General features: G+C 41.1%; 1 protein-coding gene across 2 annotated transcripts; it reads right to left on the reverse strand.

The window, feature by feature from the left end:
• Positions 1-4,983: 4,983 nt before the first annotated feature.
• Positions 4,984-80,993, reverse strand: LOC110532613 (teashirt homolog 2-like). Of its 2 annotated transcripts, XM_090185144.1 has the most exons (4): positions 80,452-80,910; positions 19,290-19,442; positions 18,107-18,413; positions 4,984-8,714 (listed from the first exon to the last, which is right to left on the reverse strand). In XM_090185144.1, the coding sequence occupies exon 4, from the start codon at positions 8,686-8,688 to the stop codon at positions 5,671-5,673; it is 3,018 nt and encodes a 1,005-aa protein (XP_090041270.1). In that variant the 5' UTR covers positions 8,689-8,714; positions 18,107-18,413; positions 19,290-19,442; positions 80,452-80,910; the 3' UTR covers positions 4,984-5,670. The 2 variants fall into 2 exon arrangements, with proteins under 2 accessions (XP_090041270.1, XP_021472342.3); XM_021616667.3 differs by lacking the exons at positions 18,107-18,413; positions 19,290-19,442 and having other exon boundaries at positions 80,452-80,993.
• Positions 80,994-144,179: the final 63,186 nt, after the last annotated feature.

The raw sequence follows: 144,179 nt of genomic DNA on the forward strand, positions 1-144,179 counted from the left end.
TAACGGACCTCTGAGACTATCACAGTGCAGGTGCATTTATACAGAGACTTGATTACACACAGGTGGATTGTATTTATCATCATTAGTCATTTAGGTCAACATTGGATCATTCAGAGATCCTCACTGAACTTCTGGAGAGAGTTTGCTGCACTGAAAGTAAAGGGGCTGAATAATTTTGCACGCCCAATTTTTCAGTTTTTGATTTGTTAAAAAAGTTTGAAATATCCAATAAATGTCGTTCCACTTCCTGATTGTGTCCCACTTGTTGTTGATTCTTCACAAAAAAATACAGTTTTATATCTTTATGTTTGAAGCCTGAAATGTGGCAAAAGGTCGCCGAATACTTTCGCAAGGCACTGTATCAGTTTAGGTCACCTAGCAGGACAAATTCAGACTTGAAATGCCAATACCATCCTCCTCTCTTTCACGTTGACGAAATGGTCTATCACTACCACTATCTATCACTATCATACAGTACACATTTTCATTTTTTGTTGTCCTTGGCTACATGGCTAAATAGTTGTTCGCTAGCCTAACCTCCATACATGGGCATCATTAGCTAGTTAACATTAGCCTTCTACATCTAGCTACATATTGAACTTCCATACTCTCAGGCCAAGGGCACAACAATGTATGAATTAATGGTTGGATCAAAACCGCCATTTTAATCATTGGCTAGTATGGCGAATTAAATAAAACCACAAGTCCAAATCCCGATCTCCATCCATGGCTAATTTAGGAAAGTGCCAATTTTATCTAGCTAGCCACCAGAGGACAACAACACAACGAGATGCAACAATTCAAGTTTTTCTGTCAATGACGGATGCTCTCAATGGGATGTACAGTTGAGCTCGCTCAGTTTAGCTCAACGCTGATTGGCAAATTTTGTATACTTTTTTATTATGGGAGCCCAAATGCTCTCTGGCTTCCCTTGCCTTCAATGCTACAGGTGGCAACAATGTCATACTTGTTTCGACAAGACAGCATCAGATAGATGGACTACATGTAGAGAGACAGAGGGGCACAGTTTTGTTTGCTCGGATGCTTTCTCCTGTGAGATACATTCAGCTCCTTGCAAATTGAAGGAAAATGATGAAATACAGAGATATGAAAGATCTTCTCTTTTTTTTGACATTGGTATATTTTTTGGGGAAACCTGGCCTCCCTTGGCATCCATGAATACATCCATGAATACATGAATACACCCCACTGCGTTGGACTCTGCATTGATAGTGCAATGGTGAAGCCTTTCAAATGTTATTCTCCTCTCACAGAGAAGTAATGATATGACTCAATCATTGACTGGCCTATGTATTTCGCATTGAACAAGAAATGAAACAAAATTAATAATTAAGGACGACCATTATAAGTTAAACCATAAGAGACAGACAGAGAAAGCACAAGGAAGAGAGGATGATTAGAAGAAAAGATGGCAGAAATCATGAGTCGGCCTAAATTATGAAAATAATGTTTGAACAATTATGATAGAACATTTTGTAGACTTCTAATGGAATACAGCACTGTTCCTGAGTTTTCACCTGTTCTCAACTACTTTATCAACCCTTATCTTTTCGTTTTAGAATCAGGTATCAGGTTACATGATTGATAAGACATGCATGTGCCATAATTGCTAAATAACAAGGAGTTTATAATGTATGATGCAAGATGAATATGCTGTATCATGCCACTTGATTGATAAAATGTTTTGAAGTATATTAATCAAGTGTTTGATATGATTAGCACATTTGTAACAACACAACAATCTAACATAAATAACATGAGAGATAGGCCTACTGACGGAGGCGTAATGGAGATGGCTACTAATTTTGACCACATCTATAGGTAAAATCTGTGCAATGAGCGCTTTTATGTGAAAATTGCAATCCATTCTTTGCTCATGCAATATGTCATGCATACAGTATGAGGACTGAAAATGGAGGCCTAGAAGTAATGAGGTGTAATGGTGTAAAATGGACATTACAAATCATAAAGATTTCAGGGAAGAAGAAATGATACTCAAGGGCTCGGTCTCTGTCCCTTATCTCTAACAGGTAATTATTTTCATGGTAATTCATTAAACAAATGAGATTCACTTATTATGATGATGTTGTGTGACAACCCTCTTCCAACCCTCTTTTCCTCTGTGATTCACAGAAAATGCAGAAAACACATCCCTGTCTAACCCATAGAAAGAAACAAAGTCAGGCATATAGTTAATGTTTTGTGTGTATCCAAGCAGGCAAATTCCAATGTCCCATTACAGCACATCAACATCATAGCGGACCAAGCAATGGGCGTACACTTATCATTATTTGATAACATGTTTAATGGCAGATTGACAAAGGATTTGCAAATGCGAGCTGGCATCAATTTTGCTAAGTTCGGTTTTCACGGCTGTGTCTGCAATGCTAGCATAGTTATGTGCATAATTCGATTTTTCTACTAAGCCACTGGTACAGTTTTTAAAAAGAATCTCCAAGCCCTAGCCTGTGTGGAGAGAGTAAGCTGTTTTGATGTTTCGGATCCATCAGACTGTGAATAATCAGAATCATGACATTTATAGACCTTAATAAGACAGTTTAAATGTTTCAAAAACAATTTTACAGCTAGACAAACCGCATCATGGTATAGGCAGGCTGTTACTTTTCATTGACTGCAAAACATTAGGCAAGAATAATTTCTTAAACCCGATATGACTAAGACAGAGAATTTCACATAACAGTACTAATATTTTTCCAAAGTTTATTTTATTTACTTTTCCTTCATTCAATTTCCATGGATGCTAACACAGTCTAGCTTTGACAATTCACCACAACTTCTGGATTTACAGTACTGTGTATACTACGGTCTCTGCTAACCAGGGGTGTAACTGGGCCAATTGTGTGCTGCTCTATGGGACTCCCAGGGTATGGTTCAATTCCAGACCCTGGAATCAAACCAGGGTCTGTAGTGACGCATCTAGCACAGAGATGTAGTGCAGCACCACTCGGGAGCCCAATTTTCTAATTGGAATGTGATACAAAACAAGGCAACGGTGTGCTTTAGGACCATACTGACACTTCCGAGCGGTCGTGTAGGGTGTTTGGAGTGTTCATCGGACTGGATAAAAAAATGATATTTAAAAAAAAATGTATTATGTCCCCCCCACCAAAGTTGCACCCCTGCTGCTAACCATATATTTCAGTCCATGAAGTGCAGTAGGGATACAATACTACTACCTTCAGCCATTGCGGAGGTGCCCAGTTATTTTGCAAATGAAAATGAAAAATCTTAATAATCATGCCCAAATCGTGTACAAAGATTAACTGTATGGAAATGGAAACAATCCATATGAAAAATCATGAAGCCTGGATTGTTTAGCAACTCACTTACCAGAGTCTGTTTTTTGTTTGATAAAATTGAATTTGAACCTTGCGGAATATTTGTTTTAGCTCATGGTCACATATACAGTACATATATTTTACTTATAGATTATACACTGAGTGTATAAAACATTAGGAACACCGTCCTAATATTGAGTTGCATCCCCTTTTGCCTTCAGAACAGCCTCAGTTCGTTGGGACATGGACTCTACAAGGTGTCGAAAGAGTTCCACAGGAATGCTGGCCCACGTTGCCGCTAATGCTTTCCACAGTTGTCTTAAGTTGGGTGGATGTCCTTTGGGTGGTGGACCATTCTTGATACACACAGGAAACTGTTGAGGGTGTAAAACCGAGCAGCGTTACAGTTCTTGACACACTCAAACCGGTGCACATGGCACCTACTGCCATACCCCGTTCAAAGGCACTTAAATATTTTGACTTGCTTATTCATTCCCCCTCTGAATGGCACACACACACAATCCATGTCTCAATTGTCTCAAGGCTTAAAAATCCTTCTTTAACCGGTCTCCTCCCCTTCATCTACAATTATTTAAAAGGATTTAACAAGTGACATCAATAAGGGATCATAGCCTTGGATTTATCTGGTCAGTCTATGTGATGGAAAGAGCACATGTTCCTAAGTGTTTCACTTCCCTGTACAGTAACAAATCACCAATGTGACTGACTTATTAGACCAAATCAAGGTAAGAAACAATCCAGTTGATTGCATTGATGACAGCATTTTATCAATGGTAAGCCTTAACCTAATGTTGATCACTTGCATGCTATGCTGATAGAGCCAGACTACTATATATGCTTGTTGTCCCACATCCAATACTGCAGTGAATTTCTATAGTAATTTCACAAAGGATAAAGGAACTTAAGCAAAATTGTGACATTCTGAATGCTTACAACTGCAGCAGTACTGAGGCATATCTCCTCTTTAATAAGACAATTCAATCTCACATTTTAATTTCCATGAATAAACACAAATGATCTGAATATTGCAATCCGTTTTCCCACTATAATCTTCCCATATCTTAGATCATTTGTGCTGGTCTCAATTTAAAATAAGTTGCTGCTCTACAACATAATGGCTCTACAGACGAATTAGGGGATCCATTGGTGAGGCATTACATCATTTATAGCTTTAATCTGCTCACTGAGGTGTGTGGTATATGACAGTAATTATAAATGCAAGAAGAAATTATAGCTGAATACTTTAACTGCATTAGGAGTCATCTGATGAACAATTGTGATTGCCTGCTCATTTCCAACAGAGGGCAAGTTGGTGTCACAGTATTCAAATCACCATAGAGCCCATGTGCTTTTCTCCATTTGCCATCAAATGTCAGCCGCCTGTTATTAAACAGAGATTTGATGGTGGTGGTAATTGAGGGACTTGATTGCTGGAAAGAAGAGAGATAAATTGTGTAAAATGTTTATGAATTTAGCAGGCAATTATATTTTATAGCTGTGAAATAAAAGAGCTGAAGAAAATGTCTACTTGTTATGAAGAACAGACATTCCCGACCACACATTGATCTACGCATATATTGTTAATTTACAATATTTCAGGAGACGTACAGGAGACTCATGAAAACTTAAAATGAACACAGTCTGGTATCAAATGTTAATTCTTTATTTCAATTGGTAAAAAAAAAGGTGCAGGTATCATTTGTCTCACTGTCATCCTTTTAAAATGAAACCCATTTATATTTGATTTTTCCTTGTTTCCAACCTGTTGTTGGGTTCATGTACATAATCTGAGTCTAAACTGTTGATTTAACATTTATTAAAGTGCTTTTCTGTTCTATCAATGAAACACAAAACATTTTTACGTAGCAATTAACTGTACATTTCAATGTACAGTGCAATAAATGTGTTAACATGTGTCTGGCTACCTGTTTAAAACAGCTGCATATTTTACAAAGGTGTAGCATTGGAGATGAACATTACAATTTATCCATTACATTGTCTTAGTAATAATACAATTGAAACTTGACATATTATACAAATAAATAGTAGTCATAGCCAGAGCTATTGCATGCAAACGTTAGCAATTATATTTCAAGCAGTAATACATTTCATTACTGGTGATGCATTTGAGAAGGGTGCAAAGGTATAAGTTGGTGTATTCTTTAACATTTTAGGGTTTAGTCTAGCCAGTGTGTCCATGTCATATTCAATCAAATGTTTTCAATGTCTTTATTCATACTACACAATGCTACTGGAAACATGGCTGAAATATCTAACCAGTGTTTCAAAAATGAACAACAACAAAAAAGGTAGCAAAAATGAACAACTCCTACTCTTTATCCATTTCCACATATTGTGAATGGTTATCAGGCGATTTGCTGTGAGTTTTACTCAAGTGGAGTTTAACTGCATGGTTACTAGCAAATGTCCTACAACACAGCTTACATTTGAACTTAGTGTCAACATCCTCCTCTGTGACTAGCGTCTCTGTCGCACGGACACTGAGAGCCTTTGACAGTTCTGGCTCCACTACCTTCGTCTGATGCTCAATAGGCAATTTGCGCATATCTTTGATTTGGAACCCTAGGTGTGATTCCAGGTGAGAGATGAATGCTGGTGGTGTCCTGAACTGGGAAGCACAGTCATTGCAGTAGAAGATCGGATGGCCAGTGTCCATGCTCTTCAGAAACTTGGTCCCCCCTGTTTTCCTAAGTTGGTATTTCACATTGGCCAACCAGTGGCTGATGGTTGTCATGGACAGTCCAGTAAACTTAGAGATGTGCATTCGTTCCTGAGGACCAAGATCTGAGAGTAAGTACTTGCCCTCAGAAGTCAGAAAGAGGCTGGAGACGAACTGGGCTTGGAGGATGATAAGATGTCGGGGGTTCCAGTTCGAATGCCTTCCCTTGCGCTTGTGAACCGAGTATACCTCAGCCGACACGTCCTCAGAGCGTCTCACGTCTGATTCCAGTTTCATGGTGGGTATCCTTGATGGCATAGAGGCTTTTGGTGTGGTGGCTTTAGGAAGAACCTTGACCATGTCAGCAATGTCAGACAGAGCGTGTTTCTGTGGCATTGGGGCAAAGGTTTGTAGGTGGGAGGAACTTGGCTTGTTAGGTTTATATTTTGTCAGGTCTATTGGCTGATCATTGCTAGCAAACAGGAAGGCAATGTTAGCGCTGTTCCTAGCAGGGGTAGCATGCATCACTGCTGGTTTCTCCATACTCTGGTTGAGTTCAGCTATTATAGATTGAGAGCGAGCAGATGGTTTACTATTTTCAGATCTTGAATTGGTGGGCTTATTTGCTTTACCCAAATGGCTGTTCAGAACTGACTGCAGTGCACTTAGAGGGTTTATGCCGAGTATTTCCGGGGTGTCATTGACAAGCTCTGAAGTAGTGCTTCTTCCACCGGTGGCAGGAGGGCTTGGTGTCTTGCCTCTGTCTGAGAAATCTGGGCTCAACTTCCCTCTGATCACATCACTCCCTTCATTCAGACAGCCTATATTGAGCTTTGAAGAGGTAGAGGAATCATCCTGACAATCGCTGTCATTATTCTCCACCAGATCAAACTTAATATTCAGACGTTCTTTACCATCGCTAATGCCAATCTTTTCTTTCTTGGTGTCCGCTTTTCGATACGGTTGCTGTGGAGTGTCAACTCCCCCAGCACCCTGAAGAAACTTCCCCTTTGGGGCGATCGGTCTCAGCTTGTGGTTGAATGTGTGCTTTATCTGAATGGGGGGAGACGCTGAGAGATGAGTGCTGCTCTTGATGATCCCAGAGAGTTGATAGGAAGCGTGGATACTGGGGTAGGCACTCCAGCTGGGGGTCCCAGTCTGAGCCTTGTTGATTGCAGAGGCCACTGTGTTGGCTAAAGACTTGAGGATATCCCCTCCACCACCTGACGATCCCTGCTGCTCCAGATCCTCCTCACGAAGATATCGATATTTAATCACCCTGTTCCCTGCCTTTTGATCCTCACTGTCTGCCTTGTCATCTTTCACTTCTCTTTCTTCCATTTTGTCCAATGTGTCATCCCTCTGGCTATCTTTCTCACTGACCCTTGGGGAATATGTTTTTGGAGACACTTTATCGCCATCAGTTTCGTTAGCAAGCGGCTCAGCTAAAACCTGCATCTTTTCTATAACCAAGGGATCCAGAGCTAACTGTTTCCCTTTCTTAGAGGCTGAGTTTGTAACTTTCATGAAATGTCCAGTGACCATCATATGAGTGGTGAGTTGTTGCAGGGTATCGTGTGAGCTTCCACACTCCATGCATTTTAGAATCTGAGATTTGCATGTCTCAAACTGCCAAGTGTAGCTAGCCCCATTTTGATAACCATAGCGATTACTGTTAGCATTTGAAATAGCAGCTGACCGTTGGGCCTCGCTGTAGCCAGCTAACCCTGTGGTAGAATCAGGAGAACAAGGTCTGTTGGCCTCATAGGTCAGTTTCTTTGCTGGTGGCAGTAATTTCAGTGAGAGTACTGGAATGGGTTCTTTCAAAGGCACTTTTTGGTAATGCTTAGTTTTTATCATATGGACACTCAAGTCCTGGAGGGACTCAAAAGAATGGCCACAGAACATACACTTCAGAACTTTCTGTGCATCCTCTTTCCCTTCAATGTCTTGCAAATTTCGTTTCCTTGATTTGGAAGAGGATGTGGAGGCATTGCTTGGTTTGCCATGATTGTTGTCCTGGTAATGTCCACTCTTGTTCATGTGCACTGTCAAATCCACAATACTGTCATAGGCTGCACTGCAGTCCTTACACTTGAAACGGCTGGCCCCTGTAAACACTGTCCCACCTGCTTTGCTGCTTTGTCTGTAGAGGTGGACCGAGCTGAAGAGGTTGGGTTTGGACACAGGCTTTGGGGAGTGTGTTTGCTGGAAGGTTTTGGATAGTGCATCCTGATGCCAGTCAAATTCACTCTTGGTGCTAACATTGGTGCTGTCACAGTTAGCCTTGCTGGGAGTTTTGCTAATTTTCAAGTCCATTCCGAATCCTGTGCAGTAGGAATCTGAGAGGAAGTTAGCATAGGCGGCCCTCATTTTCTCCAGGCTGCTGTGCATGTCATCCTTGTATTTCGAACCGCTGCTCCCCTCGTCCTTCTGGCTTTCAGGTGGTGAGGAACTTTTGAAGTCTGAGAGTGAGAGTCTATCGCTGGCGTCGCTAAGGCGCGACTCCAACTCGGCTTCTTGATGGGAAAGGACACTGACGGGGGAGTCCTGGTAGCTGTAGCTGCTTTTGTTGTCAATCTCTTTGTCCTCTGAGGCCTTGGGACTCGTCTTCTCTTCAGTTGGAGTGTCATTCTCTCTGTCATCCTCAGGGATGGTCTCTCGCATGACGCCATGTTCATCAGGCTCGTATACTGAAAAAGAAGGAGAAAGAGAGAAACAATTTAGAGGCCTTTGTTATTACGCTTCACATAATCTCGTTCCCAGACACTTCCATCCAATGAAAATCTGGTGGACCAACGCGTCAAACTGTGTCTTCGTTAGCCAATAAAGAAAGACCCGGAGAAACTCCCGGTGCATAGGCATTGGCTTAATCTACAACATCTTCCTTGTAACCCTCCCCACGCCTCACAGTCATGTGATAAATTATGACAAATACTTGACTCAGTAGGCAATTCCCATAGTGGGAGTGAACATAGAATTCTAAGGCCAAGTTTGAATCGTTGATATCCCAGGCTTATATGCCCAATAGCCTGGGGGCGAGGTTATTCATTAAAAGACCCCTATCTCTGTTTAGACTACATAATAGTAAAAAATCACCATAGGAGAGGGAAATTAGTTGAGTTGCAATCACTTCTGAGCATTTGAAATATTTCCAAGAGTGGAAAAATATGCAAAGTACGTCAAAACATGAGGTTTTGTTTGTTCTGTTTTCAGAGAAACTGTGAAATCCACACAAGGCTACATGCACAATGCAGGCCTGAGCTACATGAGAGGATCAACAGTGTGGATGTCACATGCCTTTTTTAACAAACTACTAGAGGTCAAGCAGCTCCTTGTGATTCACGGTGGGCCATTGACTTAGTGCTGTGTCAAATGGTTCCCTGCCTCATGTTGAAATGTTTACAACAATCGTTGGCCAATGACAGGCAAAAGGCAATTGATTTTTTGTAGGGATTTACTAAGTGTTATTGCAAGTGGCCTATTCTAAAGTGATTATGAGTATCTCCAAACTGCAATGAACTTGCAATGAAAAAACTGAAGCTTTCTCAGTTGGATAATATCTTTCCATGCTTGGATCCACCAGATTGTGTTGCAGCAAATTACAAAGACTGCGCGATATTCTAATATTCCACAAGTGTTCTATGAATAAATGAAAAAGCCTGAGCCTTGCAAGATGAGGGGTTTACTTACATTTCAGATTTCAAAATGAGATGAAATGTATCCTGTCTCCATTTAAGTGGTTACAGAGTGAGACAGTCTTTCTTGACAGTGAAATTTGAATTATTTATGCAAATGTAAACCTAAATCTGGATAATTATTAACACATGAATCACAGCACAACAAAGAACCAGTAAATTGTTGAAAATATATGTATTTATCATAAGATCATTATCTAACATTTCTAGAAGTTGCTGGCAATATGTCACATTGTTATATTGTCCTTGACAGTCTCAAACAGCAATTATCCATTTCATTATTCACCTGTTTGTTCACACACATGGGGCTCAATGTTATTGCATCAATTAACTGATAATTAAACAACAATTTTTCTAATTGACATATTTAACATCATCTAATTTGCATTACTTGTGATACAGCATATTAAGCCGTTTTGAACAAGGCTGGAGTATCAGATATTCATACAGTAAATTAAATCAGTAAAACTATTATCAATACAAAACAATCAAACTCTTGTCTGTTGAATTAAGGTCCCTTTCAAATTTAGCCAGTCTACAATATGAAAACAAACTACTTAAAAAATACTTTTGAAGAGAAATCTTGCAGTATGTTCTCTTATTCATGTTGGAAAATTTGCATTTTGGGAGAAGTTATGGCAGATGTGCTTTTACATAAACATGAAAAGGACACAACGGCCTTGTTTAGGAACCTATGCATTTAATGTGGGTAATATTTCACCTTTGATTTAGGGGCACTCTATGGAATGCTGAATGTAAGGAGCACTCCAAGTACTACAGAACACTGGGTCAGCCCATAGAATGAAGAATGTCATCCTCCTTCGCATTTGGAAAAAAATACTGGTTTTTTTTAAATCAGTATTTCACAAGTGCCTCAGGACAAGCTCTAGAGGTGAACTGGTTGCCAGCTAATGGATGAAGATGGTCATGGGACACTAAACTTCAAAACAAACATGGAGAACAAGGAGCCACGCAGCACACCAAAGATTCCCGAATGTGCTATGACCCTCAACCACAAGATAAACTTCTGGATTGGCCAACAGATCATTGATGGCCTCCAAAACACCCTCTTCCCCCCATGCTGGAGAGGGAGTGTTGTCAGAGTACAGAGACATGTTTTATTGATTGTTTTATACATACAGTTGGAGTCGGAAGTTTACATACACTTAGGCTGGAATCATTAAAACTAATTTTTCAACAACTGCACAAATTTCTTGTTTAAGTCGGTTAGGACATCTACTTTGTGCATGACACAAGTCATTTTTCCAACAATTGTTTACAGACAGATTATTTCACTTATAATTCACTGTATCACAATTCCAGTGGGTCAGAAGTTTACATACACTAAGTTGACTGTGCCTTTAAACAGCTTGGAAAATACCAGAAAATGATGTCATGGCTTCAGAAGCTTCTAATAGGCTAATTGACATCATTTGAGTCAATTGGAGGTGTACCTGTGGATGTATTTCAAAGCCTACCTTCAAACTCAGTGCATCTTGCTTGACATCATGGGAAAATCAAAAGAAATCAGCCAAGACCTCAGAATTTTTGTAGACCTCCACAAGTCTTGTGAAGCGCACCTTGGCTGGTGCACTTCACAAAATAGATAGCCTCACGGGGAAGGAACATTATGTGGATATATTGAAGCAACATCTCAAGACATCACCAAGTTAAAGCTTGGTCGCAAATGGGTCTTCCAAATGGACAATGACCCCAAGCATACTTCCAAAGTTGTGGCAAAATGGCTTAAGGACAACAAAGTCAAGGTATTGGAGTGGCCATCACAAAGCCCTGACCTCAATCCTATAGAACATGTGTGGGCAGAACTGAAAAAGCGTGTGCGAGCAAGGAGGCCTACAAACCTGACTCAGGTACACCAGCTCTGTCAGGAGGAATGGGCCAAAATTCACCCAATTTACTGTGGGACGCTTGTGGAAGGCTACCCAAAACATTTGACCCAAGTCAAGCAATTTAAATGCAATGCTACCAAATACTCATTGAGTGTATGTTAACTTCTGACCCACTGGGAATGTGATGAAAGTAATAAACGCTGAAATTAAATAATTCTCTCTGCTATTATTCTGACATTTCACATTCTTAAAATAAAGTGGTGATCCTAACTGACCTAAGACAGGGAATTTTTACTAGGATTAAATGTCAGGAATTGTGAAAAACTGAGTTTAAATGTATTTGGCTAAGGTGTATGTAAACTTCCAACTTCAACTGTAGTTATCACAGATAAACAAGAACACTATCGCCTATGACAAGCTTCTAGTTAAAGTCTTCTATTCTGAAAGTCTTGAAAGAATATGGACAGAAGTCAATTATAGCACATTGCTTTTTGGCAAATTCAAAATTACCGTAGAACCTTTCACTTATATCGACCATTACCAAATATTGATTGATAAAAGAGCTTTTTCAAGTAGAAGTTTCAAGGATTGTCTGGTGACATATGGCAGATATAGCAGAACAGCGTTACTTAGCCTACTTCATGCAGATAGTGAACCTTCTAACTAATTCATGGATTAGGAATTAGCATTAATAAATATTTCACTAAGACATTTAGCAATCATACAGCAATGGAGCTGACATGCATCCAATAAATTGTTATTTCATGGCAATTAGATGATACAATTTACTATGTTCAAGTAGCTTTATCTACACTGCCATAGAGCACTATCAAACTCAGCATGGCTATTTAATGAAACAAAAAGTTATTAAGATAACTTAATTATAAGGAATTAAAATCCTAAAGTAACAGAATGTGAGAATAGTCTACATTCAGTATATTTTGTATTTCCAGACGAAATTGAGAGAAATTATCAGCAGCATTTCCTGCCCATTTGATCAGAAGTAATATCAGTGAAAAAGATGTGACGCGAGAAGTTCCACTCCCGTCCATGCGGGAATACAGACCGCCTGCCTTCCCACATTTGCGACAACCACTCCCATAGTTAGTGCGGAGACAAGACCATCTCGTCATTATATACAGTATCTTTGGTTATCAACATCCAAAGGCACCAGGCAGGGGTGACTCCAAGATACCCACATGTCTACTTCCACTTATCACACTCTTTGTAACTCCATTTTGCCAACCCTTGGTTGATGCCAATTAGCAATATCAAATGCAAGGGCAGAGCCTTCTCTGATGCTACTTAGGGACATTGTAGTCTACATCTCTGATACAAATGTATGATCATCATTTGATTACCTGTTGCAGAATAACTTTCCAGGAAGGCAGGAAATGTAAAACTTGTAGTCTATTTGAGGCTTGAAAAGGCTTCTGAAGATTGTAATTTCCACTAATTTCCAAATTTCAGACTTGAATTTCTCTTACAAATGTCCATTAAGCATAATCCACATAATAATTCACATTTCCTGGATTATTTTCCTGCTGTAGCAAACAGTCTCAAATTAAGATCCTAAAACTTTATGATGACAAAATGTGTCAATGCAAAACTGGAACACTCCACCCTAGTAGTAAATTGTCAACTGAATACCTGTGGTTTACAATTGCTACAACTGTCAAAATACAGTACAAGATTAAACAAGATGTAATAATACTGATGATGTCATAATTTCAGTGATCATCAACTTTTAGGAATGTTTCCTAAACTACAAAATAGACCTTCCGAGGAAATGTTGTGCCTTTTAGTCTGGTATAGGCAGCATTCAGTCTAACTAGGCTTGTAAAATGAGAGGGTTGGCATGCCAGGGCTGAGATTTATCATGTCATAAACCCCTGCAAAGCCTCCAATCTGTGTCACTACAAATGTATATCTTCAGACAGGGATATGCAAAGGTCAAAAAACCTACAGTGTCCATCATAAAACAGCTACTTGAGGTGTTTATAACATGAATCCGTTAGAACAGACCCCTGGCACAACAAGGCCTGAATATCCAGGAGAAGCAGTCACTTTCTGAGCCAAGGCAATTTTAGAACACAGCCTAGTGAATGGGTAGTGGTAGACGTAGTATAAGAAATCATATTCTCACACTTACAGGAATGATTTTTCCCCCCAGTTAAAACAATACTGAAAGGGTATTAAACATGTCAGAATACAGAAATACAAACATTTAAAAATGTATGACAATCTTGGCATTTTCCAAGTTAGAATGCTGAAATTAGTCTGTGTTTTTCCCCAGTAACAGTATTTAACTTCCACTATTAGCCTTTTAGTATTAACTTTGTAATGGTAAAGATATCAACATTTATCCCATGGAAGGTCAACATTTCCCTCATTAAAGTGACAAGGCAGTCAGTGAGCAGCCTGACAGGATTAGCTAATGGACAGCTGCCTGCAATACCCTGAATATCCCAGGTAGTACTATCTTCACAGAAAATTGGGTAATTCATAGGTGCCAGTGACAGGTCTGCACGTCTGTGCCACTTTCCTGAACTGCTCTCCGGTTGTCTCAAGCTACAGTTTTCGCACCTCACAAATCAATATCCCTTTTTACTTCACATTGATTGCCTGGCAGTGGGACCGACCTAAGCAGGACTGTTATGACATTTCTAGATTTCCCCCTGTCCTTGGAACAATCAATTACACGCTCATAGCAATCAAAACCTCTTTGGAAAATGATCCTGCTCCATGACATTTTCATCTCCCGGATTTATGGCACGCTAAATAGAAAAAAATAAAACAGCAGGCCTGTCCGTCTATGCTGTCCCTCCGTCTATGGTGTCCGTCCGTCTATGGTGTCCCTCCGTCTATGCTGTCCCTCCGTCTATGCTGTCCCGCCGTCTATGCTGTCCCTCCGTCTATGCTGTCCCTCCGTCTATGCTGTCCCACATAAGGATGCAGCTTCTAGAGTCTACATGTTAATAAAACCGCAGGCCCGTCCGTCCGTCTATGGTGTCCCACATAAGAATACAGCTTCTAGAGTCTACATGTTAATAAAACAGGTCGGGCAAATAAAGCAATCTACAGACTGTCTTCTGGAGTCAAATTTTCTCCCTAAATTCTGCAAGACTTTTGTTGATATATTGTTGTAAATGAGCAGTTTCATGTTGTCGACTCTATAGATTTCAGTTCTATAATAAGGTAAGTGAGATATGTTGTAGGTTCCTCTCCAGAGCCCTCTATGGAGTTGGAGTCCTTGTAGTGTGAAGGGAGACATCTCAAAGAGAGGCTGTGGGGGGCTGACGCACTGTACTGTAATTTTGATAAAATATCTACTAAAACTATACTTTTGTTGTTGACTTCATAGTGTCTGCAAGATGGCTACACTTTTCTAGTGGTTAGTCATCATTATGTACAGTATTAACTTACGCTTAATGCACAAGCCTGTCATAAGACCGAGAGACATACCAGCTATGTAATATTTGACAGAGATGTACTATTTGACAGACGTCAGTCAGTTGAAGTCAGGTTACAGTATGCTGTTTATCTAGATCAATCTGGGACTGGATACACGGCTGACATTGCATGAGTTAATTTTTAATCCGGGCCAATAGTTTACTGTAAACTCAATAATCATTGCTTTATTTTACAGATAGTATAAAAGACAAACAAGTCAAATATACTGTCTCGAAACAATGAAGGGACATGTTTACAGGGTTCACAAACTGCCTAGCCTATGTGATCCAGTTAACTATTACTGGAAGGTAATAGACAAGACACAAAATATCTGTATTTTAAAAAATTGTAAATTAAGTAGGCCTAAATAACTTTTACGATCTTTCTCACACTCCACCTATAGCCTAGATGGTTTATTTGGCTTGATACAGTACATCACCCCCACAGTCATAAATACACCCAGAACGCTTATGTTACCAGCAACAATAAGATGAAGTCAGAATGCAGTGGTTGCAGAAATCACAAAATGTCAAATAGTTCGCCTAATTTCAGTTTATGTGACAAAACAAGCAAGTATAGTGTAGAGAATCATTGTACCATCTAAACCGCTGTGAAATATATTTTTCATAACCAAACATATTTTATTTTCAGCTGTTTGAAACTGGTATACTAAACCGAAAGTAAAAGATGCAAAAACAAAACTTAAGCATGGGAATCATAGAAATAATGCACACAGAACAGATCTTCCGCTTCTTAGACTTGCTTTCAACGAGAATGACATATCTATAACTCACATTTCTATGTCACCCAAAAAGTTACACATTGCAGCTTTAAGATCTCTCTGAGGGCTCTGCTGCAGTGTGAAACCATGTGACAGAGTTTAGTGTACATTTTTGTATGCATGAATGGGATGATACTTAAAGCGCATTACCTACTTCACTAAACAGGGGCTATTCATGCAGATAAATGCCTTGCTTTCATACACCGGCACATTCAATATTTCATAGTCTAATATGATCAAATAAAGAACCTCAACATTTCAAAGCAGACGTGGACAACGTGAAGAAAGGCAGATTGTGAATTGTGCTAAAGGCAGCACGATGTAGCTACTGGGATGGATAGATTTATATGATAGGATCATAAATATGACGCCAGACCATACCCTACCATCTGGTGGTTGATTTGGGCAAAAATCAACAAGTTGGTTAGTGAATGTAGGTAAAACATTGAAAACCTTACTAACCTACACCATTGACACTTGATCTTGAAACAGCTACAATATGTTTCAAGACTGTAAGACTAAAAAGGAGCTGAATCTATTTGGAGATTTTTATCTTTCTGATTTGGGGATTTTCATGTTAAAAATAAAAATGCTGTCAATCGTCAGTGTCCTTGTTTCTTCATCGATACTAAATCACAATTCTCACCTAGTCACATTAAGCTGTGGCTGCCATCCTACTGTAGCTCCAGGAGTTCCTTCCCCTCCTTCCCTCAATGATGTCACTGAGCGACACTGCTCTTTTTGATGCCTGGCTGCTAGAAGCTCCTGCTCCGAGATGCATCACTCGGCCCGCTGCCTAATTGGAAGTGAATAGCAGGAGAGCAATGCAATTTGCACTCTAGCACCCAAGTCATCACGTAAGCGTGCCACCGTGCTAACGCCAGCCGCCATGACGCCTGCCTGCCACCGCCTCACATGCAGTACTGTTGCCTTGTGTTGCATCTCACCAGAAGAGGAGGGCCCCGCTTTGAGGGCTGGCAGGGGACATTCTACACACCCTTCCAAAAAATATAGATGGAACCACGAGAATATTGCCTCACTGGAGGTGGCACTACAGTCCATTGTTAAGTTCAAGGATTTTCTTTCTGGAAAATGCAACAAATACTTTCTTAGGAAAAGGAAAACAGTACATTTAATCATGAACAGCAAGTACTACTGTCAATATAATAAAAAAAAAAACATTTTTATCTGAGAAAAAGAAAGAGAGACAGCGAGAGAGAGAGAGAGACAGCGAGAGAGAGACAGCGAGAGAGAGAGAGAGACAGCGAGAGAGAGAGAGACAGCGAGAGAGAGAGAGACAGCGAGAGAGAGAGAGACAGCGAGAGAGAGAGAGAGACAGCGAGAGAGAGAGACAGCGAGAGAGAGAGAGACAGCGCGAGAGAGACAGCGCGAGAGAGAGAGCGAGAGAGAGCGAGCGAGCGAGAGGGAGACAGAGAGAGAGAGCGAGCGACAGACAGACGGACAGAGAGAGACAAGGGGACAGAGAGACAGAGCTGCTACTCAGTACAGCCCAGCGTGCTGCTGCTTGCTCCTCTCTGTCACTTGGTATTTGAAGAGCTTGTGACATGGCTCTCCAGGAGCGACGTGATGAGGTCTGATGGTTCCTTTCTGCAGAATAGCAGTTTACCCCTCATTCACCCTTATCAGAGAGAACTCATCATCTTACTGTACGCCACCCATCCAAACTGTGCATATTGGAGCTGACCAGTCAAGCAAACAGAGGTACATCAGAGACCATCCTGCTTCGGTTCAAATTTCTCTGATTGAATGTCAGTCAGGAATGTTTGCGTGGTTTGGCAGGCAGGGTAGGGGAAAGTGGGCCATCGTTTAAAGGACCACTGCCTCGCACAGATTAGGTCTTTGTTCAAAGCTTTTATGAGCCACAGGCTGGGAGGAGGAGGATGGGACAATTATTCTACGCTTGTCTGACCGGACTGGGATTTTATGATGCCCAGTAGTTCTGCCACATACAGACTAATAAAACAAATGTATTATACATTTACCAGGTCATTTGATTGCAAATAGAGATTTTTATTTAATTAGATTTTGCTATATTGAAAGTGAAAGTGGTTGAATTGAATCTTTTTAGAGAAAATTCTTAAATCAATTAAATAACCTATACATTATATTTTGGTCCTTTGCTATATAACACATTCTGTTGTGGCAATAAGCTATTACATATCATATGTAATTTCACATGACTGGGAATACAGATATGCATCGGTTGGTCACAGATAAAGATTTTTTTTAAAGTAGGGGCGTGGATCAGAAAACCAGCCAGTATCTGGTATGACAACCTTTACCTCATGCAGTGTATAGAGTTGATAAGGCTGTTGATTGTGGCCTGTGAAATGTTGTCCCACTTCTCTTCAATGGATGTGCGAAGGTGCTGGATATTGGCAGGAACTGGAACACGCTGTTGTATACGTCAATCCAGAGCATCCCAAACATGCTCAATGGGTGACGTCTGGTGAGTATGCAGGCCATGGAAGAACTGGGACATTTTCAGATCCTTGCGACATGGGGTCGTGCATTATCATGCTGAAACATGAGGTGATGGTAGTGGATGAATGGCATGACAATGGGCCTCAGGATCTCTTCACGGTATCTCTGTACATTAAAATAAAAATATAAAGCAATTGTGTTCATTGTCTGTAGCTTATGCCTGCCCATACCATAACTCCACTGCCCCCATGGGGCACTCCTTTCACAACATTGACATCAGCAAACCGCTCTCTCACAGGGTGCCATACACGCCATCTGCCATCTGCCCGGTACAGTTGAAACCAGGATTCATAAGTGAAGAACATGGAATCAACACTTTACATGGTGCATTTATATTTTTGTTCAGTGTACAACATGAAATATAAAGGCTGCTGGTGGTCCACCTCTGTCGCTACATGGTTCACTCTCTGTTACATTTCCTCTTCTCCGAGATAAGTGAATGTATATAGTCACAGCATCATGAACTTCACAAAAACGCTGGCCATCATGAATCTGATACTGCAGCTGCATGGTGAAGTGTGTATTCTATTAAAACAATCTGCATTTCACTAACTCTCTCCCTCTTCTGGCTCTATGGATCTTTCATTAGAATCTGGACGGGAATCCAGAAGAGGCTTTCCCTATATAAGCAGTTTTGTGCCGTTTTCAGCAAAGGGAGGCATTTTTTATATTCCAAATTCATTAATAGTAGATTGCTGCTTTTTCCCTTCATTAAATACAACAGAAGCGTGGTACTGTCAGATGGTTTCTTGTGGGACCAAAGGCTGTTTCATGGCAAGTGTAAAGGGGAGAAGCAGACCCGCCAAACCTGCAGCAGCTTTCGGGAACGAGACAAGCTAAAAAGTAAGAAAGGCAGAAATGCTTCAAAACAACCGAGCCTCCCTCCCATTCATTTTACTGGCAAATTTGTTGTCAAATGTCCTTCTGCAAAAATGATTAGGGCTCGCAGTTTTTCTGAAAAGCGCAAACTTCTGGATTTACCTGCTGCTGCATTGTCACTTTGACAGCCCGTTCTGAGAACAATGGTTGCCCAAATAGTGAAATGTGTTGGCACCAAATTTCTGAAAGTTGCCCCTCAATACTGTGGCTCATGGCTTCTTTCCGCTGTTCGTGGATATTCTGTTGCGTTGATACCTAGATGTGGATTAGAATGGTAAAAGAAAGCAGCTAGTGAATTGAAGCTTCCTGCGACGGGGCATCATCTATTGTTGACAGATTGACATTCACTCTATTGAGTCAATGTTTCAGTTCATAAAAACCTTTTTCTATAAGATCTGGTTAAAGAGTACAGTCATTGTGTCATTGTAAGCCTCGGTTTGTAAAGCATTACCGTTTCCAGTAAAGCAATATAATTTAGTGGAAGGGCCCACCACAAATACTGGTTTGAAAGTACAGAGTAACTTTATAACCCTGGCTACAAATAACAAAATCCTTGTGATGATATTCCTTTAGTTTGTTAGGTTATTAAATCCATAGATTTACATAGTATATGTATGTAACTGAGTAAAACAATTATGTGCACATATAGGTGTTCAAATATTTCCATTAGAAAACATTTTTTGTTGTTTTGCATGTGCTACATCCTCAATTACGCTGAGCTTCTCAGCAGTGACATTTCTGTGGTGTTATGCTGCATTCGTAACCAAGTATGAGGTGGGAACTTACCCATTGTAAATACCAGTTGGATGCATTCATGTGCTTTGAACTTGTTGAGAAATGCAAATGAATTATAGCATTCAAAAACCATATTAATAAATTGCTTTTTATAAATAAAGTTTTGATGTTGCATTTAACTGCTGAAAATGCTGTTATCAAGGTAATTTCCTTAGTAGGCAATGTCAGAGGTCACCATGTAGGAGAAGTGGGGGCTTAGAATGATATGCTGTGTTCATATACTAGTCGGAACTAGGAAACTGAAATGTCTGACATGTTAATTGGTGGTAGTTATACAGGTGCTGCGTTCAACCAATTAGCAAGTTGGACATTTGAGTTTCCTAGTCCCGACTAGCGCGTGAACGTGGCAATAGACCGGTTTCCAACTAGTAATTATCAGGTGGAGGGCTGCTTATGTGGATTTGTCCCAGTCATATGTGGTAAATTCCCACTTCCCACTTGGTTATGAAAGCAGCATTAATGTAATGGAGGAGGAGTAGGAGCTGCCTGCCTGCCTGACGAGTACAGGGCCTTTTTGTTCATTGGTTAATTTATTGAAAAGAAGGTAGGCGGACGGACGGGGCAGCGAAACGGAACTGATACCCTGTGTGGCTGTAGGTTGTGCATTGAGGGGGAGGAGAGAAAAAAAAGAGAGGTTGAGGAAGCCGCAGACCAGAGCGACAGAGGAGGGGTTAATGGTAATGAGTGACAGGCTTTCAGAATGATTTACAACGGGTGGCGCGGCGGCAGAGCCGGAACTTGATGGATGATCCTGAAAGACGGAGACAAACCATAAATCATGTCTTTGAATCATTGACAGAGATAAAGGAGGGGGAGAAGAAGCAATGGCATTGACGTTCATTCTTCCAATAATGTACATTGACGAGTTACACTACGGAGCCTTAATTAAAAAGTGAACATGGCGGGTCCTCGCTTTCTATCCCCTCCCTCCTTCTGCTCCTCTATCCTCTCCTCTTGCCTCTCTCTCCTTCTCTCGCTGTGGCAATATCAACGATAATTAAATATGCCGTAGCATCCACAGCCCGTCCCTGTCCCCTCTCTGCTTCTGTCCCGTAGCCGCTTCCTCTGGCTTCCCAAAGCACAGCAGACGGATTAGATAAGTGCACTGCTTAAAGATAGTCACTCCTCAACAATATCAATGAGGGCCTAGTCTGCAAACAGACCCGACAGCACAAACTGATAAAAGCATACAGCGGGCCTACACACAAGTGATAACATAGCCATGCAAATAGTAAACCGTGTTTGAATGAGGCCTATTCAATAGAGTAATACACATCAGTTCAGTTTTTGATAACAGAAGTTGGTTGTATTTAAGATAAGTCTATTTAACCTTTTTCTTTGGATACAAATCCCACTTGCGGAGATTATGGCCTGAGAAGTGGGTTAGAGCTACTCTCTGTCCAGTACAGATGGCTGTATGGAAAAAAGGATAGAAAAGCCCTGGGGTAGCAAGGAGGCTGAATGAGTGGCATTCCACATCAGCTAAACTCTGTTAAAGTGCAAACAAGGTGAAAGTAATCCTAAACATCTGTCTTATGTGTCCTACACACACGCTGTTTGTTCAAGTTCTAGAAAGACATTAGCAAGCAGAGGAAGAAGAGGGAGAGATAGAGGGATATGTAATATCATGTCCTAGCTTTCCAAAGAGATTTGGCATGCAAAAGGTTATTTTGTTGTGTGTTGCCTCACTGCTCAGTCAAACAAAATGGAAATGACTGCTCTAATGGTAACACTTTGATTTTTCAATATTAAAAGCCTATGGGGTGTTCTACATCTCTGTTTGCATATGGATGCTTTGACATACTGTGACATCAAGCAGCCTACAGAATGGACTGCGCCCAGGGGCATTAGTGGGTGGGCTGTTTAAGCAATAAGGCATGAGAACCTGGGAATTATCATGTGATAACTCACAACTAGGGGCAGTTATTAGGCCAGAGGCAAAGCCAAGGGCTTGTGAAACAGCCCTTAGGATGGAGTTATCACACAATAATTCCTGGGTTTGAGGAACTTATTGCTTTAATGAACCGGTTGCCAACATATAAAAACAAGATGAATGACATGTTTTCAGTAGCCTTTTACACTTGTACCCGTATACGGGTTGAAAATGGCTGATTTGGGCACTAATAAGCACCTAAATTGGAACATAGTGGCTCTACAGTAACATGCTATACAGGATGTGAGAGCTCTGGCTCTGCACTTCACAGCAATCTATGGGTTTTGACTGAACTTAAGCGTGTGACAAGTTGCCCCCATTCTTCCCAGCAATTGGTCAACTTGCAACAAAAAAAAAAAATGTCTGAGTGAGGGAAACGCTATAAATTAAGATGACTCAATGTATTTTCAAAGGTGAGACGTTGAGGAGTATAATAAATACTGCTTTGATTTCAAACAAGCAAACCAAACCTGCACTTTCCAAATCATATACAGTGTCACTATGTTTGATGTACAGTTACAAGATGACATGGCAACATACCCTGGGTTGTTCTGAACAGAATGAGCCTGTCTCTGTTAATTGTGAAAAAAATTTGCCGGGGCACCTGAACGCACTCGAGTTCTTTCTATGCTCACCAAAATTACAAAAACGGTTTCACTGAATTGCATTGTGAAAGCCTAAGAGTAAGATTATATTTTATAATTTATGTTGCCAATAGAACTTTCAAATTATGCCCACCTAACCCAGATTGCGATTTATAATGGACCGTTTATTTTATTGTATAAACAGCAACAGTAATTGTGTGATGGCGGGGATGCAAGGTTGTGTTTCAAATGAAACAACAAGTGTGCTTGCTCTAGACCCTCAATGGCACAGCTAGAAGAGCTACAGAAATACCTTATAAGACTGAGTCATAAAAGTGCATTGAAATTGCTTAGGAATTGTGCACACTTGAGAGGTGTGTGGCCTCTTGGAGACACCAGTTAGTCCTCTCACTGAGACCCTTGTCATGTTTTTGTCTTATGTTGCAGCTACCCCACATTTTCCAGGATTAGTTTTACATTACTGAATGTATCCAGGTTTTCAGATTTCAATGTAAAATGCACAGAATGTAAACATTTTTGGATACAGTACTGTGTCAGGTGAACTGTTGTGTCCTCACATTTGGTATAATAATTTTCCCATTATCTCCGAACTGTTCCCTTTAAATTCCTACCATTGTTATGCATACTGTATGCTTTTCAATTTAGCCTTATCCATATAGGCCAATTCCCACGAGTGTAAAGGGTTAAAAACAAGTATATTGAGTAAATTCCACCATACAAAATAATCTGGGCAAAAACCAATCGTTAGTTCGGAGATTCTGATGTTGATATCCAAATGGGATGGTTGTTCTCATGTTTTGACCCAGTTGTTCATTCTATTTATTTCATGTTGCTATGCTAAACAAATCACTGGCATGTAGCTTGTTAGCTAGCTATACAGTTAGCTAGCTAGCAGAGATAAAATTATGATGAGAGACAAGAATTTCAATAATTAATGACTTAAAGACATGTTCCCGGAACTTTGGCAACAAGCAAGTATTTTTTAAACCTCAGACTTTGGGCTGGATTTATCAATGTGTAGTTCATACATGCTTAATGGGCAGAAGTACTGTCTTACCTCAATTAGTCACGAAATCCCTAGTTTGAAAGCAACTGTTTTCCAGAAGCTGTGAGCTTCAGTGCCTCACCATTTGACTGACAGCTAGCAAGATGCACATATACAGCAGAGAGCGAGAGCGAGAGCGAGACAGAGAGAGAGAAATGACGTGGCGCACATATTTGATATAGTACGCAATCAATTTTTGGGGACCACTTTTGTCTTGTGAGCACTACTTTCAGAACTCCTGACTAAAAAGTATACAATAGTAACAGAGAATCACTTTAATAAATAAATATAGTAAATGGTTGGCCAGTCCATATTATAGCAAGCTAGTAGTTGGTGATGTTGATATGAACAGCACCTTGTTAGCTAGCTAGCCAACTTGGGCTAATTTAGTCACATCAAACATTGCACTGGAATGACAGTACACTAGCTGCATTTATTTGTTTTAGCTTTTTCTATTGGTATTTAATTGGATATATCCATGATAATGATGTTGATGTGTGATTTCGCTTGGCTCAGAAAAATGTGTCTCGTCTGGGCACCGTTCACTTGTACAGGGCAGATTACAACTTAAAAGTGAAACGTTGTTTCCGAGGTCAGATAGTCAGACAGTGAGGCTTACATTAACCCCCGCTGTACCAAACCAAATGCTAGGTAAGAAGCATGGGGAAATCATTTCTAGACGCCCGCCCCCCCATCCCCCCATCCGCCCGAGGGCATTTGAAGTTTAATTGCCTGGCTGGGGTGCGGGACAGTGGATACATATTGATACTTGAAAAGAAGTTATGCCATTAAAGCATCTTTGTATTTTTCAGGAATTATTGTGTGTTATCTCCCTGCTATCAACCAATCAGCATCCAGGATCCAAGCAACCAGGTTTTATAATGTGTATGGGAGGAAAGGGCTACGTGATGAGTATGTAGCAAGATTACCAAGGCCTGGTGGACTGTCCTAACTGTCCTATATTCAATGGCTGTAGAGGGAGACTGGGGACATCCGAGACACAAACAGCGTTTTGTGGGATATTCTCCGTTGTTGCTGAACGACAGCAAAAGCGCACTCATTCCAGCTGGGAAAATACTTTTTTTTTGTCTAAATCGCAACTGAAGACACAATGGCCATCTAGAATTGAAACTCTGTGGCAGTGGAATGCTGTGGATATTGAATGCAGAAGCTCACATGCACACTGACATAAACAGCTTTTCAAATACAGTAGTAATCATTTTCAGGTGAGATTTGATACTGTATATCAATCATGTTTGATTCAACAATGGATCAAAACAGTTTGATGGACAACTGAAGTAATTGCTTGCCATTCATCTGTTTCAGTTTTTCTTTCTCTGTTTTCTTATTGTTGTCCCAACTCGTATAATTATTTTTCAAATTCAAACCACCGAGGGAGATCTCAGAAGTAACACAAATAGCATATCTGCTTTAAATAAAAAATAAGAATTTGTCATAACACCGGTGGTATGTTTATTCTGTACAGAAATAAACTAAAAAAGACAAGCACGTCAAAGAAGAAGTGCTCCTCAAGTTGAATGAATGAAAGAGCTTAATGAACATCTGAGTCTGTTGAAGTAGTCATTACTTGACTGTGACTCTGGGCACTGTGATCTTAAATGGTCTTAAAAGATGATCCATACAGTAACGAAGCGAGTGCTCATGTTGGCTCCAAGCCCAAAGTGGAACATAATCAAAGTAGAATCACAGGGATACTACTGTAGCTTTGACTACTAAACAGTGTTTCTTCCTAGTAGTGTTGCTCTTCCAATTGACGAAAATCGACAAAACAACATGCGGCTTTATATTCAACATATCCTGAATATTTGTATTTAAACAGGCAAATTCATTCCAGGTCCCTAGACCAGCAGACTGCAGTCAAGTGTACTGCGCCTACGCAAATGCAGCATGTAACTATTGCTCAGCTCGGACCACCCTGTTCGCTGTGTGGCTGCAGCTGCACATGACATGACGATGCTACTCAGTCCTTGGACCCATCACATACTTTTTCTTGGACAGTGGTGAAAGCAAAAAGTAGCTAAAAGGACCCAGCACTTGCAGTAAAAAATAAAAACCTGTGGAGTCATTCATCAAAGCATCAGACAATTCGCTATTTCCCAAACTCCTTACCTCCCACCCCCCAAGGCATGCCATCTCCCCCACTCTGGGCTTTTAACTAGGACTCCACGTAACTATAGAAATGACCAATTATACTTACTGTATATACACTACCGTTCAAAAGTTTGGGGTCACTTAGAGATGTCCTTGTTTTCGAAAGAAAAGCTATTTTTTTGTCCATTAAAATAACATCAAATTGATCAGAAATACAGTGTAGACATTGTTAATGTTGTTGTAGCTGGAAATGGCAGATTTTTTAAGGAATATCTACATAGATGTACAGAGGCCCAATATCAGCAACCATCACTCCTGTGTTCCAATGGCACGTTTTGTGTTAACTAATCCAAGTTTATCATTTTAAAAGGCTAATTGATCATTAGAAAACCCTTTTGCAATTATGTTAGCACAGTTGAAAACTGTCGTGCTGACTAAAGAAGCAATACAACTGGCCTTCTTTAGACTAGTTGAGTATCTGGAGCATCAGCATTGGGGGGTTTGATTACAGGCTCAAAAGGGCTAGAAACAAAGACCTTTCTTCTGAAACTCGTCAGTCTATTCTTGTTCTGAGAAATGCGCAAACTGGCCCTAACCAGAATAGAAAGAGTGGGAGGCCCTGGTGCACAACTAAGCAAGAGGACAAGTACATTAGAGTGTCAAGTCCTCAACTGGCAGCTTCATTAAAAACTACTCGCAAAACACCACTCTCAACAGTGAAAAGGCGACTCCTGGATGCTGGCCTTCTAGACAGAGTTCCTCCAGTGACTGTGTTCTTTTGCCCATCTTAATATTTTTATTGGCCAGTCTGAGATATGGCTTTTTCTTTGCATCTCTGCCTAGAAGGTCATCACAGAAGTGATGGTTGCTGATAATGGGCCTCTGTACGGCTATATAGATATTCCATAAAAAATCATCAGTTTCCAGCTACAATAGTCATTTACAACATTAACAATGTCTACACTGTATTTCTGATCAATTTGATGTTATTTTAATAGACAAAACAATTGCTTTTAAAATGTATTTTAAACAAAGACATTTCTAAGTGCCCCAAAACTTTTGAACGGTAGTATATATCTTCCCAGTGCCGAATAAACAAGCATGCAACACAACTATCCATCTTGAGAGGTACTGACAGTAGTGGTTCAGTGGAGAAGCTCTTGGTGGATTTATTCAAAAGTAGGATGTAGAGGGAGCGAGACAGTACACACAGTACATACCCTTATAAATGACAAATATTGAATGGTAGTTTAAAACCAGCCGTTGATGCCAACAGAAAAACAATGGCAGCAGTCTATCTAGAAGAGCCAGGATGTAAAACATCCCAATGCAACGTGTCCTCCTTCATCCCACTAAACAAGGATGACCGACTATCCATCCATTTGTGGAAATATGTGTGACCTGCTGAACTGGGACAGGGGTTATTTTGACAGGAGCACTTGTACGTGTTTACATGGCATTCTGGAATATGAGCTGATGGCTGCTGTAAGGGCCCCTCTCCTCTCCGGGCCTGTATCAGAGAAGCAGCTGACAGATAGCACTTCAGCCCAGCTTTAGCTGCAGCTCCCCTTGAGGGCCTGTGATTGATGATCACACTGCCACCTAGATCCACTTTTCTGCACAATCTGGCTACTCTACCTCAGCTAGCCTAGCTAGCGGATACAAATAGTCTGTTTTTTCCTCTCTTCCCTTCTGTCAACATTCTTACTTGTTAGATATTACTACACTGTCGGAGTTAGAAACACAACAATTTTGCTACACCCACAATAACATCTGCTAAACACTTGTATGTGACCAATAAAATTTGATCTGAAGACAGGTTGTTTTAGTTTTACAAATACCATCACTGGAAAAGATCTAGGTTGAACACATTAAGTAAGTGGAGTTTAGGAGGACTTATTTCAACTCAATGCTTGCTAGTGAATCATGATCTCAAAAATCATTTCAAACTGCAGGATGTTAAGAACAACAACAATACCATTAGTACTTAAAATGTTTGGACCTCAGACCCCTGCAGGTCTAAAGGCATTTAAGAACACTTCGCTTAGCCATCTGGTAGACAATTACACAGGAACAAACACTCCGCCTCAGCAAATAAGGCTTGGGTCATCAATCACGTTGGATACAGAAGTTCAGCTGCTGTTGCTCTACTGATTTTAATAACCCCATGAACTGCAGTGCTCTCCTCGTCTCTCCTCTCCCTATCTATCTACAACTAAATTTCACTCAGCTGAAGAGCAACACAAAAATAAAAAACAAACATTTAATGGGGGTTTGATTTTAAAAGAAAGCTGTAAATTACAGTTTCTTAATTTTTATATTATGATACCATAGTATCAGCTATCCTTAACATAATTATGTTTAATAGCAATATTTTTCAAAATGAAGCAATTTGTTTTAGACACAGGGACTATAATGAGTATGCCAGTGAAATAAAGCTCTATTATTATCTTAATGGGCAACAGGCAACAAAGATAAAATGGAAGTTAAATTGTAGCACAGAGTCAAGGAATTTCAAGCATTCATTGTTTCCCGTTTCAAGTAGTTTACTTAATTTACATTTGGCCCATGCTTTTTAATTGCAATCATGGTTCCCTTAGGGACTCATATGGGGGCTGTTCAGTAATTGTGAATGTTGATATGAGTTCGTGACAGTATCAACCCTCCATGGTGAATTTTCAGAGTAGAAAACAGATAGGCCAGCAGGTTGATTAGTCATGCCTGTCTACGGAACATCACTACACTGGATGACAGGAAGAATATGCTCTGTGTTTCCATTCTTTCCACTGCAATAATGCTAAGTTAATATGCACAAGAACAATAGAACATATTGTTATAGAAACATTTTACCCAGGATACCACTGTACTGTACCACTTACTGTAGTAAGATGCCTTTTATCATCATACTGTACACTCTTAGAAAAAGGGTTCTTCGGGTGTCCTCATAGGATAACAGTGAGTTCCAGGTAGAACCCTTTTGTGTTCAATGTAGAACCCTTTCCACAGATGGTTCTACCTGGAACCAAAAAGGGTTCTACCTTGAACCAAAAAGGGTTTTCCTATGGGGACAGCCAAAAAACCCTTTTGGAACCCTTTTTACTAAGAGTGTAAGTTAGATAATGGTTTAATGCTGTAAAGACCGTGGCAAAATGTTGCATAAACCCTTTAAAACCCCTTCTCAATCCACCGTATCCGTCAATGTTGTAGTTCCGCATCTGCGGTAAAAAGGTGACAGAGCTAGAGCGGTATTTGTCAGACCATGAGCCCCCCCCCCCAGTTTAGACAGAGCTTAGTCTGTAGAAGATTAACTCACCTCAATGCATGCAGGTCATGCTTTATACAGGTGTGTTTCTGAAACAAGACAAATGGATTCATTGGGTTGTGGCACTGGCCTGCATGGAGACAGAAGAAGAAGTAGGCCACCACCACGGTACAGTCTCTAGTGTAGATCTCCTCTCCTCTGGCACACGTGCCACCTGCCTGCTTGCTCGCTTGCCTGCCCATGTGGCCCAGTTGAGACATGACTTGAGCAGGTCTGGCAAGAACCAAATGTTTTCATTTACCTCAGGGGCAGCTACACTCCCCTTCAGAAGGCAGTGGCAGCCTTACATGTCAAGATACTGGCTCCAGACTCTATTGCTACTGGAAAAGGTCATGCACTCCGAGTTGGGTTTAGAAAACACCCCGACACACCTCTGCTCTACCCTGCACTCAGTGAGAGTGAAGGAGAAATGGGGGAGGCTTGGGCGAGTTGCTGTGGGGGGTGCAGGGTGGAAGGGTAGCCAGGTGGAATGCATGGCCAGCCGTAGAAAAATGCATATTGAAATTCTCTATTATCGTGGATTTATCGGTGGTGACAGTGTTTCCTAGCCTCAGTGCAGTGGGCAGCTGGGAGGAGGTGCTCTTATTCTCCCTGGACTTTACAGTGTCCCAGAACTTTTTTGAGTTTGTGCTACAGGATGCAAATTTCTGTTTGACTTGCCTAGTTAAATAAAGGTTAAACAAAATCTTACAGCTGGTAGTTAGTGATTATGTTAATGAATACTCAATGGTTGCCATGTGTCAATTAAACAAACAAAATACACCACAGAAACCACTGGATATCAACACAGTTTACAGATATCAGTTAAAGTAATACAAAATAATAATAGCTCTATTTGATCACTAATCAGAATTCAACACACCTGGACGTTTTCTCACTCAACAAGGTACTTCAACGATAGCTTCAATTATAAGCAGTTATAAGCAAATGTTACTAAATTATGACACACACACACACACTGGGGAGAGCAAGAATTTGATACACTGCCGAAAATCATACAATGTGATTTTCTGGATTTTTGTTTTAGATTCCATCTCTCACAGTTGAAGTGTACCTATGATAACAATTACAGACCTCTACATGCTTTGTAAGTAGGGAAACCTGCAAAATCGGCAGTGTATCAAATACTTGTTCTCCCCACTGTATATGCGTGTGTGTGTGTGTGTGTGTAATATATATATATATATATATATATATATATATACATACACACACACACACGTACAGTCGTGACCAAAAGTTTTGAGAATGACAAATATTAATTTTCAGTCTGCTGCCTCAGTTTCTATGACGGCAAATTTGCATATACTACAGAATGTTATGAAGAGTGATCAGATGATTTGCAATTAATTGCAAAGTCCCTCTTTGCCATGCAAATGAACTGAATCCCATAAAAACATTTCCACTGCATTTCAGCCCTGCTACAAAAGGACCAGCTGACATCATGTCAGTGATTCTCTCGTTAACACAGGTGTGAGTGTTGACGAGGACAAGGCTGGAGATCACTCTGTCATGCTGATTGACTTCGGATTACAGACTGGAAGTTTCAAAAAGGAGGGTGGTGCTTGGAATCATTGTTCTTCTTCTGGCAACCATGGTTACCTGCAAGGAAACACGTGCCGTCATCATTGCTTTGCACAAAAAGGGCTTCACAGGCAAGGATATTGCTCCCAGTTAGATTGCACCTAAATCAACCATTTATCCGATCATCAAGACCTTCAAGGAGAGCGGTTCAATTGTTGTGAAGTAGGCTTCAGGGCACCCAAGAAAGTCCAGCAAGCGCCAGGACCGTCTCCTCTAGTTGATTCCGCTGCGGGATCGGGGATCCACCAGTACAGAGCTTGCACAGGAATGGCAGCAGGCAGGCAGGTGTGAGTGCATCTGCACGCACAGTGAGGCGAATACTTTGAGGATGGCCTGGTGTCAAGAAGGGCAGCAAAGAAGCCACTTCTCTCCAGGAAAAACATCAGGGACAAACTGATATTCTGCAAAAGTTACAGGGATTGGACTGCTGAGGACTGGGGTAAAGTCATTTTCTCTGAAGACTCCCCTTTCCGATTGTTTGGGGCATCCGGAAAAAAGCTTGTCCGGAGAAGACAAAGTGAGCGCTACCATCAGTCCTGTGTCATGCCAACAGTAAAGCATCCTGAGACCATTCAAAGGAGTGGGCACTCCACAATTTTGCATAAGAACACAGCCATGTATAAAGAATGGTATCAACACATCCTCCGAGGGCAACTTCTCCCAACCATCCAGGAACCGTTTGGTGATGAACAATGCTTTTTCCAGCATGATGGAGCACTTTGCCATAAGGCAAAAGTGATAACTAAGTGGCTCGGGGAACAAAACATCAATATTTTGGGTCCATGGCCAGGAAACTCCCCAGACCTTAATCCCATTGAGAACTTGTGGTCAATCCTCAAGAGGCAGGTGGACAAACAAAACCCCACAAATTTTGACAAACTCCAAGCATTGATTATGCAAGAATGGGCTGCCAGGGCGGATTGCATGCCAGGGCGGATTGCCGAGGTCTTGAAAAAGAAGGGTCAACACTGCAAATATTGACTCTTTGCATCAACTTCATGTAATTGTCAATAAAAGCCTTTGACACGTATGAAATGCTTGTAATTATACTTCAGTATTCCATAGTAGCATTTGACAAAAATATCTAAAGACACTGAAGCAGCAGACTTTGTGAAAACTAATATTTGTGTCATTCTCAAAACTTTTGGGCACGCACGACTGACTGACTGACTGACTGTATGTATACGTCCATACATAAATCAAATCAAATGTATTTATATAGCCCTTCGTACATCAGCTGATATCTCAAAGTGCTGTACAGAAACCCAGCCTAAAACCCCAAACAGCAAGCAATGCAGGTGTAGAAGCACATACACTTTTGCAGACCTATATGTGACACATATTAATGCCAAAATAACATGCAAAACAGGCAACAACTAAAATAAATAAATTATTATAATGTTTTTAGGCTAAACAGGTGGGGGGCTGAATGACGGGTCGCCACTGATCATAATGCTATAGATTGCCAACCAAATAAATACTGCAATGTCTATTAATGAACGTACCAGTAGGTTTAAAAATAATACTGCTAACGACATGTCCCAATTTTTCTGTCTTCATCGCCATACGAAACCATCTAAATCTCATTTTTCTGACACAATGAGTGATAGAGCCAAGCAATACAACAGGGCACAAAGTAACATCTAGACGAGGTGCTACTTATATCCCCGCTTGAAAATCTCCAGCATTTAATCATCCTCCACTAAGGAGAATCCACACGCCTCAGAAAAAAATTCTAATCCCTTCTCCCACAGCCTCTTTCAACCTGTATGATAAATGACACCCTTCATTATGCCGTTGCCAAACAGCACAGAGGGGATTTGTACTGATATATGATTTGCAAGAACAGGAAATAAACTCTCCCTTCCTCTAATGCAGCGTCTCTTACCAAGTGGGACAGACCTGGACAGTGTCAATGCTCAGGCTGAAAGTTCAGCAAGGACTGAGGCACTGGCTGACTAAACCTAAAAAGGAATAGACAATGGTTTCAATACATGAACTCTAACCTTTCTCAAATGCCTGAGCTGCTACTGACTGATGATGAAATGCAAGGGTCATTATGTAAAAAACAAACATAAAATAATCAAATCAAATTGTATTTGTCACATGCATCGGTGTAGACTAACAGTGACCATTGCCGTGTCGTCAGAAAACTTAATAATGCGCAGTCACGCAGTTATGGGTGAACAGTGAGTACAGGAGGGGTCAGAGTGGCGGATGTGTTGTTGCCTACCCTCACCACCTGGGGGCGGCCAGTCAGGAAGTCCAGGATCCAGTTGCAGAGGGAGGTGTTCAGTCCCTGGGACCCCACAGGGAACATATGTACATATCCCAACCAGAAGTATGGAGCTTAGCAATGAGCATGGAAGGCACTATGGTGTTGACATGAAGTTGTAGTCAATGAACAGAATTCTGCCATAGGTGTTCCAATTGTCCAGGTGGGAGAGGGCAGTGTGGAGTGCAATAGAGATAATTTGTGGATCTGTTGAGGCGGTATGCAAATTGGAGTGGGTCCAGAGTTTCTTGGCTGATGGTGTTGATGTGAGCCATGACCAGCATTTCAAAGCATTTCATGGCTACAGAAGTGAGTGCTACGGGGAGATAATTATTTAGACAGGTTACTTTGGCGTTCTTGGGCAGGCTGGTTTGCTTGAAACATGTAGTTATTACAGACTGGGTCAGGGAGAGGTTGAAAATGTCAGTGAAGACTCTTGCCAGCTGGTCAGCGCATGTTCTGAGTGCACGTCCTGGTAATCTGCTGGCCCCACGACATTGAGAACATTACCCTATTTAAAAGTCTTACATCGGCTACGGAGAGCAAAATCTCACTGTCAACCATAACAGCTGGTGCTCTCATGCAGGGTTCAGTGTTGCTTACCTCGAAGCAAGCATAGAAGGCATTTAGCTAGTCTGGTAGGCGTGTGACACTGGCAAGCTCATGGCTGGGTTCTCCTTTGTAATCCGTGATAGTTTGCAAGTCCTGCCACATCCAACGAGCATTAGAGCCCGTTAGTAGGATTCAACCTTAGTCCTGTACTGATGCATTGCCTGTTTGATGGTTCATCGGAGGTCGTAGCGGGATATCTTATAAGCATTTGGATTAGTGTCCTACTCTTTGAAAGCAGCAGCTCTAGCCTTTAGCTCAGTACAGATGTTGCCTGTAATCCATGGCTTCCGGTTGGGATATGTACGTACAGTTACTGTGGGGAAGACGTTGCCGATGCACTTATTACTGAAACCGGTGACTGATGTGGTAAACTCCTCAATGTTATCGGATGAATCCAGGAACATATTCCACTCTGTGCTAGCGAAACAGTCCTTTAGTTTAGCATCCGCTTCATTTGACCACTTCCGTATTGACTGCATCACTGGTACTTCCTGTGCGTTTTTGCTTGTAAGCAGGAATCAGGAGGATAGAGTTATGTTCAGATTTTCCTAAGGGAGGGTGAGAAAGAGCCTTTTGTGTTTCTGTGTGTGGACTAAAGGTGATCTGGAGTTTTGTAGTTGCATTGGTGACATGCTGGTAAAAATGGTGTTAAAATGGATTTCAGTTTCCCCCCATTAAAATGACTGGCCACAAGAAGCGCAGCCTCTGGATGTGCATTTTTTTGTTTGCTTATGGCCCTATACAGCTCGTTAAATGCAGTCTTATTGTCAGCCTCAGTTTATGGTGGTAAATAGACAGCTAAAAAAAATATGAAAACTCTCTTGGTAAATAAGTATGGTCTGCAGCTTATCGTGAGTTTTCTAACTCAGGTGATCAAAAACTTGAGACTTCCTTAACATCAGAGATCGCACACCAGCTGTTGTTTCGCTTACCCGAGGCTGCCGACCTGTCTTGACGTTGCATTGAAAAATAAACATAAAATATTACAGTTCTTCAGGTCCCGTTGATAGGATAGTCTCAAACCAAGCTTGTCCAGTTTGTTCTCTAGTGCCTGTAAGTTTGCAAATAGAACGGAGGGTAGAAGTGATTTATTTGCTTGCCAACGTAGTCTCGTCAGGATGCCGGCTCGCCTGCCTCTCTTGCGCCGTCACTTCCTCTTTCGAATCCAAGGGATTAGTGCCCGGTCGAAAGTAAGCATAACGTCCAGAGCTGTGAACTCGTTGAAATAGAAATTGTCATTCTAATTGAGGTTTGTGATAGCTGTTCTGATGCCCAGAAGCTCTTTTCGGTCATAGGAAATCATGGCGAAGACATAATGTACAAAACGGTTAATATCAGTGTAAAAAAAACACCAAACAGCAGAATTGGTCAGGAGCCCATAAAATGGCTGCTATCCACTTCAGCTGGACGAGTTGAGGAAAAGACTGAAGGAAAAAAGCTGTCTTGAGCAACCTAAAGTACGTAATTATCAGAAAGAAAAGAAAAACAGAGAAAGATCAACCTCCTCCTGACCCCAATTACCATGAAGCAAGTCAGGCTAATTACCGCTCCTTGATTATCTCAGATTCCTGTGAGAGTGAGTGATAGACAGACAGGAGGGAGAGAGAGGGTTTGAGAGAGAGATGAAAGAGAAAGAGGGGAGAGAAAGAGAGAGCAATAGGTGAGAGAGAGCGAGAGAGAGGGGGAGATTCCTATTTGAAGTTAACGGCAGGGCACACAATACTGTATTGATAATGTTACAGTACTTAAGGAGCCCGCATGCTTCCCAGCCGAAACCGCTCAGAAGAGTTTGTGTATATACTATGATGACATTTTGTAACGTTTTTGTTTGGACGTTGGTGGGTTTATTTGGGGCTGTTCCGGCACGCAAACATTTTTGTATGCCCTTCCGTTGGTGACTGGTCAACATTAGGAATTCTTCTTTGTTGTCATTCAACGAGGGACATTTGTTTTATTGAGAAACCCTGCACCAAACGTCTTAGTCGCACAATTTTAAATTTAACTAAGATCTAAAAACAAAAAAATGAATGGCAGATTTCTTGAGATATTTTTAGATTAATTCTGATTATTTTGAGGAAGTGAATGCTGGCCATGGTGTCTCAAAATGTACAAAACAGTACTATTGAATCTTTTAAGGGTGTATTGCGAGCATACTCGTTCGGTTTGCCTAGCCGCCAGCCGAAATGAAGTCTGCTGATGCCTTTAGGAGGTTACGTGAAGACACATTTATCACATGATCTACCCCCCATAAATTGTATCATGTTTTTCTACTACAATAAAACAATTCAGCACACCAAGTTTCACATTTCATAAATTAATGTATGTTTCTCCCCACAGATGTAGGCCTACTATGAGACAATACCCCATTCACATTGTGTTCACGCTATAGCTGGCTGCACTGCAAGTGTTCCTTTGTCTTTGGTCTGAAAGGGAGAAAGGGTCTCTGCAGCTTTTATGCTGTGTGTGTAGCTGTATGTCTGCGACTGATCGGCCTGCGTTAGTAGAAGAGCCCCCTCAGGCCAGCCAGCCGAGTACTCTGCTCAGCGGTAGGCCTCCCATTTGGGTGCTGAGTACAGGGATGTGCCCAGGGCCAGGATCAGGAGCACTCAATCACTCAGACAGCAACATCCTTTCGCCATCACCATCAGAGGGGCCCCTATGGGGGAGGGGATATTTATGAGCAGCGCGTTCACACACACACGCCCATGCGGCTGCGATTTCGATGATATACTACCGTCTGGACTGTGGGATGGAGCCATATAGTTCATCTCACCCCATCCCAGAGTCAGACCCCTGGGAGACCTGCAGGTTGGACCTGATGCAGGGAGGAAACGTATGACTCACACCCACCATATGTAAATCTGATCAGGATATGTAATTAGAATGTCTAACGAGAATTTGTTTGGTGGTTTTCGAGAATTTGTTTGATCGTTATCATTTACAGTGCTTTAAAAAAGTTGTAGCTATGTACCCTATAATCTCTGTTTTCAAAGGATTTTCCATTTTTGGTACAGTTCATGATCAGCAAGAGCCCTTTTTAGTTGATGGTATCAATCTAAAGACAGACAACTAATACGATAGATTTACCTCAGAGTTATCTTTCTTTACCTCATTTCAGTTAGTAGAGTAATTGCATCGGAAGCCCTGTAAAGCCTGCTGACAGATAAGGGAATTAATTGGAAATGGCTTTAAATTATCTCTTAAAAGTAAAGAGGCTACTTCGCACCACAAGGGTTTTCTTTCCTCTTGGCGGGCGGGTTGAGGGACAAAAAGAAGGCAATAAAAAGGTCTCTAATGGCAGCCGTAATGTTTCACCACCATTAAAATCACTCTTGCTACTCAATTGTCTTCCTAACTATATTTGTGTGCCTTGATTTAAATGCTCTCTCTGTTTTAAAAAAAATGACAAGAAAAAGTTACTTATATAAACTTCAACAGATGAATGTTTTTTTTGAAAACTCTGTTTATTCAGTTTTACACACAGGACAACACAAAACAATATAAATAATATACTCAACTAGAAAAAATACAAATAAAAAAGAATAGCTTTAAAGATACCGTACTTTGGACAAGTTAAACACATCGGGCAGAAGGCTACCAAGGTTAAAGGGGACAGAGCAGACACCTCAACTTTGTACCTGAAAACAGACAAGGGATAGGGGTGAAGAAATGCAACCACTCACAGACAGTCATGGACACAGACCAACCATCCACTGGACCCCAAAAAATGTATAAAGTTTACAATGCTTCAAACAAAAAAATTATGATCATTTTATGTAAGAGTGAACAAAACAAATAAAAAAAACAGGGCAAAACAAGCTCACATATTAGTCTCTGACAGGACAAGGTGAAAAAGGTACCCGCAGGACACATTCAGTAAGAATCAATAGGCACATCAACCTTAATACAGTGCCTTGCAAAAGTATTCGGCCCCCTTGAACTTTGCGACCTTTTGCCACATTTCAGGCTTCAAACATAAAGATATAAAACTGTATTTTTTTGTGAAGAATCAACAACAAGTGGGACACAATCATGAAGTGGAACGACATTTATTGGATATTTCAAACTTTTTTAACAAATCAAAAACTGAAAAATTGGGTGTGCAAAATTATTCAGCCCCCTTAAGTTAATACGCAACCTTTTGCTGCGATTACAGCTGTAAATCGCTTGGGGTATGTCTCGATCAGTTTTGCACATCGAGAGACTGAATTATTTTCCCATTCCTCCTTGCAAAACATCTCGAGCTCAGTGAGGTTGGATGGAGAGCATTTGTGAACAGCAGTTTTCAGTTCTTTCCACAGATTCTCGATTGGATTCAAGTCTGGACTTTGACTTGGCCATTCTAACACCTGGATATGTTTATTTTTGAACCATTCCATTGTAGATTTTGCTTTATGTTTTGGATCATTGTCTTGTTGGAAGACAAATCTCCGTCCCAGTCTCAGGTCTTTTGCAGACTCCATCAGGTTTTCTTCCAGAATGGTCCTGTATTTGGCTCCATCCATCTTCCCATCAATTTTAACCATCTTCCCTGTCCCTGCTGAAGAAAAGCAGGCCCAAACCATGATGCTGCCACCACCATGTTTGACAGTGGGGATGGTGTGTTCAGCTGTGTTGCTTTTATGCCAAACATAACATTTTGCATTGTTGCCAAAAAGTTCAATTTTGGTTTCATCTGACCAGAGCACCTTCTTCCACATGTTTGGTGTGTCTCCCAGGTGGCTTGTGGCAAACTTTAAACAACGCTTTTTATGGATATCTTTAAGAAACAGCTTTCTTCTTGCCACTCTTCCATAAAGGCCAGATTTGTGCAATATACGACTGATTGTTGTCCTATGGACAGAGTCTCCCACCTCAGCTGTAGATCTCTGCAGTTCATCCAGAGTGATCATGGGCCTCTTGGCTGCATCTCTGATCAGTCTTCTCCTTGTATGAGCTGAAAGTTTAGAGGGACGGCCAGGTCTTGGTAGATTTGCAGTGGTCTGATACTCCTTCCATTTCAATATTATCGCTTGCACAGTGCTCCTTGGGATGTTTAAAGCTTGGGAAATCTTTTTGTATCCAAATCCGGCTTTAAACTTCTTCACAACAGTATCTCGGACGTGCCTGGTGTGTTCCTTGTTCTTCATGATGCTCTCTGCGCTTTTAACGGAACTCTGAGACTATCACAGTGCAGGTGCATTTATACGGAGACTTGATTACACACAGGTGGATTGTATTTATCATCATTAGTCATTTAGGTCAATATTGGATCATTCAGAGATCCTCACTGAACTTCTGGAGAGAGTTTGCTGCACTGAAAGTAAAGGGGCTGAATAATTTTGCACGCCCAATTTTTCAGTTTTTGATTTGTTAAAAAAGTTTGAAATATCCAATAAATGTTGTTCCACTTCATGATTGTGTCCCACTTGTTGTTGATTCATCACAAAAAAATACAGTTTTCTATCTTTCTGTTTGAAGCCTGAAATGTGGCAAAAGGTCGCAAAGTTCAAGGGGGCCAAATACTTTTGCAAGGCACTGTATGTATATATATATATATATATATATATATATATATATATATATATATATATATATATATATATATATATATATATATATATCAGAGAAACATTTAAATATGAATTCCCAGAAACCTGAGTTTGTGACAGCCACAAAACATATGATCCCGTGTGGCTGATTCCGTTTTACATCGGACACAGGTAGAAGCAAAATCAGAGAATATTCTTCCAAGTTTGGCCCCAGACCAGTGGATATGGTGAACCACCTTGAATTGAATGAGGTGGTGTCTGGTGCTAAAAGAGGACGAATGCACCCAGTGCAGCACAGATTCCCAGGTGTCTTCCCCAAGTTCCTCCCCCAAATCCTTTTCCCATCGAGTCTTTGAAGGCACCAAAGAAAAGTTCTGTAAGACATTAATGATTGCATATAGATCTGAAATTGCACCCCTAGGAAGCTTGTTCAGCTCAAATATGCTCTCTAAAGCTGTATTCGCAGGCCTATGGGGAAATTCAGGTGTGTTAGCTCTGACAAAGTTTCTAGTCTGGAGATAGCGGAAAAAGTGGAATTGGGGGAGGTTGAACTGTTCCTGAAGCTGAGCAAGTGAAGCAAATCATAGAATAATTGGCTAGTGAGGAGAGGCCTAGTGAGTGCCAGATGCCAAAAGCCCCATTATTTAACTTCTTTGGGGTGGGGGCAATATTGGGAATTTTGGATGAAAAGCGTGCCCAAATTAAGCCGCCTGCTACTCAGCTATAAAAGCTAGAATATGCATATAATTAATAGATTTGGATAGAAAACACTCTGAAGTTTCTAAAATTGTTTGAATGATGTTTTCGAGTATAACAGAACTCATATGGCAGGCAAAAACCTGAGGAAAAAATCCAACCAGGAAGTGGGAAATCTGAGGTTTGTAGTTTTTGAACTCAGCCCCTATCGAATACACAGTGGTATATTGGTCATTTTGCACTTCCTAAGGCTTTCACTAGATGTCAACAGTCGTTAGAAAAGTGTTTGATGCTTCTACTATAAAGGAGGGGGGAATGAGAGGGGATTGAGTCAGAGGTCTGCCAGCCGCCACAAGCTCAGTCTCGCGCGCTCAAGTGAAAGGTAGCTGCGTTCCACTTCATTTCTGAAGACAAAGGTATTCTCCAGTTGGAACATTATTGAAGATTTATGTTAAAAGCATCCTAAAGATTGATTCCATACATCGTTTGACATGTTTCTACAGACTGTAACAGAACTTTTTTGACTTTTCGTCTGAAACTAGTGAACGCGCTTCATGAATGTGGATTACTGGACTAGACTCGCTAACAAAAGGAAATATTTTGCCATAAATGATGGATATTATCGAACAAAAAAAACATTTATTGTGGAACTGGGATTCCTGGGAGTGCATTCTGATGAAGATCATCAAAGGTAAGTGAATATTTGTAATGCTATTCTGACTAAAGTTGACATGTTGACACAACATGGCAGATATTTGTATTGGCTCTGAGCGCTGTACTCAGATTATAGCATGGTGTGCTTTTTCGGTAAAGTTTTCTTGAAATCTGACACAGCGGTTGCATTAAGGAGAAGTGTATCTATAATTCCGTGCATAATAGTTGTATCTTTTATCAATGTGTATTATGAGTATTTCTGTGAATTGATGTGGCTCTCTGAAAAATCAGATGTTTTGGAACTACTGAACGTAACGCGCCAATGTAAACTCAGATTTTTGGATATAAATATTAACTTTACCGAACGAAACATACATGTATTGTGTAACATGAAGTGCTATGAGTGTCATCGGCTGAAGATCAAAGGTTAGTGATAAAATGTATCTATATTTCTGCTTTTTGTGACTCCTCTCTTTGGTTGGAAAATGGCTGAATGCTTTCTGTGACTAGTTGCTGACCTAACATAAATTATATGTTGTGCTTTTGCCAAAAAGCATTTTTGAAATGTGACACTGTGGTTGGATTAACGAGAAGTTAATCTTTAAAATTGTGTAAAATTTAGGAATTTTAATTATGGGATTTCTGTTGTTTTGAATTCGGCGTCCTGCAGTTTCACTGGCTGTTGAGAGGTGGGACGCTCACATCCCGAACGATCCCAGAGAGGTTGAAGACGGAATAAATAAAATGTTCTAATTGATTGGGCCCGATAGAGAAAAGCCTCGGAGGCTAAAGGCTGAAAGGAACTGATTCCACATTTCAACCTTTCTGGGATAGGGGGCAGCATTTTCACTTTTGGATGAATAGCGTGCCCAGAGTGAACTGCCTCCTACTCTGTCCCAGATGCTAATATATGCATATTATTAGTAGTATTGGATAGAAAACACTGACGTTTCTAAAACTGTTTGAATGATGTATGTGAGTTTAACAGAACTCATATGGCAGGCAAAAACCTGAGGAAAATCCAACCAGGAAGTGGGATATCGGAGGTTTGAAGTTTTTCAAAGCTTGGCCTACCGAATACACAGTGTCTATGGAGTCAAGTTGCACTTCCTATGGCTTCCACTAGACGTCAACCATCTTTAGAAACTGGTTTGAGGATTCTACTATAAAGGAAGGGGCTCATTAGACCTGAATGAGTCAGTGGTCTGGCAGAGTGTCTCAGGCTCATGACGCGCGCTCCCGACAGAGTTAGCTCGTTCCAGTGCTTTTCTTCAGACATAGAAATTCTCCGGTTGGAAGCTTATTGATGTTTTATGTTAAAAACATCCTAAAGATTGATTCCATACATCGTTTGACTTGTTTCTACGACCTGTAACGGAAACTTTCAAGTTTTTGTCAGGACAAAGTGCTCGCGCCTCATGAAGATGGATTACTGGGCTGAACACACTAACAAGTGGCTATTTGGACATAAATTATGGACTTTATGGAACAAATCAGTCATTTATTGTCGAACTGCGATACTTGGGAGTGCCTTCTGATGAAGATCAAAGGTAAGTTAATATTTAGTGTTTTTTCGAACTTCTGTTGATTCCAAAATGGCGAATATTCCTCTGGCTGTTTTGGGCTCTGAGCGCCGTTCTCAGATTATGCTTTTTCAGTAAAGTTTTTTTGAAATCTGACACAGCGGTTGCATTAAGGAGAAGTGTATCTATAATTCTGTGAATAACACTTGTATCTTTTATCAATGTTTATTATGAGTATGTCTGCAAAATCAAAGGATGTTTTGGAATCAAAACATCACTGCACGTAAGGCGCCAATGTAAACTGAGTTTTTGGGATATAAATATGCACATTATCGAACAAAACATACATGTATTGTGTAACATGATGTCCCATGAGTGTCATCTGATGAAGATCACCAAAGGTTAGTGATTAATGTTATCTATATTTCTGCTTTTTGTGACTCTCTTTGGCTGGAAAATGGCTGTGTTTTTTGACTTGGCTATGACCTAATATAATCAATCATATGTTGTGCTTTCGCTGTAAAGCATTTTTGAAATCGGACACGATGGATAGATTAACAAGTTTCTTTCATTTGCTGTATGGTACTTGTTAATGTGTGAAAGTTACATATTTCTAAAAAATATATATTTGAATTTCGCACGCTGCCTTTTCAAGTGGAATGTTATCGAGGGGTTCCGCTAGCGGAACGCCTGCGCTAGAAAGGTTAAGAGACTGCTTTACAATTGGGTTGACACACCTTTTGCCTAGGGACACTAGGAGAGACGAGCACAACACAGAAGTAGGTGCAGATTTACACGATACAGACTCCATCTGGACCCAGAGTGGTCTAGGGCCAGTAGGGTCAGTCTGCAGCCAGTACAAAAGGGCTCTGAAATTTGCAGCCCAATAGTATGTCTGATCATTTTGTAGAGCTAAACCACCCAATGCTTTTGGCTTCTGTAAATGTTTTATACCAATCTGTCGTAACTTGCCATCCCAAATAAAATACATGAATGTTTGATCCAGTGAATTCAAAAATGATTTTGGAATAAAAATGGGTAAACATTTAAATAAATAAACATTTGGGCAACAGTCATTTTATTAACATTAATCCTTCCAATAAGACAAAGCGGTAGCGAATTCCAAAAAAGTAAAAGATAGTTTCAAACTGTCTGCTAGAACAACAATGTTTTCCTGAAAGAAATGTAAATATTTCCTTGTTACTTTAACTCCCAAGTAGGTGAATTGATCCTGGATAATCCTAAACTGAAAACTTGTAAAAGAGCACGTTAAAGCAGCCATATTTACTGGAAAAAGCTCACGCTTGCCTAGATTCAGCTTGTACCCTGAGACTGATCCAAACTTTTTAAGAACAGATAAGGCATGTGGCAATGAGGATTCAGGGTTAGAGATAAACAAAAAGAGGTTGTCAGCGTATAGAAAGACTTTCTGCTCTAAGCTGGTCCTGATTATACCTTGAATGGCATCAAAATGATCATATTACTCCACTGCTAGCCTCTCTACACTGGTTTCCTGTTAAGGCAAGGGACAATTTAAAGGTTTTATTCCTAACCTACAAAGCATTACATGGGCTTGCTCCTACTTATCTTTCCGATTTGGTCCAGCCGTACATACCTACACGTACGCTATGGTCACAAGACGCAGGCCTCCTAACTGTCCATAGAATTTCTAAGCAAACAGCTGGAGGCAGGGCTTTCTATTATAGAGCTCAATTTTTATGGAATGGTCTGCCTACCCATGTGAGAGACGCAGACTTGGTTTCAACCTGTAAGTCGTTATTGAAGACTCATCTCTTCAGTGCGTCCTATGATTGAGTGTAGTCTGGCACAGGAGTGTGAAGGTGAACGGAAAGGCACTGGAGCAACGAGCCGCCCTTGCTGTCTGGCCGGTCCCCCTCTCTCCATTGGGATTCTCTGCCTCTAACCCTATTACAGGGGCTGAGTCACTGGCTCACTGGCTTACTTGTGCTCTTTCATGCCATCCCTAGGAGGGGTGTGTCACTTGAATGGGTTGAGACTCTGACGTGATCTTCCTGTCTGGGTTGGCGCTCCCCTTGGGTTGTGCCGTTGCGGAGATCTTTCTGGGGTATACTCGGCCTCGTCTCAGGATGGCAAGTTGGTGGTTGAAGATATCCCTCTAGTGGTATGGGGGCTGTGCTTTGGCAAAGTGGGTGGGGTTAGATCCTGCCTGTTTGGCCCTGTCCGGGGGTATCGTTGGATGGGGACACAGTGTCTCCCGACCCTTCCTGTCTCAGCTTCCAGTATCTATGCTGCAGTAGTTTATGTGTCGGGGGGCTAGGGTCAGTCTGTTATATCTGGAGTATTTCTCCTGTGTTATCCGGTGTCCAGTGTGAATTTAAGTATGCTCTCTCTTTTTCTCTCTCCATTTCTCTCTCTCGGAGGACCTGAGCCCTAGGACCATGCCTCAGGACTACCTGGCCTGATGACTCCTTTCTGTCCCCAGTCCATCCGGCCATGCTGCTGCTCCAGTTTCAACTGTTCTGCTTGCGGCTATGGAACCCTGACCTGTTCACCGGACGTGCTACCTGTCCCAGACCTGCTGTTGTCAACTCTCTAGAGACAGCAGGAGTGGTAGAGATACTCTGAATGATCAGCTATGAAAAGCTAACTGACATTTACTCCTGAGGTGCTGACCTGTTGCACCCTCGACAACCACCATTATTATTTGACCTGCTGGTCATCTATGAACATTTGAACATCTTGGCCATGTTCTGTTATAATCTCCACCTGGCATAGCCAGAAGAGGACTGGCCACCCCTCATAGCCTGGTTCCTCTCAAGGTTTCTTCCTAGGTTCTGGCCTTTCTAGGTGGTTTTTCCTAGCCACCGTGAATCTACACCTGCATTGCTTGCTGTTTGGGGTTCTAGGCTGGGCTTCTGTACAGCACTTTGAGATATCAGCTGATGTAAGAAGGGCTTTATTAATAATTTTGATTTGATCAGTTTGCAGCCGGCACTACAGTGGTAGGCTTGATTACAAACAATGACGAGATGGCCTACAGGGAGGAAGTGAGGACCTCGGAATGTGCGGTCAGGAAAATAACCTCACACTCAACGTCAACAAAGGAGATGATCGTGGACTTCAGGAAAAAGCAGAGGGAGCACCCCCCTTTCCACATCGATGGGACAGTAGTGGAGAAGGTAGAAAGTTAAGTTCCTCGGCATACACATCACAGACAGAGTGGTGAAGAAGGCGCAGCAGCGCCTATTCAACCTCAGGAGGCTGAAGAAATTTGGTTTGTCACCAAAAACACTCAAATTTTTACAGATTCACAACCGAGAGCATTCTGTCGGGCTGTATCAACGCCTGGTACGGAAACTGCTCCACCCACAGTTGCAAGGCTCTCCAGAGGGTAGTGAGGTCTACCTGACCTCCAGGACACCTGCACCACCAGATGTCACAAGAAGGCCAAAACGATAATCAAGGACAACAACCACCCGAGCCACTGCCTGTTCACCCAGCTATCATCCAGAAGGCGAGGTCAGTACAGGTGCATCAAAGCTGGGCCCAAGAGACTGAAAAACAGCTTCTATCGCAAGGCCAAACTGTTAAACAGCCATCACTAACATTGAGTGGCTGATGACAAAATACTGACTCAATCTCTAGCCACTTTAATAATTAAAATTGCATGTAATAAATGTATCACTAGTCACTTTAAACAATGCCACTTTATATAATGTTTACATACCCTACATTACTCATCTCATATGTATATACTGTACTCTATACCATCTACTGCATCTTGCCTATGCTGTTCAGCCATCGCTCATCCATATATTTATATGTACATATTCTTGTTCATTCCTTTACACTTGTGTGTATAAGGTAGTTGTTATGAAATTGTTAGATTACTTGTTATTACTGCACGGTCGGAACTAGAAGCACAAGCATTTCACTACACTCACATTAACATCTGCTAACCATGTGTATGTGACCAATAAAATGTGATTTGATTTTAAATGTATGTCAATTGTAAAGCCTTTTTGTCTGTAATTCATTATGTGTCGACCCCAGGATGGCGTCATTATGTGTCGCCATTTGCGTCGGCTAATCCCCCAAAAATGATTTTCTCTCTCTCCTCCTACTAAAATACAGAATGTATAAAGCTTTGCATTCACATATATACCCAGGTCACATAATAGGAGCCAGTGTTGAGTTAACACCTTGACTGCTTTATGGCTGGCCTTCTAACCGTCAATTATAGCGTCCGTCCGTCTGTCCATCTGCCCGTCTGCCTGCCCGCCTGCCCGTCTGTCGAAATCCAGGCCCAGCAGTAATCTTTTCCCTGCTAGCCTTTAATAAACCACAGGCCGCTTCATTAGCCTGCACTCAAAGTGATTGATTGCTGCCAGTCAAAGAAACCCCATCCTACCTCTCCTCTCCCTCAACCCACAAAGTAAGCTACCTTTTCAGCTACCACCCATCACACTATTAAAAGAGAGTATTCACAGGGAGCCAGAGAGGGGAGTGGCATCAGCTCTCTAACATGGGCAATGTAACAGTGATGTTTTTGTTCAAACGCTTGAGTCAAAATCAATTTATGGGAAGTGTATACAGCCTATGTATATTAGATTTTTTATGAGCTCACATTATGTTTTGGCACATGAGTAAAGATGAGAAAACGATCCAATGAGAGGGTTCAACAATGAGCTGTTCATTCTACTATTGTATGTTCCATTATTTATATACTGGATTCTTGACATAGCTCACTGCAATATACTGCATCTACTGCTGTACATATCATTCTTAGTATATAGTTGAAGTCAGAAGTTTACATACACCTTAGCCAAATGAATTTAAACTCAGTTTAAATCCTTGAAACTTCTACTTGAAAAAGTTCTTTTATCAATCAACATTTGGTAATGGTCGATATAAGTGAAAGGTTCTACGATAATTTGAATTTGCCAAAAAAGCAATGTGCTATAATTGACTTCTGTCCATAGTCAATATCAAGACTTTCAAAATAGAAGACTTTAACTAGAAGCTTGTCATAGGCGATAGTGTTCTTGTTTATCTGTGATAACTACAGTTGAAGTTGGAAGTTTACATACACCTTAGCCAAATACATTTAAACTCAGTTTATCACAATTCCTGACATTTAATCCTTGTAAAAAGTCTCTGTCTTAGGTCAGTTAGGATCACCACTTTATTTTAAGAATGTGAAATGTCAGAATAATTAGTAGAAATATTTATTTATTTCAGCTTTTATTTCTTTCATCACATTCCCAGAGGGTCAGAAGTTTCCACACACTCAATGAGTACTTGCTACCATTGCCTTTAAATTGTTAAACTTGGGTCAAGTGTTTCTGGTAGCCTTCCACAAGCTTCCCACAATAAGTTGGGTGAATTTTGGCCCATTCCTCCTGACAGAGCTGGTGTAACTGAATCAGGATGCAGGCCTCCGTGTTCACACATGCTTTTTCAATTCTGGCCACAAATGTTCTATTTTTTTATTTCACCTTTATTTAACCAGGTAGGCTAGTTGAGAACAAGTTCTCATTTGCAACTGCGACCTGGCCAAGATAAAGCATAGCAGTGTGAACAGACAACAGAGTTACACATGGAGTAAACAATTAACAAATCAATAACACCGTAGAAAAAAAGGAGAGTCTATATACATTGTGTGCAAAAGGCATGAAGAGGTAGGCGAATAATTAAAATTTAGCAGAGTAACACTGGAGTGATAAATGATCAGATGGTCATGTACAGGTAGAGATATTAGTGTGCAAAAGAGCAGAAAAGTAAATAAATAAAAACAGTATGGGGATGAGGTAGGTAAAAGTGGGTGGGCTATTTACCGATAGACTATGTACAGCTGCAGCGATCGGTTAGCTGCTCAGATAGCAGATGTTTGAAGTTGGTGAAGGAGATAAAAGTCTCCAACTTCAGCGATTTTTGCAATTCGTTCCAGTCATTGGCAGCAGAGAACTGGAACGAAAGGCGGCCAAATGAGGTGTTGGCTTTAGGGATGATCAGTGAGATACACCTGCTGGAGCGCGTGTTACGGGTGGGTGTTGCCATCGTGACCAGTGAACTGAGATAAGGCGGAGCTTTACCTAGCATGGACTTGTATGGGATTGAGGTCAGGGCTTTGTGATGGCCACTCCAATACCTTGACTTTGTTGTCCTTAAGCCATTTTGCCACAACTTTGGAAGTATGCTTGAGGTCATTATCCATTTGGAAGACCCATTTGTGATCAAGCTTTAACTTCCTGACTGATGTCTTGAGATGTTGCTTCAATATATCCACATAATTTTCCTGCCTCATGATGCCATCTATTTTTTGAAGCGCACCAGCCCGTCCTGCAGCAAAACACCCCGCAACATGATGCTGCCATCCCCGTACTTCACAGTTGGGATGGTGTTCTTCGGCTTGCAAGCCTCCCCCTTTCCACCAAACATAACAATGGTCATTATGGCCAAACAGTTATATTTCTGTTTCATCAGACCAGAGGACATTTCTCCAAAAAGTACAACCTTTGTGCAGTTGCAAACCGTAGTCTGGCCTCCTTGCTGAGCGGCCTTTCAGGTTATGTCGATATAGGACTCGTTTTACTGTGGATATAGATACTTTTGTACCTGTTTCCTCCAGCATCTTCACAAGGTCATTTGCTGTTGTTCTGGGGTTGATTTGCACTTTTCGCACCAAAAGTACATTCATCTATAGGAGACAGAACGCATCTCCTTCCTGAGCGGTATGACAGCTGTGTGGTCCCATGGAGTTTATACTTGCGTACTATTGTTTGTACAGATGAACCTGGTAACTTCAGGTGTTTGGAAATTGCTCCCAAGGATGAACCAGACTTGTGGAGTTCTACAATTATTTTACTGAGGTGTAGGCTGATTTATTTTGATTTTCCCATGATGTCAAGCAATGAGGCACTGAGTTTGAAGGTAGGCCTTGAAATACATGTATAGTGTATGTAAACTTCCAACTTCAACTGTATCTTGTGTAAATTCATCCGGTGTATATACGTAAAGAATGCATTTGGACTACTTGGGTTGTTAATTCGATTTGTTAAGATATTTCTTGATTTTGTTCAATTTAATTAAAATTAAATGTTTTTTGTACTTGTTTGAAATGTTACTGCATTGTTAGGAGCTAGTAACATAAGCATCCCGCGGAACCCACTAAAACATCTGCTACACTGTCTACACAACCAATAAAGTTTGATTTCATTTTAATAAAAAAGACAATTGAAAATGCATCATGATTGGTAGAGAACCTGTTTGCTTTAGTAGGGAAGGTTTTTGTAGATGACATTTAAATACATTTTGTTTTTGCTTTATAGCTCAACAACAACAACTCATACATCATGATCTCATTTGTAATCCTTTGTAGTCCTTGGCACAAATTCTTATTGTTTGTGTAAAGTAAAATCATTAATTTCAGAAAAATTCTTATTTTTTTGTGGTTCATTACATTCTACATTTTAGTAATTTAGCAGACACTCTTGTCCAGAGCGACATACAGTAGTGAGTGCATACATTTTCATATTTTGTTTGTACTGGTCCCCCGTAGGAATCAAACCCACAACTCCTGCATTGCAAGTGCCATGCTGTACCAACTGAACCACACGTTTGCCTTTTTAGTCCGGACTACTAGAAGGCAAACATAAAACATAATACAAGCCAACTCAAATGTTAATGGCTCTTTCCACCAATTCATTGCCTTTTGAGAAGTGAAACTTTGTCAAAAAAACTTTTGATTTCAACTAATTAACATTCTGACAATAAGAACACATATTCAACTTCATAAAAAAACTAGTTTTCCAATCTCAAGAGTTAAATAAATAAAATAAAAGTGAGTGGCAATAAGTGAGTGTTTGTTTGTTTGTCCTCTCGTGTAATATTGTATTTTTTGTATATGTATTTCAAATTTACTTTCAATCTCTTTTCGATTTTTAATTTGATTATACCTTCCGGTAACCTGCCTCACCCAATGTGATACGGAATCGTTATTATTTTAAATGTTAGAACACATACAAGAACCTCCAGAAGCTAACCAGCTAATTAGCTACAAGCTATTTAGTCATTGTTAGCTACTGCTAGCGGCTTTTACCTTCTGCACAGATACCAGCCCTGTTTTTAGCCTGGATAATACTCGCTAGTCTATCAGTATCGGACTGTCTCTCCACAACTCCGGATTCTTGCCTGGACCACTACTTCTGATCATCACAGCTAGCTTGAAGCTAGATAGTTAGCTCACAGCTTGCAGCTAGCTAGCTCAAAGCTAGCTTGCACTCACCATGGTACCCAGTACCGAAGCTATCTGAGGCCCACCTCCCGGCCTACTCAGCTGTTCACCCGAACCCCAATCAAAAACACGGCTAGAACCCAATACTCCACCGGATCCTTGCTGTAAACTCTGGACCTTGCCACCGGATCACCGCTGCTACCGATTGGATTTAGTGGCTAACTCCACTGCCACGAAGCTAGCACCAGTTAGCCGTGAGCCAGGCACATCTCCCGGCTAGCAAACTAAATTCCACAATACCCCTTTCGCCATCTGGCTTGGATTCTCTGTCGACGCAGTGCCTCGCCGCACCACCACGACTGGTCTGCCGACAAATACTCCATCCGCTGTGCCTTCATCCAGCCTCCGTCGGAGCAGACGCTCCTACTAGCCCAGGGCTACTAACTTTAAACGCTGTGTCGCTAGCGTAGTGGCGGCTTCCCTGTTCCATCTACTGTTGCCCCCTGGACACTATGATCACTTGGCTACATAGCGGATGCCTGCTGGACTGTCCATTAATCACGGTACTCCATTCTGTTTATTTATTTTTTATCTGTCGACCCCAGCCGCAAACTCAGGCTCTGTGTGTAGTTAATCCGACCCTCTCTGCCTAGTCATCGCCATATTTCCTGATGTTGTTGTTTTAGCTGATGTTGTCTCACCTGTTGTTTTAGCTAGCTCTCCCAATCAACACCTGCGATTACTTTATGCCTCGCTGCATGTCTCTCTCAAATGTCAATATGCCTTATATACTGTTGTTCAGGCTAGTTATCATTGTTTTAGTTTACAATGGAGCCCCTAGTTTCACTCTTCATAGCTCTGATACCTCCTTTGTCCCACCTCCCACACATGCGGTGACCTCACCCATTACAACCAGCATGTCCAGAGATACAACCTCTTATTATGCCCTGAATATATTCTAACACGCCCAGAAATCTGCTCCTTTTATTCTTTGTCCCCAACGCTCTAGGCGACCAGTTTTGATAGCCTTTAACTGCACGCTCATCCTACTCCTCCTCTGTTCCGCGGGTGATGTGGAGGTAAACCCAGGCCCTGCATGTCTCCAGGCACCCTCATTTGTTAACTTCTGTGATCGAAAAAGCCTTGGTTTCATGCATGTCAACATCAGAAGCCTCCTCCCTTTGTTTTGCTCACTGCTTTAGCACACTCTGCCAACCCTGATGTCCTTGCCGTGTCTGAATCCTGGCTTAGGAAGGCCACCAAAAATTCTGAGATTGCCATACCAAACTATAACATTTTCCGTCAAGATAGAACTGCCAAAGGGGGAGGAGTTGCAGTCTACTGCAGAGATAGCCTGCAAAGTAATGTCATACTTTCCATGTCCATACCCAAACAGTTCGAACTTCTAATTTTTAAAATTAATCTCTCCAGAAATAAGTCTCTCACTGATGCCGCCTGCTACCGACCCCCTTTAGCTACCAGCTGTGCACTGGACACCATTTGTGAATTGATCGCCCCCCATCTAGCTTCAGAGTTTGTTCTGTTAGGTGACCTAAACTGGAATATGCTTAACACCCCAGGCAATCCTACAATCTAAGCTAGATGCCCTCAATCTCACACAAATCATCAAGGAACCCACCAGGTACAACCCTAAATCTGTAAACAAGGGCACCCTCATAGACGTTATCCTGACCAACTGGCCCTCCAAATACACCTCCGCTGTCTTCAATCAGGATCTCAGCGATCACTGCCTCATTGCCTGTATCCGCTACGAGTCCGCAGTCAAACGAGCACCCCTAATCACTGTCAAACGCTCCCTAAAACACTTCTGCGAGCAGGCCTTTCTAATCGACCTGGCCCTGGTATCCTGGAGGGATATTGACCTCATCCCGTCAGTTGAGGATGCCTGGTCATTCTTTAAAAGTAACTTCCTCACCATCTTAGATAAGCATGCTCTGTTCAAAAAATGCAGAACTAAGAACAGATATAGCCCCTGGTTCACTCCAGACCTGACTGCCCTCAACCAGCACAAAAACATCCTGTGGCGGACTGCAATAGCATCGAATAGTCCCCGCGATATGCAACTGTTCAGGGAAGTCAGGAACCAATACACACAGTCAGTCAGGAAAGCAAAGGCCAGCTTTTTCAAGCAGAAATTTGCATCCTGTAGCTCTAACTCCAAAAAGTTCTGGGACACTGTAAAGTCCATGGAGAACAAGAGCACCTCCTCCCAGCTGCCCACTGCACTGAGGCTAGGTAACACGGTCACCACCGATAAATCCATGATAAATCGAAAACTTCAACAAGCATTTCTCAACGGCTGGCCATGCCTTCCTCCTGGCTACTCCAACCTCGGCCAACAGCTCCGCACCCCCCGCAGTTACTCGCCCAAGCCTCCCCAGCTTCTCCTTTACCCAAATCCAGATAGCAGACGTTCTGAAAGAGCTGCAAAACCTGGACCCGTACAAATCAGCTGAGCTAGACAATCTGGACCCTCTATTTCTGAAACTATCCTCCGCCATTGTCGCGACCCCTTTTACCAGCCTGTTCAACCTCTCTTTCATATTGTCTGAGATCGCCAAGGACTGGAAAGCTGCCGCGGTCATCCCCCTCTTCAAAGGGGGAGACACCCTGGACCCAAACTGTTACAGACCTATATCCATCCTGCCCTGCCTATCTAAGGTCTTCGAAAGCCAAGTCAACAAACAGATCACTGACCATCTCGAATCCCACCGTACCTTCTCCGCTGTGCAATCTGGTTTCTAAGCCGGTCACGGGTGCACCTCAGCCACGCACAAGGTACTAAACTATATCATAACCGCCATCGATAAAAGACAGTAATGTGCAGCCGTCTTCATTGACCTGGCCAAGGCTTTCGACTCTGTCAATCACCATATTCTTATCGGCAGACTCCGTAGCCTCGGTTTTTCTAATGACTGCATGGTCTGGTTCACCAACTACTTTGCAGACAGAGTTCAGTGTGTCAAATTGGAGGGCATGTTGTCCGGTCCTCTGGCAGTCTCTATGAGGGTGCCACAGGGTTCAATTCTCGGGCCGACTCTTTTCTCTGTATATATCAATGATGTTGCTCTTGCTGCGGGCAATTCCGTGATCCACCTCTACGCAGACGACACCAATCCGTATACTTCCGGCCCTTCCTTGGAACCTGTGCTATCTAACCTCCAAACGAGCTTCAATGCCATACAACACTCCTTCCGTGGCCTCCAACTGCTCTTAAAACGCTAGTAAAACCAAATGCATGCTTTTCAACCGTTCGCTGCCTGCACCCACACGCCAGACAAGCATCACCACCCTGGATGGTTCCGACCTAGAATATGTGGACATCTATAAGTACCTAGGTGTCTGGCTAGACTGTAAACTCTCCTTCCAGACTCATATCAAACATCTCCAATCCAAAATCAAATCTAGAATCGGCTTTCTATTTCGCAACAAAGCCTCCTTCACTCACGCCGCCAAACTTACCCTAGTAAAATTGACTATCCTACCGATTCTCGACTTCGGCGATGTCATCTACAAAATAGTTTCCAATAATCTACTCAGCAAACTGGATGCAGTTTATCACAGTGCCATCCGTTTTGTTACTAAAGCACCTTATACCACCCACCACTGCGACCTGTATGCTCTAGTCGGCTGGCCCTCGCTACATATTCGTCGCCAGACCCACTGGCTCCAGGTCATCTACAAGTCCATGCTAGGTAAAGCTCCGCCTTAGTTCACTGGTCACGATGGCAACACCCACCCGTAGCACGCGTTCCAGCAGGTGTATCTCACGGATCATCCCTAAAGCCAACACCTAATTTGGCCGCCTTTCCTTCCAGTTCTCTGCTGCCTGTGACTGGAACGAATTGCAAAAATCGTTGAAGTTGGAGACTTTTATCTCCCTCACCAACTTCAAACATCTGCTATCTGAGCAGCTAACCGATCGTTGCAGCTGTACATAGTCCACCGGTAAATAACCCACCCAATTTACCTACCTCATCCCCATACTGTTTTTATTTATTTACTTTTCTGCTCTTTTGCACACCAGTATCTCTACCTGCACATGACCATCTGATCATTTATCACTCCAGTGTTACTCTGCTAAATTGTAATTATTCGCCTACCTCCTCATGCCTTTTGCACACAATGTATATAGACTTTTTTTTCCTATTGTTTACTCCATGTGTAACTCTGTGTTGTTGTCTGTTCACACTGCTATGCTTTATCTTGGCCAGGTCGCAGTTGTAAATGAGAACTTGTTCTCAACTAGCCTACCTGGTTAAATAAAGATGAAATAAAAAATAAATATCAGGTGGGGAAAGCTCAGCCCAACCAACCTGTTTCTTCTACGCCAGGACCCCAGAGGAGAAGAATGCTGGGACAATTCCATCTGCCCTCCCCCTCTCTTCCTCTACCCCCAGAGCAATCACCCTGTGATCCCCCATCCAGGCCTCACCCCCTCAGGTACAGTACATCCCCTTCATCCACCTATAGGGGGAATGGAATCTTATGTGCAACAGGGAATGGCAACTGAATGAAACCTTCACAACAACAAAGAAATTGTTAAAAACATTTCTAGCCTATGTGTAACAGTGTTGCTAGACCAGCTCAGTTTCCCACCAGAAACACCATAAGATTGCCAGAGTGGAACCAGCTCACCTTATTTTACTCTATGATTTGACTACTAGATGTTCAAATGTGTCTTTCGAAAAGTATATATTTTAAAATGAATAGTTTCACAATATTAAAACGAGAGTTCAGTTCACGGAAGTGTTGACCTTAAAATGCGGGTCAGATGTAAATGAATCACATTAAATAAATAATCATCTTCAGAGATGATTTTGTCAAAGCAACAAAATAACTAGGGCTTTACAATGATGGTGAAATGTTGGGATAAAGTGAGTGCAACTACAGTAATGTACAAGAGGACCAGGAAACTGGAACACAATTTCTGACATTATTACATCAGTAATAGAATACACGGTAGGCATGGGTAATAAGACATTATGTATGGCGACTTTTCATCCTCCTATTCTGTATTGTACGCAAGTAATGTTTAAAATCTTTGCTTTGGTAATATCTCAAATGAGTGGGCCATGTAAACCTTCACAATAGTGTTCAATAGAGGAATAGAGAGATACTGAGGGGAAAGGTGCTAGATGGTGTTCAGCTGCAGTAATAAAGTCTGTAATATCGCAATCTCACTCTCCTCTCCCAAGAATTGCTATAAACCGAATTACGAAAATTGCACCCATATATTTGTGGGAGACAGTTAGCTCATCTTGGTGACAGTGCAAACTTTTAGGGTGAATTATGCCTGTGTCATTCAGGAGTTTACCAGAGCAAGTCAATTACTCACAGACTGGAATCTCAGCTAGCCCATATACAGTATAGGCTGCCCATACAGCATCTCTCACACACACACACTTTTTGTGTGTGTGTGTGTGTGTGTGTGTGTGTGTAAATACGATAATGAACAACCTTGGCAATTTATTTTGTTTCAGTTTCCATGTCGTTATCCACAATTGAATCGCACCACCTATTACAAGAAGAAGTAGGTGTCTTTACAGTAACTGTAGTTAAGGCCTATCTACTAAAAAAGTTGTTTATGTTACTCAGATCGAAACAAACACACTGTTCCGCTCTCACTAGAATAAGCATAAACGTTCCGATGACTTTCTGTCATGAACAACGATCAATGTGGGCTGTTTGAAGACCGCAGACACATTTTGCTCAATGTGTCTGTAGGCGAGAGGGAGGCAGAGAGCAGAGAGCACATTCCTCGCTGACTGAACAGAGCCGAGACAGAGACCCCTCATGATCTGAGCCAGAGTGGAGATCATCCTCTCAAAGCTAAAGGTGCTGCAGTTGTGTGTATGTGTGTTTAGAGTTGACATGGCAACCATACAGACTACAGCCTACAGAGTCACTAAGTGGCTAAGCTACCCCACCCAGGCCTGCATATTTAGAGGAAGGATACTTAATATTGTGCAAATGATAGGGTGGAAGGTAGCCTAGTGATTAAGAGCGTTGGGCTCACTTGGTGAAAAATATGTCAATGTGCCCTTGAGCAAGGCACTTAGTCCTAATTGTTCCCGTAAGTCGTTCTGGATAAGATGTAATGATACCGGAGTTTTGGATAAATAGGTAGATGCGTATGCTGTCTGTATCATATAGCAACATCAAAGTACGCCAGTAATTAAAGGGTTGAGTTACATGACTGACTTATTTTCATTACCATTAATTTACTCAACGTCCTCAGTAAGAAAATAAATATACAGCCAGCAGTCTAATCATAGTAATTTATTTCAAATCTCTATATCATTGGGCACTACTAACTTAATTTAGAGTTTTTTTTTCAGTTCAGGATGAGAAAAACATATTTAAGATGACACAAAAGTGTACTAGTATATGAAGCAACTAAGATATGGATATCTGGAGTGATGAATGTCATAAAAAAAAAAAAAACACCCAACAAAGAGTTCACTAACACTACACTCAGTAATCACAGATCCTAACATGGAGCTTTCCTTCATCCTACCCTCTGACATGGCATGACAATCATTAACAGTCTAGGGTCTAAATCAAATGGGAATGTATAAGCTGGAACTGGAAGCCTAAGTACTGTTGTCCATTACTTTACTTCAATTAGAGGAGGGGTGGTAGGGTTAGGGGGAAATAATACATTTAAAAAATACAAAACATTTAAATGTGAATGAGTGTGCAGGTTCGTGTTGTAAGTAATGCAGGCAGGAAATAAGAGTGGGGGGAAGAAACTCGCCTTTTATCATTTCCCCCAAATCAGAGGAGGAAATGAATATGAATGCCCTCCGGCAGGCGAGGGGGGGGGGGTTCAGGACCTGATGAGGTCCTTTTAAAAGGATGCGTCTGGACACTGCCGGAACCTTCTCAGTTGGGTCCATGCCAGAATGGTGGGGCTGCCATAGTTCATGTAGGGAACATGCAAAAATAAACACATACAGTATGTACGCACAAACAAGTGTGCAAACACATGTCACTGACACAATGTATAAGGACTGCAATTGTGTATGTACAGTAGAGCACAAGACATACATGCAAACACACTACAAAACAACAACAACATAAGGATAAGCAATTTTCTAAGACAATGAATAGCAGCTGTTATTTTGGCCATAGTACATGTGTCCTGACAGCTGCATGAGTCTCTTAGATTGACAAGGTAAGAGAGTGGACAGGACAGGAAGTCATGAGTCATAACTCAGCGCTTCTTGATCCACCTCTTTTGTGTTTCAGGAAATGGAAGTGGCGGCAAATAGGGTTAGGGGTTCAGAGTCAAAGTTATTCTGAAGGGGGGGTTAGGGTGTTGTCAAAATACAAAGGAAATGCACTTAACATTTAACAATGTTTACAAACACAAATTCAAATCTATATAAACTACATCAAATGTGTTCCCAAAACACTTCACTCCTTGACTGATATAGGTGTTAAATAGACATCAGAAATGAATCCCCTTACATCCTCCATATGACATCTGATATACAGTTTCACGTATCGAACAGCCAATCACAAAGTCCCTTTTCAAAGTGAATCAACCCCTGTCTCTAAGCCTTGTTCACAGCCAGCCTGTGGATGAATGCATATACTGTACAGTACTGAGACATGCAATGATTGTTGTTGGGTACATACAGAACTGAAACAGTCTGGCTCAGTTCACAACAATGATAGAGGAGCAGATTGTTTGGATGTATGTTTCCAGTAGATATGAAGAGATATGCAGTACCCTGTCCAGCTGACAAAGAGCCGGTCCAGTGTTAATGTCATGGCTCTGGGCAACGTGCTTTGATCTATGTGTGACCTCTTTTACGTTGTCGTGGAGATGATCTTCCCACAGCCCTGAGCTCTGGTCATGTCACTCAGACTCACAGACAGAGGATTACTGTGGCTTATTATGGCCAAGGGGACGACTAGCTCGTGGTTCACTCCCAACATGATAACTTTCACCTCCAGACACCTCCAGACAATGGCTTCCCTCTTATCCAAACACTACACCACAGACGTCATGGAGAAAATGGCTGTGATTTACTTCACAAAATTACCTGAGGGGACTGTGAGATAATTCAAATCAAATTGTATTTGTCACATGCTTCGTAAACAACAGGTGTAGACTAACAGTGAAACGCTTACTGAAAGGTCCTTTTCCAAAAATGCAGAGTTAAAGATAAAAAATAAAAAAAATCAATGAATAAAAATATAAAACTAATGAACTTTGATCAAAACAAAAAGGAAATGCTGAGTCAGCATGTTTTGCAGGATATGAGAGGGAGGGGGAAAAATATTGTCTTTTACAGCTAAAATGGCTTTTGGACTCATTTGAACATTCCTTCTGAATGTGAAGACTTCCCACCAGTACCTGATCACATCACTGTTAGCTCAATAAGTATTGATATTTCCCTTTTCCACTTTCCATATTATTGAAAAACAGTAAGGGACAAATAAATATGTACACTGTATGTTCAGGGAACAACAGTGGAAACGCCTGAGAACATTAAATTCTGGTTTCCACTGAAATGCATAGTCATTTTACCACAGAATTCATTTGACTGCAGTATGATGTGGAACAGGATCCTGCTGACCGTTAATGACTCCCCCTGGCAATGTAATGGCATGTATTACACTGCTGATCCCCCAAAGCCCTGCCTCCCACACACACACACACACACACACACACCAGGGTTTTCGTTAGGAAAAAAATGTGGCGCCAGACAATTGACCGGGAACATTTAAATTTACCGTTCAGTTGAGAAATGTACCTGACCCATATGCATTGGGTGTGTAACCTGATTAGGGCGTCCACCCACGGTGTTCAGAATGACAGAAATCTCATTTAGATTATGCTATTAATATTAAAACAGAACATGCAAGTCAAGGTTGCAACGATGTGCGGTCCTTCTTACCAAATTCTGATGCGCACTTTGAAGATGTTAGAATAACTTTACAAATGTACTTTTTTCTCACCCAACAAGACAAGTAACAAACAGCAAAATCACTTACCTGTCAATCTACTATCCCCCATAGTAGAAAAGTTTACCTATGCCATCAGTCAACTTGTCAAGAAATAAATAGCCTATTCCAGACAGTTGTGGGACGATAGATCAAATTCATACTAATGTAACAGTAGGCCCAAAAGAATACATAATAATTGCATAGGTTGCTAGTATAACTAGGATTGTGCCTTTGGCTATTTAACAATAAAAGATAGTTCATTAAGTAATAAGGCCCGAGGAGGTGTTGTATATGGCCAATATACCACGGCTAAGGGCTGTTCTTATTGCAAGACGCAATGCGGAGTGCTTGAATACCGTGGTATATTGGCCATATACAGTTGAAGTTTGTGACCAAGCTTTAACTTCCTGACTGATGTCTTGAGATGTTGCTTCAATATATCCACATAATGTTCCTTCCTCATGATGCCATCTATTTTGTGAAGTGCACCAGTCCCTCCTGCAGCAAAGCACCCCCACCACATAATGCTGCCACCCCTATGCCTTACAGTTGGGATGGTGTTCTTCGGCTTACTAGCGTCCCCATTTTTCCTCCGAACATAACGATGGTCATTATGGACAAACAGTTCTATTTCTGTTTCATCAGACCAGAGGACATTTCTCCAAAAAATACGATCTTTGTCCCCATGTGCAGTTGCAAACCGTAGTCTGGCTTTTTTATGGCGGTTTTGGAGCAGTGGCTTCTTCCTTGCTGAGCGGCCTTTCAGGTTATGTCGATATAGGACTCGTTTTACTGTGGATATAAATACTTTTGTACCCGTTTCCTCCAGCATCTTCACAAAGTCCTTTGCTGCAGTTCTGGGATGGATTTGCACTTTTCGCACCAAAGTACGTTCATCTCTAGGAGACAGAATGCGTCTCCTTCCTGAGCGGTATGACAGCTGCGTGGTCCCATGGTGTTTATACTTTCGTACTATTGTTTGCATAGATGAACGTGGTACCTTCAGGCGTTTGGAAATTGCTCCAAAGGATGAACCAGACTTGTGGAGGTCTACAATTCTTTATCTGAGGTCTTAGCTGATTTCTTTTGATTTTCCCATGTCGTCAAGCAACGAAGCACTGAATTTGAAGGTAGGCCTTGAAATACATCCACAGGTACACCACCTCCAAATGATGTCAATTAGCCTATCAGAAGCATCTAAAGCTTCTGACATCATTTTCTGGAATTTTCGAAGCTGTTTAAAGGCACAGTCAACTTAGTGTATGTAAACTTCTGACCCACTGGAGTTGTGATACAGTAAATATTTCCAACAATTGTTTACAGACAGATTATTTAACTTATAAGTGAATAGGTATTGATATTTCCGACCTAACCGACTTGACAAAACTATAGTTTGTTAACAAGAAATTTGTGGAGTGGTTGAAAAACGAGTTTTAATGACTCCAACCTAAGTGTATGTAACCTTCCGACTTCAACTGTATCAAACCCTCAAGGTGCATTATTGCTATTATAAACTGGTTACCAATGTAATTAGAGTATTCAAATTAAATGTTTTGTCATACCTGTGGTATACGGTCTGATATACCACGGCTGCCCGCCAATCAGCATTCAGGTCTTAAACCACCCAGTTTATAATATAAAATAATTGCCTCAACAGATTTGGTTTGATTTTGGCTAGGCTACTTTGAAGCAAGGTAAGACATGCCTCATAATATGTAGTAAAACGTTCAGGTTTCAAACAAAGTACACAATACCGGTCAAAAGTTTTAGAACACCTACTCATTCAAGGGTTTTTCTTTATTTTGAATCATTTCTACATTGTAGAATAATAGTGAAGACATCAAAACTTTGAAATAACACATGGAATCATGTCAAAATCTAAAAAGTGTTAAACATTTCAAATTATATTTCATTTTTGAGATTCTTCAAACAGCTACTCTTCGCCTTGATGACAGCTTTGCACACTCTTGGCATTCTCTCAACCAGCTTCATGAGGTACTGTTGTCACCTGGAATGCATTTAAATTAACAGGTGTGCCTTGTTAAAAATTGTGAAATATCTTTCCTTCTTAATGCATTTTAGCCAATCAGTTGAGTTGTGACAAGGTAGGGGTGGTATACAGAAGATAGCCCTATTTGGTAAAAGACCAAGTCCATATTACGGCAAGAACAGCTCAAATAAGCAAAGATAAACGACAGTCCATCATTACTTTAAGACATGAAGGTCAGTCAATGAGGAGCATTTCAAGAACTTTGAATGTTTCTTCAAGTGCAGTCGCAAAAACATCAAGAGCTATGATGAAACTGGCTCTCATGAGGACAGTCAAAGGACTGGAAGACCCAGAGTTACCTCTTTTTCAGAGGATAAGTTCATTAGAGTTACCAGCCTCAGAAATTGCAGCCCAAAATAAATGCTTCACAGAGTTCAAGGAACAGACACATCTCAACATCAACTGTTCAGTGTAAATCAGGCCTTCATGGTCGAATTGCTGCAAAGAAACGACTACTAAAGGACACAAATAAGAATAAGGGACTTGCTTGGGTCAAGAAACACAAGCAATGGACATTAGACCAGTGTAAATTTGTCCTTTGGTCTGGAGTCCAAATTGGAGATTTTTGGTTCCAACCGCCATGTGAGATGCGGTGTGGGTGAACAGATGATCTCCACATGTGTATTTCCCACCGTATAGCATGGAGGAGGAGGTGTCAGTGTGGGGGTGCTTTTCTGGTGACACTGTCTGATTATTTAGACTTCAAGGCATACTTAACCAGCATGGCTACCACAGCATTCTGCAGTGATCGGCCATCCCATTTGGTTTGTGCTTAGTGGGACTATCACCTGTTTTTTAACAGGACAATGACTCAACACAACTCCAGGCTGTGGAACGGTTATTTTAATCCAAGATGGCGGAGCAGTCGGACATGGGTGTTTGTCTTTTCCCGTGTACAGTGGGGCAAAAAAGTATTTAGTCAGCCACCAATTGTGCAAGTTCTCCCACTTAAAAAGATGAGGCCTGTAATTTTCACCATAGGTACACTTCAACTCTGACAGACAAAATGAGAAAAAAAAATCCAGAAAATCACATTTTAAAAATCCACCTTTCCAGAATCAAGTCTCTCACAGTTGCCGCTTGTTATAAACCCCCTTCAGCTCCCAGCTGTGGACACCATATGTGAATTGATTGCCCCCCGTTTATCTTCAGAGTTCGTACTGTTAGGTGACCTAAACTGGGATATGCTTAACCCCCCGGCCATCCTACAATCTAAGATAGATGCCCTCAATCTCACACAAATTATTAAAGAAACCGACCAGGTACAACCATAAATACGTAACCATGGGTACCTTCTTAGATATCATCCTGACCAACTTGCCCTCTAAATACACCTCTGCTGTCTTCAACCAGGATCTCCGCGATCACTGCCTCATTGCCTGTGTGCGTAATAGGTCTGTGGTCAAACGACCACCTCTTATCACTGGCAAATGCTCCCTCAAACATTTCAACGAGCAGGCCTTTCTAATCGACCTGGCCCAGGTATCCTGGAAGGATATTGACCTCATCACGTCAGTAGAGGATGGCTGGTTATTCTTTAAAAGTGCTTTCCTCACCATCATAAATAAGCATGCCCCATTCAATAAAAAATTAAAAAACTAAGAACAGATATAGCCCTTGGTTCACCCCAGACTTGACTGCCCTTGACCAGCACAAAAACAGCCCGTGGCATTCTGCATTGGCATCGAATATACTAATCGATAATTTCAATAAGCATTTTTCTACGATTGGCCATGCTTTCCACATGACTACCACTACCCCGGCCAACAGCTCAGCACCCCCTGCAGCAACTTGCCCAAGCCCCCCCCCCCCCCCCCCCCCCCCCCCATTTCTCCTTAACCCAAATCCAGACAGCGGATGTTCTGAAAGAGCTGCAAAATCTGAATCCCTACAAACCAGCTGGGCTAGACAGTCTGGACCCTCTCTTTCTAAAATTATCCGGCAAATTTTTGCAACCCCTATTACTAGCCTGTTCAACCTCTTTCGAATTGAGATCCCCAAAGATTGGAAAGCCGCCGCGGTCATCCCTCTCTTCAAAGGGGGAGACACTCTAGACCCAAACTGCTACAGACCTATATCCATCCTGACCTGCCTTTCTAAAATCTTCAAAAACCAAGTTAACAAACAGATCACCGACCATCTCAAATCCCACCATACCTTCTCCACTATGCAATCTGGTTTCCGAGCTGGTCATGGGTGCACCTCAGCCACTCTCAAGGTCCAAAACAATATAACTGCCATCAATAAAAGACCGCACTGTGCAGCCGTATTCATCGACCTGGCCAAGGCTTTCGACTCTGTCAATCACCGTATTCTCATTGGCAGACTCAATGGCCTTGGTTTCCCAAATGACTGCCTCGCCTGGTTCACCAACTACTTCTCAGATAGAGTTCAGTATGTCAAATCGGAGGGCCTATGGTACGGACCTCTGGCAGTCTATGGGGGTGCCACAGGGTTCTACTCTCAGGCCAACTCTTTTCTCTGTATATATATATCAATGATGTCGCTCTTGTTGCTGGTGATTCTCTGATCCACCTCTACACAGACGACACCATTCTGTATACATCTGGCCCTTCTTTGGACACTGTTAACAAACCTCCAAACGAGCTTCAATGCCATACAACACTTCTTCCATGGCCTCCAACTGCTCTTAAATGCTAGTAAAACTAAATACATGCTCTTCAACCGATTGTCCCCCCCCCCCCCCCCCCCAGTATCACTACTCTGGACGGCTCTGACTTGCAATATGTGGACAACTACAAATACCTAGGTGTCTGGTTAGACTGTAAACTCTCCTTCCAGACTGACATTAAACATCTCCAATCCAAAATTAAATATAGAATCAGCTTCCTATTTCACAACAAAGCATCCTTCACTCATGCTGCCAAACACACCCTCGTAAAATGGACTATCCTACCGATCCTTGACTTCGGCGATGTCATTTACAAAATAGCCTCCAACACTCTACTCAGCAAGTTGGATGCCGTCTATCACAGTGCCACCCGTTTTGTCACCAAAGCCTCATACTACCCACCACTGCGACCTGTATGCTTGGCTGGCCCTCACTACATGTTCGTCACCAAACCCACTGGCACCAGGTCATCTATAAGTCATCACAAGGTAAAGCCCCGCCATATATCAGCTCACTGGTCCCCATAGCAACACCCACCCGTAGCACGCACTCCAGCAGGTATATTTCACTGGTCATCCCAAAAGCCAATTCCTTCTTTGGCTGCCTTTCCTTCCAGTTCTCTGCTGCCAATGACTGGAACGATTTGCAAAAAAATAAAATCACTGAAGCTGGAGTCATATCTCCCTCTCTAACTTTAAGCATCAGCTGTCAGAGCATCTTAACGATCACTGTACCTGTACACAGCCAATCTGTAAATAGCACACCACAACTACCCCTTCCCCATATTGTTATTTATCTTCTTCCTCTTTTGCACCCCAGTATCTCTACTTGCACATCATCATTTGCACATCTATCACTCCAGTGTTAATGCTAAATTGTAATTATTTTTCCTCTATGGCGTATTTATTGCCTTACCTCCCTACTCTTCTACATTTGCACACATTGTACATAGATTTTTCTACTGGCCTACCTGGCTAAATAAATCAATAAAATAAAATTGACTTGGCCTCCACAATCCCCTGACCTCAACTAAATTGAGATGGTTTGGGATGAGTAAGACCGCAGAGTGAAGGAAAAGCAGCCAACAAGTGCTCAGCATGTGGGAACTCCTTCAAGAATGTTGGAAATGCATTCCAGGTGAAGCTGGTTGACAGAATGCCAAGTGTGTGCAAAGCTGTCAAGACAAAGGGTGGCTACATTGCAGAATCTAAAATATATTTTGATTTGTTTAACACTTTTTTGTTTGCTAGATGATTCCATGTGTTATTTCATAGTTTTGATGTATTCACTATTATTTTACAAAGTAGAAAATAGTCCAAATAAAGAAAAGCCCTTGAATGAGTAGATGTTCTAACACTTTTGACCGGTAGTGTATGCATTCAAAATGCATACTGCGGCAGCAGTATCTGAATGCTGTACTAGTGTGATAAATAAGATACATAACGCATATACTGTGTACACAAGCAACATTTTAATTCCACTAAATTTTGCAAATTAACCTATAGGCCAAATAGCATTACCAGTCAAATGTATTTATATTAACTGGTATTTGCATCAATGAAGAGTCTTTAACGCATTATTTCGCAACAGGATTTCTTATTCTCTCGGACAATTGGTCGGCACCAATTTAATTTCTCGCCCAAAATAATTATAATAAAACGCCAAAAGACGGTTATTACCGGAAACCCTCACACACACACACACACCTCTCTGCCTTTCAACTAACAACATTTCTTTGGAAAAAGTTGCCTGGGTGTACTTTAGAATTGTGTGGAAATGCCAGAAACGCATTTGTCCAATCAGTCATGAAACATTTGCGGTCTCTAAAATCTCATCTGTGACATCACAGCATCTAACACCCACGTGAACCTTTCATGATTAGTCATGTCATTTCATACAGGAAGCCTTTGGCATCATGTTTTCTTTCACTTAGATACATCTAATTGTGGGCTAAGTGTATCTCTTTCCTGTACAAAGCCCTCCCTGTCTACTATTAATCATGGGAGGACAAAATTATTGAGCTTTAGATCCATCTCCTTCGGAAAACCCCTACCCTTTTCATAATCTTAAAAATGGTGAAAAGGACTTGTGTAGTTTAATCAGATGTCTGCAATCTGAGATGATACATGGGCCAAGTACTGGAATCTGCAATGATTCATGTTCTTAAGTACAGGATGATCTGAGTTAATGGTAAAAAAGAGGGGGGGGGCTAAAGAAGAAAAAGTGGGCTAAGAAATGGATTCAATTTTGAAAATATTTGTGTAGCCTACTCGTCTTCATACACACACTATCAAATCTACATTGTCCATACATCATTTGTGTTACTACCAGACTATAACAATGTTAGAAAATACCTAATGATTAACTGGCGATCATACATTTCCTGGTATATTTAGCAGAATTAGTGAATCTTCATGGCGAATAAAAAATGCAACAGAACCATTATTTCTTTGGTCTGCCCGCATTTATTTCCTTTCCCTAAATTATACCATTCGTCATCCTCTCATTACAAGGACAGACAATTTTGAACCAATTCCAATTGCCTTTTATTGCTAGCTTAGATGATACAGGATGCATATTTTTCATAACTCCGTCTACTACGGACTCTGTTATTGTAGCTAAGATAATATATTGTGCCCTGCATGAATAAATGCAACAATAAAGTGAAAATGATTCACATTTTGAGTTGCATGCAAACTGTCCTGTTACTGTATAGTACGTTGTTGTTGTGCATGTTGAGTTTCCAAGGTAACACTGTTCCAGTAGAATAACAAAATACCACGCCATTACAAGATAACATACTACAAGATATTACATACATATGAACTCATGCAGTAATTGTCTAAGATGCTCAATTATTTGTTTAGTATTATTTGTTTAGTATTCAGACCCACTTTTTTCCACATTTTGTTACGTTACAGCATTGTCCTAAAATTGATTAAAATATTTCCTACACCCCATAATGACAGATATATTTATACATTTTTTGCAAATGTATATCAAATAAAATACTAGATTTACATAAGTAATTAGACCCTTTAGTCAGTACTTTGTTGAAGTACCTTTGGCAGCGATTACAGCCTCGAGTCGTCTTGGGTATGACACAACAAGCTTGGCACACCTGTGTTTGGGGAGTTTCTCATATTCTTCTCTGCAGTTCCTCTCAAGCTCTATGAGGTTGGATGGGGAGCGTCGCTGCACAGCTATTTACATGTCTCTCCTGAGATGTTTGATCGGGTTCAAGTCCGGGATCTGGCTGGGCCACTCAAGGACATTCACAGACTTGTCCCAAAGCCATTCCTGCATTGTCTTGGCTGTGTTCTTAGGGTCATTGTCCCGTTGGAAGGTGAACCGTCACCCCAGTCTGAGGTCCTGAGTGCTCTGGAGCAGGTTTTCATCAAGGATCTCTATACTTTTCTCTGTTCATCTTTCCCTCGATCCTTCTCCCAGTCCCTGCCACTGAAAACATGAGCATGATGCTGCCAACACCGTAGGGATGATACCAAGACTCCAGATGTGACGCTTGGCATTCAGGCCAAAGAGGTCAATCTTGGTTTCATCAGACCAGAGAATCTTGTTTCTCATGGTCAGAGTCCTTTTAGGTGCCTGTCACGTGCCTTTTACTGAGTGGCTTTGTCAGAGTGACCATCAGGTTCTTGGTCACCTCCCTGACCAAGGCCCTTTCCCCCAATTGCTCAGTTTGGCAGGGCGGCCAGCTCTAGGAGGAGTCTTGGTGGTTCCAAACTTATTCCGTTTAAGAATGAGGGAGTCTACTGTGTTCTTGGGAACCTTTAATGCTGCTAACATTTGGTGTTACCCTTCTCCAGATCTGTACCATGATACAATCCTGCCTCAGAGCTCTACCGACAATTCCTTCGAATACAAAATGTGGAAAAGGGTCGAAGTGGTCTAAATAACATCCGAATGCACTGTAAGGAACATAACTGTTACCTAGTAAGTACATGCCTGGTAAAAAGTTTAATTCCCTTTAAAAAAAAGGTTATTCCCTTTAATGATTGACTTAATTTTACATACCAGAGTAAACCAAGGCATACAATAATATGTTCTCTTGAATCCTCTTAATCAAGTTGCAAGCACAGCAGAATTACTCTATATTCAACAAAAACACCCAAGCTGTCAGTGCTATTTAATGAGATTCAATTAAGATGTTGGTTTCAAAAGACTGGCTCAGCACATGCAGGCAAATAACTCAAGGCTTGAAATGCACACCAATGGAAAGTGAAGAGCGAAAACAGTCTGATTTGAGTAACCATACTACATTTGCTGTATTGAATTAGGAATATTGTTCAGTATGAATGTTTATTGCAATATGTTACTAAGAGGCCCATCAACTGACATTATATGTCTATCTGTATATCTATCTGATATTTTGCTATCATAGCAAAATAGTTTTAAATGCCCAAAATCAGAAGAAACCGATATACGGTTCTGTTTAGTCTGTTGATTGATCAATGAATTGATTGTCAAATACAGTAGTATACAGTAATTGACATTGAAAATACCATGATTTTTTGCCCACTTTATATTCCTGAATAGTTGAATACTAAGAGGTTAATGTACAAGAGTCGTTCTTTCAAGACACGAAATGTGATTGAATTGGTGAAATTCTTTCAAACGTAAAAGCCTCCGTTTGAACCCAGTCTAGAGAATGGAGAGCATAGGCCAGGGAGGTCAGCTTTTTGGTTCCAGGTAGAACTCTTTTGCGTTCCATGTAGAATCATTTGCACAGAGGGTTCTACCTGAAAAGAAAAATTGTTCTTTAAAAGTTATTCATATGAGGACAACTGAAGAATCCTTTTGGAACCCTTTTTTCTAAGAATAAATGCTAAAATATAAACAACATTTAAATGCAAATTGAACTGCCTTTTGACCTCTAGGAAAAGCATAGAGCCACAGTATGAAGTCAGCTTACCTTTATAAATTGTAACAGATTACACCATTAGCACAATATTGTCCTAGCTCCTGCAGACAGTAACTGCTGAGAGTTAATTTGCATAATACATCTTAATTTAAGCCTATTAAGGATTTGATTAGAAGCAAGTCAGGTACACCGCAGATAACTTCAGATTAATGTTTTCACTGCGTTTTAGATTTTTTTGCATTCAGTGGCACTGAGCAATTAACCAAAATGTTGATTATTTTTTGTTTAAAACAACTAATTGACCCAATCAGTTCTATTATGTGTCTTTTTTCAGTGAGCTTAATGTGCACTTTGCACAGTTTCTCTAAAGACAAATCAGATCACTACTGCAAACTTTGTGATGTTGTAGGGAGTTGTAGCTTCCAACAGACCAATAATTCTACATAATTTACCACATTGTCTGCGCTAAACTAACTACAATGACCATTATCCATTGCACGCCTACTTGTCTGGTCTGTGTGTTTCTTTTACACCTGCCACATTAGGTTAGTGTGGGGAAGAAAAGGAAAGAGAGAATGCGTGATGGAAAGGGATAGAGAGCAGTTAATTCACGAGGTCTCTCTACCTGAAAATACCCAATCTAAGTGATTGATAGTAGGTATTCAGCAGTCATAAAAGCCTTATTTACTTTGAAGAACTACTAAAATGATGTTTGTCAGACAGTATAGGCAGCAGCTCTAAAGAGATGAGTTGATGACTTGAGAATAAAATAATCAAGTAATCAAATGTAATATACACAACTACTGAAATATTTGATTAAAGTAATGTGAATAAATAAATTATGGGTACTAACCGATTAGCAGTAATGGGCAGACACTAACAATGGGACTGGTATTAAATTGTTTTATTCTGTGTTGTTACAGCATTCAACCCACATTATGTGTAAAAAAATAAAATGAATTAATCAAAACCCCCCAAAAATAAGATTCAAAACAAAACCTCCTCAAAAGCACTAAATTGCTCAAATGTTGTATAGTTGAGGTGCTGTCGTCAAATTTGAAATTTCTCTATGCTAATCTTACACACAACTACTTTTTTATTTTTTTCACAAGTATACAATATGATGTGGTGTACACAATATGTTGTGTATACAACTAAAATGAGAGAACATCATATATACAGCACAGGATATTCTTCTGTGAATTGGGTCAAATAGAACAGATATGGATTTATATGGATGTATCCATTTGAGAGGCATATGGCGCTAGATACCTGATCCAGCACTGCCTTCATAGCCATATGTCCAAAAAGTAGGTCTACAACCATACATTTCATTCAACAATTCTCAGGTAGTCCTCGTCTTTCCTGTGTTGGAGTAAACTGTGTTTTATAAGGTAATGTACAGGGTAAATGTGTTTATTGCATACTTACAAGAATGCAGTGCTCTTGGCAAGTGGAAATCCTCCACTGTACTTCGTCATATACAAACATCCGTCACACAGCAGGAACAGTGTTTTATTACATTATCTCTACTAATCCTTCCCCATTTTCATCTTCAAAGTACATTTAGATGAACAGCCCTTACTCTTCAGTCTTTTCCCCAATTCGGTCATTTAACCATTGTATCTGTAACCTGGACAAAGCACAGTGCTGTGGCATACTTTCCTTGATCCTTGAGATATAGCCTGCTTACATTAAACTCTCCCAATATTCTAGTTATTGTCTGCCTTAATGAGGAACAAAAATATAACAAGAAAGCCTTTTTCTGCTACGATGATCACATGGACACATGAATTACCCAGCCCAATGGCATATCAAATTGTGTAATTTGCCTGGAAACTAGCACAGGTCTCAGAGGGAACGCAAGGTGAATGAGCAGTTGCAAGCTGCAGTTGTAGGCTGCAGTCTCGTTGTGACTGAGGAGGTACGGTGCAACACTGCACAGGCAGTCAGGCACTCGCCTTGAGAGCAATCATAAGTCTGTTTTCCACACAGGAGAGATCAGTCCGCTGGAGGGCATAGGAGTCTCTGTTCTTATCACATAGATAGCAGGGGGGCGCACTATTACCTATCCACACCTGCTGTCACCTCACCTCACTGTCGTGAAATGTAATGAGATCTCTATAGCTTAGCTGGTAGAGCATGGTGCTTGCAATGCCAAGATTGTGGGTTGAATCCTGCTGGGTCCACCCACTCGAAAAATGTATGCACACATGACTGTAAGTCTCTTTGGATAAAAAACATTTACTAAACAGCATTTATCATTCCAAAATCACAACACACCCCATATTACTCTTATACTAAATATGAGGACAACTCAATATGAGAGCAAAACTAAGCCATCAAGACCTTTGACAAAGTCAACACTTTTTGGTACAAAACACAATAATTAGCAAAGGTTATAATCTTCTATAGAAAAATAGGACAGAAAATGTATCACTTCTATATTTGGTGGTGACCTTACCTTTCATCTTTTGTCTTTCAAATCAAACTGCTACTCTGGACATCCTTTTCTTTTTACATGAACTAGAATAAACAACATCTCTCTTGATGATAAGATGTTTCCAGAACAAATCACTTTCAGCTTGCCAATCCCCACAAGCTACTGTCACTCACGTACTGGCACTGCAACACTTAAAGCCTTTGTTTGTTGTCCAATGTATCTTGTTTAAAAGCTAAATTGGGCTAACGGTTTGAGGCACAGCTAGAGCTACAGTATTTAGTCCAGTCATAGGGTTGCATGTGTCTGCAACATATGAAACAAAACACTGAAATGCTTTCCTATACTCCATCCCATAATCCTTGGTGCCAGGAAGGAATTGTAACTTTAAGTCACCCTTACGTTCAATGAATGATGAGCAAATCTAATACTGTAACTGAAATTCGCATGAATGTCTGTCGCCTCACACAAAATGTCCCATAAATTAATGGGCTGTAGCTGAGGACATTCTCTTCATTACACCTTCAAAATCACATTTTCACTGAGGTATAGGCCTACTACATCCGCACAAAAAAACGAATCCTTGCATCTCATTTCAATAGCCCTCTCTCCCGGTTCCCATCCACACATCACTAAACATATTATTATAACATGACTGTCAGCCCGTGTCTCTCTTCGCACCATTCTTGCTCTGCCAGGTAATCAATTTGTCGTCACTCTCTGTAACCCCAGTAAAGTCATCAAGCGAAATGAGTTACAGCTGCAAAGAGCCTTCAAGAATACAGAGGGGGAAAAAAGCGAGTGAGAAAAATGACAACAACGCCCAGGAATATTCAGCTGCCTGCTAGCACATCCCAGGTCTTGAAGATGAAATATTAATACACAATTTGTTTATCTGCAGGCCAACATCTCTCCGGTGCCGAGCTGTTAATTTTCTATGGGCACAGACAACGGATCAGTCAGTCATGAACTCTTCACAACCATTACCGGGAGACATTTTGATTAAGTATTCCTAATGTAGTGGATAGGAAAGAATGGAAACACTCTGCCTGCCAACTTTTGATTGACCATTAAGCCACTGATGAATGTGCCTGTCAAAGAGGAGACAATTACCTCAACAATGAAGAAACTCTTCAGGAAGGCTTATTTCTCTAAAGGGCTGACACATTTACCAGATTACAGACGAGGCAGCTGAGAGCGTGTAAAGGGATCTTAGGCATCTTTTCAAAAGTTCCCAGGATAATAGTGGGTTGGGGACACATTGTTTTTAAGAAAAGGGATTTTTGTGGGACAAAAATACTTAGTGTGTGAATAATAATAATAAATAATAATAAATACCCAGTGCATATGGAAAGCATTTAGACCCTTTGGACTTCTAACATTTTGTTGTTACAGCCTTATTATATAATGGATTAAATAAAAACTATTCCTCATCAATATACACACAATACAAAGTGAAAACAGGTTTTTAGAAATTTTGGCCAATTTATAAATAATAAAAAACAGATACCTTATTTACATAAGATTTCTGATCCTTTACTATGAGACTTGAAATGAAGCTCAGGTGCATCCTGTATCCATTGACCATCCTTGAGATGTTTCTACAATGATTGGACTCCACCTGTGGTAAATTCATTTGATTGGACATGATTTGGAAAGGCACAAACCTGCATAAGGTCCCTCAGTTGACAGTGCATGTCAGAGCAAAAACCAAGCCATAAGGGCGAAGGAATCGTCCGTGGAGCTCCGAGCCAGGATTGTGTAGAGGCACAGATCTGGGGAAAGGTACCAACACATTTCAGCAGCATTGAAGGTCCCCAAGAACACAGTAGCCTCCATCATTCTTAAATGGAAGAAGTTTGGAACCACCAAGACTCTTCCTGGAGCTGGCCGCCTGGCCAAACTGAGCAATCTGGGAAGAAAGGCCTTGGTCAGAGAGGTGACCAAGAACCCGACAGGCGACACTCTGACAGGGCTCTAGAGTTCCTCTGTGGAGATGGGAGAACATTCCAGAAGGACAACCATCACTGCAGCACTCCAACAATCAGGCCTTTATGGTACAGTTGCCAGATGAACGCCACTCCTCTGCAAAAGGCAAATGACAACCCACTTGGAGTTAGCCAAAAGGCACCTAAATGACTCTCCGAATATGAGAAACAAGATTCTCTGGTCTAATAAAACCAAGATAGAACTCTTTGGTCTGAATGCCAAGGGTCACGTCAGGAGGAAACCTGGCACCATCACTACGGTGAAGCATGGTGGTGGCAGCATGTTTTTCAGTGGCAGGGACAGGGAGACTAGTTAGGATTGAGGCAAAGATTAACAGAGCAAAGTACAGAGAGATCCTTCATGAAAACCTGCTCCAGAGCTCTCAGGACCGCAGACTGGAGCAAAGGTTCACCTTACAACAGGACAACAACCCTAATCACACAGCCAAAACAATGCAGGAGTGGCTTCGGGAAAAGTCTCTGAATGTCCTTGAGTAGCCCAGTCAGAGCTCGGACTTGAACCCGATTGAACATCTCTGGAGAGACATGAAAATAGCTGTCAAGCAAAGCTCCCATTCCACCCTGACAGAGCTTGAAAGGATCTGCAGAGAAGAATGGGAGAAATTCCCCAAATACAGGTGTGCCAGGCTTGTAGCATCATACCCAAGAAGACTCAGTTTAAATGTATTTGACTAAGGTGTATGTACACTTCTGACTTCAACTGTGTGTGTGTGTGATATACACTGCTCAAAAAAATAAAGGGAACACTTAAACAACACAATGTAACTCCAAGGTCAATCACACTTCTGTGAAATCGAACTGTCCACTTAGGAAGCAACACTGATTGACAATAAATTTCACATGTTGTTGTGCAAATGGAATAGACAACAGGAGGGCAACAACCCAGCAGCAGGACCGCTACCTCCGCCTTTGTGCAAGGAGGAGCAGGAGGAGCACTGCCAGAGCCCTGCAAAATGACCTCCAGCAGGCCACAAATGTGCATGTGTCTGCTCAAACGGTCAGAAACAGACCCCATGAGGGTGGTATGAGGGCCCGACGACCACAGGTGGGGGTTGTGCTTACAGCCCAACACCGTGCAGGACGTTTTTCATTTGCCAGAGAACACCAAGATTGGCAAATTTGCCACTGGCGCCTTGTGCTCTTCACAGATGAAAGCAGGTTCACACCGAGCACGTGACAGACGTGACAGTCTGGAGACGCCGTGGAGAACGTTCTGCTGCCTGCAACATCCTCCAGCATGACCGGTTTGGCGGTGGGTCAGTCATGGTGTGGGGTGGCATTTCTTTGGGGGGCAGCACAGCCCTCCATGTGCTCACCAGAGGTAGCCTGACTGCCATTAGGTACCGAGATGAGATCCTCGGACCCCTTGTGAGACCATATACTGGTGCGGTTGGCCCTGGGTTCCTCCTAATGCAAGACAATGCTAGACTTCATGTGGCTGGAGTGTGTCAGCAGTTCCTGCAAGAGGAAGGCATTGATGCTATGGACTTGCCCGCCCGTTCCCCAGACCTGAATCCAATTGAGCACATCTGGGACATCATGTCTCGTTCCATCCACCACAGACTGTCCAGGAGTTGGCGAATGCTTTAGTCCAGGTCTGGGAGGAGATCCCTCAGGAGACCATCTGCCACCTCATCAGGAGCATGCCCAGGCGTTGTAGGGAGGTCATACAGGCACGTGGAGGCCACACACACTACTGAGCCTCATTTTGACTTGTTTTAAGGACATTACATTAAAGTTGGATCAGCCTGTAGTGTGGTTTTCCATTGATAATTTGTGTGTGATTTTGTTGTCAGCACATTCAACTATGTAAAGAAAAAAGTATTTAATAACAATATTTCATTCATTCAGATCTAGGATGTGTTACTTTAGTGTTCCCTTTATTTTTTTGAGCAGTGTATATATAGTGGTCCAAAAAAGTATTGTCAGCCACCAATTGTGCAAGTTCTCCCACTTAAAAAGATCTGAGAGGCCTGTAATTTTCATCATAGGTACACTTCAACTATGACAGACAAAATGAGAAGAAAAAAAATCCAGAAATCACATTGTAGGATTTTTAATGAATTCGGTTAGGACATCTACTTTGTGCATGACAAGTAATTTCCCCAACAATTGTTTACAGACAGATTATTTCACTGTATCAAAATTCCAGTGAGTCAGAAGTTTACATACACTAAGTTGACTGTGCCTTTAAACAGCCTGGAAAAATCCAGAAAATGTCATGGCTTTAGAAGCTTCTGTGATGATGCTGGAGGAAACAGGTACAAAAGTATTTATATCCACAGTAAAACGAGTCCTATATCGCCCACTCAGCAAGGAAGAAGCCACTGCTCCAAAACTGCCATAAAAAAAGACAGTGTGCAGTTACGGTTTGTAACTACACGTTGGAACAAGGATCGTACTTTTTGGAGAAATATCCTCTGGTCTGATGAAACAAAAATATAATTGTTTGGCCATAATGACCATTGTTATGCTTGGAGGAAAAAGGGGGAGGCTTGCAAGCCGAAAAACACCATACCAAACGTGAAGCACGGGGGTGGCAGCATCATGTTGTGGGGGTGCTTTGTTAAAGGAGGGACTGGTTCACTTCACAAAATAGATGGCATCACGAGTGAGGAAAATTACGTGGATATATTGAAGCAACATCTCAAGACATCAGTCAGGAAGTTAAAGCTTGGTTGCAAATGGATCTTCCAAATGGACAATGACCCCAAGCATACTTCCAAAGTTGTGGTGGCAAAATGGCTTAAGGACAACAAAGTCAAGGTATTGGAGTGGCCATCACAAAGCCCTGACCTCAATCCTATAGAAGATTTGTTGGCAGAACTGAAAAAGCATGTGCGAGCAAGGAGGTCCACAAACCTGACTCAGTTACACCAGCTCTGTCAGGAGGAATGGGCCAAAATGCACCCAACTTATTGTGGGAAGCTTGTAGAAGGCTACCCGAAATTGAAAGGCAATGCTACCAAATACTCATTGAGTGTATGTAAACTTCTGACCCACTGGGAATGTGATGAAAGAAATATAAGCTGAAATAAATCATTCTCTCTACTATTATTCTGACATTTCACATTCTTAAAATAAAGTGGTGATCCTAACTTATCTATGTTAATTGTGAAAAACTAAGTTTAAAATGTATTTGGCTAAGGTATACGTACATTTCCGACTTCAACTATGTGTGTGTGTGTGTGTGTATACACACTACCGGTCAGAAGTTTGGTGTCACTTAGAAATGTCCTTGTTTTCTAAAGAAAAGCAATTTTTTTTGTCCATTAAAATAACATAAAATGGATCAGAAATACAGTGTTGACATTGATAATGTTGTAAATGACTATTATCCTTGGAAACAACAGATTTTTTATGGAATATCTACATAGGCGTACAGAAGCCCATTATCAGCAACCATCACTCCTGTGTTCCAATGACACGTTGTGTTAGCTAATCCAAGTTTATCATTTTAAAAAGGTTAGTTGATCATTAGAAAAACATTTTGCAATTATGTTAGCACAGGTGAAAACTGTTGTTCTGATTAAAGAAGCAATACAACTATCTGGAGCATCATCATTAGTGGGTTCGATTACAGGCTCAAAATGACTAGAAACAAAGACCTTTCTTCCGAAACTCGGCAGTCTATTCTTGTTCTGAGAAATGAAGGCTATTCCATGTGAGAAATTGCCAAGAAATTGAAGATCTCGCACAACACTAAATACTACTCCCTTCACAGAACAGCACAAACGGTCTCTAACCAGAATAGAAAAGAGGAGCGGGAGGCCCCAGTGCACAACTGAGCAAGAGGACAAGTACATTAGTGTGTCCAGTTTGAGAAACAGATACCTCACAAGTCCTCAACTGGCAGCTTCATTAAATAGTAGCCGCAAAACACCAGTCTCAACGTGAACAGGCGACTCCGGGATGTTGGCTTTCAAGGCAGAGTTCCTCTGTCCAGTGTCTGTTCTTTTGGCCATCTTAATTTTTAAATTTTTATTGGTCAGCCTGAGGTATGTTTTTTTCTTTGCAACTCTGCCAAGAAGGCCAGCATCCTGGACTCGCCTCTTCACTGTTGACATTGAGACTGGTGTTTTGTGTATGTAGGTATGTACATTACAATGCATTCGGAAAGTATTCAGACCCCCCCCCCCAATTTACACACAATACACCATAATGACAAAGCAAAAACAGATTTTTAGAAATTTTTGCAAATGTATAAAAAAATACAATTAAAAAAATAAAATATTTAATTGACATAAGTATTCAGACAGTTTCCTCAGTACTTTGTTGACACACGTTTGGTAGCGATTACAGCCTTGAGTCGTCTTGGGTATGACAGTTCAAGCTTGCCACACTTCTCTGCAGATCTTCTCAAGCTCTGTCAGGGTAGATTGGGAGTGTTGCTGGACAGCTATTTTCATGTCTCTCCAGAGATGTTCGATCGGATTCAAGTCCGGGCTCTGGCTGGGCCACTCAACCACATTCAAGGACTTGTCCCGAAGCCACTCCTGCGTTGTCTTGGCTGTGTGCTTAGGGCCGTGGTTGCGTTGCAAGGTGAACCTTTGCCCCAGTTTGAGGTCCTGAGCACTCGATCAGGTTTTCATCAAGGATCTCTCTGTACTTTGCACCGTTCATCTTTCCCTCAATCCTGACTAGTCTCCCAGTCCCTGCCGCTGAAATACAACCCCACCATCCTTCACCGTACGGATGGTGCCAGGTTTCCTCCAGACATTACGTTTGGCATTCATGCCAAAAAGTTCAATCTTGGTTTCATCAGACCATAGGATCTTCTTTCTCATAGTCTGAGAGTCTTTAGGTGCCTTTTGGCAAACTCCAAGCGGACTGTCATGTGCCGTTTATTGAGGAGTGGCTTCAGTCTGGCCACTCTACCATAAAGGCCTGATTGGTGGAGTGCTGCAGAGATGGTTGCCCTTCTGGAAGGTTCTCCCATCTCCAAAGAGAAACTCTAGAGCTCCGTCAGAGTGACCATCAGGTTCTTGGTCACCTCTCTGACCAAGGGCTTTCTCCCCCGATTGCTCAGTTTGGCCACCACTCTAGGAACAGTCTTGGTGGTTCCAAACTTATTCAATTTAAGAATGATGGGAGGCCACTGTTTTCTTCGGGACCTTCAATGCTGCAGATATTTTTTGGTACCCTTCCCAAGATCTGTGCTTTGACAATACCATCACGGAGCTCCACGGACAATTCCTTTGACCTCATGGCTATGTTTTTGCTCTGACATGCACGGTCAACTGTGGGACCTTATATATACACATGTGCCTTTCCAATTCATGTCCAATCAATTGAAATAACCAAAAGGTGGACTCCAATCAAGTTGTAAAAACATATCTCAAATATGATCAACGCAAACAGAACGCACCTGAGCTCAATTTCGAGTCTCACAACAAAGGGCCTGACTATTGATGTAATAAATTATATTTTTATTATTAATAAATAAGCAAAAGTTTAATTTTTTTTTTTTCGCTTTGTCAATATGGGGTATTGTGTGTAGAGTGCTTTTTTACATTATTTTTACTATCCATTTTAGAATAAGGCTGTAACGTAACAAAATGTGATAAAAGTCAAGGGGTCTGAATACTTTCCGAAGGCACTGTGTGTGTGTGTGTATATAAGGATGTGTGTGTGTGTGTGTTTGGAGGTGCTTTTCTGTCAGTCTGTGTGTGTGTGTGTGTGTGTGTGTGTGTGTGTGTCCATACACTTGAGTGGGTGTCTATTAGATAAGGGTTTCACGATCTTAAGCGACTATATTGATCTGCCATTACTGGCAGAGAACCACCACCATCTGGTGCCTACATCCGCAATCATAAAAAGGAGTGATAACTTCGAAACCCACTGAACTGCAGGGTCGGTATAAATTTGTGGAACGTTCCAACAGGAATCTGTTCCACAAACTACATAAAGTGCAAGGTTGCCAACAAACAACGCATACAAAGTAGCATGATCAATTCACCTAGCTAACTAGCTGCCGAATAGGCATCAACTCACCAACGTAGCTTATTCTTAATCGTTGTCCATAGGCTACCAGAGACGTTTTTCTGAATAAACGTGGTGAGTGAAAACTAATAGCTCACTCCCTACCCGGTATCTTATTCAGCGGCTATCCAACTTTGTATGCGTTGTTTGTTGGCAACCTTGTTATTTCTGAAGTTTTTGGAACAGATTCCTGTTGGAACGTTGCACAAATTATACCCACCCCATCCTGCCACCTCCACTGACAATACCTTTTATCAATCAATTCATATCCATCATCTCAAATATTTTCAGTCCCTATTTTAATAAAGCCACTGGTCTGCACTACAGTGCGTTATTACAATGGTGGAAACACTGTCAAAGAACAAGGTTAATCATACAGGTGATGTATATGGCCTGAATTACTGAGCATTAACACCAATTATTTAGCAGAGTGAAGTAACAAAGGATGAAAGAAGGAGTAGGACAGCCTGATGGTTTTGGTAATGATCAATCTGGCTTAAGTAACCCGATTAGTAAACACTAAAATTAGTTGGTCACCATAACAAACCAAGTATTGGCACACTGATGACCTTTAGCACTACAGTACTATTTGTCATGACATGAAGAAAGGCCACACTGAGAAATATGCTTAAGTACACGCACAAAAAACTAAGGGCAACACAAACTCTAGCCTTATTTGAAAGATGTGCATGTATTTTTCCTGATGAACCATAACACCTACATTTAGGCAACAGAGCTTTGTTCATATTTTCCACCTTGCACTGTAGATGATGTAGGCCTACTGTATGTATTCAGTTTACTGAGTGACAGTCAGGTATAACTATTTACATAACATTTGCATTACACTGTTAGTGGTTGTCAATGATTGTCTCAGGTGTTCTACATCTTGTTTAAACACATAACACAGTAGACACACACACACGCCAAAAAGTACTGTTCTCCATTTGTCCGTGATATCAAATAATAAGAGTTCTTTGTAAGTTAAACTGTTTCAGACAGCCTACCCGAAGCACACATCTGAAATGTACTTTTACGCACGTCTTAATCGTGTATGGTAATACACACAACTTTTGCTTTCTAGTAAAACTATTTTCGAATGACTTGGACTAAATTACAAACCCTAAAGTAGACTAATTCAATGAAATTACCCCCACATATGTGCGCATTATAGCCTATGCATCTCTCTCTTATTCAAAAAACAGAAAACTTTAACTTATTATAAAAAAAGACTCGAGTATATTTGAATAAATTGCACCTTTGTCATCTCGTATTACCGTCACTTTGATATTCGCTTTGGGTCAGTAAAGAGGCTATATCAGTTTGATAAGAATAACATCTAATATTGTTCAATACCAATATACGTGTGAATGTCCTCTTACCCGCAGCCCTTTTCGGCGCCTGCTGTTTCCTTCTTGGCATTTTTTAACTCGTAGTTCACGTAGCTCACTCTGTCCAGGTTAAATCAGTATGCAGTCTAATAAGCTAGTCCATGCAGAGCGAGCGACTCTATTTTGCTCTCAGAGTAGGCTACTTCTTTCCTCTTACTATAAAATCCAGAGTCAGAAAACGTTGCCTGGGCAATGCAGGTGTCAAAGCAATTCTTCTTCTTTCACGGTTCCTAGATCATATAGGGCGGATTGTCTTCTCCTTTTCTTTCCGTTTCGGTCCACCAAAGCCATAGGACGACGTCCGTCAGATAGATGCCAGTCAGGTTCTGAGTGCACCCTGTATAAATAGCATATATGGAGCGTAAAACGTTTGGGTAATGGTACAGTAGGCTATATCACGCAAGGAGCAGGCAGGGTGAGGCGATGCCAGCAAACATCGATACATAGTACAAACTGAACATTAAAAACTCCTCCCTCCTCGCCTGGACTTGATGATGGCAGTCAGACATTTGGTCGTCACTAGCCACAAAGTCATAATTATGTCTAAACCCCGCCCATTTCTAAAATGTATCTTATAAAATGTGTATATTAAACCTAACCTTAACCGTAACAACACTGCTAACCTTAAAGTAAGACCAAAAAGCGACTTTATTTTGTGCCAATTTTCGTTTTATGGCTATGGAAGCTAGTGGAAACCATACATTTGTTACGCTCAATAACTTATTAAAGGGACAGGGGCCAGAGAAAATACCAGGATATGGCCCGGTAGGAACTTTTTTTAAAGAAGGTACTATACGTCATCAATTTAAATTACCTTTTGTTTTCACAATGTTGTGCTGAGATGTTGGAAGCAAGAAAGAAATAGGCATTTCAAAACTGAAATTACTTCCAAACATAGTAAATGCTATAATATGAGGTTATAGAGTTGTATAAGAAGTATACAACACCTGTTTATGTCTTTGTAATCTGTGAATCAGTCTTGCGTAGCATCATGTTCATCAACTTCACATTCACCCTCACAAAAACACGTTTTGTGCTGTAATATTGTGCTCTAATATTTTAGAAATATCTTGTACAGTGATAATTATGTCTAATCCCCGCCCATTTCTACAATTTCTGTTTGAGAATTGCAATGCTGCAGGAGAACTTGACCAACTGCTTCACCAGAAATGTCCTTACTAGATTATTGAGGTAAGTAGGAGTTTAGACAAATTGTGTTCCTATTACATAGAGAAGCTTCTCATGACATAATCAGAAACTAGGTTTAGGTAATATGATGGATGACTTCGGTGGTCCTCACAGTGCAACATGATCTCACAAACCCTTTCGGAGAAACTGGTTTGCCTTGGCCAGTCCGTCCCTACATTACAAATGGCTTCATAATAATATTCCATCATGCCATTGATGTGGATATCAGTCATCTTACCCACAATGCCAGCGACCTCCCCTGAACTCGGCCTGAACCGGTGTGATCAATCACGGTTTAGATGCAACCCCAGCCATACCTGTCTGACAGCTTTTAACACCCACCCCGGTCCCGGCTGTGTGTTTCAAAAGAAGCATGTGTGTGTGTACACCGCCACCCAGCTCCCCTCAGTTCAGGGGTGTGTGTTCTTATGTTTGTGTGTGCGTGCGTGTGTGTAAATCATGCATTGATGTCTATGGGAGGCTGTGTGTGTGTGTGTGTGGGTGTGCGTGTGCATGCATGCGTGCGTGCGTGCATGTGTGTGTGTGTGTGCGTGTGTGCATGCGTGAATCATGCATTGATGTCTATGGGATATCTCTGCTATACACTGAGTGTACAAACACCATTGTCGGGTCATGGACTCTACAAGGTGACGAAAGTGTTCGACAGGGATGTTGGCCCATGTTGACTCCACCACCCAAAGGACATCCAGCTAACTTGACACACACAAGGAACTGTTGAGCGTGAAAAACTCAGCAGTGTTGCAGTTCTTGACACACTCAAACCGGTGCGCCTGGCACCTACTACCATACCCCAATCAAAGGTACTTAAATATTGTCTTGCCCATTCACTCTGAATGGCACACATACACAATCCATGTCTCAATTGTTTCACGGCTTAAAAATCCATATTTAACCTGTCTCCTTCCCTTAATCTACACTGATTGAAGTGGATTTAACAAGGGACATCAATTAGGGATCATAGCTTTTACCTGGATTCACCTAGTCAATCTATGTCATGGAAAGAGCATGTGTTCCTAATGTTTGGTACAATCAGTGTATATACAGTATATTGTATATTGCTACTAGTCTATGCTATAGTACAATTTCTCATCTTTTTGTCAAGCATTTCAGTGTTACACGGCTGCATCTCTCTTACTTGGCTGCTTATGGATTTTCCACCACATAGCTGATGATCCACAACCATAACATATGGTAACAAACCAGTTTTAGTGGGATTATGTTCCTAACTGTGGACACTTGTGGCTTCAAGCTTCCAAAATGTTCAGTGTTGCAGCAATTAGATGCATTGTGTTGCCTGGATGCTGAGAAGGCCGTAAACAAAGACACACTGATGTGTGTATACTTAGTTTGAATTTTTTTGTCTGTCTGAGGATATCAAAGCCCCAACATTATAAAATCATATAACATATTCCAATTGCAAATGATGTTGCTCACATGTACTCATTCAATGATGAAACATGTAATCGATGTTCGCTAAACACAAGAAAGGCACAAACATGCACTTCAACATCAATCAGTCACATTTTTTTTGTCAAAAAATCTCTCAAATGTCTCTGTAAAAAAAAACTGTTTAATGTTGGAAAGGCAGCATCCTGTGACAGTGCCAATTTGAAAGTCACTGAGCTCTTCAGTAAGGCCATTCTACTGCCAATTTTTGTTTATGGAGATTGCATGGCTATGGGCTCGATTTTATACACCTGTCAGCAACGGTACTGGCTGAAATAGCCAAATCCACCAATTTGAAGGGGTGTCCACATACTTTTGTATATATAGTGTATGTGAAACAAAATAAAAACCTTTTGACCACGACCTCATGTTGAACAAGGATTTACTTATTTAAGGAAATCAGTGTTCTGGAATTCACTAAGAGCAGTTAGTTTCACCTCCTCGTGACTGTTTCCAATGTTGCAACAACCCAACAACCCAGTACTCATTTGCATCTTTGGTTCAACTCTTTAGTTACGCAGGTTGGCTACAAAACCAAGCAGCATAGCCAGTCTAATTAAAATATACTAGCCATTGTCGTGTCTTTGGCTATGCCGGATTAAGTGATATGACATGCTATTCTATAAAATCCTTTCTCTGTAATTAATATTACCTGATTGAGCTAATCATGTAAATGTAATTAACTAGAAAGTCGGGGCACCACAAAATAATATTTATAGAGCAGTTATCCTCAGAATAAACTCTTAAAGACCTGGTAATATTTTACATCAATAGCAGTCAATATTAATCGTTACCTTATTTCAGTCTCATCTGAAAGTTGTAAATTCTTGGTTATCTTCACAAACCCTGGCTAACAAGTTGAATCAGCAATACAAAATTGGGTTTAATTATTTATTTACTAAATACCTAACTAATCACACAGAATTACATATACACAGAATGAACCATACATTGATAACAAATTATTTCATAAAGGAAAACGTCCGTAGCGGACGGAACAGATATGACAGTTGGTTAGAGACAGAGAAAAGGGGGTTGGGTTTGAGTGAAAGAGCGGGAAGACTGAAGAACAAAGGGAGAAGCGATATCTCTATTGGGCCGTAGGCAGCTACTCTATCGTAAATACAGGATCTTATGCATTCTAAATTATAGCCCATTTGGAAAAGAAAAATGCAATGAATATTTACTCTGAGGTGTGCTTCAATAGGTTGGTGGTAGATGGAAGGCCAAGTTGCCCAAGAGTTATTCCATCCTTTGAAGAGCGTCTCTGGTGGTAAACTGTACTCGTTTTAGTAACGTCGTTGTGTGGTAGACGGTATACTCTGTCTGTCCTTTCCCAGTCCACGCTTGGTGGCTGGAGTGAATCAGAGTTCAAAGTTCATACCCCGTTGCCATGCTTATATGCTCATGCTATATTCTGGCTGGTATTGTTGAAATTCATCATATTGAACGTGTCGATCGTCCTCTTCACGTGGGAATTCAATGCTAATTGCGTTAGGTAGCTGAGATTGGCTTTGATCTGTAGGTGTCACCTGTCCTTCTAACGTCAAGGCCGTCGTCTTAATGTCCCCGGAACATGAAGTTATATTGTCTTCAAGGCTTTATATAGGAAGGTAGAGGAGGGTGTGTTTCATAGTTTATAACCAATGACTCTTCACGTGGGCGGGCCACTGAGTCAGGCCTAATTCACTCATGAAAACCCAATTCTCACATTTTAGAAGCTAAAATCACATTTCATTCCCTCACAAATAATTTCATATTCAAACATTTAAATTGCACAACAATTCCATGTGGATCTGATGGACACTGGACAGTTTATGTCATCTTATCATTGATGAGAATGTCTCAGATGACAACCGAACTGACATCATATTCATTAAGTACCAACGCATATGTTCAACTGGTTGGATGACCAAAATATGGTTCATTTCCACCCCACCTTCTAAAGTTCCCAGAATCTCTATGTTAACCAAGGGATTTTCAATAGTCACATCAGTAGGGTAGAAAGAGGGAAAAAAAGGGGGAGAGGTATTTATGACTGTCAAAAACCTATCCCTAGGCCAGCATCATGACACCATGATGAAAGAAGGAAGGCCTAGGGAATCCAAACCTGTTTTTGATTCAAAGCTGAAATTTCATGTGAGACGGACAGCCAGTGATCCATCTTGAGAGTCATAGGTTACAAAGTAGAACAACAACATATGCATACTGTTAACAGCAGATGCCCATTTCAAAATCAAATATAGAAACCAGTTTGGGGAAAAAACTAGTCAAAAGAACAAAGAGCCTCAATAAAATATCAAACTATATTACAATTAGTTGCATGAGAACTTTGTATATTAATTTGGAGTCATTTGAAATGCACATATTTATGACAATGACTAACACAATGGTTTTACTGTTTTATGCTCTGATTGCTAACCTTGAAGCAAACGCTCCACTGTGAGAAATCCTTGTCAAAGTTTGCCAAGACTAACATGTTAGAGAATGACATTGCTCAATGTCCAATAATATTGTATTTGGATCTAAATATCTCTGTTGTTTTTAATTCTAAATTTGGTGTCTATTATCTAAGTTGACTAAACAATGGCCTTGATATCTTTAGGATAATATTTAAGCAATAAGGCCCGAGGAGATGTGGTATATGGCCAATATACCACGGCTAAGGGCTGTTCTTAAGCGCGACACAACGTGGTGCCTGGTGGTATATTGGCCATATATCACAAACCCTGAGGTGCCTTATTGCTATTATAAACTGGTTACCAACGTAGTTAGAGCAGTAAAACAAAATGTTGTGTCATACCTGTCGTATGACATGGCTTTCAGCCAATCAGAATTCAGGACTCAAACCACCCAGTTTATCAATCCTAATATATTAGTTTTGGCATAGGCTACCATCGAGTCGCTTGACCTATTTCCTCTCCTGTAATATATCGTTAAGGAAGCCTTGTGAAATTAATTAATTATTCATGCTTGATTTCAAAATGAAGTGCTTTAAGAACATGGATCCACTGGAGGATTGACACATGCAACTGTGTTCTTACAAGAACACACACTGAGGCGCACTGGGACTAAGCAGCAGGGCTGTTCAAAAACACCCATTGGGTTCAGGGAGTGTGTGTATGTGTGTGTGTGTGTGTGTGTGTGTGTGTGTGTGTGTGTGTGTGTGTGTGTGTGTGTGTGTGTGTGTGTGTGTGTGTGTGTGTGTGTGTGTGTGTGTGTGTGTGTGTGTGTGTGTGTGTGTGTGTGCATGCGTGTTGGTGTGTGTGTGTGTCGATATGTGTCTGTGTCGGTGTGTATGTTGTGCACTTGAGGCAGTAAAGCAGGAGTGAAGATAAATGCCCTGTCAGTGTCTTTAATGATTTATCTCAAACATTTCACTTGATCCTATAAGGTTCACCCTGTGGCAGGTAATTGCTTAAAAAGAAAAAGATAATTTGTTTGTTAAAGTACTGAACATTGAACACTCTGTCTAGAGCTCTACATCTTACCTAGTCTAGAGCTGTATGTCAATGTATTGCACATGTTAGTGAACTGTAGGCCTGCTGTTAGTACATCGTTTTGCCTTTCCCTGAGTTTCTGCAGTTTAAACCTTTGTGATGGCCTATATGTATCTTTAGGGTATATTTAAAATAATGTGTGTGTGTGTGTGTGTGTGTGTCTGTGTGTGTGTGTGTGTGTGTGTGTGTGTGTGTGTGTGTGTGTGAGCATGAGAGCATCCACTCCGTGTGCCTATTTCTGCCTCCCTGTTTGCATGTGGGCCTACTGCAGTGGGCACTTAGGTAAGGCATCAAAGCAACCTGTCACTTGTCTCTTGGCATTGCTTTAGTCTGTGTCGACAGTGTGTCCACCCTGGGTTTGTCAGTGTCTGTTCAGACCTAATCTGTCTTGTTCAGCACATGGCACTGGCTAAAGGATGCTGATGGACATTTCCAGTGCTCCTTCTCCGTGTCCATCACCCAGCCCAGGAAGGATGGCAGGATGCATCCCTGACGCATCTTGTTGACAGCTACAGAGGGTGGTCTGCTGTTCTGCCACCCTCAATTATGGGAGATCTGATCTGATTCTAACTTGAGAAGTTTAGGTTGGTGGTTGCCTGCTGTGCAAACATTTGCCTGATTGTAGCCAATCAATTTTTTTTTAATTGACTCTGAAAATAGAAAGTAATTTGATTTGATCTCATGATCTCATAATTATGCATGCATAATGAAGATATGACTCAGTTGATATAGTAGTATCATACAAACGCAATCATAAGTCTTAAGGGATATTTGATTTATATTTGTCCAGTTTTTGTCTGAATTATTTTGTATAGATCTCTTAAAATGATCAACATATTTTATGGGAGTTGGAAATTAATCCCAACTCCTTTTCTAATGAAGTCAGTGGAAACAATGAATCACAACTCCCTTTCTAACGAAGACAGTGGAGACAATGAATCCCAACTCATTTTCTAATGAAGACAGTGGAGACAATGAATCCCATGTCCTTTTCTAATGAAGTCAGTGGAGACAATGAATCCCAACTCCTTTTCTAATGAAGACAGTGGAGACAATGAATCCCAAATCCTTTTCTAATGACGTCAGGGGAGACAATGAATCCCAACTCCTTTTCTAATGAAGACAGTGGAGACAATGAATCCCAACTCCCTTTCTAATGAAGCCAGTGGAGACAATGAATCCCAACTCCTTTTCTAATGAAGACAGTGGAGACAATGAATCCCAACTCCTTTTCTAATGAAGACAGTGGAGACAATGAATCCCTACTCCTTTTCTAATGAAGACAGTGGAGACAATGAATCCCAACTCCCTTTCTAATGAAGACAGTGGAGACAATGAATCCCAACTCCCTTTCTAACGAAGACAGTGGAGACAATGAATCCCAACTAATTTTCTAATGAAGACAGTGGAGACAACAAATCCCAAATAATTTTCTAATAAAGACAGTGGAGACAATGAATCCAATCTCATTTTCTAATGAATTCAGTGGAGACAATGAATCACAACTCCTTTTTTAATAAAGACAGTGCAGACAATGAATCATAACTCCTTTTCTAATGAAGTCAGTGGAGACAATGAATCCCAACTCCTTTTCTAATGAAGACAGTGGAGACAATGAATCCCAACTCCTTTTCTAATGAAGACAGTGGAGAAAATTAATCCCTACTCCTTTTCTAATGAAGACAGTGGAGACAATGAATCCCAACTCCCTTTCTAATGAAGACAGTGGAGACAATGGATCCCAACTCCCTTTCTAACGAAGACAGTGGAGACAATGAATCCCAACTCCTTTTCTAATGAAGACAGTGGAGACAATAAATCCCAAATTATTTTCTAATAAAGACAGTGGAGACAATGAATCCCAACTCCCTTTCTAACGAAGACAGTGGAGACAATGAATCCCAACTCCTTTTCTAATGAAGACAGTGGAGACAATGAATCCCATCTCCTTTTCTAATGAAGTCAATGGAAACAATGAATCCCAACTCCTTTTCTAATGACGACAGTGGAGACAATAAATCCCAACTCCTTTTCTAGTGAAGCCAGTGGAGACAATGAATCCCAACTCCTTTTCTAATGACGTCAGTGGAGACAATGAATCCAAACTCCTTTTCTAATGACGTCAGTGGAGACAATGAATCCAAACTCCTTTTCTAATGACGTCAGTGGAGACAATGAATCCCAACTCCTTTTCTAATGAAGACAGTGGAGACAATGAATCCCAACTCCCTTTCTAATGAAGGCAGTGGAGACAATGAATCCCAACTGCTTTTCTAATGAAGACAGTGGAGACAATGAATCCCTACTCCTTTTCTAATGAAGACAGTGGAGACAATGAATCCCAACTCCCTTTCTAATGAAGACAGTGGAGACAATGAATCCCAACTCCCTTTCTAACGAAGACAGTGGAGACAATGAATCCCAACTCATTTTCTAATGAAGACAGTGGAGACAATAAATCCCAAAATATTTTCTAATAAAGACAGTGGAGACAATGAATCCCATCTCATTTTCTAATGAAGTCAGTGGAGACAATGAATCACAACTCCTTTTTTAATAAAGACAGTGGAGACAATGAATCCCAACTCCTTTTCTAATGAAGTCAGTGGAGACAATGAATCCCAACTCCTTTTCTAATGAAGACAGTGGAGACAATGAATCCCATCTCAATTTTCTAATGAAGACAGTGGAGACAATGAATCCCAACTCCCTTTCTAATGAAGACAGTGGAGACAATGAATCCCAACTCCCTTTCTAACGAAGACAGTGGAGACAATGAATCCCAACTCATTTTCTAATGAAGACAGTGGAGACAATGAATCCCAACTCCTTTCTAATGAAGACAGTGGAAACAATGAATCCCAACTCCTTTTCTAATGTAGACAGTGGAGACAATGAATCCCAATTGCTTTTCTGATGAAGACAGTGGAGACAATGAATCCCAACTCCTTTTCTAATGAAGACAGTGGAGACAACAAATCCCAAATTATTTTCTAATAAAGACAGTGGAGAAAATGAATCCCATCTCATTTTCTAATGAAGTCAGTGGAGACATTGAATCCCAACTCCTTTTCTAATAAAGTCAGTGGAGACAATGAATCCCAACTCCTTTTCTAATGAAGACAGTGGAGACAATGAATCCCAACTCCCTTTCTTATGAAGACATTGGAGACAATGAATCCCAAATTATTGTCTAATAAAGACAGTGGAGACAATGAATCCCAACTCCTTTTCTAATGAAGACAGTGGAGACAATGAATTCCAACTCCCTTTCTAATGAAGACAGTGGAGACAATGAATCCCAACTCCCTTTCTAATGAAGACAGTGGAAACAATGAATCCCAACTCCTTTTCTAACGTAGACAGTGGAGACAATAAATCCAAATTGCTTTTCTGATGAAGACAGTGAAGACAATGAATCCCAACTCCTTTTCTAATGACGTCAGTGGAGACAATGAATCCCAACTCCTTTTCTAATGACGTCAGTGGAGACAATGAATCCCAACTCCTTTTCTAATGAAGACAGTGGAGACAATGAATCCCAACTCATTTTCTAATGAAGACAGTGGAGACAATAAATCCCAAAATATTTTCTAATATAGACAGTGGAGACAATGAATCCCATCTCATTTTCTGATGAAGTCAGTGGAGACAATGAATCACAACTCCTTTTTTAATAAAGACAGTGGAGACAATGAATCCCAACTCCTTTTCTAATGAAGTCAGTGGAGACAATGAATCCCAACTCCTTTTCTAATGAAGACAGTGGAGACAATGAATCCCAACTCCTTTTCTAATGAAGACAGTGGAGACAATGAATCCCATCTCATTTTCTAATGAAGACAGTGGAGACAATGAATCCCAACTCCCTTTCTAATGAAGACAGTGGAGACAATGAATCCTAACTCCCTTTCTAACGAAGACAGAGGAGACAATGAATCCCAACTCATTTTCTAATGAAAACAGTGGAGACAATGAATCCCATCTCCTTTTCTAATGAAGTCAATGGAAACAATGAATCCCAACTCCTTTTCTAATGACGACAGTGGAGACAATAAATCCGAAATTACTTTCTAATGAAGACAGTGAAGATAATAAATTCCAACTCCTTTTCTAATGAAGTCAGTGGAGACAATGAATCCCAACTCCTTTTCTAGTGAAGCCAGTGGAGACAATGAATCCCAACTCCTTTTCTAATAACGTCAGTGGAGACAATGAATCCGAACTCCTTTTCTAATGAAGCCAGTGGAGACAATGAATCCCAACTCCTTTTCTAATGAAGACAGTGGAGACAATGAATCTCAACTCCCTTTCTAATGAAGGCAGTGGAGACAATGAATCCCAACTGCTTTTCTAATGAAGACAGTGGAGACAATGAATCCCTACTCCTTTTCTAATGAAGACAGTGGAGACAATGAATCCCAACTCCCTTTCTAGTGAAGACAGTGGAGACAATGAATCCCAACTCCCTTTCTAACGAAGACAGTGGAGACAATGAATCCCAACTCATTTTCTAATGAAGTCAGTGGAGACAATGAATCCCAACTCCTTTTCTAATGAAGACAGTGGAGACAATGAATCCCAACTCCTTTTCTAATGAAGACAGTGGAGACAATGAATCCCATCTCCTTTTCTAATGAAGTCAGTGGAGACAATGAATCCCAACTCCTTTTCTAATGAAGACAGTGGAGACAATGAATCCCAACTCCCTTTCTAGTGAAGACAGTGGAGACAATGAATCCCAACTCCCTTTCTAACGAAGACAGTGGAGACAATGAATCCCAACTCATTTTCTAATGAAGTCAGTGGAGACAATGAATCCCAACTCCTTTTCTAATGAAGACAGTGGAGACAATGAATCCCAACTCCTTTTCTAATGAAGACAGTGGAGACAATGAATCCCATCTCCTTTTCTAATGAAGTCAGTGGAGACAATGAATCCCAACTCCTTTTCTAATGAAGACAGTGGAGACAATGAATCCCAACTCCCTTTCTAATGAAGACAGTGGAGACAATGAATCCCAACTCCTTTTCTAATGAAGACAGTGGAGACAATGAATCCCAACTCCCTTTCTAATGACGACAGTGGAGACAATAAATCCGAAATTACTTTCTAATGAAGACAGTGAAGATAATAAATTCCAACTCCTTTTCTAATGAAGACAGTGGAGACAATGAATCCCAACTCCCTTTCTAATGAAGACAGTGGAGACAATGAATCCCAACTCCTTTTCTAATGAAGACAGTGGAGACAATGAATCCCAACTCCCTTTCTAATGAAGACAGTGGAGACAATGAATCCCAACTCCCTTTCTAACGAAGACAGTGGAGACAATGAATCCCAACTCCTTTTCTAATGACGACAGTGGAGACAATAAATCCCAAATTACTTTCTAATAAAGACAGTGGAGACAATGAATCCCAACTCATTTTCTAATGAAGACAGTGGAGACAATGAATCCCAACTCCCTTTCTAATGAAGACAGTGGAAACAATGAATCCCAACTCCTTTTCTAATGTAGACAGTGGAGACAATGAATCCCAATTGCTTTTCTGATGAAGACAGTGGAGACAATGAATCCCAACTCCTTTTCTAATGAAGACAGTGGAGACAATAAATCCCAAATTATTTCCTAATAAAGACAGTGGAGACAATGAATCCCATCTCATTTTCTAATGAAGTCAGTGGAGACAATGAATCCCAACTAATTTTCTAGTAAAGACAGTGGAGACAATGAATCCCAACTCCTTTTCTAATGAAGTTAGTGGAGACAATGAATCCCAAATCCTTTTCTAATGAAGTTAGTGGAGACAATGAATCCCATCTCCTTTTCTAATGAAGTCAGTGGAGACAAGGAATCCCAACTGCTTTTCTAATGAAGACAGTGGAGTCAATGAATCCCAACTCCTTTTCTAATGAAGACAGTGAAGATAATAAATTCCAACTCCTTTTCTAATGAAGACAGTGGATGCAATGAATCCCAACTCCTTTTCTAATGAAGAGAGTAAAGATAATACATCCCAACTCCTTTTCTAATGAAGACAGTGGAGACAATGAATCCCAACTCCTTTTCTAATGAAAACAGTGAAGATAATACATTCCAACTCCTTTTCTAATGAAGACAGTGGAGACAATGAATCCCAACTCCTTTTCTAATGAAGACAGTGAAGATAATAAATTCCAATTCCTTTTCTAATGAACACAGTGGAGACAATGAATCCCAACTCCCTTTCTAATGAAGACAGTGGAGACAATGAATCCCAACTCCCTTTCTAACGAAGACAGTGGAGACAATGAATCCCAACTCCTTTTCTAATGACGACAGTGGAGACAATAAATCCCAAATTACTTTCTAATAAAGACAGTGGAGACAATGAATCCCAACTCCTTTTCTAATGAAGACAGTGGAGACAATGAATCCCAACTCCCTTTCTAAGGAAGACAGTGGAAACAATGAATCCCAACTCCTTTTCTAATGTAGACAGTGGAGACAATGAATCCCAATTGCTTTTCTGATGAACACAGTGGAGACAATGAATCCCAACTCCTTTTCTAATGAAGACAGTGGAGACAATAAATCCCAAATTATTTTCTAATACAGACAGTGGAGACAATGAATCCGATCTCATTTTCTAATGAAGTCAGTCGAGACAATGAATCCCAACTCCCTTTCTAATGAAGACAGTGGAGACAATGAATCCCAACTCCTTTTCTAATGTAGACAGTGGAGACAATGAATCCCAATTGCTTTTCTGATGAAGACAGTGGAGACAATGAATCCCAACTCCTTTTCTAATGAAGACAGTGGAGACAATAAATCCCAAATTATTTCCTAATAAAGACAGTGGAGACAATGAATCCCATCTCATTTTCTAATGAAGTCAGTGGAGACAATGAATCCCAACTAATTTTCTAGTAAAGACAGTGGAGACAATGAATCCCAACTCCTTTTCTAATGAAGTTAGTGGAGACAATGAATCCCAAATCCTTTTCTAATGAAGTTAGTGGAGACAATGAATCCCATCTCCTTTTCTAATGAAGTCAGTGGAGACAAGGAATCCCAACTGCTTTTCTAATGAAGACAGTGGAGTCAATGAATCCCAACTCCTTTTCTAATGAAGACAGTGAAGATAATAAATTCCAACTCCTTTTTCTAATGAAGACAGTGGATGCAATGAATCCCAACTCCTTTTCTAATGAAGAGAGTAAAGATAATACATTCCAACTCATTTTCTAATGAAGACAGTGGAGACAATGAATCCCAACTCCTTTTCTAATGAAGACAGTGAAGATAATACATTCCAACTCCTTTTCTAATGAAGACAGTGGAGACAATGAATCCCAACTCCTTTTCTAATGAAGACAATGAAGATAATAAATTCCAATTCCTTTTCTAATGAAGACAGTGGAGACAATGAATCCCAACTCCCTTTCTAATGAAGACAGTGGAGACAATGAATCCCAACTCCCTTTCTAACGAAGACAGTGGAGACAATGAATCCCAACTCCTTTTCTAATGACGACAGTGGAGACAATAAATCCCAAATTACTTTCTAATAAAGACAGTGGAGACAATGAATCCCAACTCCTTTTCTAATGAAGACAGTGGAGACAATGAATCCCAACTCCCTTTCTAAGGAAGACAGTGGAAACAATGAATCCCAACTCCTTTTCTAATGTAGACAGTGGAGACAATGAATCCCAATTGCTTTTCTGATGAAGACAGTGGAGACAATGAATCCCAACTCCTTTTCTAATGAAGACAGTGGAGACAATAAATCCCAAATTATTTTCTAATAAAGACAGTGGAGACAATGAATCCCATCTCATTTTCTAATGAAGTCAGTCGAGACAATGAATCCCAACTCCTTTTCTAATGACGACAGTGGAGACAATAAATCCCAAATTACTTTCTAATAAAGACAGTGGAGACAATGAATCCCAACTCCTTTTCTAATGAAGACAGTGGAGACAATGAATCCCAACTCCCTTTCTAATGAAGACAGTGGAAACAATGAATCCCAACTCCTTTTCTAATGTAGACAGTGGAGACAATGAATCCCAATTGCTTTTCTGATGAAGACAGTGGAGACAATGAATCCCAACTCCTTTTCTAATGAAGACAGTGGAGACAATAAATCCCAAATTATTTCCTAATAAAGACAGTGGAGACAATGAATCCCATCTCATTTTCTAATGAAGTCAGTGGAGACAATGAATCCCAACTAATTTTCTAGTAAAGACAGTGGAGACAATGAATCCCAACTCCTTTTCTAATGAAGTTAGTGGAGACAATGAATCCCAAATCCTTTTCTAATGAAGTTAGTGGAGACAATGAATCCCATCTCCTTTTCTAATGAAGTCAGTGGAGACAAGGAATCCCAACTGCTTTTCTAATGAAGACAGTGGAGTCAATGAATCCCAACTCCTTTTCTAATGAAGACAGTGAAGATAACAAATTCCAACTCCTTTTCTAATGAAGACAGTGGATGCAATGAATCCCAACTCCTTTTCTAATGAAGACAGTAAAGATAATACATTCCAACTCCTTTTCTAATGAAGACAGTGGAGACAATGAATCCCAACTCCTTTTCTAATGAAGACAGTGAAGATAATACATTCCAACTCCTTTTCTAATGAAGACAGTGGAGACAATGAATCCCAACTCCTTTTCTAATGAAGACAGTGAAGATAATAAATTCCAATTCCTTCTCTAATGAAGACAGTGGAGACAATGAATCCCAACTCCTTTTCTAATAAAGACAATGGAGACAATCCGATCACAGACAGACATTGCCACCAATACTTTATATTTTTTTCATTTTCTTGAAGAGGACAACAACTTCAGCTTTTAATAAACATGTTATAAGAACGACAACAGCTGGCAGTATCCGCACAGATGGCTCCGTTCCTGGCATCTCCAAGGAGGAGACCACACATGCAGTCTCATTATTCCAGCATTTGGTTATGCATATTGCTCAACATTTTATTCCAATGCATAACAACCAGTATAAGCAATACAGGTGTTACTATTTTTCACGTGGCTGAGGCTCTGAGTCCACTGTACAGTAACAATTTGGGACCTGGACTTTGCTTTGGTCATAAGGCTAGCATTGGTGCAGATCAGTTGATATGTGTCTTATATACCAGCAGCCTTTTACTTGTATAAATTTTTCAGTCCCTGCTGTCTCTTTTTGTGATTGTGAGGTATGCTCTGTTAAATCTTCAGTAAGGGAATGATTCATCGGCGAACTGGCTGTCAATCTATTTCTGACTGCGACTTAGGCTCAAGCAGAGCTGCACGTTGTGTCGTTAGGGCAGTTGTGTCGTTAGGGCAGAGCTGCACATTGTGTCGTTCGGTCAGAGCTGCACGTTGTGTCGTGAGGGCTGAGCTGAGAGCTGCACGTTGTGTCGTTAGGGCAGAACACAGATATTTCAGCCAAGCATCCATTTCTTAAGACAGGATGGAAGGTATTGATTACAAAGAGCAATAGCCAAACATGTCAGCCATAGCCAGATGTGAGCCTAGTGATTTCTGGCCTTAACCTTGACCTAATGTAAAATGGTATTCACACCATAGATAGATAAGCCATCTACATGCGTTTAAGCCTGAATATACCCATAATATTATATGTATACACTTCAGTAACATTATAAATTGTGTTACTGGGAAAAACGTAATTTGAATTGAAACAAGGCAAAGATGGAGTCCCATGAGAAAAATGTGTTTTTGGTTTAAGTTTGTTCTATTTAGGTTGAATGTTTTAAATTACATATGCTCTCTAATTGGCCGCGCAAGCATGGTCAAATAAAACCATGCTAATGAGGCATTGCATTAATTTGCTTACTTCCTTTCAAGTCTCTCTCTCTCCCTCTGAGCAAAAGTCTGCTACTCGCACACTTATACAGGCTTCTCCGGACAGGGTAGTTGACAGACAATTACGCCTACAATGAATATGTAGATATACTACATTCTAGAAACAGAATAAATAAGACCTCCAAATGTACATGATGACCAGACAATATCATGAAGGAAAGATGAATTAGCCAGTATGAACTGTTCGTTGACTGTTCCTGCATGATGCAGAATACTGATGACCCCTGGAAGGTTTCAAACCTTCTAGTTCAGAAAGACAGTAGTGAAAATCACGAGGGCATTTTCACATTTTAACACAGCACAGCATCTCCATGAGGCACAGCATCTCCATGTCATGTCTATTATCTCTTATGTAATGAACTGGTTGAAATACTTCTCTCTCTCTGTTCAATTTGATGATTAAGTGTCTGCTACTCACAAAGGAGAGGAGAGGATCTTTCGAGGTCTGTCTACGTCTGTCCCTAAAAGATCCAAGGGATTTTCCTTCAGACTTGACACTACAAGTATGCTCAAGCTGTCTGATTTCATTTATAACAGAAGGCTACGTGACCTTTATCCCAGCTATAACTATAATGCACTTTAGCACATGTCAGTCTGAAGTGTCGTATGGTTTGTTTTGTACGTAATGCAATCAGCAGGGACAGCCATGGGTTTGGTTGGTGTTTCAACCTAACCAACTTGGTAACACTTAAAGATGGACAATGCAGAAATCGCTCCACCATTTCCTGATTGCTTAAATTCAAATAGTTCTCCTAATTTCAGTTAGTGACAAAACAAGCAAGATAGTGTAGAGAATCACTGTACCATCTAAACCACTGGGAAAAATATTTTCCATAACAGAAAAGAGTGTATGTTTAAAGCTGGTGTACAAAACCGAAAGTAAAAGATGCAAAAACAAAACTTAACATTTTCCAAAACACTTTATCAAGTGAGTCTGCCATCTCAATATGAATGTCATCCAGTAAATATGTATGTCTCCAAGGGAACCTGATACTTTTAAAGTGACAACAACGATGACCTTGAAATGTATTTTTGTCAGACCCAAAACTGTCTCCCTCAGCAATGAGAGATGTGTGTCTGTCCAGATGGTTTTGTGTGGCACTGTCTTGCTAATCGTCAGCGATGCCATCAAAGAGATGAAGCAGACCTGACAAAATACCTAAAATTAGAGCCGAAAGACATGCAACCGTTATTTAGTGAAGCTTACCAATGCTATATTGAAAACGCCAACTTACCATCCTGAATTTTTCACTTGTATGCCCCAAAGACATGAATGATATTATACTCACCACTTCTTTCTCTGATGGTACTGTTCTGTTAGCATCTAAAGACTCATCCTGTAGTACATCAACACTCATTTACAGTATCGGTAGGGCTGTGACTGTCATGGATTAAAAAAAATATGCACATTTTCTCCTCTCCTCTGCTCCTGGCTGCATGTGCTGCCATAGAAATAGAATGAATAAAACCGGCGTCCCCATTCAAGTCAATGATGGCATAATGGGTGGACTGGCGGACATTGTGATTAGCAAAGCAGGAAGTAAAACCAGGAAGTGTACCCATCAATATGTGCTGGTATTTGTTGATTCAACTCAACTGACATTACAAACAATAGATTCCATTGCATGTGCCACATCAGTTAACATCATTTGAATAAACATTCTATATTACCATGGAAAATAGTGACTCACAATACCATGCAGCCACTGCGAGTGTACCCATGAATTTACCAGTTAAATTGCCAGGGTTAGAGGTTTCAAGCCCGCTCTATCCATTATATTTCTATATGTGCTGCTGCAGGTAGGGGTGCATTGTCTAGGCAACTGAAGACTCGTTTGCTACAACAACCTTGCTTGTTTTAGCAAGGAGCAACAAAGTTTCATCACGTTGTTAAGAGTCCATTTACTGCAGAAACACATTCAACCACATGAATTGCCTGGTCATCCCGTCTTCAGTCACCTGGTCACCCCTCCTCTCCAGAAAAAAATAATAATATATGCATACAGTTGTGATGGTTATTCTATTTTCATGACAGTCTTCATTCATAACTGTCGGTTACACAGTTATGCAGTAATTGTGCCCGCCCCAAGTTGTCATGACGTTGGCCTGGGGGTAGGTTTATGACAGTCATAAATACCTCTTCCCCCCTTTTTCCTCTCTCTACCCTACTGATGTTACATTTGCAAACCCCTTGGTTAACATAAAGATTCTGGGAACATCAGAAGGTGGGGGGAAATTAACTATATTCTGGTAATCCAACCAATTGAACATATGCGGTGGTACTTAATGAATATGATGTCAGTTCGGTTGTCATCTGAGACATTCTCATCAATGATAAGATGACAAACTCTAGAGTGGAAAGTCTACACATCAGAGTTATCGGATTCACATGGAATTGTTGTTCAATTTAAATGTTTGAATATAAAATTATTCGTGATGGGATGAAATGTGATTTTAGCTTCTAAAATGTGAGAATTGGGTTTTCATAAGGTTAGGGCTTTGCTCAATCAGTGGCTGTGAAGAGTCATGGGTTATAAAACTTTTCAGACACACCCTTCTCGCTCCACTATATAAAGCCTTTGAGGAAAATGTTCCGAGGATGTGAGGACGACGGTCCGATGTCAGAATGGTTCAGATAATAACTACAGAACGAAGCCAACATCAGCGTGAGCTTTGGTTGCGAATGGTATGAACTTTGAACTCTTATTCACTACAGAAGTGATACCTCCTAGCCGTTGAGTTAGCCACAGCAGCTGCAAACGCGGGCTAGTAAAGGACAGACAGAATATCCCGTCTACCACACAACGACATTACTACAACGTATCCAATTGACCACCTGAGACATTCTTCAAAGGACAAAGGACTCAGTTTGGCAACACGGCCTTCCATCTACCACCAACCTACCGAAGCGCAGCTCAGAGTAAATATTCATTGCATTTTCCTTTTCCAAATGTGTGGTAATTTAGAATGCATAAGATACTGTATTTATGATAGCACAGCTTCTTCCTTTGTCCCTCAGTCTTCCCGCTCTTTCACTCAAACCCAGACCCTTTTCTTTTGTGTAAAAAACTGTCATATCTGTTCCGCCCGCTAGGGACGTTTTCCTTTATGACGTAAATTGTAATCAAGGTATAATTCATTCTTTGTATATGTAATTCTGTGTGATTAGATACGTATTTAGTAAATAAATAATTAAACCCAATTTTGTATTGCTGATTCAACTTGTTAGCCAGGGTTCGTGAAGATAACCAAGAATTTACAACTTTCAGGTGAGACTGAATTAAGGTGACGATTAATATTGTCTGCTATTGATGTAAAATGTGACTAGGTCTTTAAGAGTTTATTCGGAAGATAACAGCTCTATAAATATTATTTTGTGGTGCCCCGACTCTCTAGTTAATTACATTTACATGATTAGCTCAATCAGGTAATATTAATTACGGAGAAATTATTTTATAGAATAGTATATCATATCACTTAATCCGGCATAGCCAAAGACACGACAAAGTATAAGGCTTTATTTGCTGTAAATGGGTAACACATTATTTGAAGTACATACTGCTGTTCAACCAGTTAACAAGTCGGAATTTTCAGAGATACCCATTCATATGCAGTACAACTAAATAAATATAAAAAAATATTGAACTTTTTAGGAGACTCGACCAAGTTTCACATAGAAATGTGATCTGTCATTCTCATTGAAAGCAAGTCTAAGAAGTGGTAGATCTGTTCTATGTGCGCTATTTATATGCTTCCCGTTCTTAATAACCTCTACGTTATCGGTGTCCCCTATACCGGGACGGTTGAGCTAATGTACGCTAATATGATTAGCATGACATTGTAAGTAACAATAATCTTTGCAGGACATAGACATGTTTTATATGGGCAGAAATCTTAAATTATTGTTAATCTAACTGCACTGTCCAATTTACAGTAGCTATTACAGTGAAACAACACCATGCTATTGTTTGAGGAGAGTGCACAACAACAACAACAAAAAATCACGGCAACTGGTTTGATACGTTCACCTCTGAAGGTAAATAATGTACTTACATTCAGTAATCTTTCTCTAATTTGTCATCCTGAGGGTCTCAGAGATAAAAATGTAGCATGGTTTTGTTTGATAAAATCCATTTTTATATTCAAATGTAGGAACTGGGTTCTACAGTTTGAACCCCTGCTGTCTCTGGCTCCACACCCAACCTGCCCAGCCATCTAGATGTGTGAAAGTTAGTGTATAAGCTTATGATCCGTCATGTATGTTATTTCTGGGACTGTGTAAACTTACATTTTGTATTACCATATCATGTTTGTATGTTCTCTATAGTTATGTACTTGGAAATGTATCAATTGACCAATTCAGCACATTTGGGCAGACTTGATACAAAATGTTGTCCAGTTTTGCAATGCTTCACTGGATCAATATGAAACTTTGTTCACACACTGCTGCCATCTAGTGGCCAAAATCTAAATAGTGCCTAAACTGCAATATTATATTATGGCCTTTCTCTTGCATTTCAAAGACGATGGAAAAAAAAAAGAAAATGCATGTTTTCTGTTTGTATTATCTTTTACCAGATCTAATGTGTTATATTCTCCTCCATCAATTTCACAATTCCACAAACTTCAAAGTGTTTCCTTTCAAAGGGTATCAAGAATATGCATATCCTTGCTTCAGGTCCTGAGCTACAAGCAGTTAGATTAGGGTATGTCATTTTAGGCAAAAATTGAAAAAAAGGGTCAGTTAAAACCTGTTTGGGATAGGGGGCAGCATTTTCACTTTCGGGTGAAAAACGTGCCCAGAGTAAACTTCCTGCTACTCAGGCCCAGAAGCTAATATATGCATGTTATTAGTAGTATTGGATAGAAAACACTCTGAAGTTTCTAAAACTGTTTGAATGATGTCTGTGAGTATACCAGAACTCATATGGCAGGCAAAAACCTGAGAAAAATCCAACCAGGAAGTGGGAAATCTGAGGTTCTGAGACATGGAAGCCAGACGAGTCAGCTGAGGCTCCCCTGGTTCCTTTGGGAGCAACACCTGGACCCAACGTCACCAACCCAAACAAGAAACAAAGAACTCTCTGTTGCTTCCAATGTTGGTGTCTGCATTCTGTGAGGACAGACACTGGGAGATGAGAAGCAAGTACAGGGAGTGAATATTTAATAAATAACGGACATGAAACAAAACAAGGACAGCATCTGGACAAGGGAAACAAAACGCCATTAATGCAGACACGGGGAAGATATTGAGGAAGTGACAGATATAGGGGAGACAATCAAAAAGTTAAGAGTCCAGGTGAGTCCCATGAAGTGCTGATGCGCGTAACGATGGTGACAGGTGTGCGTAATTATGGGCTGCCTGGCGTCCTCGAGCGCCAGAGAGGGGGAGCGGGAGCAAGCGTGACAGAATGTCCTTTGGGTGGTGGAGCATTCTTGATACAGAATAGTTGGCGTGGAAAACCCAGCAGCGTTGCAGTTCTTGACACACTCAATCCGGTGCACCTGGCACCTAGTACCATACCCCGTTCAAAGGCACGTAAACATTTTGTCTTGCCCATTCAACCTCTGAATGGCACACATACACAATCCATGTTTCAATTGTCTCAAGGCTTAAAAATCCTTATTCAACCTGTCTTCTCCCTTTTATCTACACTTATTGCAGTGAATTTAACAAGTGGCATCAAAAAAGGATCTTAACTTTCACTTGGATTTAATCAGTCTATGTCATGGAAAGAGAAAGTGTTCTTAATGTTTTGTATACTCTGTGCATATCTATAATCTGTGATTTTACACAGTTACCATAACCAATAGATTAATTCATAAATACACCTACAGTAGATACATACAGTCCATATAGATAGAAAGATGTGTGGGACAGTGATATTGACACATTGGACCTGTTCCAGGCCTGGTTGATGAATGAGTGTTGGCTCTAGGCAGTAAGAGAGACACTGGGTTGCTCAGGGGTCAGAAGCCTCCAGGAAATGAGGCCTTGGCAGTTTTACTACCATTCAAACTATGATAGACCTGGCTTGTCATCTTTCTCTCTGGGAGCACACTCAGAAAAGCCATCAATTATCAGTAGGAGCGGGAAATTGATTTCCATATTTTCCGTACGCAGCAAATGTTCCCCATAAATACACAGTGCTTTGACATACCTCTTTGTACTAAACATGTGCAAACAAGGGACTGGTGTATTAGAATCATAGTGAGATGTATAAGATGATTAGCGTGACATGTCTTTAGGTATCTAATAGCCAAATTAGCAAAAAATGAGCAGAAACTGACTAGTAAAACCCTAAAACGTATGCAAATTCATGAAATTCATACTTCATAGGAGGCTTGTGCTGCTAAAAACGACTGTCCTTTACCTTGGCCTTGCCTGCAGTACTGTATGGTTTACTCATATACATAATGTGTGTACTCTGTGTACTCAAGCAGGACTGGTGTGGAACACAGGCTCCAGAGTGTCATGGAGACAGAGTTATCCTTCACTACTGGCTGATGCTGGCATTATTCTCATGGGCATTGTTTGACTAATAAGCATTTTCACTTCACTGTGAAGTGCTGGCTCCAGTCAATGCCTTGCCGTCCTGGATTTTTAGAGGACACCTTGTTGGAGGAAAAGGTGGCCAACACCATTAAATGCAACCACTGATCTGGAAAACACACTGTGATTTCATTAGGAAAATCATAAAACGGTCTAAAACATTATAACGGAGTTGCGCTTTGTCTTAAAAAAAACTGTAGTGTATGCCAAATGCAATAACTTCCTCTGTCAGGAAATGTTTTGATGATTTAACGTTGAGTAAGGCTTGCATTGGACAGTAAAGGATTGTTGTTTGGGTTTTTGGGCAGGTTGCCCAACAGACACTTAGCATTATAAGCCATCGAAATGCAGCATTGTTGTCAAATCAGTGACAAGAACGATGTGAAGTCTCTATCTCAGAGTGGTTCTGGGAACATATGAGCAGCTGCCTCATCCAATGTACACGCTAAGAGTGGTTGTATTGTCCACATATAATTGGTGATATTCTCACTAGAATTTGCTGTTCCTCCGTAAGACCTGCAGTCAAGAGATCTCCTGCTGGTTACTGGAGATCTTTACAATCCGAGTGCATCCAACAGAAGTGGAACTCCCAGCAGACTCATGAGACTCCTAATGTCATGGAGATTTCTTCAATCAGATTGTGTAGAGGATTCAATAGTCTCTCATGGTTTCGGTAAAGGTTCAACACACATGGGACGGCATCATTTGAAAAACATCTGTCACTCTGACAATAATAAGTGCACTGGTCCCCTGGGGAAAAAGAAGTGCAAGCTACATATTTTATGTTCTATGTGTGTGATGCCAAGGCTGCTGTGTGTGTGTGTGTGTGGTGATCTGCACTTTATTTCTAATAGAAGACAACTGACATTTTAAGGGCATTGCGCTTGATCGAGAAACCTGGACAAATAAATATAGTAGGCAGAATGACATGAGGAATGAAAACGATTTGTATTTGCTTGATCTTACATATATACATGTTACTATGTTATGTCTAAAATAAATCCCATATAAATACCTATGTATGTAAACATTTAGCCCTGTTTCAGCCTATATTACTGGATGTACAAATTTAGCCCTGTTTCAGCCTATGTATGTACATATTTATCCCTGTTTCAGCCTATGAATGTACATATTTATCCCTGTTTCAGCCTATGTAAGAACATTTCTATCCCTGTTTCAGCCTATGTATGTGCATATTTATTCCTGTTTCAGCCTATGAATGTACATATTTATCCCTGTTTCAGCCTATGTATGTACATTTTTAGTCCTGTTTCAGCCTATGTAAGGACATATGTTCGTTTACGTGACCCAAGGCCAATGTACAGTGCATTCGGAAAGAATTCAGACCCCTGAACTTTTTCCACATTTTGTTACATTACTGTATTCTATTCTAAAATGGATTAAATCGACTTTTTCCTCATCAATCTACACACAATACCCCACAATGACAAAGCAAAAACTGATTTTTGGGAATTTTTACTAATTCACAGCTATTTTCAGGTCTCTTCAGACATGTTTGAATGGGTTCAAGTCTGGGCTCTGGCTGGGCCACTCAAGGACATTGAGAGACATTTCCCAAGTCACTCCTGCGTTGTCTTGGCTGTGTGCTTAGGGTTGTTGTCCTGTTGGAAGGTGAACCTTCGCCACAATTTGAGGTCCTGAGTGCGTTGGAGCAGGTTTTAATCAAGGATCTCACTGTACCTTGCTCCATTCATCTTTCCTTCAATCTTGACTAGTCTCCCTGGTGCTGAAAAACATCTCCACAGCATGATTCTGCCAACTATCATACTTCACAGAGGAACTCTGGAGCTCTGTCAGAGTGACCATTGCGTTCATGGTCACCTCCCAGACAAAGGCCCTTCTCCCCCATTTGCTCAGTTTGGCTGGGTGGCCAGCTCTAGAAAGAGTCTTGGTAGTTGATGGAGGCCACTGTGTTCTTCAATGTTGTAGAAAATGTTTGGTACCCTTCCACAGATCTGTGCCTGACATGCATTGTCAACAATGGGACCTTATGTAGAGAGGTCTGTGCCTTTCCAAATCATGTCCAATCAATTGAAATTACCACAGATGTACTCCAATCAATTTGAAGAAATATCTTTAGGATGATCAATGGAAACCAGATGCACCTGAGCTCAACTTCGAGTGTCATAGCAAAGGGTCTGAATAGTTATTTAAATAATGTATTTCTGTTTTTTTTAACTGTTTTTGCTTTGCATTATGGGGTACTGTGCATATTGATGAGGATTTTTTTTTTAAATCCATTTTAGAATAAGGCTGTAACATAACAAAATGTGGAAAAAGTCAACGGGTCTGAATATTTTCTGAATGCACTGTATCAGGTATCTTTCCCTTGGGTCCTAGCAAAGGCAATACAGCACCGCACTGCACTGCAGTGCTCTCATCCTCTATTTCTCCACAGTTCCTCCTGCCTTAATTGAGAATTTGAACAAACAAATTAATCATTTCAGCCCATAAAAATGGCAGGATTCATGCAGTAGCATTCTTCATTCTCTGTAATTTGTTTTGTGTTGTCGTCGTCCCTCTCACCCTGCTCCCCTCTGCCATCCCTTTCTTAAACCCACACAGCATTTTTTTATGCTGAATCTGCTATAGTTTTCCCCCCTTATGAAAATTACAAATACTTGTCAAGGTTAACGAGTTAATATTCTCATTTAATATTTATTTTACGGGCAAGAGAGAGAGCATCTCCCTTTAGCGCGTCGTCCTCTTGCAGAGGCGTTCTCTTAATCAATATGACAAGGACAGTGTCCTTTTGATAATCCTCTGAATCATCGAGAATAAAAAAAATATAGAACTTTATTAATCAGCGGACTCTGATTAATTGTTATGAAGTGTTGCTTGTCCATTTCCCCCTGCATTTCCATAATTTCCACAGAAGCCTAACAATCTCCCCAATGATTTGAAGCCTTTTGGGCTGCATGCATGGCATTGCACTCAGCAGCACGGCAATAAAACGCTGGGCTACACATTAGCCTTAGCTGTGGGTATGCATACTGTAGTTGAAAATACAATTATTTATATCTTGTGTATTTTATGTCTGGTGATACAGAATCTACAGCCCATAATGCGGAAGAAATCTAAAGAAAAGTTAATAACAACATTGACTATATCACTATTCAAATGTTTGATTGAATTTATGTTTAATTGCATCTGAGATATTAAAGATGTTTTATTATTGTCACATACCCCGGATATATGCACACCGGATATATGCAGGGAAATGTGGAATTTTACAGGGTCAGCTGAAGTCGTATGGCACCCCTGGAGAAAATGTTGGTTAAGTGCCTTGTCCATGGTCACATCAACACTTATCAGCTTGGGGATTCAAACCAGCAACCTTTTGGTTACTGGCCCAATGCTCTAACTGCTAGGCTACCTGCCACTCTACATGAAAGTGGTTGGTCACTGAAGTCAATTAGGTAAGGTTCAAATGGACATGTTTGAAAGTTTTGTCCAGATATGAGCTTTTAGAGAAGATACATGGTGTGGGGAAAAAATGATGATTTGAACACACATGTATATAGTATGAAGTGTGATCCCAAAACTCTCCAACCGACCATCTTTAAGATTTTTAAACAAGTAGGGCAATTAATACTGCATCCATTGAATGTTTTATAATTAATATGTGAAATGAAATGCCTTTTGCATAGCGGACGGGCTCAAGGTTCGGGTTCTAATCTAATCTAATTTACATGAGCATGTCAGACGTGTGGTGCTCATTTTCTCTGAAGTTCTGTCCATGAAACAGAATACAGTATACAAGCTAGGAAAGTTTCATATCTTAAGGGTCTATCTTTTCTTTCTTTCTATCTCTTCAATGCTTATTATTACTGGAGGAGGCCATCAGACCTTCATTTACTGTGTGTATCTACTGTAGCCTACCAAATATCTGATACAATTCATTTCAGCGTCCAAAGCGATGTTTACATAATAGTGTTAGTATCAAATTGCTATTATTTTTGTTTTGCAACAAATGAGCCTATAAAATCCTGAAAACGCCTCAAAGTAAAAGAATGGGTGTTGGCTATGCGGTGATTGCAGTATCTGCCCTATCAGTAGTTTTCAGAGGGTGCTGGTGGCTTATATGCAATTAATTGTGGAGGTGTTTTATCCATCAGCATGAATAATTTAAAGGAAGTGTTAATAGGTAGGCCAGACTAGGCTTGTGGAAGAGAGAAAAGCGTTGTTGAAGGACTTATCATTACTTTTCTCTCAGATCAGGCACTTCCTACAGTCTCCTGGGTCGTCTGTGGCGTTGCAGAGATCGGATGGAAAAACAAATGGCACACTACTACTAATTCATACATTCATAAGAAGGTAAATACAAATAAAAATGATGAGATATTCAGCATTGTTTACAATACAGTGTACTGTATATTCCCTTTAAAGTCTAATGGTATTTACAGTGACATGGAAGTCAATAAACTTGAGAACATGATGAGAACATTGCTTATTCAACAATTCCTCATGAGGAAAAGGAGAACAACCTTTTTAAAATTAACACAAAGTAAATGTTTAAACATTTCAACAGGAATGCAGAATAACGGTATCTGAATCAAAATAATCAATTTGTCACAGACTGCTGTGCCATACAATGGCTGAGGTTGAGCAGCATCTCAAACAAAAGTCATTGTGCATGGTGAAAAGTCAAACATTCCAATGAAGCTAAATATTGTTCATGACTTCATATATTGTTCATGATCTCTTCCAAATTGTTTAAGATTAGTGTGCTGTGAGTTCCATTTGTTACACAGACTGCTGAAACATAAAACTACATGAAAATAACTAATCTATAAAATAAAAAAAATCTGAATTTTTCATCATGATCCTCCAAAATTATTGTGTCCACAAACACAATCATCTTGGCCTGAATTACTGTTTCCCCAAAACCCACTTCAAATCATCATCAGTAACTCAGTGATGATGGCCAAAGTTTATTGTTTGACTAAATATCTTAGTTGAGTAGTTGGAACTCCCACATGCAGAGAACAGACAAAGACACTGAAAAAGTAATCTGTCAGATGCAGTAAAAAGAAGACCAGAGGTACATACTTCCCCATCCTTCACACAGTTGTATACATCACTCCAAGACATACATTAGCTAAGGTGATTATTCCTTTATACTAACCATTCAGGACAAAGAAAGACATCTGGACAAATAGGAATATTTACTGTCATAATATATCAATATTATGACAGTATATCCTTCCTCAACCAGACATGTTTAGAACAGAGCAGGGATTTCAATCTTCCATGTTGTTTTTAGACTTTCCTGAGAAAACCTTCAAAACGATGTCATGATGATTATATTTACAACTCACATTGAGTGCACAATGTGATACCAAATGGCATACAGTTTATCTAACACGTACTGTAGATGTACATTATATTGCATACAAACATACATTTTTATCAGGAACATACATTTCCTCGTTGTATATTTGGGAGGATCATTTCCCACAAAAGATTTCACCATTGCATATCAGTCCTCGTGTACAGTCAGTCGATTTCCATGTTGATCTATGAGTTCTGGGGAAAAAGACACTCCTTCAATGACATGTGGAGAGTACATGGAGAGACATCAGTCCTGTCCCTTTTCAAGTAATTTCAGCCCTGGCTATTCAGGGTTTGCCCTGTGGCAAAGACTCAGCACTTAATTCTCCAGAAATAGACATAGCTCATCCTTCACAAGGACTCAGGTAGCCTTGTCATGGAGAACGAGGTTCATTTTAATTTCTGTGTTTCTGTCTCTTCAATGAAACTGGTGATCATAATGCTCGGTTAATATTGAAGTTTGGGGAGCACTTGGTGTTTCCCTCCCCCAGGACCCATACTGTAGCATGCAGAAGGAGCACGTAACTTGTCATCAAACATCTTATCACATAACGGTATCTGCCAACAATGGCCGACATTTGCGTTCCCCCACCTTGCAAAGCTGATGATCCTCAGACTTGTAGATTCTCTATTTGTCCTCTAATATCTATTTGCTTAGACGCAATAGAATCACTGTGTTTATCTCTTGGAATCAGGAAAGAAGTATAGTATAGTATAGTATAGTATACTATACTATAGAATAGTATAGTATAGTATAGTATAGAATGATACAAATATTAACATAAGTCTACACAGTAATTGACCCTTATAACAATTTTGCTCTAGTGGCCTCCTGTTTATTTGTTGTCCAGTGGAATGGAGTGTATAATGTCCATATAGATTTTACATTCCCTCTGCCCCCTTTAAATTATTCACCATAAAATAATATTGCTTATCCAGTTTATCCAATATAGCCTACTTGCAAGTGTGCCACGATTACATACACACTCAAATCTGTTTTTGAAAATTAAATATGCATGGGAAAAAATCCACACAAAAAGAATCTCATCATCTGAAAAGAAAGGCATTTTGATACATTTCAGATAAAAGGTAAGACTGTCATTTCTCCCATGACATATTTGTTCGTTAACAACAAATCAATGGCAGTGGAAGCTTGGCACCTGAATACAGAATAATGAAGGTAATGAAGCAAAGATTGTCTTCATTAGGCACATTAATATTCATAGAAGTAGATAATCTGACACCACAGAGGACTTGGTAACCTTTTCTTATATTAGATTATTTTCTTTTTTTACTTCTTAACACAATTAAAGTCCAGCAATGACTTCATTAATTCCGCTTTCTGTCAGCTGCTTTAAAGAACTGTCAATTTGGCCCCGGCCTGCCTGTCAGTGTGGAAGAGAGACAGTCATCCCACTCTTTCTGGAAGACAGTTGGAATCACAGTGCTGTATGAAGTCACATTCCCAGACACCTTGCCAAATTGATTCTTTTAAGGTCTTTCTCTTGTATAATTTTTTCCCCTGTCTCTTCTTCATGTGAAGAGTGTCAAATCTAGGCTAAATCTAAATCTGGTGTCGGTTTTAGCCATTATCAATGTCTCCTGTTTTAATAGCATTTTCTGGAATTATAGGCTACTATACATTAAATTCTAATACTGCTTTCTGTCAGTGATGACGGCAACTAACATAGCTAATAGCTAAAGTAGCCTATATAATGTTGTCCTTCATCATACTCTCCCACAGCATTCTGTTGCGTCAAAATATAAATACTTTAATGTCTGGGTAGTGTGTTTCTTGACAAATCAGCATCTTCACAGACACACTATACGATAGGATGAGATTAAGGGTGCTTCCCAAGTAGCACATTCCCTATATAGTGCACTACTTTTGACCAGATCCACACAGGCCCTGATAAAAAGTAGTGCAGAAAAGTAGGCACATTTCCTGGAGAGCCACAGACATCGTGATGTGAGATCCACAAGCTGTCAGTGTAAATGCCTGTGTTTTGATCAGAAATACAATAGCTTCTGCTAGCTCGGGATATGGCAGTGGCCAGAATTGTACCACATCAGATCAGCCTATTCTTAGTGATGGTTTGTCATCACATCAGAGATCTTTTATTTAACCAAGCAAGTTAGTTAAGAACAAATTCTTATTTACAATTACAGCTTACCATGGCCAAACCCTAACCCAGGGCCAATTGTGTACCACCCTATGGGACTCCCAATAACAGCCAGTTGTGATACAGCCTTGGATTTGAACCAGGGTCTGTAGTGACACCTCTAGCACTGAGATGCAGTGCCTTAGACCACTGCACCACTCAGGAGACATGATGTCATTCAAAATCTATACTACTAATGTCAGTCGATCCATATTCTTTTGAGAATACCATCTTATTGTAAGAAAGGAGGCATTCAACACATTAAACCTGTGGGGGCACGTAACCTCCATCAACCTGTAGTCTATAATTACAATTCTAGAAAATAATATTCAATTCGCATATGAATTTTCACAGGTGTGACCTAAGGGATGTGTATACTCCTCTCCTCTGTATTAATAAACCAATACCTGTTTAATCATATGCTACTATGTGTAATTCACCAGGTGCTGGCTTATACAGGGAAAACAGTCTGGGCTCCATTCACTGCTGTACCTAATACAATGGTGTCTGAGGCTTCATATGTTGGTAATCATGCAATAGTCTGAGAAGAAGGCCTAATTGGAATGATACCAGAACAGGCAGAGAGCTCATTAAAAGCCGTGAACACTACCTCATGGTAAACAGTCACTTTAAGGGCTGGCACTAATGTGATGAGGCAAAGGCTTGATATCTCACTTTCCAATGAACACATCTAATGTTTAAGCTCCTTATATTCCCTCAGAGGTAGCAGCTGCAGGAGCAGTGCAGTTTGGAATGTATAAAGGCTCCTAATTGCCACTGGAAATTAGTCAGATGCTTGTAGAGCTATTGAGGATGCAACGGCGCTGAGAGATTCATTATACTGTCTAGGTACTTTAGTATGACTTTGCCTTTGCTTCTCATGACCGCTTACAGGCTAATATAGTTTTATTATGTTCTTGATTGACAAATGTTATATTTCTGGTATAGTACAGAAATTACCAGGTAAGTACATGGTCTTAGGGTAATAACTAGGGCTGCCAAACGATAAAAAAATATAATTGAGTTAACTTGCAGGAGTTGCTGCATTTATTTGTAATAAATAACACATTCTGAACATGCTACATTTTTGTAATTTAAGATATTTCATGCAAATATTACAAGAATATTGACGTCTTCCCATCAAACAAAAATTGATTCTGTGAAAGTTCCCAGGAAATTTGTTAGATCGCAGCAAATGTTCTAATAATTCAAACTGTCTAGTCATGCTGATGATTATAGAATGTTTGTAGAACATTCCTAGACCACATTTAAACTAAAGGTTCCCAGAAGGTTTCATTAGGTTGTGGGAACTGTCTGGTGGGAACATTGTGGGGACGTCACAAAATATATGTTCCCAAAACACAAAAACTGTATAGTTGTTTGTACAATTCTACAATGCAAAAAACATTCACCTGGTGTTACAAGAACCTTCCCAGAACACATTTAGTATGTTCTTTAAACATTCCCATAATGTTTATTTAGGTTGTGGGAACATTGTGGGGATACTGTATACCAAGAGATGGGTTCCAAAAACACTAAAACTGTGCTGTTGTGCTGATATTCAGATAATATTTGTGTCAGGGTGCACAAAACATTCCTTTGATGTTGCAAGAATGTTGACATAACATTTTATTAGGTTGTGGGAACAATGTGGGTACATCGGTTCCTACAACACAAAATATGCTCAGTTGTGATGACATTCATGCAATGTTTAAGTTGGGTTGCACAGGACATTCCTAGCATGTTAGCAGAACACCTGGTCTAAGTTGTTTAAATGTTCTCAGAACATTTAATTTAGTTATGGTAGTTGTCTGGGATGTTGCAAGAATATTCTTGTGATATTCTCATAGGTTGCATTGAACATTCCCACAATGATACACATTCCACAATTTCCAAATAAGTCTGTTTTTATGACGTTCATAGCATATTCGTTTTAGGTTTAACATAATATTTATTGATCTTCATACAATATACACTACAGTTCAAAGTTTGGGTCACTTAGAAATGTCCTTGTTTTTGAAAGAAAAGCATTAAAATGACATCAAATTAATCAGAAAAACAGTGTAGACATGGTTCATGTTGTAAATGACTATTGTAGCTGGAAACGGCTGATTTGTTATGGAATATCTACATAAGTAGGTGTACAGAGGCCCATTATCAGCAAACATCACTCCTGTGTTCCAACATGTTGTGTTAGCTAATAAAATAAGTTTATCATTTTAAAAGGTTAATTGATCATTAGAAAACCCTTTTGCAATTATGTTAGCACAGGTGAAAACTGTTGTTCTGATTAAAGAAGCAATAAAACTGTCCTTCTTTAGACTAGTTGAGTATCTGGAGCATCATCATTTGTGGGTTCGATTACAGGCTCAAAATGACTAGAAACAAAGACCTTTCTTCCGAAACTCCGCAGTCTATTCTTGCTCTGAGAAATGAAGGCTATTCCATGCGAGAAATTGCCAAGAAACTGAAGATCTCGCACAACGCTGTGTACTACTCCCTTCACAGAACAGCGCAAACTGGCTCTAACCAGAATAGAAATAGAAATGTGAGGCTCCGGTGCACAACTGAGCAAGAGGACAAGTACATTAGTGTCTAGTTTGAGAAACAGATGCCTCATAAGTCCTGAACTTAAATAGTACCCACAAAACAGCAGTCTCAACGTCAACAGTGAAGAGGCGACTCTGGGATGCTGGCCTTCTAGGCAGAGTTGCAAAGAAATACATATCTCAGGCTGGCCAATAAAAATAACAGATTAAGATGGGCAAAATAACACTGGACAGAGGAAGATTGGAAAAAGTGTTATGGACAGACGAATCAAAGTTTGAGAGGTTCGGATCACAAAGAAGAATGTTTGTGAGATGCAGAAAAAATGAAAAGATGTTGGAGGAGTGCTTGACGCCATCTGTCAAGCATGGTGGGGGCAATGTGATGGTCTGGGGGTGCTTTGGTGGTGGTAAAGTGGGAGATTTGTACAGGGTAAAAGGGATCTTGAAGAAGGAATGCTTTCACTCCATTTTTCATTGCCATGCCATACCCTGTGGACGGCGCTTAATTGGAGCCAATTTCCTCCTACAACAGGACAATGACCAAAAGCACAGCTCCAAACTATGCTAGAACTATTTAGGGAAGAAGCAGTCAGCTGGTATTCTGTCTATGAATATAGTGGCCAACACAGTCACCGGATCTCAACCCTATTGAGCTGTTGTGGGAGCAGCTTGACCGTATGGTACGTAAGAAGTGCCCATCAAGCCAATCTGTCATGTATTGTCATGTTGTGTCTTTCTGTCCTTTCCTTTCACCCTGTCTCCCTCTGCTGGTCGTACTAGGTTACCGTTTCTGTCCCTCTTTCCCCCAGCTGTTCCTTGTCTTCTCTGACTACCTCATTCACCCCTTTTCCCACCTGTTCCCTTTTTCCCTCTGATTAGGTCCCTATATCTCTCTCTGTTTCTGCTCCTGTCTTTGTCGGATTCTTGTTTGTGTGTCTCATGCCTGAACCAGACTATCATCGTGTTTGCTGCAACCTTGTCCTGTCCTGTCGGAATCTACCTGTCCATCTGAGCCCACGTGTGTTCATCATTAAAGAAACTCTATTTGTTAATTCGCTTTTGGGTCCTCATTCACGCACCTGACAGAAGAATCCGACCAAGAATGGACCCAGCGACTTCGGATCCTCTCCACTCAGCCGTCGAGATCCAGGGAGCGATGCTAGGCAGACACGAGCAGGAATTGTCTGCTGCTCGACATGCCGTTGAGACCCTGGCCACCCAAGTCTCCAACCTCACAGAACAGGTTCACCATCTCCGCCTCGATCCACCGGCCACTTCCAGGGCTTTCGAATCTCCGGAGCCCAGAATCAATAACCCGCCGTGTTACTCTGGGGAGCCCACTGAATGCCGCTCGTTCCTCACCCAGTGTGATATTGTGTTTTCTCTCCAGCCCAACACTTACGCCAGGAGCACTGCTCGTGTCGCCTACGTCATATCTCTCCTTACTGGACGGGCTCGTGAGTGGGGCACGGCAATCTGGGAGGCAAGGGCTGAGTGTACTAACCAGTATCAGGACTTTAAGGAGGAGATGATACGGGTTTTTGATCGATCTGTTTTTGGGGAGGAGGCTTCCAGGGTCCTGTCTTCCCTATGTCAAGGTAATCGATCCATAACAGACTACTCTATTGAGTTTCGCACTCTTGCTGCCTCCAGTGGCTGGAACGAGCCGGCTTTGCTCGCTCGTTTTCTGGAGGGTCTCCGTGCAGAGGTAAAGGATGAGATTCTCTCCCGGGAGGTTCCTTCCAGCGTGGATTCCTTGATTGAACTCGCTATTCGCATTGAGCGACGGGTTGATCTTCGTCACCGAGCTCGTGGAAAGGAGCTCGCGTTCTCCGTTGCCCCCCTCTCCGCATCACTACCATCTTCCTCTGCCGGCTCGGGAGCTGAGCCTATGCAGCTGGGAGGTATCCGCATCTCGACTAAGGAGAGGGAACGGAGAATCACCAACCGCCTCTGTCTCTATTGCGGTTCTGCTGGTCATTTTGTCACTTCATGTCCAGTAAAAGCCAGAGCTCATCAGTAAGCGGAGGGCTACTGGTGAGCGCTACTACTCCTGTCTCTCCTTCAAGATCCTGCACTACCTTGTCGGTCCATCTACGCTGGACCGGTTCGTCAGCTTCCTGCAGTGCCTTAATAGACTCTGGGGCGGAGGGCTGTTTTATGGACGAGACCTGGGCTCGGGAACATGACATTCCTCTCAGACAGTTAAGGGAGTCCACGGCCTTGTTCGCCCTGGATGGTAGTCCTCTCCCCAGGATTCAGCGTGAGACGCTACCTTTAACCCTCACTGTTTCTGGTAATCATAGCGAAACCATTTCTTTTTTAATTTTTCGTTCACCTTTTACACCTGTTGTTTTGGGCCATCCCTGGCTAGTTTGTCATAATCCTTCCATTAATTGGTCTAGTAATTCTATCCTCTCCTGGAACGTCTCTTGTCATGTGAAATGTTTAATGTCTGCTATCCCTCCTGTTTCCTCTGTCTCTTCTTCACAGGAGGAGCCTGGTGATTTGACAGGGGTGCCGGAGGAATATCACGATCTGCGCACGGTGTTCAGTCGGTCCAGGGCCACCTCTCTTCCTCCACACCGGTCGTATGATTGTAGTATTGATCTCCTTCCGGGAACCACTCCCCCCCGGGGTAGACTATACTCTCTGTCGGCTCCCGAACGTAAGGCTCTCGAGGATTATTTGTCTGTAGCTCTTGACGCCGGTACCATAGTCCCCTCCTCCTCTCCCGCCGGAGCGGGGTTTTTTTTTGTCAAGAAGAAGGACGGGTCTCTGCGCCCCTGCATAGATTATCGAGGGCTGAATGACATAACAGTGAAGAATCGTTATCCGCTTCCTCTTATGTCTTCAGCCTTCGAGATCCTGCAGGGAGCCAGGTTTTTCACTAAGTTGGACCTTCGTAACGCTTACCATCTCGTGCGCATCAGGGAGGGGGACGAGTGGAAGACGGCGTTTAACACTCCGTTAGGGCACTTTGAATACCGGGTTCTTCCTTTCGGCCTCGCTAACGCTCCAGCTGTCTTTCAGGCATTAGTCAATGATGTCCTGAGAGACATGCTGAACATCTTTGTTTTCGTTTACCTTGACGATATCCTGATTTTTTCACCGTCACTCCAGATTCATGTTCAGCACGTTCGACGTGTCCTCCAGCGCCTTTTAGAGAATTGTCTTTTTGTGAAGGCTGAGAAGTGCACTTTTCATGCCTCCTCCGTCACATTTCTCGGTTCTGTTATTTCCGCTGAAGGCATTAAGATGGATCCCGCTAAGGTCCAAGCTGTCATTGATTGGCCCGCCCCTAAGTCACGCGTCGAGCTGCAGCGCTTTCTCGGCTTCGCGAACTTCTATCGTCGTTTCATCCGTAATTTCGGTCAGGTGGCAGCTTCTCTCACAGCCCTTACTTCTGTCAAGACGTGCTTTAAGTGGTCCGTTTCCGCCCAGGGAGCTTTTGATCTCCTCAAGAATCGTTTTACATCCGCTCCTATCCTTGTTACACCTGACGTCTCTAGACAGTTCGTTGTCGAGGTTGACGCGTCAGAGGTGGGCGTGGGAGCCATTCTTTCTCAGCGCTCCCTCTCTGACGACAAGGTCCACCCATGCGCGTATTTTTCTCATCGCCTGTCGCCGTCGGAACGTAACTATGATGTGGGAAACCGCGAACTGCTCGCCATCCGGTTAGCCCTGGGCGAATGGCGACAGTGGTTGGAGGGGGCGACCGTTCCTTTTGTCGTTTGGACTGACCATAGGAACCTTGAGTACATCCGTTCTGCCAAACGACTTAATGCGCGTCAGGCACGTTGGGCGCTGTTTTTCGCTCGTTTCGAGTTCGTGATTTCTTATCGTCCGGGCTCTAAGAACACCAAGCCTGATGCTTTATCTCGTCTCTTCAGTTCTTCAGTAGCCTCCACTGACCCCGAGGGGATTCTCCCTGAGGGGCGTGTTGTCGGGTTGACTGTCTGGGGAATTGAGAGGCAGGTAAAGCAAGCGCTCACTCACACTCCGTCGCCGCGCGCTTGTCCTAGGAACCTTCTTTTCGTTCCCGTTCCTACTCGTCTGGCCGTTCTTCAGTGGGCTCACTCTGCCAAGTTAGCCGGCCACCCTGGCGTTCGGGGTACGCTTGCTTCCATTCGCCAGCGTTTTTGGTGGCCCACCCGGGAGCATGACACGCGTCGTTTCGTGGCTGCTTGTTCGGTCTGCGCGCAGACTAAGTCCGGTAACTCCCCTCCTGCCGGCCGTCTCAGGCCGCTTCCCATTCCCTCTCGACCGTGGTCTCACATCGCCTTAGATTTTGTCACCGGACTGCCTTCGTCAGCGGGGAAGACTGTTATTCTTACGGTTGTCGATAGGTTCTCTAAGGCGGCTCATTTCATTCCCCTTGCTAAGCTTCCTTCTGCTAAAGAGACGGCACAAATCATCATCGAGAATGTTTTCAGAATTCATGGCCTTCCGTCAGACGTCGTTTCGGACAGAGTTCCGCAATTCACGTCTCAATTTTGGAGGGAGTTTTGCCGTTTGATTGGGGCTTCCGTCAGTCTCTCTTCCGGCTTTCACCCCCAGTCTAACGGTCAAGCAGAACGGGCCAATCAGACTATTGGTCGCATCTTACGCAGTCTTTCTTTTCGCAACCCTGCGTCTTGGTCAGAACAGCTCCCCTGGGCAGAATACGCCCACAACTCGCTTCCTTCGTCTGCGACCGGGCTATCTCCTTTTCAGAGTAGCCTCGGGTACCAGCCTCCGCTGTTCTCATCTCAGTTCGCCGAGTCCAGCGTCCCCTCCGCTCAGGCTTTTGTCCAACGTTGCGAGCGCACCTGGAAGAGGGTCAGGTCTGCACTTTGCCGTTATAGGACGCAGACTGTGAGGGCTGCTAATAAGCGTAGAACTAAGAGTCCTAGATATTGTCGCGGTCAGAGAGTTTGGCTCTCCACTCAGAACCTTCCCCTTAAGACGGCTTCTCGCAAGTTGACCCCGCGGTTCATTGGTCCGTTCCGTATTTCTCGGGTCATTAATCCTGTCGCAGTTCGACTTCTTCTTCCGCGATACCTTCGTCGCGTCCACCCGGTCTTCCATGTCTCCTGTATCAAGCCCGTTCTTTGCGCCCCCGCTCGTCTTCCCCCCCCCCCCCATCCTTGTCGAGGGCGCACCCATCTACAGGGTCCGTAGGATTTTGGACATGCGTCCTCGGGGCCGTGGTCACCAGTACCTCGTAGATTGGGAGGGGTACGGTCCTGAGGAGAGGAGTTGGGTTCCCTCTCGGGACGTGCTGGACCATGCGCTGATCGAGGATTTCCTCCGTTGCCGCCAGGTTTCCTCCTCGAGTGCGCCAGGAGGCGCTCGGTGAGTGGGGGGGTACTGTCATGTATTGTCATGTTGTGTCTTTCTGTCCTTTCCTTTCACCCTGTCTCCCTCTGCTGGTCGTACTAGGTTACCGTTTCTGTCCCTCTTTCCCCCAGCTGTTCCTTGTCTTCTCTGACTACCTCATTCACCCCTTTTCCCACCTGTTCCCTTTTTCCCTCTGATTAGGTCCCTATATCTCTCTCTGTTTCTGCTCCTGTCTTTGTCGGATTCTTGTTTGTGTGTCTCATGCCTGAACCAGACTATCATCGTGTTTGCTGCAACCTTGTCCTGTCCTGTCGGAATCTACCTGTCCATCTGAGCCCACGTGTGTTCATCATTAAAGAAACTCTGTTTGTTAATTCGCTTTTGGGTCCTCATTCACGCACCTGACACAATCCAACTTGTGGGAGGTGCTTCAGGAAGCATGGGGTGAAATCTCTTTCAGGAGAACTAGAAGGCCAAAGGTCTGCAAGGCTGTAATTGCTACCAATGGAGGATTCTTTGACAAAAGCCAAGTCTGAAGGACACAATTATTATTTCAATAAAAAATCATTATTTCTAACCTTGTCAACGTCTTGACTATGTTTCCAATTCATTTTGCAACTCATTTCATGTATGTTTTCATGGAAAACAAGGACATTTCTAAGTGAACCAAAACTTTTGAACGGTAGTGTACATTTTACATTGTCTTGGAGGTCCTTGTAACATTTTGTAAATGTTATATTTCAGTTTGAACTAATATCACCACAATATTTTGAGCATGCAAAACTGTAGCTCCTTAAAGCATAGGACAGCAGATTGGAATATATCCAAATTACCTTTCTCTCCCCATTTAATGACAATTCATATTTGAGGACTGTATGTGATATACAGACACATGGAATTGTAATTTTATTTATAAGACATTTGAACAGCATTCAATCCTACAAATCTTTTGTTTTTTACATGTTGTCCATCTGCACATATGGGGTGTGAACCTGCAGTGATTGGTTCCAAAGTCACGTCTTTTAATACAATTTTCTAATACAATGATCTAACTGGGGATAGCTAGCTAACATAATGTCAGAAAGCATGTTGCGCTAGCCAGTTAACTTTTATTATGAAATAACTTCATATTTCTGAGTCAGATATGAGTTTAGAAAGACTTGAAATTGGCATGGTAATTAGCTGGCAAGCAACCAGCTAGATATAGCTAGCTAGTTGCTTATCAAAGGTACAGTACCAGTCATAAGTTTGGACACACCTACTCATTCAAGGGTTTTTCTTTATGTTTACTATTTTCTACATTGTAGAATAATAGTGCAGGCATCGAAACTATGAAATTACACGTATGGAATCATGTAGTAACCAAAAAGGTGTTAAAAATTTCAACAAATATTTTACATTTGAGATTCTTCAAAGTAGCCACCATTTGCCTTGATGATAGCTTTGCACACTCTTGTCCAAACTTTTGACTGGTACTGTAGATTGCTGTTAATTTGAGCAAAACATCACCCAAACTATTTCTCAATGTTTCTCAAAATTACTGTAGCTGGCTAATTAATTTGATAATGCATTGTGATTCACCTAGTTTTATGCTGTTTTATTCCACACATGTTGCCCTGTCACCTACAGTAGAACCTGATGAATAACATGGGGGGAAACAAAATTGGCCATGCTTTTTTGCCCTACCAGATGTGCAATGAGGTTTTAGCTAGTGCATCCCTCTGTCCTTCGACTCCTGTTGGATGTAAATGTCCGGTTTATCAGGTCCCAGGCTCCCATAACTGTTATGATTATTTATTTACAAGTTAATTACAATTTGCTTTTTGCTTTGTCACAATCTGCACCTGATCTAGTCTCACATGAGGAAGTAAGCCGTCTGGCGCGTGAGACTCATTGGGAGGGAGAGTAGAGCAGACCTAGAAGTTATGACTTAATGGACAAATATTTGAGCACCCCATTTACTTTGTGCTGTTATAATTTTGCTATGAAATCCTGTGATTTTATTGGGGCAGTTCTCCCTCATAGCAAATAGCTGGCAAAACAATCCAAGTAATGTTTACATGGCCCATCTGCCCACGTTTTTTTGTTGTCGATCAATCACAAGTGGGGCGCCGCCCCTAATGCCCTAATGAACAGGGCGACGCTGGTCATTTCTGCTTGGCATCACACTCATTTTGTGCTTCAGTTGCACTGCACTTGATATGGTCCACCCTGTCTTATTTTCAATGATCTGAAAAGCAAAAGTGATCCTAAATCCGCACTCATTGTCTTGGTTTGTAAATATGGGCCCAGAAGTACGCAGCATATAAAAAGGATGGGTGGAGTGCTAGTGAATAAGGTAGTTATATCTAAGAACACTAAAAAGCATGGAATTCCTGATTGACCATACTGCCGTAGCTACTGTAACTACTGAAACAATAAGATGTAAAAGAGCTTCCCTGGTGGTGCAGAGTTTAAAGGCCAAATTCAATATTCTATCAACATTATTTTTATATACTTTTTTTATATATACAGGGGTCCTAAAATTCCAAATTAAATAGCTTAATGATCCATGGTATGACCATCTTAAAACAATTCCATAAGTTAGCTTAGTAGTGTGGTAACTAGTGACAACCATACTCCCTGATGCACATGTTTGTTTGTGAGCTGACTTCTCTTTCTAAATAGTATAATCTAATCTGTTCAAAACAGTGGCAGCATGTGCATCAGTACTCATTTTGTTTTTGACATGCAAAAGTGAAATAGGTGTATTAATGCTGTTGTTAAAATACACAGATCACTTTATAAATCTTCTCAAAGAAACTACCGGTAGTTAGAAAACTTGGCGTCATATTTCTTTCATGCTGCGTTGTTGACAACTCCAACCACCTCGCTCCCTGGGTATTCAGCCAATCAGCGGCTGCTGCTGGAGATTACAATAACAAGCAGTTTATAAAACGCAGCAAAGATATTTCTTATGTGTTTTTTTTGTTTTTTTCTGCATGGAAAATGCGACCCTATCACAGCACAACTAGCTCCATGACAAATCATATGCTTATTAAGCACAAAGGAATGTTCTCGGAGGCGGCCAAGCAGCAGAAATATTGCTGGTGACATGTCTGGTGAGTATGTAAGCCATTGATAAAATGCAATTGTGTTCATTGTCAGAAGTTTATGCCTGCCCATACCATAACCTCACTACCACCATGGGGCACTTTGTTAACAATGTTGACATCAGCAAACAGCTCTCCCACACAACGCCATACACACTTGTGTGCCATTTGCCCGGTACAGTTGAAACAGGGCTTCATCCGTGAAGAGCACACTTCTCCAGCATAATAGTGGCCATCGACGGTGAGCATTTTCCCACTGAAGTCGGTTACAATGCCGAACTAAATCCACAGTTTCATCAGCTGTCCGGGTGGCTAGTCTCAGACTATCCTGCAGGTGAAGAAGCACATGTCGTCTGCGGTTGTAAGGCCGGTTGGACATACTGCCATATTCTTTAAAACGACATTGGAGGCGGCATATGGTAGAGAAATTAACATTCAATAATGTGGCAACAGCTCTGGTGGACATTCCTGCAGTGAGCATGCCAACTGCACGCTCCCTCAAAACTTGAGATATCTGTGGCATTGTGTTGTGTGACAAATTTAGAGTGGCCTTTTATTGTCCCCAGCACAAGGTGCGCCTGTGTAATGATCATGTTGCAAAATTGGCTTCTTGATATACCACACTTATCAGATGGATAGATTATGTTGGCAAAGGACACATGCTCACTAACAGGGATATTAACAAATTTGTGCACACATTTTGAGGGAAATAAGCTTTTTGTGCATATGGAAAATAACACTTTTTTTTTTAAATGAAGTACTCCAGAAAATCAGTTATTTTCTACGTCAAACGTGTTTGTTATATTTCAGACGTATATAGAGTATAATATTGGGACACAAACTCAAAATGTTATTAATGTCAATTATATATCTGTATTTTTTTAAGCCCATAACCATGTGTGTGAGATGAATACTTTAATCTCAAAGTAGATTTGTTTAAGACTACCAAGAAACACTCTTTGTGACCCTGATTTAGCCCACTGCAGTAAAAGGTTAAACAACTCTGAAAGGCTGTTCTGTTAACATTCTTGCAACATCAGAGGAATGTTTTGTGCAACCTGATACAAAAATATCTGAATGTCAGCACAACTGGACAGTTTTAGTGTTTTGGGAACATAAACTCAGCAAAAAAAGAAACGTCGCTTTTTCAGGACCCTGTCTTTCAAAGATAACTCGGGTTTAAACACTGTTTCCCATACTTGTTCAATGGAACAGTCGTTAAGACACTAACAGCTTACAGACGGTAGGCAATTAAGGTCACAGTTATGAAATCTTAGTACACTAAAGAGGCCTTTCTACTGACTCTGAAAAACACCAAAAGAAAGATGCCCAGGGTCGCTGCTCATCTGTGTGAATGTGCCTTAGGTATGCTGCAAGGAGGCATGAGGACTGCAGATATGGCCAGGGCAATAAATTGCAATGTCCATACTGTGAGACGCCTAAGACAGCGCTACAGGGAGACAGGACGGACAGCTGATCGTCCTCGCAGTGGCAGACCACGTGTAACAACAACTGCACAAGATCGGTACATCCGAACATCACACCTGAGGGACAGGTACAGGATGGCAAAACCAACTGCCCGAGTTACACCAGGAACGCACAATCCCTCCATCAGTGCTCAGACTGTCCTCAATAGGGTGAGAGAGGCTGGACTGAGGGCTTGTAGGCCTGTTGTCAGGGAGGTCCTCACCAGACATCACCGGCAACAACGTCGCCTATGGGCACAAACCCACCGTCACTGGACCAGACAGGACTGGCAAAAAGTGCTCTTCACTGACGAGTCGCGGTTTTGTATCACCAGGGGTGATGGTCGAATTCGTGTTTATCATCGAATGAATGAGCATTACACCGAGGTCTGTACTCTGGAGCGGGATCGATTTGGAGGTAGAGGGTTCATCATTGTCTGGGGCAGTGTGTCATAACATCATCAGAGCTGAGCTTGTTGTGAGCTTGTTGTCATTGCAGGCAATCTCAATGCTGTGCATTACAGGTAAGACATCCTCCTCCCTCATGTGGTACCCTTCCTGCAGGCTCATCCCGACATGACCCTCCAGCATGACAATGCCACCAGCCATACTGCTCATTCTGTGCGTGATTTCCTGCAAGACAGGAATGTCAGTGTTCTGCCATGGCCAGCGAAGAGCGCGGATCTCAATCCCATTGAGCACGTCTGGGACCTGTTGGATCGGAGGGTGTGCTCTAGGGCCGTTCCTCCCAGAAATGTCTGGGAACATGCAGGTGACTTGGCAGAAGAGTCAGGTAACATCTCACAGCAAGAACTGGCAAATCTGGTGCAATCCATGAGGAGGAGATGCACTGCAGTATTTAATGCAGCTGGTGGCCACACCAGATACAGACTGTTACTTTTGATTTGGACCCCCCCTTTGTTCAGGGACACATTATTCAATTTATTTTAGTTACATGTCTGTGGAACTTGTTCAGTTTATGTCTCAGTTGTTGAATCTTGAATCTTCATACAAATATTTACACATGCAGTTGACAGTGAGAGGACGTTTCTTTTTTTGCTGAGTTTATTTTTTGTGATGTCCGCACAATGTTCCCAGCAGACTATTCCCTCAACCTAATTAAACATTTTGGGAACCTTTAAAGAACAGACTAAATGTGTTCTGGGAATGTTCTTGTAACATCTGGTGAATGTTTTTTGTTCCCTAAAATATATATTTTTGAGTTATTTGCACAACTTGACAGTTTTTGTGTTTTGGGAACATATATTTTGTGTTGTCCCCACAATGTTCCAACCAGACTGTTCCCACAACAAAATGAAACATTCTGGGAGCCTTTAAAGAACAAACTAAATGTGTTCTGCGAACATCCTTGCAACATCATGCAAATGTTTTACAGTATACAAACATTGTACTAGACAATTGTTGTGTCATGAGAACATTTGCCACAACTTAATGAATGTTCTGGGAACAGAATCAATTTTGGTTTGCTGGGAAAACATTACTTGTACATTGTGATATTACATTATCTGGAAACCTAATGAGAACTTCTGGGGAATGGTCTGTGGTGGTTGTAACAGATGGCGCACAACATTTTAGTGAACGTTAATTTATTTTAGTGAACGTTAATATTACATTTTTTTAAATTCGGAGAAGGTTCTGAGAATGTTGAGCTAATGTTCCCGGATTGCTGGTTGATTTTGTGTAATGTAACCATTAACAAAATTAGATCAAATGAGAAAGCAGACTTTATTTAACCTCAATGTCAATCTATTTCTGACAATGTGATTAATTTCGATAACAAAAATATGAAATTTGGGAATTCAAATTATTAAAAGTTAACTCGATTAACTCTGCGAGCACTAGTAATAATACAGTAAAACCCCATGGATTACTTGGTTGTTTCTTAGGATTCATTCAACCAAGCACCGTTTGCCAACATTAGCTCCCAGGTAGTTACCAATTGTGTAAGAACCAGAAAGTAACCATTGTTACCACATCCTTTTCTAATAAATACCAGACTAATTTTGTTCAATAAGAAATTGGTCTTGCCCAAAATAACTATTTTATCCCCTAGCATTTCAACCAACCACGATTCATTAGCTACATCTTAGCTCAAACAGGCAGAATCCTCTGCTGTGCCATTTTGCCTGTATTCAAATCTCTTTAATACCATCTCATGTTTAAAGACTGCCCATAAATCCCATATCAGTTCTTAATGACCATTGCCGGCCAGCCGGTAATATGTCATTGTTCGCAGGCGATCACCCAGTGGGGAATAGACCATGCCAGTCTGTAATTGCAAACAGAAAGATTTATATCGCCATTATGAACACCCATGAGAAATAATTCAAACATATCATTGAAAAAAAGCCTGCCAGTTACTAATTCCCAAAACCTAAATTATGCACACACATTGTACAATATTCTATAACTGCCATTTTTATCCAATCATCATTCAGGAGTTCTCCTGAGGAAGAGTCTAATTTGATGTTTTCAATTCAGTTTGTTCATTCCAGGTCCTTGTACTACAAGGTATCTTTATAGAATGAACATAAGAAATTAAATTTAATGTTATGCTAATTGTTACACAATACCAGATTATTGCTTGGTGCGATATTATTTAGTGAATACTTGTGTAAAAAGACCATCCCAGAATAAGAAGGGACAACATTTATTTTATTTTATCAACATGAATCCAAAATCAAATTCCCCAAATGCAATGCAGTCAGTCCCCCCTTGAAATTTTCCAATGGCCATGAGACTGTGATTGAAGGAGCTGCTAAAGGAACTCCCATAGTGTGTCAATATAGCTTTGTTATGCAACCACTGTTGGATCCTCCTGAGAAGGAGAGGAGGCAGGTGTAGGCTGACGCAGGCTGAGGTTTAATCACCATGGTGAATGTGGACCTGAGTGTATTCTCTGTAGCCAAGGAGAGAGGTAAGGAAGAGCAGCAACAAACTGAAGAGGACCACTGTTTGACATTGCCTAACGAATTGCCTCATTGAGTACACTTTCAACACGGTTGTTATTTTTTACTAGAGTTTGATAGTTGTTCAAATGTTAATTGTTGGTTCTAGTTTAAACTAAAATATCGGGACCAGTTTGAAGCAATAGGGAAATATTGTATAATTGTAACGGCCGTTGGTGGAAGAAGGTGAGGACCAAGGTGCGGCGTGCTACGTGTTCATATGGTTTAATAGGAATAGAACACTGAAAATACAAAAAAACAACAACATGAACGAACAAAACAGATCTGTCTGGTGCAGATACAAACACGCAACAGAAAACAATTACCCACAAAACCCATGTGGGCAAGAGCTACCTAAGTATGGTTCTCAATCAAAGACAACGATAGACAGCTGTCTCTGATTGAGAACCATACCCGGCCAAAAACAAAGAAATACAAAAACATAGAAAAATAAACATAGAATGCCCACCCCTAGTCACACCCTGGCCTAACCAAAATAGAGAATAAAAGCCTCTCTATGGCCAGGGCGTGACAATAATAGACCATTACCAGTAGCACTAGCAGGAATGATTTTATGGATTTGTTACAATGTTTTCCAATCAATAACTGATGTTTATGCATTCATTCCATGTATCTATTTCTTATTTATAATTACTCTTATCAAATCTCCATAACTAAAATGGCAGAAACAGCACACTTTTGTTTTTGAACTAAGTCTCAGGGCAACTGAGAGCAAGGCTTGGCAACAGAAGGAAGTTGAAATGCACTGTTGGAGTCAGCCATCAAAAGCAGGCCAGTCATGCAGACTCCTGTTCTTGAGTCTACTGAGATTGCTCTGAAGGACTCTGTCTTTGTCCTTCCTCAGCCAGACTTCTGCTGTCTGGGAGCTCTGGGGGCTCACTCACCACTGACAAGCACAGTCAGATCATACCCCCTAAATCAAATATAGTTTTATTAGATCTGTCTTGTGGAGCGGCACTCCACTGCAAAAACATGTTTTGTTCTCTTTAACCTATTCCACCAGGGATGCAAACCAACAGTGACACTGTCATTTGTGAGCAATGCAGTATGACTCCCTTGTGGTACAAGTGTCAGATTATACTGTGCAGTACTAGTTATCCTCACTAAATATATCCTCTCTGGTATCATAGGGCTGTCGTAAGAAATTCATGGTTCACACACATGCCCTTTAGTGAAGGCCAGAGAGACACTGTCATAAACCTTAAGAAGTTTGCCAGGATGAAGCTAATTGTAAATTCATAACTGTCTTCTAACTATTCTTGCGTTGAAAAAAAAGGTATCTGCGATAAAAAAAAAAAGTACCTGTTCCTGCTTGATCTAGACTCTTATCGTATGATATGCAGTTTTATGTCCCGACGGACACCAAATTGACTGCACACGGAATTGCCATCTCTTATTATGCCTGCATTTCAAATGTATTAGATTCAAATATGCAGATGCATTTCAAATGAATGAATCATTCCCATTTGTGACTGAATTAGTTACTAATTTGACAAAGACATTGGTTTAATATTGACTTAAATACTTTGTTAACCTCAAACTTTGTATTTTTACTCTACATAAAGACAGATTATAAATACTGACATTATATTTCTCTGTTACTTGTTGCACACAAATGACAACTATTGTCCCTTGAAGATTGTTTTCAACCTCTCTCTCTCCATTGTGACAGACGAGGATCAGAATGACATGTTGTGAGCTTCACATGTTTGTATAATTGTGAGCAACTCATTGAGTGACAAGGCCTGAGGTTATGCCATACTGTAGATGGTAGAAAACAATACGGTGACTGTCGACTGCTGGACTGATGGGCTCATTCAACTGACCTGATGCTGAGGAGACAGGCTTCTTCAGGTGAAGGATGGCAGACAGCACAAGTCTCAATGTGGAGGAGGGGTCCCCCGGAGAACGTTCCCTTAGGACAATTAAGCAATGTTCATAGAACGTTCTCAGAACGCCAGAGGGATACCTTAGTGCCGTAACCCTTAAGGGACCTAATGGGAACGTCGCAGAATGTCCTCAGGACATCCCCTATTTGATGGGATGTTGCTGAAAGGGAGATACAGATCCCAATAAAACCATCTAAAAACAGAACTACAGTAAACAGAACTACAGTAAACATGTTTCCTATAATCTAACTAATCCATACATTTTGATTAGGACAGAATAAAATAATGTCTAAGAGTCCAATGTCTAAGAGACACAATGGCTACAAGGATTACATTAAACCAGAATATATTTGTCACGTGCTTCATAAACAACAGATCAAATCAAATTGATTTATAAAGCCCTTCTTACATCAGCTGATATCTCAAAGTCCTGTACAGAAACCCAGCCTAAAATGCTTACTTATGGGACCTTCCCAACAATGCTGAGAGAAAAGGATAGATAAATAAGGTAGCTGAGGTAGAAATGTACATATTCAGTGCATTTGGAAAGTATTCACACACCTTCACTTTTTCCACATTTTGTAACTATAAAGCTTTATTTTAAAATGGAGGAAATTCTTTTTTTCCTTTTTTCCAATGTATACACAATACCCCATAACGACAAATCGAAAACAGGTTTTTAAACAGGTTTTTAAATAAAACTGAGGTATTCAGACCCTTTGCAATGAGACTCGAAATTGCTCTCAGGTGCATCCTGTTTCCATTTATCATCCTTGAGATTATTCAATTGATTGGACATGATTTGGAAAGGCACACACCTGTCTATATAAGGTCCTACAGTTGTCAAAAAATGTCTCCAGCATTGAAGGTCCCCAAGAACACAGTAGCCTCCATCATTCTTAATGGAAGAAGATTGGAACCACCTTCCACTCTTCCTAGAGCTGGTTGCCCGGCCAGACTGAGCAAGAACCCAATGGTCACTATGGCAGAGCTCCAGAGTTCCTTTGTGGAGATGGGGTAACCTTCCTGATGGACAAACATCTCTGCAGTACTCCACCAATCAGGCCTTTATGGTAGAGGAAACTACTCCTCACTAAAAGGCACATGACAGCCTGGTTGGAGTTTGACAAAAGGCACGTAAAGGACCCTCTTGAAACCAACATTGAACTATTTGGCCTAAATGCCAAGCGTCACATCTGGAGGAAACCTGGCACCATCCTTAAAGTGAAGCATGGGGGTGGCAGCATCATGCTGTGGGGATGTTATTCAGTGGCAGGGACTGGGAGACAATGCCAAGACAATGCCGGAGAGGCTTCGGGACAAGTCTCTGAATGTCCTTAAGTGGCCCAGCCAGAGCCCGGACTTGAACCCAATCAAACATTTTGGGAGAGAACAAAAATAGCTGTGCAGCGACGCTCCGCATCCAACCTGGCAGAGCTTGAGAGTATCTGCAAAGATGAATGGGATACATTCCCCAAATGCAGGTGTGCCAAGCTTGTAGTGTCATACCCAAGAAGACACAAGGATGTAATCACTGCCAAAGGTGCTTCAACAAAGAACTGAGTAAAGTGTCTGAATACTTATGTAAATGTGATATTTCAGCTTTGAAATTGTAATACATTAGCAAAAATGTTTTTGCTTTGTCATTATGGGGTATTGTGTGTAGATTGATGAGGGGAAAAATGATTTAATCAATTTTAGAATAAGGCTCTAATGTAAATAAATGTGGGAAAAGTGAAGGGGTCTGAATACTTTCCGAATGCACTGTAGGTAGGGGTAAACTGGCTAGGTAACTACAAATCGAAATAATTAGTGCAAAAGGCACTTAACGCTAATTTGCTCCAGGGGCTACGTGACACTTAAACATCCTGAGTGATGAGCTTGGAGGGCTCTATGGTGTTGAATGCTGAGCTGTAGTGAATGAACAGTATTTTCACATTGGTGTTCCTCTTGTCCAGGTGGGAGAGGTCAGTGTGGAGGGTAGTCTGCTTGAAACATGTAGGTTTTATGGAGTGGGTCAGGGAGAGGTTGAAAATGTCAGTGAAGACACCAGCCAGCTTGTCAGCACATGCTCTTACTAAATGCCCTGGTAATTAGTCTAAATGCTAACCTGTTTAAAAGGTCTCACTCACATCGGCTACGGAGAGCGAGATCACACAGCCATCCTGAACTGCTGGTGCTCTCATGCATGGTTCAGTGTTGCTTGCCTCGACGCGAGCGTAGAGGGCATTTAGTTAATCTGGTAGGTTTGTATCACTAGGCAGCTAACAGGTGGGTTTCTCTATGTAATCCGTAATAGTTTGCTAGCCATTCCGTATCCGATGAGCATCAGAGCTGTCATAGTAGGTTTCAATTTTAGTCCTGTATTGGCGCTTTGCCTGTTTGATGGCTCATCGGAGGTCGTAGCGGGATTTCTTACAATCATCCTGATTAGTGTCCCTCTCCTTGAATGAATCTCTAGCTTTTAGCTCAGTGCAGATGTTGCCTGTGATCCATGGCTTTTGGTTGGGATATGTATGTACGGTCACTGTGGGGATGACGTCATCGGTGCACTTATTAATGAATCCGGTGAATGATGTGGTAAACTTCTCAATTTCATTGGATGAATCTTGGAACATATTCCAGTCTGGGCTAGAGAAACAGTCCTGCAGTTTTGCATCCGCTTCATCGGACCACTTTTGTATTGAGGGCGTCAATGGTACTTCCTGTTTGAGATTTTGCTTTGCTTGTAAGTAGGAATCAGGAGTGTTAATTTGTAGAGATGGCATTTTGTAACAGACACACTCATCGAAATCTGAAAGTTCTACCAAAAATGTAATTTTCTTGTAACTAATGTGAAGTAATTCAAAGCAGCATATATGTTTACATTTTTTCAGACATCCAGATTCAGCTCCTTAAATAATCAAGGGTTTCTCAGAATGCTCCGAGGTATTATTTACATTCACTGACAGCCAAAGGCAGCACCAAAATGACAGGTCTCCAAGAGGGAGATGTAGTGTACATTTTATGAGTGGCAAAGGAGATTAGCAGAGCAACGTTGTACATGTAACTTTGACCTCCATGGGGCAGGCAGGAAGGAGAACAGTAGGCTGGGTCAGGTGGAGAGGAGATGCTGCTGGGTAGTCCAACATTGCAGACCTGGGTTCAAATATGTGTGCATTTGAGTATTTGTTATCTAAATACTTATTTTCTGTATATTTTATTATTTTCAAATAATGTGGCCCAAATCAACTACTTCTATTTGAAGTATAAAATATTCTAATATTCTAGTATTTGACCCCAGGTCTTATTCATTGAGTGCATCTAGTTTGTCATCTAGAGAATACTTCTTAATACTTGTTAGTATGTGGTGATCACATAAGAATTTCTAGATGTGATCAAGGTACAGTATATCTCAAGTGAAAGGGAAGTAGAAAAATGTGCCATTATTTTAGATACTCTCACCATTATTATTGTTTGTTGTGATTATATTATTTGCATCCCATTTTTACGTTTTGATAATGTTGCACATCACATTTTGTTGTAGTCACCTATTTTTTTAACTGATAAATTCTGCTCAGCAGTTGAATAGAAACCTCTGAACCTCCCCTTTCAACCACAGTCCCATTGTGTACTGTAAGCAATGTGTCAACCCCAAGCATTACTCTCTTGCATTTGGTCTATTATTTTGAGTACTGACTCAGAATGTATTTGTTTTTCACATACTTTAATTATAGGGCCTGTTATTTATTACATGTTCTGCCTGCTGCTTGTCTGTCTGTCTGTCTGTCTGTCTGTCTGTCTGTCTGTCTGTCTGTCTGTCTGTCTGTCTGTCTGTCTGTCTGTCTGTCTGTCTGTCTGTCTGTCTGTCTGTCTGTCTGTCTGTCTGTCTGCCTGTCTGCCTGCCTGTCTGCCTGCCTGTCTGTCTGCCTGCCTGCCTGCCTGCATGCCTGCATGCCTGCCTGCCTGCCTGTCTGCCTGTCTGTCTGTCTGTCTGTCTGTCTGTCTGAGTCAGAGATACTTCATGGTGGCATCAACCATGCCATCACATTGGGCTCAGTGAAGCTCAAAACACAAAACGTGTGTGTGTGTGTGTGTGTGTGCGTGTGCGCGTGCGTGTTGGGTCGGGGGAAGTGCTCCTCTCAGCCAGGAGTGTCAGAGAGGGCTGATGTCATCCTGTGAGTAAGTAGCCAGGGCAGGGGCTGTGAGAGAGAACAGAAGAGGTACTGTAAGTAAGCTCTGGTGGGTAGATTTCTATCTGGACATGTTGTGGAAAGTGACGTTAACGTGTGTGTGTGTGTGTGTGTGTGTGTGTGTGTGTGTGTGTGTGTGTGTGTGTGTGTGTGTGGGGGGGGGGGGTTATGTGGGTTTATGTGTGTGTGTGGTATGCATGTGTTCAACGTTCAGCAGCTATGCAGGCAGGCAGTTCTGGAGCAAATCTCCCTGGTCATCTCGCACTGCTCACGCTGTTCAAACAGGTTCCACGTCGGTTTGTGTCTTGTCTTGTCAAGTGGCTGACATCCTGATTTAATCAACATCCACGGCTGCCAGATGAATTAGATCACTATCAAAAATGTTCCTGGTACACCATGTCCCTCACTTGTCAGAACCAAACTCGTCTGCTCATTTATTTATGACATTATTTTCCCTGAGAGAGGCTTTGTACTGTCGCACCAATGGGGGCTAAAGGTAAGCTTGTCTCATAATGATGTAATTTGGCTCGTTAAATTCGGATGAGATCCAGGCATTTCAATAATTCCATCACCAACTTCCATCATATTGGAAACACAATACGGTGAAATGGAGTGTTAAAGACAAACAAACATAACATTTCAAGCATAGAGTTGCATATGTTCTAGAAATATGTGATCCCCATACGCATTGGGTGCTCACCAACTAAATGTGTGTTTTTGATCAAAAAATACAACACGTAGTATTAGTGAACTGCTTCTAACAATATAGTTCATTTATAAACAAAACATTTCGTTTTCCACATTTCACATTCTCTAGTACTTCTGTTCAACCTAAAAGTTCAATGTTGTTGTGTTTGTTTATGCAAGTCAACAGAGGAAGAAGACACCTGGGGAGAATCTCAATTGGTTTTGCTCGACTCCTCGCATCCTCTCCTCCGTCTTTTCCTCGCGTGCTTTTGAAAAAGGTCAAAGGTAATCCAGGGGTGGAGGTGAGGAGAGGAGAGAAAACATGGAAACAAAAGCACTTGTATGATATGAGACTCTCCTTCTCCACTCACGTGTCATCAAGCATATGTTAAAGGGGTGGAATCCCCAAAAGAAAATGTGTAAAGTGATAAAAAAAACAAATGTAGCTAGTTGTGCAGAACATTTTACTGGTAAAAGGATAAGTAGCATATGATTTTTAAATGCTTTTCTCCTTCCAGAAAACAACAGCTGATTCAAAAGGGATGTGGTGGATTTTAAAACATTTCTGCACTAGCCACCAGGAGGATCATCTTGTGTGTCATCTGCCAAAGTATGTCATCAGAGGTGAGCATGCTCCTCCATCTGCCAAAGTATGTCATCAAAGAGGTGAGCATGCTCCTCCATCTGCCAAAGTATGTCATCAGAGGTGAGCATGCTCCTCCATCTGCCAAAGTATGTCATCAAAGAGGTGAGCATGCTCCTCCATCTGCCAAAGTATGTCATCAAAGAGGTGAGCATGCTCCTCCATCTGCCAAAGTATGTCATCAAAGAGGTGAGCATGCTCCTCCATCTGCCAAAGTATGTCATCAAAGAGGTGAGCATGCTCCTCCATCTGCCAAAGTATGTCATCAAAGAGGTGAGCATGCTTCTCCATCTGCCAAAGTATGTCATCAAAGAGGTGAGCATGCTCCTCCATCTGCCAAAGTATGTCATCAGAGGTGAGCATGCTCCTCCATCTGCCAAAGTATGTCATCAAAGAGGTGAGCATGCTCCTCCATCTGCTTACTAACGACATGACACTCTCCTCGAACACACTGAGGAGAGGAGGACGGAAGAGTCGAGGAGAGGACAGACCTTTCCCCAATTGAGAATCTCCCCTGGACACGCTCCATATGGAGTCACATGACTATCGTGTCCTTGTCTTGTGCTTCACAACAGATACTGGAAATGGAAATGAGGGATCGACATAAAATACATTCTGGCCAATAACCCAGAAAGACATAGATATTTGGAAAAGTATTGAAATGGTGTCCTCTTGTTCCAATGTGGTCTCAATGCCAATAGGACTCTACACTAAATGGAAATCATTTCTGAAACAATGCTTTTCAGAGAACGCTTTCCATTGAGTTCATCATTGTACTTTGCCTTTTCATTCACCTCAGTAATTTGTTCAATATCTGGAAATAGTCCAGACAGTCATAGTACTTATTTTGAATGGACACAAGTGATGTGTACACATAGGCTCTTTTTTATCATACTGATGGCAATATCTAAAAAATGTTTTCAGTTTGACATTGTGGGGAGATTGAACAGTAGATCAGTTGAAGATCAGCTTCACAAGCCTGGACATGTGCTCTGAGCAGAGCACATGCCCATGAATTATCTGAAGGAGTACTGTTAGGCAGGTGTTGGGCAGAGCAGAGCTGAGTAGGATTCATATTGAGATGTCCATCACGGCTCACTGGGTTGATATTTCCATCATGGACAGCAAAGGAGACCTTGACAGTTGGGCTGCTCACAGCAAGCTGTTTTCATGGCTTGAAGAGCCCTTAACATGCACCAGAGTTGAAGGATTGGTAGGAGATTATTAAATAAAGTGACAAGCACACCACCCATTCATTCGCTGCTTCGAAATCACTGTGAAATACAGTATCACTGTTGGGCTGTGTGTGTGGGGGGGGGGACTATTTTATAGCAAATATACTGAAACAATGTAAAAAAAACAACAACAAAAACAATTTAAATGACGCATTGAGTTCATGATCTTCCAGGGCCCCATCTTTTCTGCTTTGTATGTCCCATGTTATGGATGATTATGGCTGTGACAGTAGAAAAAAAAACATCCATTTATCTTTGAATGAGACTTGGTACCTACTTTAAATCACACATTGAATGAGACTCAGTACCTACTTTAAACCACACTTTGAATAAGACTCGTTACCTACTTTAAACCAGACATTGAATAAGACTCGTTACCTACTTTAAACCCCACATGGTGTAAGATTCGGTACCTACTTTAAACCATACATTGAATAAGACTCTGTACCTACTTTAAATCACATATTGAGCCAACATTATAATTTTTTTTAAAGCCTGAAGAAAAAAACAAACATACATTGAATAAAATCGGTAGCTACTTTAAACCATACATTGAATAAGACTCGCAACCTACTTTAAACCACTCATTGAATAAGACTTGGTACCTACTTTAAACCATACATTGAATAAGACTCGCAACCTACTTTAAACCATACATTGAATAAGACTCGCAACCTACTTTAAACCATACATTGCATAAGACTCGGTACCTACTTTAAACCACTCATTGAATAAGACTCGGTACCTACTTTAAACCATACATTGAATAAGACTTGGTACCTACTTTAAACCACTCATTGAATAAGACTCGCCACCTACTTTAAACCATACATTGAATAAGACTCGCCACCTACTTTAAACCATACATTGAATAAGACTCGCCACCTACTTTAAACCATACATTGAATAAGACTCGCAACCTACTTTAAACCATACATTGAATAAGACTCGGTACCTACTTAAAATCATATATTGAGCCAATATGAAAAAAAATCAAAAATATGAAAAAAGAAAATTGGAGAAGAAATGAAACCCCCAGTGCCGCTGGCTCACCTTAAAGGGGTTATGAAACATTACATTTATTTTTTGTTTACCCAAGGGTGCACTTCTGAATCCCAAGGGTACTGCAACCTGTGTATAACTCACCCTTAGGGCCTCAGAGTATTTTTCACCATAAAATGAAATTTTATGGCATGCGAGATTAGCTGACACTAATGCAAGGTCAAAAATAATAGAATCAATACAGCGGGCTGGTTGACATTTACAGAAAATAATGGGTTGAAAAGCATTGTAGAAAACAGAATGAAACAAATCTCTGCTGAATTCTTATTGATGGCTTTTCATTATTTCTGATAGTTTGACTTTTCTTTTGTGTGCTGTGGTGTGGTGTGGTTTATCTTCCCGTGTGTGTGTGTGTGTGTGTGTGTGTGTGTGTGCGTGTGTGTGTGTGTGTGTGTGTGTGTGTGTGTGTGTGTGTGAACATATTTACGTGTGCATACATGCTCATACATGTATTAGGATTAATCAACAGCTACCAATGCCTTTTCAACAGCTGCCAATGCCTTTCCAAAGCCAATCTGGTTGTCTATTGTATTTGATTAGTGACTTTTAAAAAGAGGGGGATTAAATCATTTATTGTTGTTGTAGTGCGCTATGTTGAACAACATAACCATTTTCCTATTTAAAAAAATACCTTACATGGAAGGTAAAGGTGAACTCATTCCCTATTTTTATTGCCCATCATCAGCACAATATCATTATCTTCTACTAATGTACGAGTGGTCACAGGAGGGTTAGAGAGAGCATTCTCCATCCCTCCCATATAGTTGTATTGTCTTTTTCCTGAGCTAATGAAAATAACAGTTATGGATGTTTTTTGTGACGTGATTGTCACATCCAGTGTTTTTACTGCCGTCATTATAGTTTAACATCGCACTGTTAATTCCGTTAATTAAAAAGCTGATTGCTTTTGTCAGTCTGTGATCTTCAGTTTATGAGTCCATATGGTAGAGGATGGCTTGTTGTAAATGTCAATGAAGCAATATCACACTAAAGTTACAAACACTGAGTATACCAAAAATTAGGAACAAAGACAGTTGCACACACCCCCCCCCCCCCCCCCCACCTTTCTGCCCTTAGAAAAGCCTCAGTTTGTCAGGGTATGGACTCTACAAGGTGTTGACAGGATTCCACAGGGATGCTGGCCAATGCTGACGCCAATGCTTCCCACAGTTGTGTCAAGTTGGCTGGATGTCCTTTGGCTGGTGGACCATTTTTGATACACATGGGAAACTATTGAGCAGTGTTGCAGTTCTGGACACAAACCGGTGCGACTCCCACCTACTACCATATCCCGTTGAAAGGCACTTGCATCTTCTGTCTTGCCCATTCACTCTCTGAATGGCACACATACATCCGTTTCTCAAATGTGTCAAGGATTGCTAAATATCCTTCTTTAACCTGTCTCCTCCCCTTTATCTACACTGATTGAAGTGGATTTAACAGGTGACATCAATAAGGGATCATAGCTTTCACCCGAATTCACCTGGTCAGTCTATTTAATGGAAAGAGCAGGTGTTCTTAATGTTTTGTATACTCCGTGTATAATCAAGCAGGACAGGTACTAGAATGAAGTACTTATATACCTTGATCCTCCCATGGCTTTGACTGTTAGTTGGTCTGAGATAATCCATGTCATGATCACACACACACATCCTTTGAAGGCCTTAAAGTTTGGGCATCCAATGGCATTTCTTTCTTTATAATGACAATCCAACATCGCTAAAACACTAGACTTAAGCCTGTCACATGTTTCCCATGTGCAACAGTTGGCACATGAATTATGACAAACATTTTGTGACGTTTTTGTTCGTTTTGGTGTTCGGCAGGGTTTTTTCTGCTGATCACGCTCATCCATTTATTTGTATTTTTTTGAGGCAAGTCGAAGTTCAGTAGTCGAAATCCATGCCCCTTTCGTCGGTGATTGGTCAACAGTACTACTCCTAGTAGGAGTGGGAACTATGGACGGGATTCTTCAATGAAGCATTTATTGTCATTTAATGAGATGACTAGTTTTAATGCACGTTTTTCACTTGAGAGGTGTCTGTATTTAAACTGAGCTTTCTTTAAGAGAAGAGACAGTGCTTGTGATGGGAGCTATACACCATCTATGACAGAAAGCCATTATGTTTTGTAATTTACTGCCTTTATGAGGTGGGTCTAGGGTTCTGAATTATAATATTGTGAAAGATTAAACACCTGATAGGATTTTATTGTTCTGGGACTTTTAAATCTTTGTCCTACAGTACACAAGTATGTTTGGTCATGTCTGTCATGGTCCTCGCTCAACCTTTTGAGGCAACATTCTATTCTAGTTTCCATGAGTTCTTTACTACGAGGTCTCTAGGCCTACTATACTGATAAATGATTACAGTAACAACAACAAATACATATTCTGACCTGATTGATTTGGATGGTCATGTCCAGTCACTTCCAAATGAGGACGAGCTTCCCTCAACACAGAAAAGAACCGTACAGAAACTCTCCATGATAATGTCTTATGAGAATCTTGTGACAATGTCTTGTGAGGATGTCCAGTGAGCATTCATACACCCAGCTGACACCTGGGTGGACTGACAGGGTCTGCTGTGGTAAGAGGCTGTCAAGTAGAGTAGCAGAGCATTGTTACAGTCAACACCATAGTCCACTGAGCACAACTCACCTGCACTACACTATAGTAGGTAGGTGTGTTCACCTAGAAAAGACTGCTGCTGTTGACCTACTTTGACTACACTATATATTTATCTTCAGTCCTCCAGCTCACTTTCTGAGAGAGAGAGTGAAAGAGAGGGAGAGAGAGAATACTATACAGTATGTCTGAAGGAAAGAATCCATATCCCTAAAACGTTTTCCCTCACCAATAAGTACGTATCATTACATACCTTAAGGGAACATTTTGACATTTCGTGTATGGTTATTGAGAAAGTCCATATTGCAAATGTACGGTCCCTTACTAGATGTCCGAAAACGTTTGTAAAATTTGCGGTCGGGCCGTGCCGTAGGGCCGGACCTACCGGGAAGTCATCGAATGAACTTTGTCGGACATTCGGTTTCCGTTTTATAAAATAAACAAGTTTTGGACCATTTTTCCGCTATCCCGGAAATTCCCACAAGAGGGCATAAGGAATGATATGGCAATTGGACTAAACATCACGAATCACGACGGGGCCTTATCTCGAAAACTGAAAATATTTCGAAGCCGAAACTTGGTGAGCGTAGGTTTGGCATAATGGGCAGTTGGCCCCGAACAAGATGGCGTCTAGGCCTCAACAGTTTTTGAGTTTTGACCATTTTTCTGGGATTAAAGGTCCAAAATGGAAATAGAGAAATTATTTTTCCACTTCAGGTCAAAGTCAAGGAGCCTCCGGTGTCAATAAAAAAAGAACCAGCCATTTATCTATCGTCATTTAAGAGAAATGGGACATTGACAAATTGGTGATGTTCACAAATAGGCGTTTTTTTTTTCAACAGTTACAGATCCAGTTGCAGGGTGTTCATACGAATCATTTTAAAGTGTGCTGCGGAGCTCTGCGAGATTTCTGTGATTTTCTATGATTTTCTGAAATAACACACACATACTAAACCCTCCGTAAATAACTCAGTTCTTAACGTAAAGACTTAAAACTCAGGATTATGTAAAGGCATACCCCAATCAGGCTATGAGTTTATTTATAGCTTCCTGTGCCAACCTGAAGTGCCTTAAATGGTGTCATAGTGGCTGTTTCCAAGGGTTATAAAGGTCAGATCTTTTCAAAACTTAATATGTGTGATTAGGCAACCCCCATAAACTGTAAGTCAGTCATTTCTCCCAACAGATGTCAAAGAAAAGCTCTCTCACACACACACACAGCAAGGATGGAGTGACAAAGTGTGGTGCTTAAAGACACAGAGAGCAGGCAATGGCATTACCATAATCCCTAGGCCGTGCCGAGTTCAACGAGATATCCCGCTTGACCGTAGCTCGCTCGGTCTAGGCGCAGCGACCATTAGAATAGTAGGCCCAAAATGAAGCCTGCCCCACAACATAATTTGCTTTTGGGTGACAGTGAGAGAACCGTTAGGGTGAGAAGAAAAATTCCACCACAGGAATGTTCCTAAGGTCATCCCGATCTGTGCAAGCCTAACCTTGACCGTGTGGCATTAACCCTTAACAGTAAAACAGGGTTTTTTGATCTCACAGATTACAGTGACATCTCTCCCCATAGGAATACATTGCCTGCACTCATAAATTCAACCTGAAGCCTATATGGGTTATGAATGTCGTATGAACCTGTCTTCGATACCAGTCCATCAGGCCACTATGAGGTCTACCTGTGTTGATTCTAAGCTTCCTGGACAAACGGGAAGTGGTTAAAATCACCCTAAAAGTGTTTACCCCTACCCTGCCTGCAGTTTGATAGACATAGTGCATTCAACCCTGTGTAAATCAGTCAGTTCTTAACGTAAGGACTTAAAACTCAGGATTCTGTAAAAGCATACCCCAATGAGGATATGTTTTGATTTATAGCTTCCTGTGCCAACCGGAAGTGCCATAATTGGTGTCTCAGGGGCTGTTTCGAGGGGTTAAAAAAGTCTGATCTTTCCAAAACTTCATATGTGTGATTAGGCAACCCCCATGAACTGTAAATAAGTCATTTTTTCCCCAAGAAATTCAAAGGAAAAATAAATCACACTAAAACACAACTTGGAAGGAGGGACGTATTGGGGTGCATAGAGACAGACAGTGGCTGCAATAGTTAGCTTTGTTCAAGCTAAATAAGAACCGTCAGACCTAGAGTCCCGAAACTTTAGAAACCTGTTCTAGACCTCCGGTCGATAGTGCGTGGTGAGTTAGGTGGCTCTAGAAGGTTCTCGGACCGAGAAACAGCCTCGTACATTTGCAATACCTTCAATTCATTTTTGCATCACGAAAATGACGACATTTAGAAATGTCCCAGAGTCGCAAGACTAGGTGCATTGCGAACGTCTCGGCCCATATAGACAGACCCCAACGTTTCTGTCCGATGGCTCATTCAAGGACCCCGTAGCAAGTCATGGAAAATAGTGGATTTTCAGCACCAATTAGGGTTTTTCTCGGACACCAAATGACCTATTGAGCCGAAACTTGGGATTCGGGGTCGCCTCAGCTAGGCCAACACATAACATAAGAAATGGACCTGCAGCTAGAACGTAACTACGTGTTTTTTGGTTTTTTTATGGTTTGAACCGAAGGCGTTGTGAATTTTGGGCCAGCTCTGAAGTATGTAATAGTTGGCTACTAAACGAGTTGGAAAAAGTGGGTTTGGTGTCAGTTTGTATCAGTTTGGTGTCAGAATGATATCTAATTGACTGATGGACTCTTGTCCACTTGACTCTTGTCCATTTGCAATATGTTTAAACAGTGAGGTACCATCACCAAAAGTGACATTCTGAAATCTACCCTAACGAGCAATTGAGATGAACCAGAATCACTGCAAAGCCATCCCGAGTTCATCGTGCCAGTCAATTTCACATTCCTGCAGGATTTTTATAGCATGACAAATTTGTGATGGTACCTGCCCATTGAAACATATTGCAAATGCACAGTGACTTTGAAAAAGTAAGGAAACATAAACAAATGGACATAATGAAATCACCATTTTTTTATTTTTGGGTTACCAGTTGCACAACAATGCACGTGCATTTGCAATATGATTCTATAGTGAAAAAACATCACCAAATGGACATTCTGAAATCAACCCTAACGAGCAATTGAGATGAACCAGAATCACTGCCCAGCCATCCTGAGTCCATCGGGCCAGTCAATTTCACATTCCTGCAGGATTTTTATAGCATGACAAATTCGTGATGGTACCTGCCCATTGAAACATATTGCAAATGCACAGTGACTTTGAAAAAGTAAGAAAACATAAAAAAATGGACATAATGAAATCATGAAAACAATGCGTATCCATCGTCATATTTTAAACAGTCCATAAAGCACTCAGGACGGCCCCCATGGATAGAGGGCCGTAGTAGGGTACTCCCATAGCGGGCATGGATGACAGGAGTACCGGTAAATGTATTTAAAACAGTATTTAAGTTTTTGGGTTACCAGATGCACATTTCAGATCACCAGTTGCACGGAGGAAAATCACAATCTGCATCCATCGTCATATTTTAAACTGTCCATAAAGCACTCAGGACGGCCCCCATGGATAGAGGGACGTAGTAGGGTACTCCCATAGCGGGCATGGATGACAGGAGTACCAGTAAATGTATTTAAAACAGTATTTAAGTTTTTGGGTTACCAGATGCACATTTCAGATCACCAGTTGCATGGAGGAAAATCACAATCTGCATCCATCGTCATATTTTAAACTGTCCATAAAGCACTCAGGACGGCCCCCGTGGATAGAGGGACGTAGTAGGGTGCTCCCATAGCGGGCATGGACAATAGGAGTCCCAGTAAATGCATTTACAACCATATTTTTTATTTTTGGGTTACCAGTTGCACAACAATGCACGTGCATTTGCAATATGATTCTATAGTGAAAAAACATCACCAAAGTGACATTCTGAAATCAACCCTAACGAGCGATTGAGATGAACCAGAATCACTGCCAAGCCATCCCGAGTTCATCGGGCCAGTCAATTTCACATTCCTGCAGGATTTTTATAGCATGACAAATTCGTGATGGTAAATGCCCATTGAAACATATTGCAAACATCACCAAATGGACATGATGAAATCAACACAACGAGTGATGGAAAGGAACAACTATCACTGCCCGGCCATCCTGTGTTCATCAGGTCAGTCAATTTTGCAATTCTGCAGTATTGTTGAGCATGTCAAATTTATTTTGGCATTTGGCCAAAGAAAAAGTGACTTTTGACTTTGACTTTTGACTTCCTATGAAATCATATTGCAAATGGACAAAACATGTGCCTTATGCACAAGTAAAACAAAAAAAAATATGATAATACAAGTTGACAAAAGTATTGTTTGAGCAAAGTATAGTTTGAATTTTGAGCATGCCAAATTCGTGATGGTACATGCCCATTGAAGCATATTGCAAATGCACAGTGACTTTGCAAAAGTAAGAAAACATAAACAAATGGACGTAAGGAAATCACCATATTTTTATTTTTGGGTTACCAGTTGCACAACAATGCACGTGCATTTCCAATATGATTCTATAGTGAAAAAACATCACCAAATGGACATTCTGAAATCAACACTAACGAGCGATTGAGATGAACCAGAATCACTGCCCAGCCATCCCGAGTTCATCGGGCCAGTCAATTTCACATTCCTGGAGGATTTTTATAGCATGCCAAATTCGTGATGGTAAATGCCCATTGAAACATATTGCAAATGCACGTGCATTTGCAATATGATTCAATGGTGAAAAAAACATCACCAAATGGACATGATAAAATCAACACAACGAGTGATGGAAATGAACAACTATCACTGCCCGGCCATCCCGAGTTCATCAGTTCAGTCAATTTTGGCCCCCAAAAAATTTACTTTTGACTTTGACATCCTATGAAATCATATTGCAAATGGACAAAACATACGCCTTATGCACAAGTAAAAAAACAAATATTATGATAATAACATTTTACATAAGTAGATTCATACAGTTCTTACACATGAATAATTGACAAAAAATCGAAAGAATTTTGAAAAACGGTCCAGAAAGCACTTTTTTAAGGGGTGATAAGTTTTTGACAAAAAAATCATTTTTTCAAAATTTTGTTTTTGGATGTTGACTTGGGTTGCATTTCCAAAATGAAAAACCACGGTGGAGCGCACTCACTTTTTGAAGTGTTACAACTGGCAATTGCCATATGGCATTTGCCATACACTTTGCACGAATCAACGCCACATTGGGTGGTATTGGACATCGTGTATATGGTTTGTCCTATGCCAATATGTTGCCATTCATTTTTGTCCATTTCAGGGGGGTATTCCCTTACATGCACAGTGCCTTCAGAAAGTATTCACACCAGTAGACTTTTTCCACATTTTCTTTCTTTTCAACGATCTACACAAAATACTCTGTAATCTCTGCCCTGCCGATCCAACACGACTGGTCTGCCGACGTAACCGTCCAAGGGGGCTACAACAGACTTTCTCCGTCACAACCTCCCCCTAAAGGCCCCTCTGCTAGCCTGCTAGCCCCGGCCCGCTAGCTGTCTGAATCGCCATGCCACCAGCTTGCCTAGCTTTCCACTGGGCCCTATGATCACTCGGCTACGGTTGCCGCTCTCTAATGTCAAAATGTCTTGTCCATTGCTGTTTTGATTAGTGATTATTGTCTTATTTCACTGTAGAGCCTCCAGCCCTGCTCAATATGCCTTAGCTAGCCCTTTTGTTTCAACTCCCACACATGCGGTGACCCCGCCTGGTCTAAATTATGTCGCTAGAGACAAAACCTTTGTCATTGTCACCCAATGCCTAGGTTTACCTCCACTGTATTCACATCCTACCATAACATTGTCTGTACATTATGCCTTGAATCTATTCTTCAACGCCCAGAAATCT

This window comes from Oncorhynchus mykiss, chromosome 9 (genome assembly GCF_057628025.1).
Source record: "Oncorhynchus mykiss isolate SJ-2025 chromosome 9, ASM5762802v1, whole genome shotgun sequence".
NCBI classification, from domain to species: domain Eukaryota; kingdom Metazoa; phylum Chordata; class Actinopteri; order Salmoniformes; family Salmonidae; genus Oncorhynchus; species Oncorhynchus mykiss.

What these genes read in the sequence shown, in the direction of transcription:
- LOC110532613 (XM_021616667.3), bottom strand. Translation starts at nt 80,491, where the DNA reads ATGCCAAGAAGGAAACAGCAGGCGCCGAAAAGGGCTGCGG. An exon ending in GGCGCCGAAAAGGGCTGCGG is followed by an intron (nt 8,715 to 80,451) that starts GTAAGAGGACAT and finishes CTTCTTTTTCAG; the next exon opens with TATACGAGCCTGATGAACAT.